This window comes from Manacus vitellinus, unplaced genomic scaffold, assembly GCF_001715985.3.
Source record: "Manacus vitellinus isolate BGI_N305 unplaced genomic scaffold, ASM171598v3 scaffold_12_pilon, whole genome shotgun sequence".
Taxonomy (NCBI): Eukaryota; Metazoa; Chordata; class Aves; order Passeriformes; family Pipridae; genus Manacus; species Manacus vitellinus.
This window is the reverse complement of record NW_021938949.1, coordinates 996627-1140805: the sequence shown is the minus strand read 5'-3', so window position 1 is coordinate 1140805 and position 144179 is coordinate 996627. Positions and strand designations below refer to the sequence as shown.

At 43.6% G+C, this 144179-nt stretch overlaps 2 protein-coding genes across 2 annotated transcripts; both read right to left on the bottom strand.

Annotated features, from left to right (window-relative positions):
- Window positions 1-47780: 47780 nt before the first annotated feature.
- EXOG (exo/endonuclease G) lies at window positions 47781-78766 on the bottom strand. Its single transcript, XM_008921767.3, has 7 exons — window positions 78746-78766; window positions 67682-68225; window positions 66490-66639; window positions 64113-64252; window positions 62303-62379; window positions 59145-59259; window positions 47781-48364 (listed from the first exon to the last, which is right to left on the bottom strand). The coding sequence occupies exons 1-7, from the start codon at window positions 78764-78766 to the stop codon at window positions 47903-47905; spliced, it is 1509 nt and encodes a 502-aa protein (XP_008920015.3). The 3' UTR covers window positions 47781-47902.
- Window positions 75673-104215, bottom strand: ACVR2B (activin A receptor type 2B). The gene is made up of 11 exons (XM_029957801.1): window positions 104131-104215; window positions 99214-99421; window positions 95137-95246; window positions 93400-93551; window positions 91559-91702; window positions 90347-90490; window positions 89320-89468; window positions 85527-85641; window positions 82821-82959; window positions 80342-80472; window positions 75673-79266 (listed from the first exon to the last, which is right to left on the bottom strand). Exons 1-11 carry the CDS (start codon window positions 104213-104215, stop codon window positions 79072-79074), a joined length of 1572 nt encoding a protein of 523 aa, XP_029813661.1. The 3' UTR covers window positions 75673-79071.
- Window positions 104216-144179: the final 39964 nt, after the last annotated feature.

Below are 144179 nucleotides of genomic sequence, written 5' to 3'. Positions count from 1 at the left end.
TTGTTGCAAGGTAGAGGGGAGAGGCAGCAGGAGAAACAAGGTGACTTTTTTTTGCTCTAAATTTTACACTGCAGAAAAGAACATCCCAGATTTTGACCACTACCTCCACATTGGGTCAAAGTAAAAAAGTGACCTTATAAACAGTGCAAACTGAGGTTGCAAAGCTTTGGTTCAGGTTACCTTTTGTGCTTCCATTGCACTCTCATTTAACACCCTTCCTTCTGCAGGTGAACTTTCCATGCACTCTTTCAACCCAGTATTTTTTGGTCTTAAACACCTATAAGGCAAGATCTGCCAAAACTGGTCTAGGTCACATATCATGAAGATCCAGTTAACAGAGAAGGAAGGAGGGAGCATATGAGTATCTGAATTAGAGCTGTCTCAAGTCTTACCACAGACCATAAGTTTGGACAGCTAGGAAGGGGTGAGTGGGGTCAAAAAAACAGTGAGAGTTATAGTTTAAATAGACAAATAAATAAAATAGCACTGCTAACCTGTTTTTCCTCACCAGATCTCATTGCTCATTGAAGTCAGTAATGTTAAGTATTTACTGTATGTACATCAATTTATGAGCTTTCCTCCACCCAGAGTGCTGTGCCAGACATGTTTTTGAAACTTTTACTTACAGGGGAAATTTGTCCTGTGAGGTAATTTGTGAGCTGCTCAACAAATGCTCTAGGTCTGATCCCTCATATCTTGATTACAGTATTATTTTGGGTGTATACAGCCATAATGTAATTTCTCAGTGCAAAAAATAGTGCAATATTTTCCTGGCACAAGAGGTCAGACTGTCCTCACCTGGCTCCTTGCTTTGGCAAAAAAAGTTTGGCTTCACCCTGTACAAAACATGGATGATGGTTCACGTTATTCCAGTCCGCTCTTTAGGGACCCACCACATCTTGACACTGCCTCTACACTTTCTTCTCCCAGTTCAGTAAGAGGAAAGGAATAATCCCCCAGGAGCAGAGGTCTGTCCAGGGCATAACCAGTGTTAACTTGTTGTCAATACAAGCCTGTATAATCTGAGGAGGAAAAAAACTATTGCACCTGGCAAACCGAGGGATGGTCACTAGCCCTGTTCCTGTGATTAATACTCTTATTTTACCATATTTGTTCTTTTTAATGATTACATTATTCTGAGCCCCACAATGCTGCTTTAATCAGTCTCTAGTTCAGTTGTGGGTCATGTGTGGGTCAGATTTCCCCAAGCCTCAGACATGCCTCCTCCAACAGAGGTAAAACTAGGGGAAGATGGGCACCAACTAGAAATATCATTATTGTGACTGAATGAGCAGGCACAGCCATTTGAAGAGGTTGGAAAACATTGATTTTTACCTGATTTATTGCTATTTATGCACGTGCTTATCCTGTCTCCCGGAAATGAAAGCACCGACTTCAGCTGATCTACTCGTGTGAGTTAAGTACTTCAGAGTTTGCAGGCTTTGGGCCTAAATCCATAACAGCAAAGCATCTTGCTGCATGCCTTGAATTTATCTAGACCAGAAACCCTTATTTCAACCTGAAACTTCCCAGACCCTCTGCCTGTGCTTTCCTAAGAGGATGACCTTAAGCCCTCCATATATTCTGTTGAAATGTGATTTAAAGTTCTGGCAGAAAGGCAAAACTATTTTTTTTTTCTTTGCAAAGAAAAATACAATAAACAAACATAAGCTGCTGCCTTTCTCTGGCTCTTTACTCATTCTAGTAGATGGATTCCTCGGTCAGACAGGTAAGACACAATTGAATTTGTGAGCCTAATGCATATCAGTTCATACACCCTAGACTAGCTCCCAAAACTGCACATCACACCATCTGTCGTGCATAGTGGAGGGTAAATGGTAAAAGAAAATCTGCCTTGCTACACTGAAGAAAATCATTAGCAATGGAAAGGGTGCTGTTACCTGAAAAAAAGGCAACACATGCCTCAGGGAAGGAGAGCTCATTAGAGTGCTCGTCTCTGTTTCCTCCATTGTTAACCTTCATGGTAAACATAAGCCCAAATGTTCATTTAAAGGATTTTAATGCTCAGTCATACGTAATTTTCAAGCACTTCCTAGATGTCTGCTCTTGCCAAGAGCTGTTCTTTCTCTCCTTCACAGTATTTGGGCTTTCCCTTCATATTTCTCCAGGTCTCAGACTGTGGAACTCTGTAACAACCCCTCTATTAAAATACTTCAGTTTCTCACTCCACTTCCTCACCAGCCACCACCAGAAGCCGTCAGTGTCCTCCCAGAGCTGATCTTCATCGTGATGAAGCTGGACCCTGCACTTCCAAGGCAGTGCAAGGAATAGCCCAGGCTTTACCAAGCAGGTTTTGGGACAGCCTGTATAACCAAGGGTCCAAAAAATATCAGTCAGGCTTTTGTTAGACATCACCACATTCCACGATAATTCCTCTAATTTCAGGCCAACTCAAACAGTTGTGTGAAAGGGTTGTGCATCTAGTAGAGGTTTGGACTATGGTCCTTCCATATGGTTCAGGGGTGCTGCCACACCAAAATCTCCATTTTATTTTCACTTATCAGCCTAGAGGATGACAGCATCCCCTCTTCATTTAAGTTATTTTAATTATGAATTTTTTCCAGTGCTCACTCTGTAATGAATGCACTGATCAGAAATACTCAAGACATTGCTAGTCCTGGATATAATTGAATCTGTTCTGTGACTTGAACCTGCTATCAATACTTATTGAAGAACTGAATACACACTTGTCCACTGAGTGCTTAAAAGTGACTCAGGTTATTATGTTGTGGTTGATTTACAACAAAACCATCTGAATTATGAACTGCATGAAGAAGAGCTAATTAAATTTGAAAGGTTAAGGCTGATGGTGCTTCAGACTGTGATTAATACAAAGCCAAAATCTTCCCCAGGGACATTGGCATCAAGAGATATTCAAGTGCTCCATAGGCACATGTTTTATAGTGGGACAAGTCTTTTATTGATAAAATGGAATTTATCTTTTTAGAGATGGTTTATTCACAAGTTAAACCAGCATGAGCTGCTACAGGTTACAAGGGGAAAGTTGTTGAATGGTTAGAAAATTAAAAAAAAACAATAAAATCCTGCATCAGACTGATTTCCTTTTCTCCCATTTTAGCTCTAAGATTTATGGAGTCAGTTTTAACTAAGTGCCTATCAGCAGCTTAACTTAATGCTTTAGATGCCAAGATCAAGTTTGCTTTCATTGTTACTGCTCAGCAAATGCTAAATTCTCAAAGTACATTATCAATTGAACCTAATAAATAGTCGGTGGAAAGGGATGAATTCTTCTAGAGTCTGATTCATCCCACTTATCTGAGATATCTAATTTAAGAGGGGATGAATTGTCCTTTGTGAGGCACCCATCTCTCATCAGAGACTGCAAAGGGACCTTTTCACACCTAACCTTGTGAGAAATAATATTAAAGGAAATACTACCTGGAATGACTAACTGAGACAGGAGATAACCCCTTGTTCAGTTTGTGTGACCAGTCATTGCTCCTGTCTTCCATGCAGCACACGTATATCTTCCTCCTAGTGATAAGAACTGGGTGTATATTGTCTGGTCCACCAATAAAGAGAGCAGAAAAAATACAGAAGCACATGATGTGCAAGATAATTATCCTTCCAACTTCAGGCATTTGCCATTCAGGCTCCTGCATCTCAGCAGACTTGGATTTTGTTACAGTCAGTGCAGAGAAACACTGGGGACACGATTCATCTGACAGGCTTTAGAGGACAAGGTGAGTTGTACTTTCAAAACCATGGACTCTTCCAACTCCAAAACTCCATGGTTTATAAAAAAAGCAGATAAATAACTCATAAATGGGTGTTTTCAGTGATGCAAGATGTTTAATCACATGTGACCCACTTTTCTAGTGACTAGGATAGATCCAAATCACAGAGCAGAGAAGGAGGGCTTTGGGTGGCTGCTTCTTGGGCAAGAGAGCTACTGAAATGTCCAGAATGAGTAGCCATAACTGTTTGCATTAGAGTAATGTCCTCAGTGTCAAGTATTTATTTTGCAGGTCCAGTACACACCTCCTGAAAATATCCTCATGAGGTTGCTTCACTCAGTACACTTTAGTCCCTTCTCGAACAGGCCATGGATGAGATACTTTCTTTCACTCATTTATTCTGTCTCTTACTCTAAAAACAAGACAGCTTTTAGGGGAAGGGAGGTTTTTTCTCTGATTCTGGCTCCCAGAAGTCCTACGCTTGGGAAAGATAAATTTTCAAGGTTTCTTTCAGCTCTGTTTTTTTATGAATAGCTGATTTCTACTTTCTATGAAAAAGGCACATTTGTCATAGACTTATTGCGCACAGTTGTCAAGATTACAAGATCTGTTCCCACTGCTTTTGGTGTTAGCAAAAATGATTTATAACTCCAGAAGAGTCATTGTTATTTGTGGGCAGCTTTAAATGCTACATTTGTATTTTTTTCCTGAATTAAAAGCTGCAGACACGGAAGCACAGCAAAAACCGAGTCCTTAAAAAAACTTACTTCTGCAAATACATAAACCAGATGTTCTTGTGATTTCTAAGCTGACATATATTCACTTCAGTGGAGTTAAAGGGATTTCCTGGGTGGATAAGGATTTAAGCCATTAACCCTGGTCATTCCCTCCTCCCAGCTTCCCCAAGTATCAGTTGTCCTCAGCGTCTGTCCCCTCGAACCCTCTGTGTTGCATCCTCTTCACCTCCGATCTGCTGATCAGGTTTTCCAGCAAGATACTCTGATGACTTTTACTGTAACACTTGTGCAGACGACAAAACATAATAATAAATATTTTATTCCCCGAGAATCCCATCGTAAGAGTATTATCATGTGCCTGGAGAGGGGTTTGTCATGCAGTGTTTCTGCCTTGCCTGGCAATTAAACAAGAATGCTGAGCTCACTGTACATGGTATGACAGATGCCTTTTCTTTTGAAATACCAATGTTGCATTCCTGACTCAGGGTCCCCTTCGACTGTGAACTGATGCAGAGGCATGTGCCCACATCTGCAGCCTGCAGCACCATCAAAAGGGGGGTTTCCCTCTCTCTTATTAATTAGATTGGGTACTGGCGTTAAAATCTGGTGAGGGGACAACATGAACGATTTCAAGTGTGATCCCACCAGTGAATAGAAAAATGTTCAGACTGAGAAATATGTCCAGAAATTTGGGGTCTACTGCAGGAGAGCAAATATAGAAGAAAGAGCAGAATCAGTTGAGGGAGAAAAGTGAGAACAAAGAAAAGGGAGAATAAAAAAGAGAAGAAAATGCAGTGTCCACAAATAGATCAACACTAGAGCACTGAACTCGCACATCATCACACAATTTCTGGTGAAGAACACATTCTCCCACTGTTACAAACCACCTGCCAGCACTGGTGATTGTTCTGTTTACACTGTGGGACAAAGAGATCTGTTTTAACTTTCACCTACAGGATGCTAAATACAAAATCTGATCTTTCTCCTCAGGCAAATGTGATGGTTCTTGACCTGACAATTATAGAAATGGTTTACATTAATTTCTTAGACTAAACCACATCTTTACTCTTTAGATATTTCTGCAAATTCAACCTCCCCTCCCACCTCCCTCCAGGTTTCAAGTTCCTGTATAAATCAACTGCACAAATGGAGTTTTCTCTCTCTCACGTGCCCATGTGCAGCTCAGAGTCAGGCTTTGCAATAAGGTTGACAGGAGAGTAGACCTCTATTAAGAAAGGTGGCAGCAAAGAACAACACAGTGATTAAATGCAAAATTGAAATCATAATGGAAATTGGGGGACTGAAAAGAAATTTTAATTAAGTAAGCAACTGCAAATCAAACAAATGTATTCATTATTTAATCAACTAGTGAGTGCAGAAATCTCAACTAATCAGGAAAGTCTCAGGCAGCAGATAAAGAAACAAATCAAGGAACCAATTTAAAAGCCATAAGAAAATAGCACACATCCTCACTACAAAAGAGTGTTTGTCTGAGAAACAGAAGGAAAGCTTCTTTTTTTCCACAAGCATCATATTTCTTATCTTCATAAGGCTTTATTTTTTTTGTGTGTGTGTGTTGGGATTTGGGATGCTACCTTCTTGCATATTTGCTTTTAATCTGTTCAGTCATAGAAAGATTGACTGTAAATGATGTATTTCTTCGCCTACTTCCACTCTTTTTTCACCTACTGCACCTTGAGGTATCATGAGAGACAATTTTTTTTTAATATATAATTAGATAAAACAGTAGGTGCTCCAAGCAACTGCTAAGCTCCAAGTACAGTGGGGGACATCAGCAGTTCAGAGTATCAGGGAAAGGTGGCTGGATCCACCTGGGCTGTTTCACAGACACGAGCAGGGCCAGCAGAGGAATATGATTTATTATTAACTAGAGTTTTGCCAAAAATCTGCCAACTTACTCCTGCTTAAGAGAAAGAAGGGATGCTGAGCACCTCATCTGTGTGGTCCAGAGGAGGGACATGAAGATGACCAGAGGGCTGGAGCACCTCTTGGATGAGGAAAGGCTTGAGAGAGTTGGAGTTGTTCAGCCTGGAGCAGAGAAGGCTCCAGGGAGACTTTAGACTCCCTTCCAGTGCTTAAATGGGCATTTACAAGCATAAGAAGGGTACAAGGGTAAGAAATTTCTCACAAGAGTGATGAGGCAAGAGGGAATGGCTTCAAACTGAAAGCAGGGAAATTTTTATTCTATGTCTGGAAGAAATTCTTTACTCAGAGGATGGTGAGACCCTTGAACAGGTTGCCCGGAGAAACTGGATGCCCCATCCCTGGGAGTGTTCAAGGCCAGGTTGGATGGGGCTCTGAAAAACCTGGTCTGGTGGAAGGTGTCCCTGCCCATGGCAGGGGGTTGGAACTAGATGGTCTTAAAGGTCCCTTCCAACACAAACCATTCTATGATTCTGTGATTAAGACCTGCATAAGACTGTGCTCTTGAGTATGTTTTCACCCTATTTTTTTTCTGCCTGACATGTGTCAGTACAAGAGCAGGTAGCCACCATGCACTTCAATGAACTCCTTGCAGAGTCAGCAAACAGCTCAGCATGAGCACAGAGTGCCCTTTCAAGCCTCAGAGCTACTTCAGGGTAACCAAATGAGTCACAAGCAGCCAAGTAATTACTTTTCAAGGCTTCCTTGCTTATGAATTTGGATCTGTGTACAAAAGCATGAATCCAGAGAGAATTTACCATCATACCTTGTGAGCGTAGACATGTTTGCCCTCAAAGCAGTTGGATATGGGCAGGAGATAAGTTAAAGAATAATACAAACAATTCATTTGATGCATTGTCTTGTAAGTATAGCCTGTCTACAGTCTAACAAAGATCCCATATTTAATTAGTGGTTTCATTCAGCTTTGTGTGAACAGTGATTCACTATGCCAAGCCAGAGGAGATAGGTAATAAATAGACCTTGCATGAGGTATCTGAGAAAGAAAAAAAAAGATATTTTATTCAAAGAGTAAAGATCAGACAAAGACATATGAGAAAACATGGTGGGGCTTTTAAAACAGAAGTGTAGCGAAGTCTTCCATGGAGTAAGTGTATTGAGTGCATCTTTGCACCTAAAGGAAAGGAGCCTGATTTTATATCCTATCTCAGGGGCTGGAACACCAGATATCTGATTTCTTATTCTTTCTCTGTGACTGGAACACAGCACAGACATTTTTCTGGTTGTCCACATCACACTCATAGCAGTTTTCAGCTCACCACAGGCAGAAGTGCACATCCCTACCTCCACACAGGAGTCCCGATTGCCTAAACACTGCTTGGGGCTCTGAGGTGAAAAACCCTTGTTCTGCAGAAGCAGAGCTCAGGAGGCCCTTGAAGTTCAGAGATGCTAATGTCTTTTTACATTAACATTTCCAAGTAGTTAAAGGTCTGACAGTAGCACTTCCCAACATACCCATCTTCAGAGGACCAAGTATCCCAGCACATTGCTTATTCCTCAAGCTGATCATATTGAACAATTAGGAGCTACCAGGTGCAGTTTGGGCTGCAGACATGCTCCAAAGGTGCTTGCAAGACCAAATGTCACCCTCTCCAAAAATTAACAGCTCCCTGCTCTTCTGAAGGTCCATAGTGAGGAAGCTGATTTATTTGTGGAAAACTAAATTGTGGTTCTGTCTCCAACAATAAGAGTTGAACCTCCTGTGGTGGACAGGTCAGAACGAGATGATCTCTGAGGTCTCTTCTAACTCAAATTATTAGACGATTCTATGACAACCAATTTTCTGGGTTCTGTGGCCACAGAATCATAGGGGATGCTGAAGGAGTGATATGTGCTTCGTTCCCTGATGTTGAGCTATGCTGGTCTCTTGAACTAATTAAACTGTAATTGGGTTGGGCTGGGAGGAAGGGAGAAGTGTGATTCTATAGCTTTGTGATTCTATAGCTTCAGGATTAGGATGCTCCCCTAGGAGGAAGGGTAGCTGACTTCCAGTCCACTTAATATTTTACTGCTTAATAATAAGCTAAAAGCTTTGCTTTTGTCCAGCTTTGCCATCAGTTTGGTGTCCCAGCATGGGAGAGCAGATGCTTTGGAAGCCCAACTGGGTGCCAACCACTCCTGTCTCTGGAGGGTCCATGGAAGTATCTGCCCATCATGAGCCCATGGGCAGCCCCAGGGAAGCCCACCTCAAGTTTTACGTGTTTTTTTTTTTACTGAATCAGAGTCATCTGTCTTAAACTGCAGAAACCACAAGAGAAAGGTAATTTTAGATGGGTGTCACAGTGCTGACCAACGCTGCTCAAAGCAGTCTCAGCATGGGACATGTCGCAGTGATGCAATCTGAACACTGTCCTGATTTTATGACCAGGATGTCACATCCCTCTGCCTTGACAGCTGCAATTGCCCCCACAGCCCACAGTTCACACACGTGCTCTGGTGCTGGCTCCACTACCACCAGCCAACGTCCCAGAGCATCTCCTGCTCCCTCCTAACCACATTAGCGGGAGGTAATGACGCTGCTCAGATCGAAAGGAAATGGTAAATTCGATTGTGACTTACTAGCAGGATGGGCGTGCTGTCAGCAAGCACACGCACATGTATGCATGCACATGCCCACAGAGTGACCTGTCCTTACATACACACCAGGGTTTGTCCCTGGAAACACACTTCCTATTAATTAGCAGAGATCAGAAACAAGCCTCTTAGTCTACTATGGGAGATAATGTCATTCTGGGCTAAAAATAAATCTATCAGCTGGAAACTGGATGAATAAGACAGATTTTAAGGAGGATGAGGTAACTTTTAGATTACATCATGCGGCCACGTTGCATCCTATTTTATATACCATGAGAGCATATAGCAATTTCAGCTCTGCTATGAGACCATATTTGAGTAAGCAATCTCAGGAAAGAGGCTAGAAATCTTTCTATGCCAGAAAGCTGCTTTGTGAACTTCTCCATCCTATAGCAAAGGAAGCATTATTATCCCCAGAAAATCCATCTCCCAAAAATCCCTGCTTATGTCTGGAGCTCAGAATTGTGCTTGTTAAAGGGAAACCCCACTCAGTACACATCTAATTATGCTTCTGTCTTCCAGATCCCACATAGCAGTTCCTGATAAAAGAATAGACAGGAAAGAGGAATCAGTTGCAGTCCAGTTTATGATTTTACATTATTAAGCCATTGGGACTGCCAGAAAAGCTGAGAGCTTAGTGAACTGAACTCTCTAAGACCTGCTAAGTACTCAGGAGGCACTATGCAAACCCACAAAACAGGAGCATTAATCGTCAGGCAGACTTGTCAGGATACTCAATACATGAGTGACAGATGAGAATGGAGTGGAAAAGGGAAGAGTGAAGGGCAATAAATAAGAATTAGGAGCTTTCACAAACCCCTCCTCAAAGTCTCACAGTCATTTTTCAGAACTTCTCCTTTTTTTTTCTTTTTTTTCTTTTTTTTTTTTGAGCAAGCCTTTGCTTTTCATTTCAAAGGGGCAAATCCATGCTTTAGCACTGATTTCCCTGGAATTACTCCAGATTTACTGCGGTGTAGCTGTATGGCATTGGCTCTTTATAATAATGTGCCTCATTAGTAGCTACTTACAGTGTAACTGAATTATAGGACGTCTAGTTCTGGGCAGTTGCTGCAAAATGGAGCACTGACGTGACACCTAATAAAGTACTTGTTAGTGCCTTCTGGGAGTTATAATGCTATATTATTTATGAAGTGCCATTGTGTTTTAAAGACAGGAGACCAGATGTTAAAATCTGTTTTATTTACACACTGTCACCAAGCATTAAATCTATTGTCTTTGCTGAGAATATCCCAATATATGCAATGCATATGTTGGCATGGAGCATCCCTGGAGGCACAGAGGTCAGACGTGCCAGGGAATGCCAACACCATCTATGGAGGCAGGATGGTTCAAAGGGGATGTGTCCTGGTCTGAGCACTGAGCCAGATGTTAAAAACTTGCACAAAAATAAGCAGGGAATTATATTCTTCCCAGACCTGTATTCCCACAAAGCTAGAAGGGGGTGGGCTTTTCTGTGATAACTTGTGCAGCACTCCTTCTAGGTGTAGAATGCTCAGGGACAGCAGGACACTTCCTAAACAAACAGTAGGTCCCGTTGGGACTTTTGGAAAGAAAAGGATTCCTACCAGGGATTTATTTATTTATTTCTAAAGAAGCAAACCTTCTTTGTATACAAGCTCGGAAAGTGCATAAAGGAGAATTTTGATGTAAGAAAATGAATGCAGTGCAAACCTGAATCTCTACAGCAGTAACGTGCTATAACCTCACTTGCTGCTTTTGCTGTTTGGTGCCTGAGGGCAGCACGTTGCCCGAGTCCTGGAGCACGTAGGCAGAGGTGTCTCCTGCCACGTAGGAAGTTTAGTCTGGTCCTACCCTGAGGCACTGCCACCAGGAGACTGCAGCTCCCAACCAGCTGTCACATCAGCAGTGTTCACTGTGTGCTGCTTTGCAGCACTGCAAAGACCTCTCTGTCCATGAAGGGGAGACAGGAGGAACTTACGTCGGAGCTCTGACAGTGGGGCAGGAGCCTCTCTCGGGGGGGAAAAGAAAATAAAAATAAATTTTAAAAGAGTAGATTTGGGAACTTTGAGGACATTATCTTCCTTGAACCAAAGGGGACACAGCTTTTCTGAAATCCACATGTTGGTGAAGCAACTCTCTTGCCAGGCTGGTGCCCCAAGTGCTGCCAAGGCATCTCTGGGGCGGCAGCTCTTGTGAACTCCCATGCACTCATCATCCATGGGGCCCATTGCTCCCTTGGGCTTATCTCCAGCTCTTAATACCAGAGTGGGTGAAGTCATTCCAGTGTGGATATTTTCCTTTTTTTTTTTTCACAAACACATAGAAGCACGAAACTTCTTACCTTCTAAAACTCAACTCCCTTGTGAGAGGAAGAGGAGGGGGAGGCACTGATCTCTTCTCTGTGGTGACCATTGACAGGACCAGAGGGAGTGGCCTGAAGTTGTGTCAGTGGAGGTTTAGGTTGAATATTAGAAAAAGGTTCTTCACCCAGAGAGAGGGTGGTTGGGCACTGGAACAGGTTCTCCAGGGCAGTGGTCACAGCACCAACCCTGACAGAGTTCAAGAAGCATTTGGATGATACTCTCAGGCACATGGTGTGACTCTTGGAGATGGTCCTATGCAGGGTTAAGGGATGGACTTGATGATCAAAGTGGATCCTTTCCAACTCAGCATATTCTGTGATTCTGTGAAAGTACTTCCCTTAGGAGATTTAAGCATTCATGGTCCCCTCCCAACAGGTATGTCCTGTAGTGGCAAACAGTGTGAGCTGTTGTAAGCAAACATGGTAGTCCCAGCACCACCAGCACTCAGCAAGGAGTTGTGTTACAAATCTGGGGGCTTTAGTCAGCTGGAATTACCCTGTCTGAAGCTTTACTGAAGTTTTGAAGAACTTCTGAAATGGAAAGCTTGACAGACCACAAATATTGACCTACTTAAAGGAAGCACTTCCCTAGGAAGTGGACTTGTCCCTGGGCTTGTCAGAAGAGTATGGGATGAGTAATCTTATTCTTTGCTTGGTTCCTGCCTGTACAGTCCTCTACAGGCATCAAGGGACAGGAAAGGAGTGTAAGGCTGTATGGGCAGCCTTGTTCACTGTCATCAGCTTCTGTCCTCCTCTTTTCTACTTCTCTTCATGGGGAGACCTATATTACCAGTGGAGAGGGACCAATCACTCCCTGTCCAATCTCAAGCACTCCAAAGCCTCCATTCCCACCTCCCATTTCCCTACCCCAGTCTCAATCTTCCCACTGGCCCAATGTTTTCCCAAATGCTGATTTTGCACCACAAAAGTACCAGTAACCCCTTCACCACTCTGCAGCAAAGCTCCCCAGGTCTCTCCCAGATATTATCACTCTCTGAATTCCCACTGAGGTCTCCAAGAGTTTTAAAAGCCAGAAGTATTGCTAAAAAAATTCTATAGATAGAAGGGTTTAGTTTGTTTTCTAGGGGGAACTAGTTTAAATTATGAAATGCTTAAAACCTAAGACTGCTTTTGCTTTCACAACACTGAAAGAAGGGAAACCAGAAATCTTAAGATGAGTCAGTTGTGGGGGGGGACACTGAAAAAGTGATTTCTGTACAGGTCACTGGGCTCAGATCAGACTTTAAAGTTTTCCCTACAGATCACTCAAAGTATGAAGGGGGAAGGGTTTTGGGCAGGATTTCACAGTGGAAACCTCCAAAACTGCAAAGGTGATAAGGACAGCAAAGGCTGGGGCAGGTGTGAGGGCAATGTTCCCCTTGGATAAAAAGGGTGCTCTGGGCAGCCATGTCCCAGCACTAGGGCAGCAGTGGGCTTGTGCAGAGAGGTGTCCTGGCCAGCTGGGAGTTGCATAGGACCTCTGACGAGCTTTGGATGGGACCAAAACCAGCCTGACTTGCCAAAATGTTCCAATAGAAACACCCTATAAAAATAGTTGCTTTTCTATAACTTTTTAAATCTTTAACTAAACAAAAGCTATGTGAGTAGAACCTAAGAGTGCATTGCTCTGCCACAGTAGAGAACCCCAGGTTTTTAAGAGGTTTGGGACCTGGTGCCATCTGTGTGCCAAGTAGGTGGGATGGCCATTCTTTATTCAGGATAGACAGAGATGGTAAATAGGCTTTTCAAGATGAAAACAGCTGAGTTTCAAGACTGCCCAGAACATATGAGACTGATCAGCACTAAACGATGTCAGAAGAGCCTGGCTTTGGAACTGGGTGCCAGAGCAGAAACCTGTGTGTGTGTTTGGCTAAATGTGGCTGGCAGGAAAGGAGTGAGCATGATGTTAAGCAGATGAGAAGGAATTTACAGGATGTCCATTAGGAAAAATCGTAGAGGTTGAGGTACCGACTGGAGGAGAGAGACTGGAAGAGCAGATCTGTTCTTTGGTTCCTGCAGCACTGAGGGACCAAATGTGTTCATCAGAGACTGCATCAAAGACACATATGATTATAAACAATTTCCATCCCTACTGGAAACAACCTGGGGATTCCTCAACATTTAGTAGCTGCTTGGCTTAACTTTGGGAACAGTAAGTACCAGACTTCAATGACAGCAGTGTCATGATTTTAAGGGGTATGAAACGCTATCTCAGAGATTATTTTGCCTTTCTCAGGCCTATGGTTAAACAACGTGGCTGTGTCATACATATCTTTACATAGCACCTGCTGCAGCAGTCTCCTTCTACAGCCTGCTCAGCTCAGAGATGGGACATCCAAACAGCTGTTTGAGAGCACTGCTGGCAGGGAGTGCATTTCTGCTCTGCCGTAAGCTCATGAGGACCTCATAAACTACGTGGGATAAATTAAACCTTGACTCCACTCCAGTGGCACAATGAAGCCAAAGTAAGGACGAATTTAATCACAGGATGGTTAGTATCAAGTGGCAGAAGAATCTCCCTTTGCCATCTTTACCATAATGTGGAATGAAGCTGCTGCTGGAGAGGTGAAGCTGCCTCTTGTGACACAGGTTGCAGGTTACACAAAAGAGACACCTAGGAAAAATTTATGTACTCCCTGTTCAAATGGATACAAACTACAGTGGACTCGACAGGCACACACCAACTGTTTCTGTAGGAACAGGGCATCAGACCTGTGATATTTTTCCCCTGAGAGCACCAGCAGGAAAGTGTGAAATTTATTGGTTTTCTAAAGCAGCCCTGTTTGTAAGCACAAACCGAGTTTAGCTCGGGAAAAGTTTTCATTCCGTTTTCCGACATGTTTACCTCTAGAGAGGGTTTTGTCACAGGGTGTCATCCGGATGAGGCGGATCTTGTCGGAGCTGGGCTGTGACCCTGGGAAAGCACAGTTGTGGAGGGGATGAGCGGGAGCAGGGGGGCACAGGAAGCAGAGGGGGTATTGATTTCAGCCTTACAGACTCCTGCCAAAGGGCCGGCTCCGAGGCTGCGGGTGCCCTGTGTCATGCCATTAACTGGTGTCATTTCCCAGAAGCGAGACTCTGCCGTAGTCTCCCCTTGCTAATCCGTGAGGCACATTGCCACGCTGTAGGTTTGTTTTGAGGTGGCGGGGGGGAGGCAGGGAGGAGATCAAATTAGCCTCCTAGGCATGTACACAGGCAGGTTGCCCCCCCTCCTCCTCCCTCTCACGGGGGGGTGTAAGATCAGCTGCCCGCACATGCTAAATGCGACCAGCAGGGCAGCGTTGTGGACACTTTTCCCCTCTCGAGAGCCATGAGTGCCCCAGGGGCAGGACTATAGGGCTGAACCTGTGAGCTGCTGCCTCCTGTGAAACCTATAATATTTGTGACTCAGCTCCTGACTTTGCTTGGTGCAGGGTAACAGCTGGGGACAAAATCCTTTGGGCCATTGGGGCTCCCTGATGCAGGCCACCCCCCCGGGAGGAGCTTTGCCCCCCATCTCAGGGGTCTCACACAGGGACTTGTGGCAGCTTTTCAGGAGAGGTGAACGCTGTAACCACCCCCATGAGATTCTCCAAACACATCCAAGCTGGGCACAAACTTGTTTCCCATCTTACTGAATCCCAGTAAGCCATCACCACCACCCCAAAGAGAACCCCACCATCATCACCCCAAACAGTACCGCGGGGGAGAACATCAGCGATGAACTTGACCTGCCTGTGCTCCTGATGACTATGTGTGTGCAAACACTGCCCTCTGCCTCCTGCAGAAAGGCTTTGTTGGTGAGTAGGGGATCTGACGGGCTTTTAATTTTCCTCTCCTGCGAGGCAGGGTGATTACAGAGCATTCTCCAGCCTGGCTGCACACCAGCACACAAAATGCTGAGAGTGAAACGCCGGCATGCCCAGCTTGGCACTGGTAGTGCCAGCCCAAATACTCAGAGCCATGAGGTGAGTGGGCTGCAAAGGTCTTCAGTCCTACAATAAGGAAAATTTGGAGCTTCTCTTGTATGTCTTATGAAAGGGAGAGATTTGGGCTTGTTTCATCCTTAAGGCTCCCATTTTCCAGCATTTATTTCTGAGGGTAAAGGTTAGGAATGGTTTTGTTGTTTTTAACTATGTTGAATCTCTGAAAGGAAGGGCAAGATAAAATGTCATCAGATTTTATACCCAACTAGAGACACCTGACCAGGCTGCTTCAGCAGGGATGATTCCCAATGCATTCCTGAAGGACCAACAGTGTAGACAAGCAAAGCAAAGCCAAAGGTGATTGAGGAGATGTGGGAGGAGAGCAATGATGTGACATTTCCTGAAGTAACAGCCAGCCTGGGGTGTGGCCAGAAGTATAATTTGTGCCTCTGTCCGGCCAGGACTGCAGGATGAAGTCCCAAAGCCTGCTTGGCTTGCAGATGGGGTGCTCCCAGCCCAGCCCCAGCAGGGTAGCCCTGAGCTGTGTTCCTTTGCTGATGCCCCTGGACCTCTTGCAGGGACCCCATCACCCAAATGTCAGCAATTCCATTTGCTCCAGGACTCCCAAAGGGCAGCAAGGACATCAGCTCGCAGGGACTTCCAACAGAAGGGAGGTGCCTAGTTTCTGTTCACACCTTGGAAAATCCCCTTTTATCTGCATGGGGCCATAATGGTCCCTGATAGCTGCAGTGTCAGGCTGGAAGAGGTACCAGGGCAGGGAGGCAGCAAGCCAAACCCTGGGAAGAGAAGAAAATGCATGAAGGTTGCACCCAAACTGCAAATGAACCCATAGTAGTGAGCTGGGTCTGACAGGCATGGCCTGTCCTTCCCCAGACTTTGGTTTCCCTACTGAGGTGGCAGCTCTGCTCCCATTTCATGCTGTTTTGGCACAGAGGATATCACAGGGAACACTGTTCTAAGGAATGTATCCTTTATTTTTTTTCTTTTCTGGTCAATAAAACTGCATTTTGACTTCAGGGTGAAGATTTGGATCAATTCTCATTTTCTGCAAAATGATTCTCTCTTATACACCGAGGAATAGAATTGAAAATGTAATCTATCATGTTGAGAGGTAGAGTCAGGGTCATGAAAATTAACCCCCAAGAGCCATTTAGTGTGTCTTTTCACATACCAGCAAATAACAGAGAACATCTTTGGATTGCTAAACAGTAATTTAGAAAAAAACACAATCAGTTTTATCCAGGTCTCTGAAAAAATCCTGCCACCAAGTCACTTTTTCTCCACAGTGTAAAATAACTAAGAACAACCACTTTTATTCAGGATTTGCTAACAAATACTATTGCCAGATGAGAATGGGAATCTGACTGACTTTGTCTCACAGGATTATATTTTAATATTTGGCTATATAAATTGAAGTAGAACTGGACTCCTTCATGTTAAACAAAATCACTTCAGAGTTCACAGGATAAAAAATAAAATAAAAAGGAATAAGTGTAATGAGCATTCTCACGTAAGGCCAGGAAAATGTGACACTTTACATGACTCAAACTGTTGAAGAGAAAATGAGGTCTAGCCAGCCCAATGCAGAAAGTTTTGAGGAGACAATACCCAGATATTCCCTTTAAACTTTTAATGTGGACTTCATACTGCAAGCAGGGGTACTGGAGGCAGACCTTTTATCCATCACGTCACTTGGACAGTTGTTACTGCTGATCAGCAGAGATGACACTTGTAAAGGAGGTGTGGGCTGGATGATGTACATGGTGATCCACCAAGGTCTGCAAGAATTGCTGTGATTTTTGAGTCTTATTTCTAAAATTTGTGGGAGCCAAAGGAGACACTGGGATAGAGCACAGTGAGCCACATGGAAGGAGAACCAATAAAATCAGTGTGAGGAAGTAGGATATTGAAATCTTTCTTCACTGAATGGGTGGTCAGGCATTGGAACAGGCTGCCCAGGGAAATGGTGGAATCACTGTCCCTGGAAGTGTTCAAAAAACATGCAGTTGTGGTGCTTAAGGGACATTGTTTAGTGTTGGACCTGGCAGTTCTGGGTTAATGATTGGACTTGATGATCTTAGAGCTCTTTTCCAGCCTTAATGATTCTATGAAATAGGCCAAAGACCTATGAAGTGAACAAAAAGTCTGTGTCAGCACCAAGATTTACCACTGCATCAGTTCTGCAATGAGCAGCTGGAATATTGCCTGGGAGTCAGGCTGATGATGTCCCTTCTGTAAAATCCATTCAACAACTGGGGGGGGGGGGGAGAAGGAGAAGTTTGAAAGTGTTTATTTATTCCCTTTAAACCAAGGAGTGTCTGCTTTCCATTGCTATGTCCTTTCCATTTGGACTGCTTACTTAAAGCAAGGAAACAAAACATTACTCAGAAGGTTTATGGGCTGGCAGTAGTTGATACTTTGTGAATCAGGCTTGGTCATGTCTCGGCATATTGTTTCCAGGATCTCATTTTATTCTGCATGGTAACAGGTGGAGAGGGAAGACTGTGATGCACTGCAGTGATGATTTGGGGGGCAGGCAGGAAAATGTTTTGGTTGAAACCCCAAGGCTTCCATTCTTTGCCAAAACAAAAAGGGAAAAAAAAAATATTTCGTTAAGGGAAGGATTTGGCGCTGCAAGCAAACTAGCCGAGCTGACAAAGAAAAGAGCTTTTGGATTTCATTCGGCTGATAGATAAAGGAGAAAGCAACTCAACTGATTTTTTTTCCTCAGCTCTCAACTAGATAGAAGCGGTCGGCTCTAAATTACTATTCTTTTATTTGGCACCTAAGTTCCTATAGCACTCGAGAGAGTCCAGGATATCTTTGTTCTGGGGCCTGAAAATGACGAATAAAAAGCCCTCATAAGAGTTTCCAGGCTAAAGAAAAGACAACATTTAATAACAGGTGCAATGGATTACTGGGAAATGATGAAGTGGTATCTGTCAGCATCGTGGCCATGATACTCGTCCATCAGCGACTCAATTACTACCAAGGGCTCTCTTGCAGCAAAGGCAAGCTCAAAGGAGGGTAATGAGGGCACTTTGCGGGCAGTTTTTAGGCATCTACAGGAAAACACAAAGGTGCTTATTGAAAAAATTTCATGAGTGAGAAGCAGAGCCTGGTGCGGGGCAGGTTAGAGCTGGAAATTAAAGGCAGCAAGAAATAGATAACAGAGGTCTTGAAAACACAGTCCAGCTGTTCTGCCTGATGCAAAAGGCAAGGCAAACCAGGGGAAAGAGAAAAGCAGAGAGCTGTGCCAGCCAGTGGGAAGGGATGGGGAAATGCAGGGAACAGGTACGTGCTCAGCAGGACTCTGCTTGCCAAGACCAGGGAAAAGGTTGCTGCAAATTTGGGTAATGTGAACTTGGAGCAAACTTTTGCCTTTTAGGTCTCTGGGAGCATAAGAAAGGTTGTGTCTCCTGGATAGTAGGGAGAACAAACCAGAAAGAACAAGAAATAACCTGTGTAGGGAGAGGGTGCACGGGTAGGAGATGACTCTTATTAAGAGCATTGATAAGGAGCTCAGTTCACATTGTCCACAGAGACTTGCCAGGGATGGAGTCAGCAGCCCAGTTTGGATACCCAAATGCCAGCGAGATATCTAAGTCCCAAGAAACAGAGGAACGTGTTTGAACACCTCCCTGCCTTTCTCTGCCGTCTTCACACTCAGCAAGTGCATCCCTGAAGAGCAAAAGCTGGCAGAGCTGTAACGGTGCCCGGGGCAGGGGCGCACGTGGATCGGAGATGTGTGCACAGAGCCACCCACCCACAGCCACCACCGTGACAGCCACGGGTGGCGAGGGAAGATGCCACTCAGCACAAAGCCGTCATTCTGCCCGCGTCCCTGGTGGCCGTTTCCCAAAGCAGCGTTGGTGTCAGCTTTTCCGCTCTCACAACAGCCGCTGAAGTGCTGCTCTAGTACTTCAAAAGGGTCTGTTAAAGTAGCACTACGGCAGTCGCCAAACAAGCCACTGCTATCTATCTTCAGGGATAAGATAAGACATCAAAGTGATTGATTCCCAGCTCTCCACGTCAAAGCAGAACGTGGGGGATGGCGACAGCCCACGCATCCCCCCCCATCCCACAGGAGTGTGGTTGCATGTGGGAAGGACTGTCAGATTCCCAGTGGTGATTTTTTTCAACTTTATCTCCTTCCTGTTGGCAACTAAGCCTAATTTGTGCTTTTGAAATTATTTCTTTACCTTTAAATAACAATAAGGAACACCCACAGAAAAATGTCTTGGTGCCCTGACAAGTAGATTTACAACGGGAAATGGTGACCACCCAGCAGCAAAATATGATAATTATAGGTACATAATCCATTCTATGAGTCCACCAATCACCACAGCATGAAATGACCCCATTAACACCCCCAAGACTTAATCATTCACCTTCCTCCAATACCCTGTCAAATAAACAGCTCATGGAAATGCTTGGTTTCTTTGTTGGATGAAAAAGCCTGCCTGTTAGCCAGTGGAAAAATGAGAGAAACTTGTAAAAGAGAACTTTTCTCTGATTTATTTTAAATTTGCTAGCAGATAGTTGTTGATGGTCTACTTGAGAAGCAGCTGTCAAGCTGTTTTCCCTCCCCCTCCACTCTCCTTGTTGCCTAATACACATGATACCATCCATCCTCAGCAGAACTGGGAGGAATATGTGTGTCACACTGTGAAGCCAAAGAAAAGAACATCTCTTATCTAAACTGATCTACACTGAGAAGGTGCTGGCTGATGGGAGATAGGAAGAGGCTTGCTTGAGGGACCTCTGAAAGCTTCTTCTGGCCTGTGGTGACGTATTCAGATATGGGCTGCCAAAGGATGATCTAATGGTGTGTTTCATATGTGATTTTCAGAGTTTTTAACAGCAAAAAGGAAAATACACTGTCCCTACTTCACCCCAGAGTGTGTCCTGGGCTGCCACAAGGGTTGATGGTTCTCCTGGGTGATGGATATTCTCAGCAGGGATAACCCAGCTTGCTGTGTCGATATGGCAATTTTAGGGACTCTTGCAGGTTTGTTTGTTCAGCCTAGAGAAGGGGAGACTGAGGAGAGATGTCATCACGGTCTGCAGATTTCTCACTAGGGGAAGCAAAGATGCAGACACTGATCTCTTCCCTGTGGTGACCAGTGACAGGACCCGATGGAATGGCATGGAGCTGTGTCATTAGGAATGTTCCTCACCCAAAGGGTGGTTGGGCACTGGAACAGGCTCCCCAGGGAAGTGTCACAGCACCAAGCTTGCCAGAGTTCAAGAAGTGTTTGGACAACTCTCTCAGGTACATGGTGAGATTCTTGGGGCTCTTCTGTGCAGCGAGATGAGTTGGGCTTGATGATCCTTGTGGGTCCCATCCAGTTCAGGATATTCTGTGAGTGTGCTGCTTGAGTGAAGGTCCCCAGCCAACATTTCTTTCACATCCTTCACATTGTGAAGGCCCCATTTCTGGGTCTCACCCATAGACACATAGGAAGCCACACAATTGGGAAACAACTTCGGAAAATGCAAGTCCTCGTACAAAGCAGAGGACAGAGGTAAATGGGGTTGGCCTGGAAAGCCAGAGATGCATAAACCTCACTTGTTTTTCATTGAGGAAAGGCATTGTGCTGGCACAATATCATGCTCCCTGACATGTTGTCTGAAGGAAAAAGGGTGTACTTCTGACTGCCCTAAAATCATCTCCTGCTGCACAACAACGACCGAACAAAAGTGGGAAGTAAAGTCCTGAGGCTGGTGGATTGGCAGAGAAAAGAAAAGGAAAAAAAAAAAAGAATTGTTACAATCAGTTAAACAACAGAATTCTTTTCCAAGGAGGCAGTCAATAAGGCAGAAACATGTTGATACAAATAGCCTGGAGGAACACGCCGGTGGCTTTAGCGCAGCCGGCTCTGTTCCATTAGCGGAGAGGGACTGCTTAGCCGGACACCCAGGGTCACTTTCTGCTTCAGTTCCTCCCAGTCAACAGCTAAACTAACAGGTGCAACCTGGTGTTTAAATCTGAATAGGGATAATGGAGAGCTGCCAGAGCAGCGACGAGAGAAATGGCGTGTCGGATGCCGATGGAGATGAAAGTGGGGATAGCGGCACACGGACTCCAGGGAGGGACAGTGAGGAGCAGAAGTTCAGCCCGTCCCCAGCACCAGGACTGCTGGATATCCTGTGTAACATGAGTGGGGGATCTGAACACAGTTACAAGAGGTCAAGTATCCGCATCAGAAAGCTATGGAAATCATGGGAAGTGATTATTAATAGCCATAGCAGAGAGGCTGAGGACTTAGCAGGTGGTCCTTTCACAAGAGGGGCGTACCTGTTTTGTAGGGGAAGGTAAGATTTTACCCCTTGGTGCTGTCAATCAGGCCCTTTCTCTCTCACAGCAAAGGTTTCAGTTGCAGGAAAAATACAATGGGAGTGGATAAGAGCAGTAGTTTGGATGTGTCTCCTGCTCTGTCCCAGCCTGTGTGTGAAATCACAGGCAAAACCAATGAAGACAATGATAATTGTCTGTCTTGTTCTTGTGACCAAGCATTGGACTAATGAGGCATGTGGGAATCCTGAGTGGAGATGGTTACTGAGGACCCCAGGAGCATTGTGTTGTGCTTATGACTTCTCAGCTTTTGTGGGCAAAAATCCAATTTTCTTATGCCCCCAGAAATGGAGGTATGGAACCTGCCCTGGGGTAGAGAGGGTCTGCCCTGAAGAACTGGACTTCCACTGTCTCCAGCAGGCATGAGATCCAGCAGCAATTCCTTGCTTGGGCTGGGTGTCACACGTCACAGGAACTATCACATCATAAGCCAGCATTTTGGTCACTGGTATTGGCAGTTTTCAGATCTTTTACCCAGACAAAGTAGGCAGGAGCATGGTGATTTTCTCTCTCTGGATGGGTGACTTCCCTGTGCAACAGCCTTGTTTCTGCAAATCCTGTCTGGTTTGCTTCCCTAACTTGGGGTCCTGTATTTAATCTAGAACGCAGTTCCCTAAAATATGCAATTTTACAATAATTTACTATCCTGGAAGCCACTAGAACAAAATAGAGATTTGTGCACAATTTTTCTCAGTAAAATACAACTAATTTTCAAAATGGTTTCGCTTTTGGGTGAAATAGGGCATGGGACCAGACTCCATCCAGGAGCAACCCTGAGGATGATGCCAGATTTGAGGCAAGTTGTTTCTCTGGTTAGAAAAATTCTTTCTGTTCAGATGGAAGGATGAGAAGATGTGATATATGCTCCTTTGAGGGGATTGGATGGCAGATGAATCCCTGATGCTTTCTTTGAAACAGCTCCTACTCCTTGTGGGAAAAGAGCTCAGAATACTTGCATTTTCAGGGAATCTTTTTCTCTTAATCTGCATCTCATAACTAATATCCTAATGCACAATAAAATATGTAGACATAAAATGGTCAGAAAATCCCCCATTTGCTAAGCAATAAATATGATCAGTTCTTCTTTGTTCTCTCTGAGAGTCAGCAAAAAAAAAAAATAAAAGCCTAAAAAAGGCCTAAAAATTTGAAAATGTAGATTATTAGCAAACCTTAAAGGTCATCCTGACACACAGGGCATATAATGAATTCCTGGATTGATCTTTGTCTTAGTTCTTCTGGAACTGGATTATAATGATCGTATTTGCACAGTCTCATTTTTTTGGAAACTAAGTGTTTGGTTTCATTAAATAAACTAGGGGCTTTGCTTCAGAAAGGGTAACTTTCTTTATAGAACTAATTTAATTGTAATTAAAATATGGTCATGTATGCTGCAGTAATCATCCAGCCCCATGATCGTTTCAGTGATTCAAATATTCTGATAGATGAGAAAGTAAATTCAGTTTAGAATTGAAGGCTGTGTATGGTTGGCATATTTGGTTTCAGGGGATATTTATAAGCAGCTTATTCTTGGGGAACTTCAGCAGGTATGACCAGGACTGCATTTTTAAACAGATTGAGTACAGGCAATAAATGTTCAGTCCTTGTGATAGTCTGGCCTGGAGATCCTCTAATAATGTAGGTCCAAGCACTTGAAAAAAGTCTGATCCAGAGGCCATGTCGTTTTTATAAATGCTTAAATCTACACAGGAATTACTGCTAATTCCAGCCTCCAAGAGCTACATTGAAAATGTGCTTATTTAAAATTGCTGTTAAGCAGTTCCTTAATTGTAGTTACAGAGCCTGAGTAAGTAGGAACACCTACTGGAAGACCTGTAATTCTTGGCAAAGGGCAGAATTGAAGACGTGGTGTTTTTTCCCACTCTCCTGTAAGACAGCCTAGGGAGCTTCCAGTTTTCTGGGTCCCACACTAGGACCAAACCTCTCCAGTTTCTGCAAGCAGCTCCCAGATCCCAGCTCAAGGCTGTAGGGTCCATGAGATGTCAGGGAAATAAAAAGTCAGGCTGAATGTTGTAGTGTTTAATCCAAGTAAGCTGGGTTTCCAGGAGGGTTTATGTCCTAGCACAAACTTCAGCAGTGTGAAGCTCCTGAAGCCTTGTCTTCTCTTTATCAGTTGAATAATATAGGTTTCTGCTTGGCCAGACTAAATGGGATTTTAATTGAATGTTTCCTTTCAAAAAAAAAAATCAGTGGCATGGAAACAACAGGGTCAGTGTTGTGTGAGTATGTGTTCAATCCTCCCAAATAATGACACATGACACACACATCCCAAAAACATCCATGTAAGCAATGCAGCTCTAATGTGATTATCATTATTATTATAGTATTCTTCTGAAATCTACATTCAGTTCTCATTTTCCTGGGCTATGAGTAAGCAAACATTTGGGGAGGGGGCACAGAATTATAAATGTTGTAGCTGCTGCCCATCACCTCACCTAAAAAGCCTGGGATGGCTGCAGGAATCACTGGGTACATTCTCATGACCTTCCTTCACTGTGCAGAAAGGCAAATCAGATGATCACTGTGGTCTCTTCTTGTTCCTGTCCTTGCTAAAATAAAAGTCACCCTGTTCCTCACCCTGCAATTGGTTCCTGAAGGCAAGTTCTGACTCTCACATAGATCTCTAAAAGCCCATGCACCACAGTTTGGATGTGGACTTTTGCCTGTCCTGATCTGATTGCAAGAGACAGCCATCCGTGGATCTGCATGGGATAGAGCTGTTTTTAAGGGCTGGCCTGGTCTTTGGTATAAGCATAGAAAAAATATCCCTCAGAATGAGTCTGAAGGGACAGAACTCAATGTGAGCCCTTGGCTGATTCAGTGCAATCTTCACCCATCCACACACACAGCTGTGCCTCAGTCTTGGCTTTGGGCACCCTTTGTCTCCCAGTGACAGCCCTCCCTGACAGGAGAGGTGGTCTAAGATACAGTTTCATCATGATGAGCTCCCAGCACAGCTCGGATCACCCATCAGAAATACTTCTGCTCCACCTTCTCTCCATGCATGGGATGGGTATTCCCAGCTCAGCTTCTGCTGGTGCTTCACAGCAGCACCTGCAGCTACAGGGCTCTGTTCCTTCATCTTTCTGCCCCTTCCCATGCCCACAATCCATGTCCCTGCACCTGACCCTCATCAGTAATTCCCTATGCACTGCCTTGGGCCACAGGGCTGATTCTGAGCCCACTGATGTTTGCTGAGCTCAGAAAAACATGCTGTGTGCTGTAATTCCTGCTGATGTTCCTTCCTAGCCCCAAAAGGGATACATCATGTTATTCCCCCAGACAGAACTGAATTTGCTCTGCCATGCATGCTCTTAGCCCTTAGCTGGATTTCCTAGCCCCCCTCATACACAGCCATCTCTGCAAATCTGTCCCCTTTTCCTACACACCCCCTCTGCTTTTCCCACATTGTTCCCTTCGCTGTATCCAGATTTGCCAGATTTTGAAGCTCTGGCTCAAATAGGGACATTTTAAAGGTCTGTGGCCCCTATAGAGTTAAATCCCACTCCAGAATTCCCTTTTATTTTTTTCTTCTTAATCCAAAATAAGGATGTCTTTTTCTGGTTTAGCTTATACTGCTTGCAGCCTGCTTTGCTCCCAGCTACATCCAAGCCACTTCCCAGTAGTAACAGAGGGAGAAGAATGCTGAACAGTGTGAGCAGGAGAGACAAAGGCTGCTGTGCAGCAGCATCTGCTTCTGGGACCACTCCACATCTCTCCTGCCCCTTCTCACCTGAGCAAGAGCTTGCATGGATGACTGAGAGCTAAAATAGATGTGTGCCCAGTACAGTCTGCACAGTAGGAATCTAACCCTGCACTTGTGGAGCTGGAAATCTAAAGAATTTATACAAAAATCAAGATGCACTTATCCCTTTCAGATTTACTGCCAATTCAGGGAGGACGAATATCAGTCGTCTTCCAGGTCATTACAGCCTTCTCCAAGCACTGCTTTCCAAGTTTTGCTTTCCCAGCCAGAGTTCCCAGGTATTTTCAAAATACTGCAGCAAGGCAGTTGCAGCTTCTGGGACACAGATACCAGTTTTAACCTACATAATGACAAAAATCTTTTAAAAAATCAATTTTTGGGGTTGAAAATGCTGCTTTTCCCTTTAAAAGAGCAGCAACTATTAAAATCAGATGTTCTGTAGCCCTCATAATTCTAGTATGGGCTATTATTGCCCTACCCATGTTACAACACATCCATGTCAGCAGCATCAAGGAAAATTCTCTCCCTTTCACCCCCCAGGCTTATGTTACTCATGAGCTGATGGAAGGAAATGCAAAAGCTGGTGTTTGACTTTGGGGTGAGCTTTTTGGGGGACCATGTGCTATTTGCTTTGTCACAGAGAACAGCCAAGTTGTCACTTCACATCCCCTCCAGTGTGTTGGGCTGACTTGGTACCCGTCATAACCTCACCAGCTGCCCAGACTTCTTCAGATGGCGCCTTGGCTGCAGTATCCACCCCCTTGGCTCTCCAGGGGAAAGGGCTATTAGAGAGAACATGCTTCCCTTCAACTTCCCCCGGCTCACTCAGCCTTGGAAATCCTCCATTCACAGCTGGCTGTAGCAAAGGTCAGGGTTTTCTGTCGGGCTTTTTTCTTCCCTCTCTCTGGTCTGGAAGAAAGCAGCAGAACCACAGGTGATGCAATTCGATTAGAAGCTCCTGAGGCTTAAATTAAACAGAATTATTTATAAAATCTCTGGGCCATTAGCCCCATCTCTAGCAACAGCCACGCCAGGACTTCTCCCTCACTCCTCCCACATACATTTCCCCTCTATTACAAAGGCTCAGTGAGATCTAATAACATAAAATAAATACACCCCTGCCTTTCAAAAAGGAGAAACTGGCGATGACAATAACAAACAAACAGGTGACAGCAGCACTGGAAGCTGGATGCTTTGCACGTTGCTCTGTGACTCTGGCTGTGCTGCGTCCCTGAGGGGAGCAGTGAAGCCCCCCAACCCACCTCCATGGACCATATAGATGTTGGAAGGATGGCAGTGTTGCCCACAGTCATTGACCTTTCCTTCATCCTCATCCTCAGTCTGCACAAGCCTTCACTGTATAAATAAATCAGAGTCCAGGGTGGGGAGGTAAATTTGGGATGATGCAGACTGCACCTAGCACCCCTGATGCTCTTCCTAGAACTGATGCTCCCTACCCCACCACGAACATCCCATCCCATCTCATCCCAGCCCTCCAAACCTCACCAAGGAGCACCCTGAGGAACCAACATCTCACATCTGAGACTGTGTGCACTTCATTTTTTTTCTTTTCTAATTTATCTTTAGTTCTTTCTTCCCTAGTTGATGAGAACTGAGGCTTCAGGAGAGCTGTACTTGCTCATATTTCACGTCCACTATTGCAGCTGAGACCTTGTAATGAAAGTCAAGCTCTGCTCTGCCTTGTTGCTGGTACTGGGAGCACCAAGTCAATCATCAAGTTATTTTGCAACGTACCGTAAATCCATAGGAGCTGGAAACGTGGCAAATGATCTTCATGTTGCTGAAAGGAAATCAATAGACTGGCTGAGCCTGGAAAATTTTACTTCTCTGGTTGTGGTATTTTATCCCATAGGTTCTGTTTGTCTGATTGAGTTTTTATCTCTGGGATAAAATCAGTCTGACAGACATGAATTTTCTGTTTACACTGAGAAACTTTGTTCTTTCCTGTTTTCCTGCCTAAGCAAACTAAACATTTTAAATTTCAGTCATCTCCAGCATGCCTGCCCTGCAGGAATGTTACTGGTGCTATTTGCAGAGAAATTATGCTGAATAAAAGAGCAGAACTCGTCCCTTGGTATTTTACACTTCCCCTACCCTTGGCTGATTATCAAAGATTTCAGTTCTATTTAGTACTTCTTTCCAGCTTTGTCCAAATTATTTGTCTTGAACAATTCTTGTCTTGAAAGTATGTTGAGTTCAGTTTGCCCCATAGGAATCCCAGGACTTCTACTCCAGTCAGGAAACACTGTGACCATAACCTGTTCTGAAGCAAATAAATCAATTTGTGGGCAGGAAAGTCCCTCTCTCTTCTCCAAAAATATTGTTCACCTCCTGAGCCAAAGTTTAGAACTGCTCGTGTTTAACTTGCACCAATTTATCAGTTCTGAAATGAAAAAATAACACAGTTAAATACAGTCCAGAGCAGCCAGAAAAGGTGGAAAATATGAAGGTTGGTTCCATAGAACATTTATGCATATGTAAAAAGACAAACTTTGCATATATAAAGAAGATACAGTTTTACCATATTTAAGGAAGATAGAGTTGTGTTTCATTTAGTATTTAGTTACAAATATTACTCATTACAGACCTTCCAAGCTCTTGTTTACTACTGGAGGCTTTGAAATCATATTCAAAGGGAGCCAGTGTTGAAATAAATAAAGTAATGTACGTGACAAAGATAAATACAGCAATTGTCTGATTAGGTATACAAGTAATGCAATATATGTTATTTGAAAGTGTGTTCTGACTGCCTCCTGAGCTAGAAGACAATTAAAAATTAAAAAGGAATGAAAAATCCAACTCAGAATGTATCAGGCCAGAACTCTTTTCACAAAGGGCAAAGAAAAGTCCCAAGGTTTAGTGGTAACTCCTAAAGACAGAAGAAATTCAGGCTTTCTGAGTGGACTCTGCTTTTGACAAATGTCTGCATTAAATCATAATCTGAAAATAAAGGGCATTTCAAACGTCACTTAATGTAGTGCTCTGACATGGCTATACTTTGGTAAGAAACCTATCTTTAGCTAGATTTCTCTTTAAAGTTTGTACAGGACTCAGAATCCTTTTGCCGTTCCTCTGCAAGAACCACAGAGATAACCTCAATTCTGGCATTTCCCCACTTGACTGAGCTTTGCTGCACAACCTTAAGCCCTTTGTCTGCATGTGGCAAATACTCACTTCAAGAAACACTGCTGGAAGTGCTGGAGCAAGTCCACAGAAGGGCAGCGAAGCTGGGGATGGGTCTGGAGATTAAGTCCGATGAGGAACAGCTGAGGGAGCTGGGGGTGTTTAGTCTGAAGAAAAGGAGGCTCAGGGGCCACCCTGTCACTCTCTACAGCTCCCTGTCAGGAGGCTGCAGCAGGTGGGGGATTGGTCTCTTCTCCCAAGCAACCAGTGACAGAATGAGAGGACACAGCCTCAAGGTGCACCGGGAAAGGTTCAGGTTGGACATCAGGAAAAATTTCTTCATGGAAAGGCATTGGAACAGGCTGCCCAGGGAGGTGGTGGAGTCACCATCCCCAGAGGTGTTTAAGAAATGACTGGATGTGACACTCAGTGCTCTGATCTGGTTGACACAGTGGTGACAGGTCAAAGGTTGGACTCGATGATCTTACAGTCCTTTTCCAGCCTAAATAATTCTGCAACATACAGATCCTGTTTCTCCTTTTCCTTACATTTGCTCTAGTCACTCACGTCCATGCAAAGACAGTGTGAAACGTCACAACTGTGCTCAGGCAAGTGGTGTGAAGGTCAGTCAATGCCAGTAAAGATGCCTCAAAGTTAATTACCCCCCACTTTTGGGAAGGGGGAGTAAAACTATGAATATAATCCTGAATTTAACAAACATAAAAGACCATTTAATTATTCTGGTTACATTGGTATCCCCAGACACTTTCCCATTTTCCACAGGATCTGCTCCTTTAGGGCAGGAGGTAATTGCTTATTTCCTTGTGCACTTCAGGACATCGTTCTGGAGTAGTTAATGATTTATTAGGAGAGCTGGGAGTGCTCAGCTGCTCTGCAAATCAGGCAGCATCGCTGTGCCCATCACCTTTGATGCTGATAACAAAAAAATCCAACAGCCCACCATCAGGGTCACTAATCAGGAGTGCTGCCAGGCAGCGACACGACGATGACATCAGTTCTCTGCAGAGATTCCCCTCCTGTGAGATACCTGCCATGAGTCAGGCTCTGGGAAGCAAAGATAATTCTGGTGTTCCGAGGTCTCTCCCACACCTTGTTTACCTGCTGCAAAAACCTCCTCCAAGCCAGGGGAAGCCCAGCTGCACTGGCACAAAACCCGCGGTCTGGCTGGAACTCTCTCCAGACTTACAGGTTGTCAAATGAACATTTGCATCAATTTAATTTTCACATGACTCACCATTAAGTGATTCAGTCCCTCTCAGAATAGCCCTCAAGTGGATCTGACCTTTCTTTTAAAGCTTGACCTCAGGTGGGGATTTAGAGAAGGAACAGGACAGTGATTCAAATGCAGATGCCAGGGTCAGGCAGCTTTGCCTTGACAAGGTGTAGCTCACAAAGGAAGAGCTGTCACAGCACAGACACTCTTGATTCCTGCTTTCCTGCTGCCTTGTATCCATTACCAAAAAGGACAGCATGGATGAGGATAGGAGAGGGAAGCCATTGCAAGAGAGAAAAAACCCATGTACATGGGACCACAGTGCTGAGATTGAAATGTGTCTGCAAGGTGAGACCTAACAGTTGTGTGACTTAGCCTGCAGACCCTCTTTGCCCTGGAGGGTCTTTTTTGCCTGGAGCCAGCATGTGTTAAATATCAGTAGGAGGGAATACTGATAACTATTTTTGTGGGTGACACTTGCTTTCCTGAAAGCACAAAGGCCCATCCCTTTTCAGCCTGTCTATCAGCTTCTGCAGCTACAAGTGTTGCCTCCAGACACCTCTCCAGTGCACAGAAGTAGAGATTTAGCACCCAAGCATTCAGGTAAGTAGGTTTAAAACCAGTCCCTGTTCAGGGTACTTTCAAAAGGACTGTGGACCCACTGCTCCTGGGGAAGCAGAAGGGGCTGCAGTGCATGGTTTGAAGAATGCAGAAGTCAAATGTGGTGGTGATTTTTGTCCTTTTTAGAGGGGTAAGGCAAAGCTCTGAGGGGAGATGAGTGCCAGAGCAGGAATCCACTTACACCTCGGTAAGATCTGCCAAGCCACACCTCTGGAGGCATCTACTGCTCTCACAAAACTAGGAAGGGAGCAATCATCTAAAGTAGGTGGTCAGTCAGTCTGAACTCCCTCCCTTGTCAATACTTGTCCCAGATTGACAAAATTTGGTTGGACAAGGTTGGGCTCAGCCTCGCAGTTACCTCCTGAGTGCAGCATTACAGACTGACCTCACCACCACCAGTAATGGGCCACAAAACAGCAGCTTCTTGAGGATCACCTGGCAAAACACTTGTACAGGTACAGGACTACATTCAAAGGTGGTCCATGGTGATCATCCTCCCCACCTCCCTTCCCTGTCTTTGTCACATATTCTGTATCTACAAAGGTGCCATATTAATGGTTTCTCTTAAGCACATACTTCTTTACACTGAACCCAATAGGTTCAGAGGAAAACTCAGGTTGGAAGGGATCTGCTCCAGTTCTCCTGTGCTCTCCTACTCTGTTTCTTGGCAAAAAAAACCTTTAAAGGCTTGCAAGAGGAAAGGAGGACCTGCTGGTTTTAGGAAGTTCCCAGAAAAATGACTGTCTTGAGCCCACCTCACCAAGCTAAGTCAGGTCTCCTTAGCTCCAAAGTGACCCCATTCCCTTTCCTCCTCTTTTTCCCACTCTCCAGCATCCTCCTCACCAAAAAGCCTCCTTGTATCACCCAAACCCCTTCTTTGTCTGTTCTTTGACTTACTCCAGTTTTGAGACTCGCTTTACCCTGCTGAAGTCAAGAGGGGCACCAAGTCTGATGTGGAATATTCTGTCCTCTCCTGGAGGCTTGTTTTTTAGAAACTCTCCATTTTCAGAGGTCACTGGCTTGCTCTTATCCTGAAAGCTGCCCCTGGCAATACTCGTCCTTCCTTTGTAACAAAAACATCCCAGGCCTGAAGTTATATAAGTGTCACATGGGTTTAAGGCATTTTTTCCCCACTCACTCATAAGTGTCAGCAAGAGTTTCTTATCCACAGGCTGGGAGTCCAGGAGCAGTTCATGTCTCTTTGGCTCCCATATCTCATCACAGGGCACTTTTCACTTCAGAAATCTCTCTTCCTTTCTCAGGCTGCTCCTCAAGTCAGGAGGAAGACTATCAACTGATGTCTGAAGGGGGGGTCAGCCCAGCAAACAGTTTTGGGGAGAAGTATTTATGAAATAGAAAGATGCAGGGTGCTGACCCCTTCATCTTGCATTTTGCTGAAGAGGGATTTGAACTGTTAATTTTCCAGTGTGCCACGGAGAGGGCCGCCAAAGAAAGTCCCAGTTACTAAAAACCTCACAGTGAGTTGTAAGAGTCCCCTTGCTTGTCAAGTGACAGACTGTATTCAAAAGCACGTAGATAGGCATGAAAAATGCCAGGAAACAGATAGGAAAAGTAAGAGAAAGAAAAATAGTCCCAGGCCACCTCCATCCTAGAGAGCTGAGCCAGCCATCAGCAACACATGTACAGCCAAGCTGGAAAAGCCCAGCAAGTCTTTGTGGAAACATTCCTACAAAAGCATCGCCAAACTTTCCCAGAGACCAGGGCCTCCAGGAGTGTGAAGTTGCGTTGCTTCCCCACAAGGAGCACAGGAAAACTACCAGCAAGAGTTAGGCTCAAATCTCTCACAAACTGGACAAAATAAGTAAGATAGGAAGATGTCATTCTATTTTTCCCTGACCAGAAAGAGTTCCATTTATAATGGTTACAAGCAAGACACTTCTAGAAGGAAGCACAGTATTTGGATGAACGTTTTTCTAACCTCTGAAATTTGTCTTGCTGATCTATAAACTGTTCCCATGACTCAGACACAAATTCCAGCTATGGTTTAACGTAGCTCTCTTTTTCCTCCTGCTACATGTGCCTGATTCATGTCTTTTCACAAAATCATAGAATCATTAAGGTTGGAAAGGACATCCAAGATCAAATCCAATAAAATAAAATTCAGCTAAATGCATGCACTATGACAGAAACACAGTTGCTGCCAGTCAAGATAATGTTTTCCAGAGCTGAGGTTTGTGGTCTTGTTTTCCCTTTCTCTGACATACTCACAGGTTATGTTTGGTAGAAAAGTTTAATATCTAAAATCAGAGTCTCACTGTGGATGCTGATGTTAATGATTCAGCCAATGCACTTAATCCTTACAGCAGGTGCAGTGCATTACTGGCTTTAACTGAAAGACACTTAGGCTTTTTTTCAGAATCTTGGATCTTTTGCAACAGCTCTACAGCCACCATCAGGCTCTTTTGATGTGAACGGTCATTGATCAGCAGAAATGATACAACAAAAGTGGGACTTGATGGGTTTGTTCACACCTCAGTCATCCAAGTGCTGATGGGTGCAGTTCCAGATCAATTGGGTTGCTGTGCATAAAACCTTTCATAATACAATATTTTGATACATAGTCTGTTTTTGGGCTTATTTGCTTGGCTTTTTGGTTGGTTGGTCGGTTTTTCAATAAGCAAGAGGAATATATCTTGTTTAATACAAACTCAAAAAGAGGTGATAAATGTAGTCCAAAAGTAACTTAAACTCTTGGGGCACCTACAGATAAGATAGCAGTTGAGCTATGGCTTTTAGAAAGTGGCTTCTGTTGAAATTTGTGTCTTTAATGTTTTTCTTCTAGTTTTTTTGGTTGATGTTTCAAGAGATTGAAATTCTCACTTACTATTATTTCTCCAGAAGATTTTAATGGATCATTAATATGTGCAGTTTATTAAGCAGGCAATAGTAGCATTACAACAGGAAAAGAAGGGGAAAAAAATCAGTGCAATAACCTAATCAAGTGGCTAAGCCTGCAAAATGGGGCCAGGGCTCCCGGGTTTCACTGGCTCCATGCTTGACCTTGAGGCAGTTGTGTTTATTTGTTCATTCATCTTCAAAATTATAACCTGCATTACAGGTGTGCTGCAAACTTGGAGTCCTGCCTGGGAAGACTACGAGGAGCATCTGATAAGTGGCACCTCCCTGCCCTTCACAAATAGAGTTTGCAGCAGAGCTCACAGGGAAATCCTGTCACCGTAGACAGGGGAGCACTGCCTATTCCACCCAACCAGCACCCGGCTCAAACCTCACTGTTCCTTCCTTTCCATTTCTTTTAGTAAACTTGTATCATTACCATTGATCGTTCTGTTAATCTGGGGCAGCAACTGACCAGCTCTTGATCAATTACCTGACCAGGCCTCACGCTCCATCGCCTCCCTAATTGCATCCCTGAAAGAAATGGTGCTCAGCCCTGTAATGCTCCTCTTAAGGGTAATACAGTTGTTCTGGAAAGCTGTTAATGGTGTTGTGCCTCTTGAAACAACACAGCTGTTAAAAACTCATTTGGGAGGAAGACACTGATGCCGAGTATTGAGAGGAGGAGTGATGTAAAGCCTCTGTGTTTGCTGTTCTAATTGTTTCATGAAGGAAAACTGGCCAAGCTTGTCGATTATGTCTTAGTTTTAAAGGCAGAGCCCGTAATGTGAGGGCAGACACAGGGAGGGTGGGGTGGAATGCTGCTGGCGTGGGCTGGCACGGGCCTGACGGGGTCAACACACTTTGGGTAGTTTTTCCATCAGCAGGAAATCTGGCTCTACAATCATGTCTCTCCAAGGAGATATTTGCATTTTTCATAGCAGGCCCTGACTCTCCAGAGCAGCCATTGGTGCTGATTTCTAAACAAAAGTGCATCTCAGAAGAGTTTGACACCGGAGGCTGCAAGAACCATTTGGATGAGCTGCTTAGGTGATTAACACCTGAACAGGGGCAGCAGAAAGACTGCGTGTCTTGCTGTGCTGGGATGATCCAGACTGCCTAAATCCCTTGTGAGATGTGCCTTGTGAGACAGACTTCTGAAGGGTGAAGCCAGAAAATTGCAGTGGAACCAGCAGGAGGCACCAGGCAGAGACATGTACCTGAACTCCTGCCTCTCCTGGAGCTTGGATCTCCCATCAGACATCTTCAGTCACTTTGCAATGTCTCCTGAAATCAAAGTAGAGCTCCTGCTCTCCAGAACACCACCAATTAGTAAGCCACCGCCCCTCCTGTGCAGGATGGATGTGTATTGGCACTGGGTACCCTGGGGGGTTGACAGATGGGACATCTTGGTTCCAAGCAGCAAGAACAGGGTCAATCCTACAGCTCCTCTATTCCAGCCTCCCATAGGCTGTGGGTATGCCAAGACTAAGGCTTTCTTCACATCCAGTTCTCGAGTTTGAATGACCAAGATCACCACAACCAGGTCAGAGAGACAGAAAACTAGAACAAATTAAGCCACACACCAGAGGACAGACCTGCATTCTGGTCTCTCCTCACAGGACTATTCCTGAGTTTTTTCAGTCAATGACTGTCTCTTATAAAGGGAATAAGCCATGCTTAAAGCAGGGATCAGCACCCAGGAAGACCACCAGAGAAGATTCAGCAGGACTCAAGGGGCATCTGGGACAGAATGTCACCCAGCACTTCATAGATAGGATGGCTTTCCCTGAAGCCTAATTTTGATCTTTTTTGATGAGAAATATGGCAAATTCTTCCTGCTCTTCCCACACAGACATCCCCCACGCTCCAATATTAGAAATTCCTAGCACACACAATAGGACCATGACTGCTCATTTCCACATTCTCATAATTTTCTTTAGTCACACCTCTATGATGTTTAATAAGTCCTCCCTGAATGTGACAGCAGTCATATGCCAGCAGCACAGACATGGCATTAGTCATATTTCCTCTACGTTGGAGTAATGCAATCATGGCTTGGTAATTCAAACTGCCCTTTACTGACATGTTTGGCTTCATGCTTTTTTCTTTTGTATATTCAAAATGTAGTAATTTGTCCCTTCAGCCCTGTCTGAAGCAGACAAAACCCTGTGAATTGCACAGTGAAGGCTGTGCCAGAACACCAAGGAATGAGGGAAGAACAAGTGAAATGAGAACAAAAGAGGGAAAAGTACATGAAAAACAGTAAGGTGGAGAGAAAAGTGAGGGGGAGATTATCTTCAAGCCACAAACACCTTGGGCCATTGCCTGGTGTCTGGTTTGAGACCTGTGCAAGGTCACCCCAGAAGTGAAGTGGCAACACACACCCCTATGATGTGAGGAAACGTGCAGGACACAGAGCACATGCAGTAGAACACATGACACGTGCAGGCATGTGCTCTGATGTGCAGTGGCAGTCAGGCAAGAGAGTTATGATTGCTGGTGGACCCACGATATCAGCACCCTTTGTCATGAGCCCTCCTCGCAAATTTCTTCTCTCTTTATGTTCTTCCTCATCCTCTTCTTCTTTGACTTTCTTCTGAAAATCAGTGGCAGGATTTTCTCGTGTCAGTGCATAAAATTATGTTGCAAGCACATTTTAAAATAAATATCAGGTCAATAATACAACCATTTCAGTCTCTGGTATCACTAAGACCAACAACAAACTAATGCAGTTCATGTAACATGACTTCTAATTATTTTGTGTCTGAGGGAGGAGAGTGAGGACTTGATCTCTCAGAGTGCTGTCTGAAAGTCAGATTGGGGTTTTTTACAGATCAGGTGGCTTTTAGGTCTCCTCTTGAGATGCTTCAGGGTTTGGCTTTTGCTGAGCTGGGGATCATCTAACTAGTGGAGGATGCAGCAGCAGAAAGGACACTCCTACAGCAAGTGCACTTCTTTTCCTGCCCAGAAGCATCTAACCCAAACACAGAATAGCCTTTCTCTGTAGGTTTTTCTGGCATTCATGATTCAGCAGATTCTATGAAAAGGCCATGGATGAGCCAGAGTAATCGTCAAATTGTTCACAAAACCCAGGCTGTTTAGGCAACCCAGAGACTTCTGACACAACAGAAGGAGGTGACGATGTTTTATCAGCAAGACAACATTTTGACATTAGATGTTTGATGATGAGAGCTCTGGGGACTTGACAACATCCCGAGCTGGGGCTCCACATGCTGACCCTGCTCTCTTCCTACACTCCTGTTTTATAGTGCCTGCTAAAGCCAACACTAACAAGGACCAAAATCAGGATGGTGCCAGCAGCTGGAAACCGCCTTTGGCAAGACCATGGGACAGAGATGGAGACAAAAAACATAAAGAGGGTCAGGTGGGACAAGGAGTTGCCACAGCTGACCATGAGTTAAGTCTACTTTACCCTGTAAAGAGTTTCTAAAATGTCCAAATGCCCAGAGAACAATGGCAACATGGAGTACTGTAACTGTAAAAACAAGAGCACTTTCTCAGACCTCCCTTTCATGGAACACTGAATGTTCACCCCAAATAACATTCTGAGGATCAACGACCCTTTCATATACCTAGAGTTAGGTACCCCCTTCTGTATCCTGTTGCCTCAGGGCTTTCTGCATCCCCAGTCCCAAATACAGCTGAAGACATCTAGTATTCGGACTCTAATTTTGAAAGTCTTGGCTGCCAGCCTGAATATATTAGTCCTTATATTGTTAACTGTATACTCTAAATTATAAAGCTGATGTACGGTGACTGACTCAATGTTTGCATTTTCTGCCTTCTTAATTCTAAGGAGGCAAAATTCCTTTTTATGGAGAGCCTGTTTTGAGGTAACTGAGACCAGTTGTGTCAATAAGGGTTTGTAGGGTCTTATCTGAAAACTCTTAAGTCATTTGGGAACCTCATCTTCTCATGCACATGCAGACACACAAAGAAACACATAATCCTGTTAAGTTACAGTTGTAGTCAAGACAATGTTGGATCCATTCTGCTGTGTTGGCTCAGTTGGAGCTGTTCTCTGCTCCCTTAAAAGGAGTGGGTCTACTCAGTAGATAATGGAACAGAAAATTTCATCCTATCTTTGCAGATACAATGTCAAATCAGAATCAGAGGGATCTCATATTTAGGATGAACTCCTCAAGTAGGCCCATCCTTTCATGACCTTCAAGGCATGTTCAGGTATGCTGGTACTAGTAAATCAAATACTGTGAGGCCTGGTTATTTCAAACAATACAGAGTAGCTTGCATTAATGTGTCTCTCCCTCCCCCCAGACTGGTTGTTTTTATCCCAATTTCCCAGGAAGAAAAGTCCCCAGCCTGTGTCGTCACTCCACCTATGCTCAGGTGTCCTACAGTAGAGTTCCAGCTGGAACAGGCCAAGCCTGTGATAGAAATTGTGCCAAATATTGCACAGCCCAGATGCTGCCAGCCCCATACACAAGCCTTATCCTTGCCCTGGGCATTGTCCTAGCAAACTCTCTGCTGACTTGAAGTCCCCAGAAGCAGATTCTCCAGCCCCCTGCCCAGCACTGCCTGGGCACAGCCCCCTCCAGTGCAGGGATGCTGGGCACCCTTGGAGAAGGGCAGAGAACTGGTGTATCACCATGGAGGATTTCACCTGCAGCATTGCTGCGCCCTTTGGCATTTTCTGCCCTGTCTCCACCAAAACGTGGTGGACCTTTGCTGCCAGCTGCCTGGAGGTGGTCTCAGGAGAGTCTGGGCAGCCACTGCTGCTGGGTGCCAGCGGGCTGGCATTGGTAAGCCCTGCAAGGGTGTGAGCAGCTCCCTTTGGGATCTGAGCACACTGAAACAACCTCTCTCCTGTGCTCCAGCTTAAAAACAAGATCACACTCCCTTTTATAAGCCCACTCCTTTATTTCCAGTTCCCAAAGACCTCTGAAAGGTCGTCAAAGCTGCAATAACAGTCTTTAGTAAGAGTAATATGTTTCTTTTCAGGTATTTGTGTTATGTGTTGGATGTTGCTTAATAAAACATTTACCCGAAGGGCATGAAAACACCCCCTCAAATGCACACACATACATCCTGTGGATAAAAGCTCCTAACTGCAGCAGGAAATGTGACATTTCAAACTGGATGGATGAAGGCACTAATCACACACACACACACACACCCATCCCCGTAAGGAATGATCCTGCGGAGACCAGGAGAGGGAGTAGGCAATGGAGCTGCTCCTTTCCAGCTCAGTGCCAATATGCTGTGGAATATAATTTCTTAATTTAATAAACAGCCCTACCCTCCTCACACAACCCACTGCTCAGGGAGCAAACCTGAAGTGAAGGGAACCTATGTCATAGCAAAGGTGAGGAGTTGGTGTTGGTTGTAACAAAGATTCTCCACTTCTTTGCACCATGTGCAAATTTTCTCCTACTTCCAGGGTTGTTAAATTTGACAGACTTCCAGTTAGCATTTAATTTTATTTTTTTTTCTCAAGAGGGAGGAAATCAGTTTTACATTTACTTGAATACAAACATATACCTTAAATATAGCGTACATAAAGCTGCTTTACTGCCTGTCACTGTCCACTCCCCCAGGCTGTCACAGTTCCTCCAGGAAAAAGAAAAATTATGGTTAATTCAGACCTTCACCTCAGTGTAAGCCCACATACATGCAGTGGAATACCACTAGTTGAAATTTCACTTCAAATGACACATAGACACATGAACACACAGTCAATAAATTATCCACCTCTAATTAAAAAATTGCACCACCCTTTTCTGAACCACTGACCACTCCTTCTCAGGCACACATTTTGTGCAGCATTTACATGGATTGTTTTTAATATTTTTTTTCTTTATCCTACCTCCTTACACAGTCATAGTCCCTGCCATGGGGTGGGAGCTGCTTAGAGCAACCCCGTCCAGTGTGCCCACTGCTGGGTGCCCAGTGCCTGGACACCCAGCCCAGCATCCAGTGCACAAGATGGGCACTGATTATATGGGTGTAGGGTCCATGAAAGGCCACCAGGAAGGGCTGATTGCTGCATGCTTAACTCTCACTCCTCAAGGCTTGAACGTGCTAAAATAGAACAGTATTGCCATAGCTGGAGTCACAACCAAAGACACCTTCCTGCAGGCAGATGTTTAAGATGTTTTTTAGAAAGTCTGGCAGAGTGGTGCACCTCCTGACCCTCCTTTGGGCAACCCAAGAAAGCGAGATTCATCTTGGACTCATTTTGGAAGATGTATCCTTCCCTACCAACCCCTTGCCACAGCATGTAATGGGGAGGGATGCTCTCCCCCTGCAGAAGAGCATCAGCAGTGTTTTGGATGAGTCATCTGTGCAGGATCAGGCATTAGGGACAGAGGGATCTCCAGGTATCATGGGATGTTCTTGGGGAGAAGAGGAGAGCCTATTCCATGGATTGAGGAAAAATTGAATATTTCCTTCAGTGACGGTTCAGCATGAAGTGGGTGGTTTTATCACTCAGAATTGGGAAATGTTGCATGGCTGGCACTGGTGGGCATGTTGTTCTGGGGCTTTCCTTGCTCCAGAGGTAGCTGTGGCCATCGGGGTGGGGGGGAGGGTGTCAGGAGGGGCACATGCTCTGCTCCTCCCATCCATCTCCCTAAGCAGTTTGGTGACTGACAGGGCACGTCAGGAAAGGGACACCCCACACAGGGGTACAGCAGTGAATACTGGGATATTTGCCCTCAGGACATCTACCCAAAGCACCAGTAAACTGTGGTAGGGGTATGACTCAGTGGGAAAAGGGATCTGGGTTTAAGTGGGAGTGGGTGCCATGCTTTAGGCTCATGGGGGCTGCACGTCTGCACATGAGGGATGGCCCGTGGCAGGGTGTCACCACTACCAGGTGCTCCCCTGATCCCCCTCCATCTTTGCCTCTCTGGCATCTTGGTTTTCTTGAGCTTCTCATTTCAGTGTTACAGTACAGCTGTACTTGAGGTAAAAATTTGTTGTCTTGGGGAAAAAAAAAAAAAAAGTAATTTACTGTGAAGCACTGGCTGAAAATCATTTTCTGAACCAGTGCACAATTTTAATCAGACGACCATACTGTATCCAATCAAGGGAGGATTTGTGAGGGGGGCAGGGGGTGTTTCACTGTGGCCTTCCCCAGAGGACAGTAAATCCAAGCTCTGCTCAGGAAGACAAGATGTCTCAGGCTTCACAGCCTGTCCAAACCTAATTTGCACTAGAATTACACGGCCATTACTAATGTATACAGTGACTCAAATTGATTATCTTGCTATTAGTAAGAGCAACTTGCTGGCTTTGGTGATGGCAACTTCTGACTGAGGAGGAGAACAAAGGGGTGAGAGTAAAGCGAAGTTGCTGCTTTAAAGAGTACATGGGGGTGAGGGGGACTGTAGGGATGAGGAGGACCATGGGGGTGAGGAAGGTCATGCTGAAGGGAGAGTTCAGCATACACAGGACTGTGTAACTTGCTGGACTTAATATTTTCTGTGCTTACTCCATCTCGCATAAAAAAATTATCACCTGGCTTAATGTTCCAGTCCCTGAAGTCTCAGCACATGTAATAGGAGTGTCTCCAACAAAGGACTTTTAAGGTCATGGGAAATCTCAGACCTCCCAGGGACTCCTGTTCATGCTTGCAGTCCTGGGAGTGCTGCTCTGTGGGAGACCCCAAACACACTCCTGCACAGCCTCACCCACTTCTTCAGGCTGTAAGCAGCCTCCACAGGGCACAGACCTTGCACCTTGCACCACCAAAGAGCTCTGCAGTGAGGATTGCATCCTCCCACACTGGCCCAATGGCAGCCAAAGCTTCTGAGTGACAGTAGGGACTTTAGTAGGAGACTTCACATCCCACTTCTTCCTACACCCCCACAGAGGATGGGAACCCCCCCCTGAGACTGGGAGCCTGGAGTGCAAATCCCTGGTGCAAAATGGGTGCAGGGGTGTCTGAATATTGGCCTCCAGCTTTTCCAGTGAGTGTCTCTGCTTTTCATACACGTGACTTTGGAAGAAGAACGTGGCCTGCCTTGGACACCAAACTCCTGGCAAGGGTTCAGGACAGGCAAGCCCAGAGGTGGTGATGGTGCCCCTCTGCTATTGACAGGACTTACCCTGACAGTAGGAACAGCAACTTCTTTCCTGAAATCTCCTACACCACAGCACAGATCCTATGTAATGAAAACACAGCCCTGTAGACAAAACTCCTCTCCCACACAACCACACGCTGATCCCAACTTCATGCGAACACACATTTTGCATTCCCACCCACGGGAATCTCCCCGCACTTTAAAACACCTGAAGACTGGAGCTGAGACAAAGAGAGGATGGGGAAATTTCCAGAAAGCCTTTTGCTACTCCTGCACAGCTTTTTCCTGTTACACTTGCTTGACATTCCAGGATGTCTGTGACACAGCACAAAGGAAAGGCTGAGGTATTGTCACCCAGGCAAACACACACCAAGGAATCTCTCCATTCGTTTTTTAACCCTGGTAGTATTTGCAGGGGTCTGAAGACCCTCCTGAGCATGGGGTGGCAGTGGGGCAAGGCAGCCCTGTCACCAGCACATCTCTCACCATGAGCTCCTGAGCTCTCAGTGAGCACTGCTGGATTCTCTGCTCAGATTTCTCTCGACTGGAAAGGACAGTCAGTCTGATGTACTAATTATACAAAAATACAGTTACTGATAGTGTAACAATAGGAATAGCAATAAAGTTGTCTTCAAGATGCAGTTAAGTTAGGTGAATGCCAACACCTTGTTCTGGAGCTCCAGCACATCACAGCTTGAGGTGAGCTGACACCTTGATGTCAGGGTGATGCTCTGCAGAAGGTCCTTCAGCTGCCACTGAAGCAGCTCAGGTTCAGTCCAAGGACTTGCTGATGGCTGAGGGACACTCCTGGCATCCTCCCCTCAAGCACTACCATTGGTCAGGTCAGCTTTCTCACCTGCTTTCACACCTTTTAGTTTTAGGTTATCTTGCATCCCACACTGGAATCAAGTCCAAGCTCAAGCTCAGTTTTACAGCCAAGCTGTCTAATCCAGCTGTGGTTTCGTACCATCACGCTTTGTGTCCCACTATGGCTCCCCAGGTGCTCAGGCATGGCCACCCTGCTTTTGGAGGCACTGCAGCACCAAAAAGCATCAGCTGGGTCACAAAACAGCTGTGGGGAGAAGAATGCTATTATGGGATGGTGTTCCTCCAGATGGATGCATCCATGCAAAGACAGGACACTGCCTAAGGCTGTGGAGCACCAGCAGCTTGGCAGGTGCTTCCACTCCCTCCCAGGCTCCAGCCTGCTCGATGCTGAGCTCTGCCCCATCAGCTCCTGAGAGCTGCTAGAGAAAACTTCCACAGGTCTTTGGTTGCTCCCTTGGGAAATATTGATTCTTGACACAACCCAAATTCACTTCTGTGATCTGCTAAATATCTCTGCTCTGTTCATTAAGCAGAGTTGGAAGCACTTTGTTCCACACCTGTTTTCTGCCTCTCTCCCCACCCACTGAAGGCACCGGCGGGGAAGCCAGGATGACAGCCATCGTACCCCTCAAACCAACATCACAAGCCTTGTGTTCAGCTCTTGGAAGTGAGTATTTTGGGAACATCATGTTGCCACAGCTGTTCATTTTTCACACAGCAGGTGGGAAACCTGCCCTGTTTGAATGGCTTGATGGAAAAGGCCAGTTGCTCCATAATAATTTACAACATGGGAAAGTGGGGGTTGCTTGTAGCCAGCACCAAGTTCCAGCCCAGAGCATCCAGACAGACACTTCAGATATTTTAAGCAAATACTGAAAGCTCTGGTTCAGTCTTTTCCTCTACACTATGGCAAAAGCAGACAATCCATTAATTGCACAGGCAGATGGCTATTAGGAAGTGTGTGAGAACTGGCTACACCACCACTGTGTAGGTGGAGCTGATTAGATGGATCTGAATCAAAAAATAATAAAAAAGAGAAAGATTTCCTACATTTCCTTTGCTGCATGGTGAGAAAAGCTTTTCCTGTGCGACTGCAGGAGAAGACAATTCAAAAATAACAGTAAAATTGCTTCTCACCTCCCCACTGAGTCATGTTACTAGCAACAGCATGTTGGGGCTTATATATGTAATTCCTTCACAGCTTCACTGCTGGGCAACAAGCACATGGGCACCAGGATGGGCACAGGAGGGCTTGGTGTTTCCTTCACGCAGGCTGGCACAGGTTAAACATGTAAAGAGACCCAGGCAGTTCCAGAGGTGCCATTGCTCTTCAGACTGCCTCCAAAAAATCCCCTCCCTATTCCTCTGCTGTCCAAGCTCTGCTTTACTCTGGGTAAAGGATCTTTGGAGCAACTTCACCATGGAGACCTCCCACCAAAACTAGGCAAAGCAAGGTTGTTGTATTTCAACAGGCCATTCCACCCACCAGCACAGATGACAAGGGCACCTGGCAGGCAGGAGACCTCCTTCAAATCCTCCAGGGCTGACCTGGGCACCTCTCCAGCGAGCAGCCCCAGGGACAGCATGGCTCTAGCTGGCCAGTTTGGTAGGAATTGTGCAAACTGGGAGTTTCCACTAGAAAGGTCAGTGGCTTCAAGCTCATCAACCAAATCAGAGAAGGCTGTAAAAACATGTCTGCTTGGACATCTTGCTAAACCAGGTGGTGGACTGGCAGAGTCATGGAATAATAGAATTGTTTCGGTTGGAAAAGAACTTTAAGGCCATTGAGTCCAACTGGTGCCACATCCACCACTAAACGGTGCCCCAAAGTGCCACATTTACATGGCTTTTCAATACCTCCCGGGATGGTGACTCCACCACTTCCCTGGGCAGCCTGTTCCAGTGCCTGACCACCCTTTTGGTGAATAAGTTTTTCCTAAAATCCAATCTAAACCTCCTCTGGCGCAACGTAAGACCATCTCCACCAATCACTGCTGGTCAGATCAGCAGCTTCTGCAAATCCTGGGTTTTGCCATGTACTTGCCCAGGGAAGTGGTGGAGTTACCACCCCTAGAAGTGTTCAAAAAACATGTAGATGTGGCACTTAGGGACATGGTTTAGTGGTGGACCTGGCAATGTTGGGTTAATGGTGGCACTTCATGATCTTAGAGGTCTTTTCCAACCTTAATGATTTATTTTACAGAACACCTGAGTGTCTTTGTCAGGAAAATGATTCCAGTAATGAAAAGGACACTCAAAGGTGGGTGTTGCAGCACCACTGAAACTATCTGATGAAAGAAATCCTCAGATATCTGGGTGCATATCTTCTGCCCTTCTAGTTGTTGCCTGCTGTATCCAATATATGTCACTTTTTCAGGACAGGGACTGTTTCTCCATAGTTTAGTGCAGCATTCAACACAACTAGAAAATAAGATCTATCTTTACAACTACAGGACAGATTGAAAATTGCTCTGAAGTAAACCAATCACACACACACAAAAAAGCAGATCTTTAAATTCTACCTCCCAAATTGTGTTTACAGATGCAAATCAATAGCACTGCAAGACACCAGTGCAGGGTTAAATCCTCACCCATAATGAAATTCATTAAGAAGCTGGAGACAAAATTGTCTGTGGAGCAGACACACCACCTGGGTGGTCAATCTGAAGGCACTTTCAAGCATTACTGTAAAAACCCTTTTCTAGGAAAAATCTTTAACTTCATACTGCTCTTGATAGAACGCTTCAATACAGTGCTTGGAACAACTCATTTTAAACGGGTGTTTTAGTATCACAAACAGAAGGACAGTTATTATTCGCCAGAGACACTCCATGTATAGCCCCCATCACTTCTGGCCGCCGAGGCTGACACTGTGGGAACAGTCTGCCCTCAAAAGGCCAAATACCAAAGTGCACCGAGTGGAGCCACTGGGCTGCCGCCCAAAGACCACGAGCACAGGGGCAGCTCTCCCCTGCATTCCTTTCCCCTCTGCCTCCTATTTCACATCACTTCCATCCTGATTCAAGAACAACTGAAACAATCAAGAGTAGACAGCCAGAGGAATATCACAAAATCAGTGTATCAGTCCGTGGACAGCCCAGTTGTCAACTTCCCTCGCAATTTGGCTATTTAGCTTTAAAAACAAACACGGTAGAAAAGTGGAGGAACAAACTTCTCCACTTCCAGGACTCCTGCTGCTTAGCTGCAGCACGGAGGTTCCCATTGTCATTACAGAAGCATGTGATTAATTCTGCAACAGGAATGACAGATGGACACAGGCACCAGCACAGTTCTCACAAAGGGTGTTGAAGTAATTACTTACAAAGGTGCCTCAAACAAGTGTGTAAAGCCTCACCCCCTCGCTGTTACTCATCTTACATTTCCTACTGTAAAGAAAGCTCATTTTTTTGCCACATGCCAGACTCCACAGTTAATTGAGATCAGGAAACCAGCAGGAGAGGAGCAGGTGAACGTTCTCTTTGGCACAGAGCAGCACTGGAAGTGGTTTCATGGTTCAACACCCGCTGCCGCCCTCCGAGGGGAGCTGTGGAACACCAACCACGCTCAAACGGAGCTGAAAATGATACAGGCAGCCCAGTCCGTGCGGTTAAGCCACGAGGCACGGAAATTATGGTAATTGGGGCTTGCAGGAATCCAAGGGGGCACATAAGGCCCGAGGAGGTACCCAGCGAGGGAGCAGCTGGTCCCCAGAGTAGCTTCCACAGAGGCAGAGTCACACGGGGCATTTCTGCTGTCAGTGGCCAGTTGTCAGCAGCAAGGGATGATACCTGGAGCTCCTCACATACACCTGGCACTGCCCCAACACAGGTTTTTGCTGTAGATGGACATGTATCTGTAGCACTGAGATCTGTTTCAGCTGCCCATGGGTGCGTGAGCACTGCAGGAGAGATCTGTAACCTCTGGTGTGAAAGGATGAAGGCGGAAGGCTGAGTTAAAAACCATTAACAATTTAAATAATGGGGAAGAAGAAAGACAATGCAAAGGGCAATGACCAGGTACCTTTTCCAAAGGGTGACACCACTGCAGTGCCAAAAGGCTGCCTGGACTCCAGTGAAGCACACACAAGACCACCAAGAGGCACATGAAGCATCTGGAACTTTGTTATTCCAGGCAACACACCCGGACATCTCCCACGTTCTGTAAAGGCAGACGTGGCTTGTTGTTTTGTTACATTTGATAACGATTTACAACCACAGTTCTGGGCTAAAATTGAAATGAGCAAACATTTTGTCAGGATTCTGCCCAATTTCTCTCTAATTTATGTGGGCAGTAGGCCTTTATGATGTCCTTAGCTAGTGACATTTCTCTGAATTTAAATGTCTGGATTTTGTGCACATGTTCTTGGCAAACCCAGAAGTGTCATGGGAACCATGACTGCTTTATAAAGAGATCTACTTTGGGATACCACAACTGAACAGAGATGAAGGGAACTACACAGTTACAGGAACACCCAGCTGATGATTCACAACATCCAAATAATGCTCCTGATTCATCCTTTCTGAAAACAGCCCAATTCAGCCTGGCACTACATGACCCTTCTTTCATGTGAAAATTACTGAAGGTGTTTTGTTTTTATCGCACAACTCCAAATATAAATCGATTCTTACCAAGAAAAAAAATTCTAAATATGTCAAGTTTTTACTCTTTCTTTCCAAATGTAAAATGTCAGAGGATACAAGTAACAATGAGTTACCCAAATTAAGCACAAAAAGAATGGAAAAAAAAATTCATTAAACCTCCCAAGCAGTTTCATTCAATCTGAGCAACATCAGTTGCTGCTGAAGTGGAACTGGAAATGTATTTTCAGTCAATCTTCTGCTTTCACATACGAGTTTTGTTGCACAGCTTATGCTGCTGAAACAGAACTGGAAATGCATTTTCAGTCAATCTTCTTCTTTCACATAGAAGTTTTGTTGCACAGCTTATACTCCAAAGACAGGTGCTGGGAAAAAAGCCAGTGAGTGACTACCACAATCAAAAAGCAAGCAGTGCTCACCTCTCAAATCAAACAATATGCAAGAAAACACATTTATCCAAACTTGGAGGTGAAAATGAAACATTAAGCTTACAATAATTCATGAAGACCCAATCTACACCGGTAGCATCTTGTCTAAACTCTAGTTCTATTGGGGTTTTCACAAAAAATTGCAGAACTATACACAAATGGGAGAAGTTTGCTGCAAATGACACCAGTTAACAGCTACTGACATGTTAAAGTATCCAAAGCACACAAGCTCAGGAGAGGTTTTGGTGAACACAACTAAGTGAAGACCATAAGTGATCCAGATTATGTCTTACAGCTCTCTGATAAAAGAGAGTTAAATGAACTATTTCTAAATTAATTTAATTTTCAAAAAATTCCAGAAAGTACCATTGCTTTTACAGCATTTCTGCGAGAGAAATTTGCAGGCGGAATTACATTTAAACATGTTCCAGTTGTACTCCCAAGGTGTCTACTGTCTATTTTTGTGATATTCCTAGAAGGGATTCCACACAAACCCCAAGTCTGACGTCTCAGTTGGAAAATAGCACAAAGCCTTTCCTGGAGGTCCAGTGATCTATTCAAGCCAGAAAGGGGTTGTTTACACTTCCCATATCTAAGTACTGCAGCAAACCACGTGTGTGCGTCATGTTACACAAGAATGAACATTATTCCAAACCCATCAGCTTCCAAATATTTCTTTATTGTTTTCACAACTCAAAAAAAGGATGATTCAAGGAGCCCTTGTCTTCGTGTTTGCCTTCAGTTCCCCTTTCAAAGTACAACATCTTCCTGAACACGTACTTAGCCAGCTTTCCCCTCTCTAGCTGCTTCTTGTTTTTCCTGCAGTAGCTCTTCTTCCTTCTTCTTGTAAAGCTTTAGAAGATACTCATCAGGCTCAATTCCTGCCTCCTGTAACTCTGACATGGCTTTCTCCAGCCGGTGCAAGGTACGGGCACTCTGCACCTTCCGAGCAGTGATGTACAACGTGAATTCCTTGAAGCCCATCAGTTTACAGGTATCCACCTCACAGATATTTTTAACCTCTTTGGTTTTGTCCACCTGGGGAAAGAAAACTAAACCTGACATTTTTTCCAGGTCTTCAATATTTACTTGGAAGTCAGTCAGCTGGTGGCTGAAGCCTATGGGGTCGTTTGGCACCACAAAAGCCCCCAGCACTAAGGGCTCTGCTGACGTCCTGCTCCGTCTGGCCAGGATCACCTTGTAGAGGTGGGATGGTACAGCTACATCATCCTTTCCAATTACCTGGTAAAAGGAAAGGTGTGTTACAAATGGAGATCACAGAATCATGGAATTGTTTAGTCTGGAAAAGACCTTTAAAATTATCAAGCCAAATCATTAACTCAGCACCACCAAGTCCACCACTAAACCATGTCCCTAAGCAGCACATTTACACTTTCCCTCTCTCTGGAGCCTCTCTCCTCTTTATAATAACTTACAGTGGAGTTGATTTGAAATGCATATTAGAACCTACATGATTTGGAAGTGTCAGATCAGGGACTTCTATTTTACTTTCTATCAGTTATTTTTTTCTATCTCTATTAGCCATACACAGGTACATAAAGTACATTCAGTGACTCAGTATCTTCTTGGAAGAGAAGTAGCCAAAGAAAATGCATTGATTTCTTCTATACATTCACTATGATTTAACTTAAGAGCTCGTACATTTGGGTTTTCTCTTGTGTCTCTCAGACCACAATCCAGGAATTTAAGTGAAATCCCAAGAGTGGAGGACTGGGACTCTGACTTAACATAAAATCCACTAAAAGCTCACACACGTACATACACAGTATATCCCCCACCTTGCTCAGGGATAAGTCCAAGAGAATACACCTATTGCTGACAAACATATTCTTTCTAGGAGTCAAAAAGAGATGCTTGTGCACACACTGCATTAGGTTGTTTTTTTTTTAATTCACTATTGCTGAACTGAATCTGTCACATTAACAGAGTACAACAGGCTCACACATGGAAAACCTGAGTTTTGCATAACCCTTCTATAAGCACCCTGTTCAAATTTTTATTTTTATTCTAATGGCAACAGAAGAAAAAGATGAAGATGTCTCACAAAAACTACAAAGGTATTTTATTTTATACATAAAATCCAGCAATTTGGTACTGTTTCCAGTATTTGCAATACCTGCAAAACCAGAGACTGCTTGTTTTGATTTTTTTGACAGCTTTTGTTAGACACAGTTAAAATACTGTGTCAGGGAAAGTAGGTACTTATTATACTGCCACAACTGATCACATTAATTGAAAGTATTTTACAAACTAATCCAGTGTTATCAGTTCAGACATGCCTTGTCCATTCATATATTCAGTACAACTCAATCACATAACAAACACTTCCAACAGACACTTTATTCTGAGAGTTTTAAGCCCTTCTCTAAAAGAAAATGTGTTTTTAAAACTAAACTTTGCCTGTGGCTACTGATCCAGGGGTCACATTAGTTTGTTTCAGTAGTTAACTTATTTCAGTTATGAATTCTTTCAGTGTTTGAAGTGTGTCTTCTACCTCTGTTGCCAGTTTTTTAAGTGACTGGTCTTTAAGTCTTCCTGGTCATACCAAAACTAGAGAAAGTACCTTCAGGAGAAATGGAAACCTCTGATAAAAGTTTTTTAATGTTTTGTGCAATAACACAGTAGAAACATTACTACTGCTTCTAGAAAATATGTGCACTTAGATTTCTTTACTGTGTTCCAAAATATTTTCCCTCTCCTTCCATAAACTAGGCTATTTAATGGCTTTGCTGCAGTATAAACTTTCCTGATCTTTTTGCCTTTTGGTTTTGGTTTCTTTTCCAAAAATGATCTTACTTATGCCACAACCTTCTCCCAAATAACACTGTCTAGACATCAGTCATTGAAACTGGTTATGTCAACTCTGCCTTCCCTTCCAGCAATGACAAGTGTCTTGATGGGGAAATTAGAGCTCCTGAGTGTCAAAGCACTTTGCATTTAGAATTCCATGTGGGTGAAACAAGCCACAGCTCCACAGCATAAATAATCAAAAATGACTGATGCACAGGTAATTCTAAAACACACTAAAACTGACAGTGCAACATAACTGTTGTATCTGGTGAGTTAAAACTGAATTACAAGATGGTGTTGGGAGTTTAACCTACCTGAGATCAGTGGCACTCGAACTGGGGAGTATATGCAACACATTGGGTTGAGAGAGAGGGAGCCAAGAAGTCTGAAAATCCCTGAGAGGGACAGGAGGGAGTTCATATTTCTGTGTTCACTCAGTGATAACACCGCCAAAGGCAGAAGGATGGAGCTCCTTTTCTCCTCTGGAGCAGGGTGCTTCCAGAGCCTACACTGCACTCCCACCCCCTGCACACTCCTAGGGTGGGGAGGAAGTGGAGGAAGAGGCTGTGCACAGCTGCAGAGCTCCCTGAAAGGGCTGCAGCCTCCTGAGAGAAGGCAGCAGTGAGACCAAATCCTGTTCCTCAGCTTCATCTGGGGCCAACAATCTCCTGACCTGCAGCATTCCTGAGCAGTATGGCCTTTTCCAGGCCTCTTCACATACTTTTTCCCACCATAAATACATACATACACATATAAATACAGGTCCTCCTTAGCTCAGCTCCCTCCCCCTCTCAACACCTCCCACACACACATCCACCTCCCAGCATCCTCGGGCTGGTGGATAAAAGACCAGAGGAAGGGCAAGCATGCAGATGGAGCTGCTACAAGAATCTCCAATTAGGGGGTACATGGCATATGTAAAACAAACAGGTGAATTTGTGTGCAGTGAGCAAGCAGAGGGAACTGGGGATTGAGTCTGAGGGCTGAGTGGGTGGATAGAAAGGCTGGGGAATGAATAGAGCTGCACACAGAAAAGTGAGGTATGAGATGAAAATGCTGAATGCCTGAAGTGGGTGTTAAGGGAAAACAGACCCTGTGCTTATGTAATATTATGCAAATATATATATTCTATGCAAAATAATGCACATTTATTCATAGTATCTGCAACTACAAAGGAGGGAGGGGAAGAAAGAAAATGAGGCCTAGTTCAAAATGAAGGAAGGGTCGGCCTTTTGAGAAATGTACCTCTAAATTCAACTCCATCCAGGCAATGGCCAGACATGTAATTTATGTACCACTTTAGTTCCACATAAGCTCTCTTCTGAGAATTTCAATAAAATTTAAGCAGTGTACAGTTTTTATACCAGTTCTCTGAACAGCAGTAAACTACTATTGCAATTACTTCACTGAGTGTTAATATGTTAAAGTGATTAAAATCAACTTGACCCTGTCATACAGCCAGTCCACAGGTGTCCCTTCCTTACTCAAAACAGGCTGGAGGAGAACACCATCAAAGGACAGTCCCTGATTGCTCTGATAGAGTAAATATGCATAACAAAGAATAAATATGGGTGGGTTTCTGCAGTTTAACACTTACGTGAACCATGCACAAGGGGCATCACCAACAATTTATGAAGTCAGTGTGACCCAACGATTTCTGTTAGAAAAGGAAATGCAGTACTGGAACACACCAAAATATTTCCATCATTACTCTCTGTAATATACCACAGTTTGCTTTTTTATGGGAGTAGACAGAGAAGCTGGAAATAACAGTTCTCATAGAGTTGCCCCCCTCTTCTCCCTTCAGCTCAGCTGCCAGGGAAAGAAGTGAAGTGTGATTCTGCAAAAGTGAAGTTTGGAATAGAAGCAATAGCTAGCAAAAACAAACTCCACAATCCCATTTCCTATTGCCACCTAGAGGATTTTCCTCCCTAACTTCAACAGTCTGAATCACTGGATCTGCACCATCCCACTTATCTCAGTGCCTGCCTAACAGAGGCAGAGAGCATATGCTCCTATTGTAGCAGAATGGAAAATGGGTTAAGATTATCCATGCACAGATGTTGACTTTGATTTGTGCTTGTCTATCCACAGGCAGCAGATGATCTTTCAGCAATCAATGCCTGAAACAGCTCTCTGTCCCAGCTGGAGGAGAGCAGCAGTTTTTAATAGTATCTGTGATTCCAAAAGAAATTTTGTGGACTAATACAAGCAAGAAAATACAGCAGTGGCCTGTTGAAATCACTGCTGTCCCACATGCTTTCACACCATACTGGTAACAGGTCACAAGAAAAATTTTTCTGCAATCATTTGAAAATTTCTATTTTGCTATTGCTATAAAATTTTGCTTAATCTTTCAAATTTTCAACAGTCTCATAACACGAAGAAAGAAAAAGCACTCAAGCTGAAAGCTTCTTTTTATAGCATTAAATATATTTCTTTCCCATCGTCATTTGGGAAACCAGTGTGAAATTTCAGATACTTTGCTGTCTCTATCAGCTCAATGTAAAAATGTGCATTGCCCTAACTTTTTGCAGCTGCTTGTTCCTTTTAATTTTGCTTTGTTTCTTTGGTGATCTGGTGCTAGCTGAAGCCCTACAACTGAAGTGGTGTCATCTAATAATGCAGCATTATAATAAAGTTATTTTCAGAACAGTGTTTATTATTTTTCTATTGTTATTGACATTTCACAAGTGTGTATCAATTTTTTATTCTTCTCAATGCCCAATTAAACCTAAACAGCTGCCATGAGGACAGGCCATTAAAATGTGTGCAATTCCTGACATTTAGAGATGTTTACACATTGCTAAAACAACAAACGTGTTGTTAAGCAGTTATAATACAAACTTACAGAGCTCACAGGGACAGATAAGGGCAAAGTAACATGATTTCTTAAAACAGAGAGATTTCAGTGAGCTTTGATAAATTTGGTTTCACAGCCAAGTCACTGAATGGGGACTGGTCTTAAGTTTGGCTTTCCCCGCAATTTTGGCCAAATACTGTTCTTGGTTCCAGCTTATAAAATTAGAGGAAGGAAAAATTTGATAATATCTATAGAGCCCTTAAATAACACAATATATAATGAAGACATTTGCTAAAGGCATCTAGGGTAAGTTTAAGCATCTGGATTAACCAATGCCACCTTCATGGTCATAGTCAGATAAATACAGGGCAAAGCAGTCCCTAAAAAAGTCAGTTTGGATTTTTTGAGATAGAAAACTCCATTCTTACAGGAATGGGAAAAAAGGAATATATGAAGTATAATGGCAGAACAGTTGAAACCACATGAGAAGAAAACAGAGTGTTACTATTACCAGAAATTTTAAACACACACAAATGTTATCGTATTTTCATTTTACACTGGGTTGGTTACAGCTTCTCAGAGTGGTAAGAAAATTGTCTTCTTCTGAAAGGGTACAGATCGTTTTTAAAGGGACTCGTGAATCCCAAAGTGATACTTTGCCACCTAGTGACTAGAAACTGAAAATCAACTGTGCAGAGAATTAGCAAAAGGGACTAACGAGCCCTTCATCAGCCAGAGACAGCTCTGGATTGTCAATTATCCACAATTCTCTTAGAACCTGGTAAACAGAAATCACATTCAATCATGCCTTAAATGCCAGCACACACTGAAGAGTCCTTGCATCAGAGGGTACCATCATCAAACACTTTAAAAGGACAGCTCCAGAAATTCCCTTGACACTCCAGGAACCATTTTTTTCGCTCTCTGTGAAGTCCTAACCCGAGTTCAGACAGAGCCACGCTGCAAACACAACTGAGTGAAAACAAGCACACACAGTTCTCTGTGATACAGTACTTCCAAATGCATCTGGCAGTAACAAAATTAACACTTCTATCACATTTCTTGGTGGACAGAATTCAAGGACATCATTCCTGTCACTCAGAGTAAGACTGCAGCTTTCTCTGAATAACCGTTCTTTTTGTTTTAGCTGTAACTTGAAGCATGATACTGATCAAGGCCCATCAGGTCTTCTACTGTAGAAATAACATTATTCCTGCTGATTTGATCCCAGGTTTGAAAACCCAGAGCTTTATTACAATTTGATACCACACTCTTGTGTAGAAACAGACTTTCTGACAGTACAAACAATTCTCTTTGCTACCAGTATTACTTTATTTACTTGATCATTGTGACAGCATGAACTGCCTTCAGTTCCTTCTGGATTTGTGTTAGGCAGCACTGATTCTTTTGATAGTGTTTTCCCCCAATATTTGAGGGAACTCTGTCAGATGGCATTGAGTAGAACTGAGGGGTGTGAAAGCAGACCTAGCAATACAGAAAACACTACAGATAAAATTCATAGTAACAATCTGCAGAGACAAGCACTCCAGAATGCAAATGTATGTGCTTCAGAAAAATTTAATTTGTTATGGCTGGTGGTCTGATTGCTATTGCCAAATCATTTGGCAAACTAAAAAGGAAAGAAAACAAAATAAATAAGAGATGGTAAAAAACCAAACTGTTCTTGAATACATAGTTATGGCATTAAAAGATAGACACCCCAACTCCCTTTTTATTTTTCTTTAACAAAGAGGGTGTTTGTACACATTATGTATAAAATAAACTGCATTTACATGATGACAGACTACTGCTTCCACAGAATCCATTTAGCTTACTTAACACTGAATCCACCACAGTCCCTAACACCCCTCTCCCTGTAATAACATAACCTTTGGGATGGGTACAATGCTAAAAAAAAAGCAATCCCATTACTCTATCCTGCAATTTTGGTGTCTCTTCTCCTCCAGTCTTAACCCAGTGTCTATTACATTCATTTGCACCTCATTTAGGGCTGACAAGAGCCCTGGTTGTTTCCACCAGCTGATCTAAGATGAGCCCTTTGCACAAAGTTTATGGGACGTGTATAATGGACCTTAGATCCATTAGTTACCTGTGAAGCCTTGAGACCCCTCGGAGCAGCCAACAAACATATAATAGTTCCCAGGTTTATTTCCTCCTTTAGCAAGGAAGGATTCCTCCCCCTATAGTATCTTGGTAGGAAACAACCTCTACTAGTTTTGAAAGCTGACTGGGGAAAACCATAAAGTACCATCTTATATTTGCAATATAAGTGCAATTTGTTTCCCAGTTATTTGCCACAGATGTAGAGGACAAATAACTGCATCTTCTGGCCCAGTTATTGTCCATCTCTGGCCCAGCCTCATTATTCAGCTGGGAAAATTCAACAGCAAACAAGTTTCCAGCATGAACTCTGTATATCAGTAAAAAGTACATTCAAATGTCTTCTTCAAACAACAAAGAAAATGTTATCTAAACTGCATTTGCCAACCACAGCTGATTCCTCTAAAATTAGTGTTTACTACTATGGCATTGGGAATAGGAAGGGTGGAGCACTGAGCATGATATAGCTGAATTACTGCAAAATTTGTATTTCAAACTCCAAATCTGCTGACAGAGGAAAATCACTAAAGTGACAGTCACTGGAGAGCAGTAATGTATAAAACAAGACAATGTCATTTTGATTTGATCTGGACAAAGATGAAAAACCTGCATCTGCCTCTCCAATGACACAGAACAGGTTTTTCCTGTTGGCATTCTGTTTTACACATATTCTCAAAATATGTTTTTCAGATACCAAGCACGGCCATCAATCTACTCTTTGCAATAAAAACCTCCACTGGAGATAGATGAAATGACAGAACATATCTGAGGATAAAACAAGTTCAGCCAATATATAGAACAATGCTGGCATCTAAGGAGTTCAAGGTTAATTCCCTTTCTGGAATTAAAGACCAAATGGTACCAGAGTCCAAGCAGGAACTGGGAACAAAGCCATGACCAATGCTCTGTTTTTCCTCTATAGTGATCTAAAAATAACCTTTTGATGTCTGATGAGAAAAACACCAGCATGTAAAACCACGGACACAGATTTCACCGCTCCTTTAGCCAAAAACAAGGAAACTAAGAAGAAAAGAGGATCTGAAACAAATTAGTGCAGACACATTCACTGTAGCACTAATGTGTTTTTGGTTTTTTTCCTCACAGTTCTAGTCTGAGAGAATAAAAACATTAGAAAGGAGCTCAGCCTTAACAGCCTCATTGCCAGATTGTAGGCTGTGAGTTGCAGCACCACTGTGTGCAGTACAGCACCTCTCCTTGAACAGCACACACAAAGAAAAGGGACATCTCACATCAGCTTCACAAGCCCAAACAATGAGGACTAAAACCCTTTCAAAGTCCCTTGTGTAAACCTGGCAGAGTTCACTCTGAAAGACAGCTAAGAGATATCTTTCCTTCACAACCCTCAGTTTTCCTGGGTTAGGGGTAGAATCTCAGACTACCAAAATCAATGGCAAGGACTGCCATTATATCCATGGTGCTTGAAAAGAACTTCTCTCCAGCACTTTGACATGCTGTGTTCCCTCCTCTAAGTGCATGTGTTGATTAAAGGAAAAAAAAAAAAACACCCCAAACCCAAAAAACCCAACACACCACTCTACTCTCAAGTCTCTCTCCCCAAAGTACAACTGCAATGGAAAGCACATGAATTTAAGCCATAAAGACATTTCAAAATAAAAGAAAAAAAAACAATTCTCAGTCTGTATTTAATTAGACTTAAGAGCATAGCCAAAGAGGATCCAAATCAAACAAAAACACCACAAAATCAGTATTTTACTTTTCCCACCTGTACTTAAATGTAGCTTAAATAAAATTAATTTACTTTATGAATCTCATTGTAGGAAACCGAGTACAAGGATTTATGAATGTGGCCAAATGGTGACATGTAAACATGAACACCACGATTCCACTGTTTTCCATCTAACACTGAACTTCACTTTCTAGTTTATACTAAGACCAAAACTGATTAAACTGGTCTTTTAACCAGTGTTGTCATCAAGCCCAAAGATAATGAAGACATCTTGGAAACAGACAAAACCAGAACAGTATTATAATCAAAGCAGCATGGACATTTTGTGCCACTATTATTTCATCACCATATCCTGGTATGAAGTTATTTTGAATAAAGACAGTAATACACACTACCTGCTCTCATTTTTACCTGTGGAATACTAAAATTTATATTTCAAAAACCAGAATGGAGAGTGACAGTCATTTTTCAGAAAATGTAATCTTTCTCTTCTAATTAAACACTTTCTCTAGAGAAAAACGAGAAAAAGATGACCAAGATTGAAGTGAAGTTGTTGATAGGTGCAGTTGATAGATGATTCAACTTCTTCCTGGAAATGATTTCCACTAATAAAATGTTCACGTCAGCTCAGGATTTTTAATTCTTTGCTATGTAAGACGAATATATTCTTTTAAGGATGAAAAATAAATGCAATATCCCGACAGCTACAAGGAAGTAAGTTCCAGCAAGCTTTGTGCAAGCCTGGAGAACTCAGTACCATTCTGCATGACAGTGAGTCAAATGCTCAGCTGAAAACTGTTGAAAGAGAACATCTCCCACCTGCTCCCAGCTATGTGCTTTTGGACATATCTCATGCTGTCACCAGGAAGCACTGGACTACTCTGTGTGCTGCCTCCATCTTCCTACAGCAGCATAAAACCAGCCCAGTAAACCCAGTACGGGTGGTTTCCTATTGTACTGGGTAATTAAGCATTCTGTGGCAGGATCTAAAAGTCATCAGCACTGGCAGAAAAGAGAAAGGCAGAGAAAGGCCTGGAAAGTATAATGGGAAATGGTGAAGTGAGAACTCTCCCTTTGGGTGTCATGGAATGACTGCCACTCTAATGCTGGCCTTGTCACCAACTTATCATGTGACATTGATCATACCTCTTAACCATGGCTTATTTATCCCCTTGAAAACGAGCACAGTTGTTACCTTCCTCACAAAGATGCAGTGAGAGGTGAAATTTGGAACTGCCACTGAACATGAAAAAGATAAATTATTATTACTGCATTTTCATATGCATAACATGACTGTCTGGTAAAAAAATAACAACAAATCCAAACCCAAAGCTGGGATTTTGTCACAGTCAAGATCTGACGTGTGGGTGGGGACATAAGGGACAGTTTTTCAAGAAGTAAAAAGGTAAAAGCAAACAGGAAAAATCACGTTTTATCATGACTGAGTTCCAAGTTCAATCAAATGGAAATCAGCTGTGTATTTATAATGGAACAATAGTGCCTAAATCTTACCACTAAACAAGCCACTGTTGAAAGCTGAACATCTCTCTCTTTTGTGTCTCTCATATCCCTTTGAAACAGAGACTTGTTACAGCAAGCTCATCCACTGCTCCTCAGAGAACAAGTTGGACAGCTGAATCACTCACAAGCTGGAGCTGCAGTTGATCCCAGTACTTATTTTCAAGGAAAAGTGTTTTTTCAAGAGGTGCAAAACACAGCATTTATTATTTGCATTATGACAGCTTCCATCTAGCAACTGAAAACAGCAATAACATCTCCTTGCAGTGGGGGCAGAAGGTAACACTCCCTTGTATAACTTACTACACTTAGACCCTACAGATGTCTAAACACAAGCCTACAAAGAGTAAGTCAGAGTATAAATAATAAATTCACCTCTCAACTTGATATCCTTTCCTATCTGTCTACCAGTGATGGCTTTCTAGAGACTGTGCATGATCAATCCTAAATCTTCAGAGTATTTTAAGTAGGTAATAAAAATAAGGGACTAAAAGAAGGGTGGTATGAGTACCATGGATCAGTGATTAGACTGCATTCACCTAAAATCTACTGAACTTGAATGTTCTTCCAATTAACTCTGGCATGCACAGAATCTCAGTTGCAAGGCCTCATCCAGGTGCTGCCTATGGGATATCACCAAACAAATGCTTGTGAAATTAAAGGAGCACATGCCCTGTACAGTTTTTAGAAACCCAAACTACCTTTGTATTGCACTGTTTCTAAAGTACATCAAGAGAGAAACAATTAAATAGATGCCTGAACATCAGCAAACCCCACTAACTCTGTGCTTAGATACTGCCATGAATTATACAAGTCAGAAAACAGTTTTACTGCAGACTGTGACCAGACATGAAATAGATCTCTCTGTAAATAAACCAAATTATTTTAAAATTATACTTTTTCATGTATAGGCGTAACATCTCTGCTGATCTTGTCCAAACTCATATTGGACATTTTACATGTACTAAGATGTCCAACTTTGTTTTATCAAGCTACCATATCAATTTTAAATAAATAAATCATTACCATTGCACTATTAACCAAGCAACATATATACATACCTGATAAGTAACGCTCTTCTTTCCATCATCATTTGTTTGAGGCAAGGTCAGAGGTCCAGAAACTACCCAAACATCCTCAAATCTCTCAGTCAATTCCCGACAATACATTTCCATTCTGGAACATATTTGTCAGATAAGGAAAAGTCAGCTGGGAAAACCTGACATGATAATCTTTGAGACATATTGTGAAGGGAAGGATGAACTACTGAAAGTCAGGGTGCATTTTTCATGTGACTGACTCCCAAGCCAAAGAAGGTAAAAAAGCAGGCCCAACTTATGGTTCCCACTTATGCCAGGTTCACTTATTCACAGACCTGTTACTGCACACATCTGAAAATGGTTTCTGCAGCCTTACCACCTGTCTGAATGGCTGAGTTCTCTACTTACTCCCACACCTGACACTAGAAATATACTATTGATGGTCACTTGGGATTAGTAAAATAAAATTGTTTTAAACAGCAGGTTGTGGTGTTCTTACTTTGAGAGGTTATTGGATTTGTACGTTTCTCCCTAAGGAATCAACACCCTGCAGGACACAGCTCTTTCCATAGCAAGTACTGGGAAAAGTTTTTATGTGCCACTCCCACTAAGTCTAGTTTTTTATTACATATAAAACTGTTCAAAAATTAAGTAATACTTCCAGAAATATATAATTATTTTTACTTTTTAAACTAATTCATTCAGTTTACAGCATATAACATTTCTCAAATAAGGAATTTTCTGGATCATGCTGATTTTACATAAAAAAAAATATTAACAAGGCCAGGTTGGATGGGGCTTGGAGGAACCTGGTCTAGTGGAAGGTGTCCCTGCCCATGGCAGGGGCATTGGAACTACATGATCCTTAAGGTCCCTTCCAACCCAAATCATTCTGGGATTCTATGATTGTAGCCTGCCTTTGATCTAATACCCCAACTGTTACAGAAATCACCTGCAGTAAGAACCCACTGGTCCTCTACAAAGTTAAGAGCTGCACTTCACACAAATGGACAAACAGACCAGAATATCAGACAGATAAACCCAGCTACTCTGGCTGCCTCAGAAAGGGGGAGGTTTCATCCCCTTCTCTGTCTCATCCCTATTCCTCATACCTCTCCCTTGGGCCACTTTAGCACTCTTTGGCTACCAACAACCCTGAACAAAACCAATATTTCCTTTTTTTGTGCTGGGTTAGTGAGTTAAATCAGCTCACAGAAATCAAATCAGCAAGAACGAGCCCCACAGATGAGAATGAGCAGGAACGAGCCCTTTCTTCATGTGATACAGCAAAGAATTAACAAGCTAATTTTTTTTCCTGCTGTCACCAGCTTTGCTTCCAAGCAGCTCAGCTCCTCAGGCTGTCTCGCAGCACAGCAATACAAACACCAACTGGCAAAAGGAAAGGATGGGAATAAACGCAGCTAGGGAGGAAACTGCTTTTGGTGGCAGCAGGGACAGAGGCCAGATTACGGTGACCATGAAATTACACTCACAATAAGACAGAAAGAGACAGTCAAACATCAGGAAAGAAAGAAGCATGCATGTTGGTTGGAAGAGAATGAGGAATTCTAAGGTGTAGTTAGACCACAACACTGAGCCAATCTAACAGCTTACTATCTAACAGCTTGCTGGAAGATACACTCCTGTCTCCCCTTTCCTACTGTTCCCCTCATCTGTCCCAGCTGACCAGTTCTAATCCATCTTCCATGTTGGTTCTTGCACTCATCTCATCAGTTGATCCAATCTTCTAATCTGGAAAGATTAGATAACCAAGCAGAACAAAATTACAATCAGTTTAACTGGGCTGGCAAATGGAACTGACTCACCACAGTTGGCTGGAGCCAGAGCTGGAACTGGGAAAGCATCAAAAGCACCAGGCTGGAGGGCAAACACCCCTCTAGAAAAAAACAGACACTTTAACTGACTAAGTTGCACTGTCTACCTGCACCTCAGAAGAAAATTCAAGAAGCAAGCAATTAAAACAAGGGAAGAGAGTACTGGAGCCAAGAAAGGACACAACACATGCGAAATGACTGACAAAAAAAGTGGCACCACTGCCTTGTTCATGTATTTAAACTCTGGCAACAGGGTGCTGGGGTTGGGAAAAAGTGGTAATAGCTGCTTAAATTGCAAGGCTGATAGTGTGAGGAGAAATTTTCAAACACTCTCTAGAATTTCCTGATAGGGTAGAGATCCTGCTTAAGGGAAATAAAGATGGTTTCCCACCTTGACTTGGTACAAATGCCCAGCTTTGGTATAAGGAAAATTTATGCTCAAATACTTGAGTTAATAAAATAAGAAAAACCCAAACTCTTAAAGATATGTAATTTTATTTGTCTATAATATAACCTTACTGAATGCCTCATATGATTTTATATGCAGCCTTGTAAAACAGGCAAGTACTGTGTAGTTGAACGATGATGCAGTTTTGATGGATCTTTAGTGAAACACTCTACATAATTTTTCTGACCTTCCCTTGATTGAACCTTGAGAAATTCATCATTTTCCCCTCCTGTTTCTGAGCCTTCACATTCTGTAAGTCCCATGCAAGAAGCACTGGACGAATGCTACTTTTATTAGGTTTTCCTCTGCTCAATGGAAAGAAAGAATAAAAATACCTTACAGGAAGAAAGTTTAAATTTATCAGGCATGCCCTGCACCTCCAGTCAGTGCTCACAAGTGACAGAGAACCTGCCTGGGTGCTACTTGGAAGCCAGTACCTAAAGAAACATTTGAGACCTGAAGTGGACTCAGTGGGGAGCGCTCAGTTCTCCGACTCAAAGTGAACCAATGTCCACACACAGAGATCTGAATACTCTCACACTGGAAGCAGGTTTTCGAGGAAGATCTAAACCTTTTCCTTGCTTCTACTGAACATTCCTTAAGGACAGAGATATTAAGTCTGGTACTTTCACCCACATCAGCCAGAAGTCGTCACTTTATATATTCTAAATAAATGTCTTCTACAATTTGATTGAATAAAAAAACTAAGTAGTCATTATACTGTTCTTGCACTGTGAGCTGCCTTTCATTCCAGAGGAGGTTCCTATGATCTCTACAGATAGCCCATAAAATGCTCTAGAATACTTGGATGTGAAGGAGCTTTATAAATAAAGCATTTTTGATTTATGCCGCTGCCTGGTATTTTTCACTTGGTTTACTTACAAGTAATTTCTCACCTGTTCCAAAACCCAGCATTGTTTTCATAATTCTGAGGCACAATGTTAGACAGATAAAATGTTTCAGCCATAGCTCTCTGCACAGAGAAAGAAAATAATACAATTTCATTGAAACATTTATGAGATGAAAACACACTGTAGTAGTTTTTAGATCAGAATCCCATTCCTAGTTTAGTTTTTAACATTTATTAACACAAAAGGTCAGATAAAACCTAAATCAGAACACCTACAAAATTATTTTGGATTAAGAGGTGCACAACTAAGGTGAAACCTTGCAAAATTATCTACTTTTTTTTCTTGGCAGAAACAGCATGAGAACTTCCAGTTCTAGAGGCAGAGGAATTACGATGTCAGCCAGTGTCAGTTTTGTAATGTCTTTGAAAGCAACCAGCAATTCTTCTTTTTGAATGGGAAGGATGCTTTCACCCATGTTTTTCATTTATTTGACTGCCTAATGGCTAAATTCTTCTTTCCCTTACCAGAAAAGGTTTTCTTTATTAAAAATACTCAACCATATTTTACAAATACATAACATGAAGGTAATGAAATGATTTTTGAGACCATAATGGTCAAATACCTACATATCTCTTTAATTTTATCTTTAAAGTGTCATAAACCTCTAAACAGAAGCTCACATACTTCCAGATGTGAAGGATCTGGTGCTTAAAAAACGAGGCAGCAGGCAGATGCAGAGAAAAAAATCCCAAGATCTTAACCCAGATTCTTCATAGGTACTGTACTTGCCAATATTTTTCACAGACTACTTCTAAGTAGGGTAATGAGGAAACACTACCTGCACCAAACTAAACTGTGAAATTAAATTTTTAAAATCCTGTATTTGAAAGATTGTATCATCACACTCCCTTTCAAGCCATGTCCAGGATCTCTCTGCACAGGGAGATCACCAGCAGAAATTCCCCAGATAACACAAATAAATAACAACAAAGAAACTTCCAGTAGAAACAAAATGATTGGTTCTTTCATTCACCACATGCCACTGTGCTGTCACTCTGCCCCACTGAATTCTATCCTGCCTGGCAGAAATACAAATTCCAACCGCTTCTTAATTAACAAATTGCTGCATTAGGCACATTTCACACAAGGATCCAATAAATTCAAGGCTGCTTTGTAAGTCAGCCAGGGCATTAGGGCATGCTTCTCTTACAGCTCAAATAAATGGCAGGTGAAGACATTTTATAGACTGGAAAAACTACGGCAAATGAAGGGTCTAATTTACCTCATACACGTTGCAAGAAAGGAAAAAGCCTTTTAAATCATCCAGGCAATCCCCTTGCCAATACAGAACAGTACTTAACAGCATCTTTGCTTTGCCCAATTCAGCCTTAAACATCTCAGCAGCTGTTGGCCAGAATGAAGTCATTGTCCCCATTTCCCTCTAACTGAGCTTCAAAAACACTTTGGAGGTTTGTTTGGTGAAGGTTATAATCTCTATTTCACAGGTAGACAGTGTGACATACAAGGGGTTGAGAAGACTTGCTTAACACCACACTATACAACAAATCATCTCTGCCAGACAAGCTAATTTGGGTGTGATTTAATGAAGAGAGGTATGCCATCAGAGGATGCACCTGATTTAGATGCCTGAAGCAGACTGTGAGAACATCCTACAGTGCTCAGTCAGGAACAGACCTTGCAACTTCAAATCCAGGTCTGTGCATCACTAATGAGATCATGTTCCATCTCATAAAAAAAAACCTGCAAAAGGAACGTTATGCATTACTTTAAAGGGTCTTTTGACCCTTTCCAATGAATAAAGACAAATTAAAAAGAAGAAGAAGAAAAATCCTACTGTTGAAAATTTGTTATCTCCCGCTGGTGCCATGTGTCCTCGTGACCATCCACTCCCAAGGTAGTCTTCATTGGCAGCACTAAACATCAGAGGGATGTTGGGATCTGGTCTGAATTTACAGTGCCTTCGGTCTGCATCGCCTGAGGAATAACACACTAAATGGTTATCATTAAACCAACATAACCACGAGGCAAAAAGATCTAATTCTGTCATATCTTGATGGAAGACCCACATTGAGTATTCAACACATTAATCTAAACTGGATATTTTCTCCTCAACCACAAAAAATACAACGCAAGGAGCAACTTTCAGTAGCGATCAATGCTAGTTTTTAAAATTACTTTTTTTTTCTACAGCTGACTGTACACACACACACAAACTGTATCCACTCTGGCCTTTTTGTCACGCCAGTATTATCCCTGAGCACGTGTGCACCCTGTGCCTCCTTGTGCTCTGCACTGAGAACAAAGTGTGGGACACACTCTACTTGGCAGCTCTCAGAAGAACACAAGAATATGAAAGGACCGCAAGGAAGAAGGAAAGGGGTGGAAAATGAGCATGCACATAGATAAGGCATCTCTTGGAAACCTATGCCTGTAAGCAATTCCCTTTCTTTGCTGACCACCTGTGTGTATGTCCAGGGAGGAAAGGCCAGAACACAGAGGTGATCAGAGCATCTTTTTGCAGTGCAGGCAGAAGGAAAGAGCTTCATTTTTCTTTTATGGTAAAGCATGTCACATGACACTTCAACAGAGGATTGATGCTCAGGAAGCCACACTGACAAGTTTATTAGCGTGTAAAACAACAGAATTCTTATTTTCAGTATTTAAAACAAAGTGTAATTTATCAATTAAACTTGAAAGATTTATTCGTTTATTCTCTATTCACTGCTTTTACAAAAATTTCTAATTTCTTCTGTAATCACTTCTGTACAGCCCATTTACATGTAATGCTGATTTCTTCCTACCGTGTTTTTTAAACATTTAAGTTCTTACTTATTAATAAAATATACCTTTTTTTACATCATGTCCTTTCAACCTTCCCCCTTCAACGCAGTTCCACCTCAAATCTCAATTAGAGTAGCTACAGGCATAAATCACAGCTGAATGCCTCAAGATACTTAATTTCAACCTGCAGGTTAGTTTTATCTGGTCATTTGGAAAACACTTTAACAATTCAGCCTTTAAGGCCCACTTGAAAGTAAGCCTGGAATTACTGTTTTCTTCTCAGAAAGAAGTGGAATCAATAATGCTACTTAGGGGCTGGTTATAATATTTTCAAGATCATGCTTTTAATTTTGAAAGGTAATTTGAAGACAGTGATTAAGATATATTTAGAGAGCTATTGCTTTCATAAAACATTTTACAATTACAGAGTTACCTCCATTACTAATAATCTGCCTTATAAAAACTGAACTAATGCTATAAACTTAATTTACAATGACTGTATACCACTCATATTTCATTCACCAACTGACAGCAAAAAAATCACTGAGCCTCTGTCTTGCATAAAGAACAGGGGAGAGAGTATTAGATAATGCACATCAGGAAATAAAACAGAACTGCACCAAAGTAAATAATGGCTGCAGTGAGTAGGTAATGCCCTCTCTAGCTCTGAACAATTACAACTGTTGATGCCCTTTGCTCCATTTTTATCTCACGAATGGACATTCTCTTCCCATCCTGAGCAAATCTCCAAGATCTGTAGATGAAAGGGGCTGGCCATGAAAGGCATTGACTCCACAGATGGGGCAGCACCTAAACTGACATAAACTGGACCTCAGAACTAACTACACCAGCTAAGGAAGCAAGAGCCATTTTTATGCACTCGAGCAACTCTGCAGGTCTGAATCAGGTACGGAAAGTTTAATTTTCAATGTTTCATGTTCTCTCCATTCATGTTTAAAAAGAGGTAAGTTAAGCTTCCCTCCTGCAAAATTTTAGGGTGGTCACACTGACACGTCTGTATTGATCTTCCAGACTGTTTCACAACATAAATTTCTCACAGAAGGTAACTCTAGTTCTTCTTCATTCCTTCCTTTCATACTCAGCCCTTGGACCAAGTGTGTCTTCACTACAGATGTTGTATATTCAATACCAGAGTAGTGCCAAGCAGAGGAATAATACTGAAGAACCCTGCCAACCTGCAGTGACAGATTTCTTAAATCACTGGTAACATCAGCCTTAATAATTCATGCCATGAAGCTGACACCCACCCAGAGGCCTGCTGCCTCCAGTGGGATTGTGAATGGGTGGAAGAATCCATACCCAGAGATCACTATAGGATTTTTCTCCCTGTGCGCTCCAGGGTCCACCTTCTGTGAAGTGCAAAGCCCATTCTGGGCATCATAAGTGCAAGTAAATAAATACCTACATACCCAGTGTCTTCTGTTTTGAAATATGTTCAATCACCCATCTAGGCACCCGTTTTGCCTGGTCATAAGACAGTGCATGATTTGTGTAACATCTGGTTTCTGTTCCAGCCTCAGGGAATCCATATCTTTCCAGCAGAGCCTCTTCTACTGGTTCTGTGGAGAAAAATAAACAGCCATCCAAAGATGAAACGTGATCAGAAACGCAATCAGAAACAAGACAGTAAGAAAACCATCTCAGTGGGTGTAAACATACTGTATAGGGAATTACTTGAGGTTACTGCCACAATTAAGACCTAAAAAGATATTAAGAGAGCTACCCCACTGAAACTCTTCTCTACCAAAATAGTTGTATCTTAACATGAAGGTCTCGGCTCTAGGACTAACTCAACTGCTGTAATGCCTACACACATATGCATATATCTAGCAATCAGTCTGGGCTGGCCCTCAGAATAAAAGCTATCAGATATTTAGGGACAGAACAGGCAGTGAGGACTTACAGACACACATAGTTTACCCTTTGGGGTTCAAAATCACACTCTGCCTCACAAACTGAGATGCGTGAGTTGGGTAAAAGCAAGTCCTGCTCTCACTGCGAACACTTACAGTCTGCTCAATGAATGAAAGCTTCACTTTCAGATACTTTTTTTTTTTTTGCAAGCAACAATTTTCTCTCATGGAGGAATATTTACATCCATCTCACTGCCTTCCTCATCCTCTAGCCATTTGTCCAAAAGCAACTCAGGTTTTTAGAGACATTATTCCTCTGTTTTCCAATGCTCTGGAGGGTTTTACAGTCTCCAGGTGTAGAGAAAACCATTCGCTCCCTCTGGTGCCCCCCAACACTCCCTCCCCTCACCTGCATCCTCCAAACCTCCAAGTGCACACACTTGATGGATCGGCCTTGGCTCATCCCAGGCAGCTATAGCTGAAGTTTAGTTATGGCATGAATTGTGTGTTTAAAACTAAATATATGTGTGTGTATATATATATACTCATATATATGCATGCAGATACTGCGGGGATGTTGTCAGATCATACAGGACAAATGCTCTGCGCTCCCCCACTGCAACGGGGGACACTTGCAGCCATCCTGGCAGCCGAACGGACCTACTTTTCTGCCACCAACACTTTGGCGTGAGCAGCCGCACGGGGAAGCGCTTTTAATGACAAGTTACAGCCCAGCATCCCCAAATACCCTCCTCGCCCAACAGCCCGGTGCACGTACTGGGGACCGTCCTCCCCACCCCACTCCCTCCCCGATCTCCCGGCCCGCTTTGGGCACTCTTGGATGGAAGACACGAGGGAAAAGGCTCTTCTGAGGGGAGGGAGTAGACATTTGTGAGGGTAGGGAGAGGTTTTAAGGGCAGGAGCGGCTGCGGGGAGCGGAACCGCGCTGAGGCGCCGCGCCTCTCCCGCCCGGCGGAACCACGGTGCCGCCTCGCCCGGCCGACCCGCGCCCGCAAGCGCTTACCCTTGCCCGGCCCGGGCCCGGGGCCCGGCTCCGGCTGGCTCTGGCTGCGGAGGAGCCGCCAGCAGCCCAGGACGCGGCGGCCCGGCCCGGCCCCGCAGACGAAGCCGCCGAGGAAGCGGCGGTGGCGGGCAGGGCCGCCATGGCGGCGGCGGCGGGAAGGGCGGGGCGCCGCGCTGCCCCTCAGCGCCCCCTGCCGGCCCCGCCAGGGCGGCCCCGCCTCAGTGCGGCGTGAGGGGAATGAGCCAAATCGGAGAGATTGGACCGAGAGCTGTGAAAAAAATAAGGAATGAGTCCCTCCACGGAGATTACAAGGAGCGCCCACGGAGGGGTGGCTGAACTAACCCCTATCCAGCGTGGCCACCCTGTGCTCCAACCTCGAAGGGCCATAGAATCGTTTGGGTCAGAAGGGACCTGTAAATCTCATTTAGTCTTTAGCTAGAGAAAAAAAAAGCTCGTCTCATATGAGGAGAGACTGTGGGAGCGGGGCCTGCTCACTCTAGAGAAGACTGAGGGGGATCTCATGAATGCATATATCAAATATCTCAAAGGCGGGTGCCAAGAGGATGGTGCCGGACTCTTCAGTGCTGCCCAGCAACAGAATGAGGAGCAATGGCCATAAACTAAACTACAAGAAGCTTCACCTCAACATGAAGAATTTCTTTATGTTGGCATTGTCAGAACACTGGAACAGGCTGCCCGGGGAGGTTGTGGAGTCTCCTCTCCAATGTCATTCCAAAACCACCTCTACACATTCCTGTATCACCTGCTCCAGGTGACCCTGCCTTGGCAGGGGGGTTGGACTGGATGATCTCCTAAGGTCCCTTCCAACCCTAACAATTCTGTCATTCTGTGATAGTCCAACTTCCCTGCAATGAGCAGGGTCAACTTCAACCAGATCAGGTTGCTCAGAGCCCAGTCAAACCTGATCTTAAATGTTTCCAGGCATGGGACATCCAGCACCTCTCTGGGCAACCTATGCCAGTGCCTCACTGCCTTTACTGTAAAACATTTATTCCTTATGTCTAACCTAAATCGACCGTCTTTTAGTTTAAAGCCATTCCCCCTTGTCCTATTGCAATAGGCAGTGCTAAAAAGTTTGTCTCCCTCTTTCTTACAAGCCCCTTTTAAGTAATGGAAAGCCACAATAAGAACCTCCCAGAGCCTTCTCTTCTCCAGGCTGAACAAGCAGCTGAGGATGGTGGTATGGGGTTGAGTTAAGTTAATATTGGGTGATGTTACATCAGGCTTCTTTTTGGGAAAACCATAAGCCTTATTATTACTATTTTTCCCTCCCAGATGCCTGTTAGTGTTCATATTGGTCTCATGTCTGATCACTGTAAACACTTCCAACCCAACATCGAGCCAGAGACATTTTTTTCTGAAAAAAAAGACATTAGTTTAGCAACTGAAAATGTCAGAACATGAGGACTGCCATCATTTTGCTGCTGGCAGCTTGCCTGGAGAGGTCTGACCATGCTTGTGTGTAGCTGAGGGCATCTTCTTACCTCATGTGAGGATTTACAGAATGTTGCTACAGAGTGTGTTGCTCTGAGTGCAGGGAACTCAGGCTTTTTTTTTTTAAATCTTTTTCCGGATCCTTTGGTTTCTGGCAGTTGCAGCTACGTTGCTGGACTTTGTTGATACAGCTTAACATGCACATAATGCTCTGTGTGAACAGTTCTTTGCTAGGAATGATAAGCAGTGTTACCACAGTGCTACAAAGAGGCAACACACTCAAAAGGACATAGTAATTTTATAGTAATAAAATAATAATAATAAAAGGACACAGGTTGCCCAGAGAAGCTGTGGCTGCATCATCCCTGGAAGTTCAAGGCCAGGTTGGATGGAACTTGGAGCAACCTGGTCTAGTAGAAGGTGTCCCTGCCCATGGTGGGAAGACTGGAACTAGCTGATCTTTCAGGTTCCTTCTAACCCAAACCATTCTATGATTCCATGAATTTCAGCTAATTCCCTTTTCTCTTTGAAAGTGTTTGCAAGTGATGGGTAGTAGAGGCTTCAGCTATGTCTCTACAGAGGTTTTGTTAGACATTTTGGATAGCAGAGATGCCATGGCAACACCTAAAACATTCTTCTATGAAAAAGGAAATCCTCCAGCTAGATGCCAAAGACAATAAAATAACAATGATTTTAACATCACACCAATGAGGGAAACAGTTATTTGTAATTTACTGTTTATTTTCATATACAAAAAGATAAACTTGAAATAGTTCTTTCTAGGTTTTTTCCTCCTATCTGTTGGGGTGTAGCTGCTTCACACAGGGCAAATACTACATTCATACTGGTTTATTCGGACACCCAGTGCAAAGCTGAAGCAGCAAAACTCCAACTTGGCAGATCTAATTTCAAACTTGAGACTCATTTCTAAAATACCACAGTAAAAAGGAACAAAGATCCACTGCAAATTCATGAACTATGATACAATGTTCTTTCCAAAATGTCTTCATTTCATAACTGCAATACAATGGATGTCTGCATTAGGCCATTTTATATGTACATTTTATATATACATACTTCTGCAGAATATATATATAAAATATACATATATGAAAAATCAGCACACTTCAATCCAAAAGGGGTTACAGCAACGAGCTTAACTCTCTGTATACTTTTTTCTTTAACAGGATACTTTAGTATAACTTTTGTTAACTCAGTAGTACAAGCTATCTCTGTTCTACATTTTTTATAGCTACAAGAGTGAAATATAACCTACAACATTTACATTTCACATATCTTGGTATACAAACAGTACTTATTGAATTTGAGCCAAGGACCAAAAGACTCTTTAAAAATTATTTCACCATCTGATAGAGCTTCCTGTAATTTACACTCAGTTTATTCTGCAATCTTCTAAATCATTTACTTAATCTCATAGTTTGAGTTTAAATCCATTCAAACTGGAAATCCTGGAGAAACAGGTTACTGCAAACTCTTATGTATACTCTATATATACAAGTTAAGTAACACAGCGTAATAAGACTTAGCTATTTATCCTAAAACTGATATACACATATTTCACTACGCTAGACAAGTCTTAGGATTTTTATTTTATTTCTTTAAATAAAGCACAAATTTAGAAGTAGCTGGTAAAACTTACAATAAGATGGTTTAAAATGACAAATGGTTAGGGTGAGATTTCTTCCTGCTGGTGCCAAAACATTTTCTTGTGAGTTTTTGTACTATGCTGTGTTGTTTAACTGTATGCGTCTAATGTTACATGCAGAAAGCTCTTTCCACAAGAATTGACATCAAACTGTACTTAAGTCAACTTTACAGTACAAAATTTGTCAAACTTAGGGACGAATGTGAAAATATTAACAGGTGAAAGATCAGGCTTTCAACTCTATCACGAGGATCATGCAGAATTCGTTAAGCAGATAGTTTGAACAGACTGACAATGGCATTGTGCGGGCTTATGGCATAGAACTGAGGCCAAGAATGTTACTTAGTTTGCAGTAACCACCTCCTTCAATCCTGATCCACCGACAGATGGGCTTTTGCATCATAGTTATTCCATTGGAAGGCCAGCAGCATTGCAAAATGCCTCCTCCTGGGAGATTTTAGTACTTTGATTTACCAAAGATAATAATCATCAACCATCAACAGCCATAGAAACATTAGACAGTCAAGAAAAAAATGGGGAAAGGGAACCGTCTAATTTTCTTCCTTTACTAATAGTAAATTAATTACTAGTCATTCATTATCAGTAATTAAATGAATTACTAGTAATAGTAAATTCATTAGTATTTGGACAGGAAAGCTACTATGTTGTCCAAGTAAAATATAGACTCTAATGTTGCATCAACTACATGGATACATCTTTTAAAAACAGATATTTGGGAGGGGAACACATACAGTAAAATGTTAATGTAAAAAATGGTCTAACTTTTTATTTTTCCACAGAAAATACAGCCTGAAAAGAATTCTCTTCAACAAAGTACCACTAAGAAGTTGCTGTAGTTGAAGGTCTGATTTTACAAGAAGATTCTTGGGAGAAAGTAGCTGGAAAAAGAAAAGGGCCAGACAGGTTCTACGTCTTGTCAACATGATTTTTGCTATACACAAAGTTGCTCTGGTGCTAAGTCCACCTTCAGGAGCTATGAGATGGTCCAACCTCCTCTTCCTCCTCTGTCATGGCTGGATTTTTGGTTTAGGTTGTTTTTTGGGGGTTATTTTGGTGTTTTAACAGAGGTGGCAATGCTGAGATGCCAGCGACTACTGAATTAGGATTTTAATTGACTAGGATGGTTACTGGTTCAACTTCAGTTCATCAAAACAGTGGAAAAATTGAATAAAGTATGGCCAATGCCTTACTCATCAGAGAAACAGAAGCTACAAAATCTTCCCAGAACCTGTTTTAGTTTTGCAATACCAACCTTACTGGAATGTTATACACTGAGTTTTTGCCTTTTAACACCTGGAAAGATTAAGAGGCCTCTGCTTCAAAATCGTCCAAAAAATGCAGAAATAATGTTTTATTCGCATTATCTGCCCCATTAAAATACTGAAATAAAAGGCTAACAAAGGAAGCACTTTTCAGAGAACACTTTTTCTTGATAGGTATCCAGCACAATGCCATTATAGAGCTTCATAGAAGTCCTTTTGGTTTCAATGTTGGAAAACAAAATAAGTTTTGCTTTTTTCCTTCAGTCCTTGGGGATCACTTTCTGTTGAGATATATATATATATCATATATATACATGTATATATGTATATGATACATATATATAAACACCCATATATAGCAAGGTTCCTGTTTGCAATATGTTACAATATTGTAGTATCAAGGAGAATCCAGATAGCAACACTGTTTAACATGAGGTTTGAGGTAATTGGTTTTTGAAATACCTGGATCACAGACTGCATCCAGAAATAACAGCTGGGCAATGAAAAGTGGGGGATATTTTTTCAGACAGAAAAAAGAAAAAAAAAAACTAGTAAAAGAAAAAGAAAGCTTACAGCAGTTGCTTTTACATGGAAAAATAAAGGCACAACAGAATAATAGCATTACATTTCAGAACAGCTGGATGGACGTAACACAAGTGTGATCTCCTTCTGTGGAAGTGTCCTGACAAAAAGGATTGCTGCTTACTCCATAGGCTACTACTTCAGTCAGGGAACAGAGCATCACCCTGAAATGAGTTACAAAACAGGAACTCCCATGTGAGTAAGGGACCAGGTGTGCTTGAAAGGTGTTCCAGGAACACACGCGCACTCGTGGTCACACAGGATTGGATGGCAACTCTCTCCCTGATTTTCCACAGGGCCAGGACTTCACCCAAACACAGTTGAAGGACTCAGCAATTCTAGAAGCCTGCTTGAAGTGGTGTAAGCACTGATTTCAAAAGGCACACTGTCAAACCAGCTCCAAGGTAGAGCCATGTATTGTTTGGTTTAAAGCTTTCTTCAGTAACTCTTACCCAGTGACTCTGTGCTGTCAAGGTTAAGAGAACTAAAAAACCTGCAGTGAATTTTAGGTCTGATGGAAAAATAAGTTAAAAAAACCCCCACGTTTTAAGTTGGTTTTGCTTTAATACTCTTAGAATACCTTGGTTTGGTTACATAGATTTGAAAAGCTCTCTCTAGGAAGGGCTTTGGATTTGACAGTGCTCCTTTTCTTCAGTGCCTCCGATGCAGACTGTTAAATCTGATGTTGGGAACACAGAGCACATTACCTGTGTGTTCTGGTGAAGCCTGATTAATTGTGTCATTTCAGAGAGAAGGAATTTCTAGGAACTGGTTTTATCAGGACTCTACTGGCAACAGCTCCTTACAGATCATATTGTCAATGCAGCAGACGCAGCTGCTATAAACGGATACGGCAGCGAGCGAGATCAGCCCGGCTATTTGGCCTTGGTAAACTCTTAACACCCTGACTTCACAACTCACTGCAGCACCCCAGCATATGCCAAAAGACACACTGCTCACACATGGATACTCGCATGAATACACGAAAAAACTCTTCCTGGTTTAACTGAAGATGGCCGTAGAAAAGCAATAAGCATCTTTAGCAGAAGGGATGTGACACGCAAGATAACCTAAACATATACTCAGTGCCATCCTCAAAGCATGTCCAAGTACATCCAAACTTGCTCCTCAAACTGTTTTCAGGCTACACTTCTTCTATCCTCTAGACTTTGATGTAGTGCACACTTAATTTAAACATCATATATATATTTATTTATTTGCTGTGCGTACACAGACCTTTCTCCCTTTTCCCTGCAGAAACATATTAGACATTACAAAAATAATTTGTGGTATAAAAGAATTCTCACACAATGTAGAATTTTTGTTTTGTATATGTAACTAAAATATATATATATTTTTCCAAAAGTAAAAAAGTCAAAATGTCCTTATTTTCCTCTATTATATAGTCTATTTTATTTACAATGTTACCAAACAATATCCTGTATGTAAAAGTGATAAAAGTTTGCGGGACACTTCCTGCTTAGCAACTTCTAAAGCGGAGTGTGGCTTGAAGAGGACTGCAACAACAGCACTGTCACACCTTATCAACCAGCACCTTCCTCTGCAATACAAGTTCCTTCCACACCTTTCCCCGGAAAACCAGGGCAAGCTCTTACAGTCTGACTAGAAAGCAGCACAAGAGGAATAAAACGTGTGTTCTCTGTTTTCCGTGCTGTGATATTAAGGGGGATCAGGATTCCTAACGGTGAGGCCTGACCCAGCCAACCTGGAAATATCTGCTTCCACTGAAACCAATGATTTCAAGGGAGAACAGCAAGGAATCAGGAGACCCAAGGAAAATGCAGTGGAATTACCGGGAGGCACTCAAGGACCTTCTCTTCAAAACAAACATACACAAAGATTTCAGCACTTCCATAGGTGTAACTATCTAGCACTGGATATTCTGTAAGAGAATTTCAGCTGAAGAATGAGGCAGCATAAGAAATGGGTTTCTTTTGCCTTAAATAGAAATTTCTTAATGATCAGGATCAGCTAAAATCCTTAATCATAATGAATAAGCCTAGTACTACTTAACTGATGGTTACACTGGTTTATAGCCATCTCTTGTAGTATGCACCTATATTTTAATATAAGCCACATACAATTTCCAGCCTTGCTGTACTAATGCAATTTCATTAGCAAGTCACAGCTCTATCATCTCAAAAAAATACCCCTATTTTAGCCTCTGTGATATTTCCAGATTAAAAATGTGAACTTAAACTTTGTTCACCTAGGAAACCAGCACAGCCAGTGCAATAAATTCATAAAAGGGAATTACACTGGAAGGATGGGGAATCGTGGCTCTGAAATTCAAGGAGAATTTTTACTCAGGATATTTAATGTTAGTATTCACCTCAGAACTGCCATACAAGAGAGGAAGGTCACCAATAAAATTCTGCCGTCAAGTTTTTGAAGACCAACTTCCTCTATGTCTAAATGGGAAGTGAAATTTAGTGATTGGGAAGTAACAGAAGAGAGGTGTTGTTCCCGTCCTATTCAAGGAAGCGTTAAGAGCAAAAGAGTTGCAGTTGCTTATGACAGCTACACCTATGGATGTGCCCCATTCCTGACTTGGAAAAAGCCTCTGTAGCACCAAACAGAGCCAAATCATATTGTCAAATGCTAGATTAGTGGTGAAGGAACTACTTACTCGGCAGTTCAACTGTTGAAAAACCAATAAGTTAAAAGGAGCTTGTTTTCATTAATAAAATAAATACCAGTTTAAAAAAAAAAGCTTGAGCCAAACTCGTACAAATTTGGAAATAAGCGAAACTTCAGGATTTCCTTCTCTGCTGCAATAGCAAGACACACGTACCTACATACATATAAAACTTGTAACTCAGCACACACGCAATTTGGAAATTCTTTTTAAAGTCAGTTTCTGAAACCTGCTGACAAGATGATCTATAAGGAACCATTACACCAGGAAGATGTAATACTTTACAATCAATGTTCGGTCAAGGTTTGTACGGTCGTGCAGTTCCCCGCAGTAAGATAAGCTACATGTGAGAATTTTTGTTTATGCTTTCTCAAAAGAGAATATTTCAGACACTGTCTAATAGGCTATGAAAATCATATGGCACTTTCAATAAATACTTTAAAGCTTCTTAAAGAAATCAGGATAAAAAAGCAACTGCTGTAATAAGCCTGTTTTAACTATTATACGTAATGCTGAAGGAAAAAATCCAGAAGAGCAAACAGATATTAACAGTTAAAAGACAGTACAGCTTTTTTTCTTTCTGCAGCAATATGAACTGGCTCCCATTCCCGGGGAAACGGGAGCAAGCCCACCTCGAAACAAGTAATTCACTCAACCTTAACTGCTCTACGCTCCACCCCAACCCTTACATCACTTCACTTCTAAAACATAGTCACATTATTATATAAATCTCAGTGCAGAAATGTATTAAACATGAAAAATACTGATCCTGCAAACATTTACAACCACGCTTAACATCAAGTGAGTGCCTAATGTCATGACACCAGAAGAGCTACCTACAGCCTTAATGCCAAGCGTAGGTATGTTGCAGCATCAGGCCCAAAGATGCCAACCCCCAGTGGGGACATCAGCTGGGTCAAAATGGTATCGTTCTGTCTGGTTTTGTCAAGGTTTTTCTCAACATCAAGAAACATAAACTTTCAAACCTACACACGGAAACACAGTTACATGTGTGTACACACTAATATGCAATATACATTCAGTAACTTGAAAGAATAGGTTAAGACTTTATTCAGATAGACAAATTAAGGCAATTCTCTTAATGTCTCTTCAAGATAAAGGACCATGTCCTCATTTGTGACCTCTAGGTTTTAAAGCTATACTTTTCAAGAAATATATTTCAATTTTCTTTATATTTTCTCCAATTAGCAGATTTGTTTGCTTAATAAATTATATCTGTGCAAGGGTGCACACTGATAATTTGGCAGTGGCGAGAAGTCCAATTCATTTACATAATACAGACTTTTTACATTTCCGTTACAGGGTGATTAGTTTAGGACTGCATTTTGGCTTAACACAAAGGAAAATTTAGAAGATCTGGCCATCCAATGGACATAACTTTGTCAGTCTAGCAAGACACAGAATTCATGTTATATTCAAAGTAAAAAAAAAAAAAAAGGAAAAAAAATTAAAAAAAGAAAAGAAAAAAATGATGTACTGTCCTTTCACTAAAACAGACCAAAAAAAAAAAATAACACAGAATGGAAACAGCCTTCACAAATAAGAGTGAATAATGCCCAGGTACCTTATATAGGCAGTTATTCTACAACTGTATACAGTTATTTACAATGGTGCTTTATTAAACAAAACAACAAAAAAATGGTAGCACTTCCTAAAAGATTTTGGAACTTTTTTTCTTTTTTTTCTTTTTTTAAAACTCCCTTGTCATAAAAGCCAACTTACATTAAAATATACTTACTACAAGACAACATAACTAACAAAATATATAATAAAACTCATACAAGTAGAAAATTCTGAGGTATTTCTGGTTTGAGGTGGTCTGTGGTCATGAAGTTTTAAATTTTTTTTTTTTCAGTTTAAACCTCGGAAGCCACGTAATGTGTGTGTGTGTGTTTTGTGTTTGTTTTTTTGTGATTTTTTTTAAGTTTTTTTTTTTTAAACATTGCATGTTTTGCAAATTAAAAAAATATTTCATTGTTGAATCAGCAGCATTAGGAACATTCACTGACTAGAGCGAGTTTATGGCATAATAAGAGTAACGGTATCTTAGAATATGCACCACTTTAAGACAAAAAAGTTTCATCACAGAGTAAGGAGAGAGCAGTGTCAAAGAAACCGGTCAGAGAGATGCTGTGGGAATCACTGTTGCTGCTCAGCTGGGCAGCCCATAGGGTTCTCAACGTTCTTCAGGTATTTTCACTCCCCCAACTCCAAATTAATAAAGAAAAAAATTATATACCCAGTTTCTACCCTTTTCCTCTTTCCACCTTCTGCACCGGTAGCTTGGGCTGACAGATAATCAATCCAAGGCCAAATTTCCTCAACTGACTCACACTTCAAATGAGATGCAAGAATTTTCCCATCTTCCAGTATTTTACCAAAGTGCTTCTGAAAGCACACTTTCCCACCTCTCCTGATTACACGGCTTAAAAGCATCCTTCCCACTGCTACCTGGAGTCAAAAAAATAAAAGGTAATTATAGTTCTGCTTTGTTCTTTTACTGCCAAGCCCAAGATTCTGGAGGAATAAAGAACTACCGCCTCGCTTCCAACCATTGTCTCTTTAACTCTGCTTTCTCCACACTCTGCAGCCGTTAATACTCTGCCCAGAAATGTCCTTCCCCTCCTCTAATGGTTACCTGAGAAGTAGCTCCATAGCAAATGATGTTTCCCCAAATGCTGCCAAATCCAACGTCACTCTCCCCACCCCTATTCTACGCTCCCCCCTTCAATTCTACCATCAAGAATTAACATTCTCCGCCCAGTTACTTTTTTTTCCATGTTACAATGACACCCGTTAGATCCGTAAAGACACATCTGCTGTTTTTTTTTGAAGCTCACTTCCAAAAAAAAAAAAATAAAAATAAAAAAGGAACTGAACCCAAAACCAAAACAAAATGGGGAAAAATCCTTTTGAGGAAGGTGTGTTCTTTATATAACAGTCTTAAGTTTCCTCCACAGTTTGCAGCATTGCGTTTTTGAAGATGGTAGGTGGTTTTCCTTTATGTCACATAAGCTTTATGTCACAGATGCTCCGCTCAGAAGACAGACTGATAAAGAGAAACCCAGAAAACTGAATAAAATAAAAACAACTGAAGTGAGTTTGTTGAGGTTCTGAGGTACCTGCACCTTTTCTGCATTCATTAGTCGGCACCTGAATGCTTGCTGAAATGTCCATTTTTTTTAATACAGTAGAGCAATGTGCTGGTAAAATTGATCCAATCCAAAAAAATAATAATAATAATAATAACAATAATAATAAAAAGTCAAGATAAAATAGCAGCTGCATTCATGGGTTTGTTGGATTTTTGTGTTTTGTTTTTTTTTGTATTTTTTTTTTCCAAACTTTTTCCTTGTTGTTTTTTGTCGGTTCTTTTTTTTTTTTTTTTTTTTTTTTTTCCAAATCCACTGAGTCTGGAAAGACAAAAGTGAACCAGGACCCCCAGGACTCAGATACTAGACTCTTTGGGTGGCAAGTCCACGTTGGTGACGGACGTCACGATGGAGACGAGGCAGTCCGAGGTAGTGCCGTTTACGGATTTGCGGATCTGCGCAATGCGCTCCTCGACACAGCCCGCCGAGAGCCGAGCCTCCGCGTCGTGGTCCCAGCACTCTTCGATGGTCACGCAGAGCTGCGCCAAGCCCTGCAGATGAAACGGGGAGAAAACACCTTCAGCAACATCATCTGCTCCCGGGACTGCCCTCGAAGAGGGTGGTGAGGTCCACTTGGCACAGCCTAACGCTGTAAAGAAAACCTCTCCATGATGTGCCAATTACCATAGGATAAGCTTTAACAATTACTTTAAATATGTGTTTTCGCGTTTAAGCTTTTGCTTTCTAAGGTTCTAAGGCTTGGTCGCATCCAGTCCCTAAAGTACTTTTTTAATATCAAAATAAATCCCAAGATTCAGCAGTCAGAGCTTTAAAAGACAAGACAACAAGAATTACGATTCCCTTGATAAAACTGTGAGAGCTGGCAGCACTGTGTCAGTTACTATGAAACCACTGCTTTGTTTGCAATCACTTCTCTCCATATCCCCAAAATAACTGAATTCAACAGTGCTGGGAGAGCACAGCTCTTATTTGAACCCTCATTTGAAGTAGAACACTAATCTTTTTCTACCACCGGCAGCTCTCCCTGACTTCCAGGCAGTGAGGTGGTACACCTAAGTCTAGCCAAATCCATGGCAGTTTGGTCAAAATAGAGGCATTTGGCTTCTTACTGAAGCCCTGTGAGACGTCATCATCTGTTCTGTTTCCCAATCTGAGAAAAATCAGCTCTTTCATTAGAAACATGAGCCTGAAATGATCTACCTCTGGGAAACCCATGCTGCGTTTTGCTTCACTGTCTGCTTGCCTTCACGTCTAATTAATTTTTTCCTCAAAAAACTGTTCCAAGTCTTGCATGTCATCTAGCTTGTGAGGAACATGTCTTCAATGATATGGATCATTTTCTTTTTCTTAATGAAAGGACTTTATTTTCCATTCTTTCACCATATTAAAGGAGTCCTACTAAACCACCACACATTCAGCACTAGCTCATTAATCAGCTGGTTTACTCTCTAAATACAAGGGGAGAACAGAAAGGGGAGCACAAAGGTGTTGAGCAACCCCTCATTCCCCAGCACTGATTCTCTCTAGCACTGGGAATGGCTAACCACATCCCTCATTCCCATCACACAGGAAAGTATTTTCCACTGTTAACCAGGAGGGACGTACGGGATGTTTTAACCAGTGATCCTTGAACACAGGGCGCATCTTCTTGTGAACCACCACTTCTTGCAGGTCCTCAAGGGATGGGTGCTGACCTATTTCTTCTTCAAAAGGCAGCATGTATTCATCCACTGGACCTAAGGTGCACACAGAGAATCGGGTTAGCATAGAAATGTTCTCTGCAGAGCCACGTCCTCTCCATGCATGAGAGAGCTGTGGCTCCAGAGCAACCTCAACCCACTGCAACAAAGCCTGACATTCACATGTCACTGCAGACAAATGTGATTTACATTCCTCCTGCACAATGGTCTTTGCTGTCCCTGCTGCTTGTCTGGACACGCATTTTCCACCTCGTTGAGTTACGAATCCGAACCCTCAGCTGGGCCTCCTGATCCCACCGCTCTCCTTGAGGAAGCTGGCCTGGTAGTCTTTGATTTATTTTAATAGAAAGAGCAAATCAGTCCATCCTTCCCACATTTTAGCATAGCAATTCAACACACAATAACTTAGAGAAAGGTTTCAGCATGAGAATAGTTTCATTTTAGCACTGACTAGTGAGGTCAACTATATGCAACACTTAGAGTTTCGTGCTTCGTGATCTGGCTTGCTCATAGGTTTGAGTCAGCCCTGACATGCTGGAGCCAGACGCACTTGTTCCAGGTACCAGCTCCTAAGTGTAAAATGATTTCTGAACACTTTAGTTAGACCAGTTATGGCTGTCAACTGCCCTGGGCCACGGGAATGAGACAACTGCTATGAGTATCAGTGTAGATGCTGGATGGTAGCAATAACTTCGGCTTATTGAAACATCATTTGGCTTTTGGCAACGTGTAGATGCTCTCTCAAAAACAGCAGCTCATCTTAACTGATTGGCTTTCTCAGGGTGCTCAGTGGCATCACTAGCGGTTTCTCAGCAGCAAAAAGCAATCACTTGGAAGAGTAGAGGTATTTCAAGAGGGTCTTTCCAGATTAAAATAAAAGAGCTGACCACTTCATCTGGCCATGAACTGTGACACCAGCAACATGATGTTTAAGTACTCTAAAAAATGAAATCACTAAACTGGCTTTACCATTTTTCTTGTTGACTCAATGCCAGTCAGTAAACCAAACTGAAACACTCGCTCCAACAGAGGGCTCAGTAACGCTCATGACTTTCCTCTCCTCTTCCTCCAAGAGGAATCCAAGCTATGGAGAGCTGCACTGGTGATCTCCAAGCAAAATCTGCTGTTTACACAACATCACTTCTGAGCTAGAAGTGCAAAAGGAAGCTTTCCCTCTGATTTAATGGTGCTGTGTGTGGCACCTGGAGTATCTTGGCCAGCTGCTACCTGAGAAGAGTGGAAAGGAGATCACAAAGGTGGCAGAAAAAAATTCAAGGGGATATTTGGGGTACCTCAACAGAGAAGGGTTAAGCCTACATGAGTGACCTGAGTACCACTGTTTCACCCTACTGTGCTCCTCAGTTCCTGCTCCTCCAGCATTTTACCTGGTTAGATTGTAAATTTTTGAAGAAGAGATCTTCTATTATCACACACCTGTGCAGACATCCTAATTATAATCAAGCTCCTCAGTACTCCTGTAATGCTAACGAAAACATTTGAAGTCCAGCTGAGGTGCTGCTGTTTTATGAACTTCAGTTCAGACCACCCATATCTATACAAGAAAAAAGTTGGAGGAAGCAGCCTGGGAGCTACTACAATGACATGATTGCTTTCCTGTCCAGGGGTGAGGTCCTGCACATGGTGAAGGAGTCACCAAAGGGCAGATGTGCTATTTGGACAGAAAAGATGCCTCACTGTCCCACATAATTTTAAGATAAAAAACCTGACACCAAGCAGACACCATGAAGTTCATTCTTTTAGATCCTTCAGGAGAAAGTGAGGTACTCCAAAGCTGTGGATAGAACAACTCAGCCCACTTCTGAGAGAAAGCCCACTTCATCAGCAAAAGTCAAAGATCAATAACTAACGACTTATGACAGCAGGGAAACGGGCTCGCTGACCCAGGTAGGTCCTTTCAGCCCCATGTTCCCACTATTTTGCTGAGGTGTTTTCCATTCAGGCTACCACACTGACCTGCATAAGCAAGGTGACAGCCAAGGTGGCTGCATAGCTCTTCTCTGGAGCTCAAAGCCTACTTGGTCACAGGCAGGAATGCAGAGTGCCAAGAAGAGCAGCACAGAGCAAGCTCAGGATTAAAGGACACTCATCCTGGAGGAACCCCCTACTCCTCCTTCTGAGTTCTCAGCAAATTTGCAATGCAACCAACGTAGTAAAAAGCACTTTGAGACTTGAACACTACAAAGGTTATTATCTACAGAGAGTGACAGCTTATGTTAAAAAACAAATGAAAAACAGGTTCGCTGCTTAAGAAAAATATGCTATTGGTTGTCATTTTTTTTAAACAGAGACAGAGCCATTCTCTGGACCACCAAACCACACTGAAACCGAGCCCTCCCCAGGGAAGAGAGGATCTTTATTCTTACCATCAACTGCTCTACATCTGGAGACTAGCTCCCACAACACCAGTCCCATCGCATACATGTCTATCCTCAGGAACGCATCTCGTTGGAAGTTGATTGCTCCCTCTAACACTTCGGGAGCCATATACCTCCTTGTTCCCACCTGCAGAGAAAAAACACAACTCAAGTTACATTCCAGTTGGGCCCCTCAGCCTCCTCTGGCTGGAGATGAGTGACAGCTGCTCTCATTGCCCTTGAGGCCACTGCTGCTAAAGGTGCACCTCACTGGAAAAACAAGCAAAAGGGAGCTGTTTCTTCTGACACCGATTCTCATTAAGATCACTCGAGTCCAGATAAGCTACATGAAGGGAAAAGCCAAAGTGCCTGGCTACGTGTGTGATATTCATTCAGTGCACATTACAGGTCCAATTTAAACGCAGTGTGGCACGCTGAGTATGGATGAAATCCTGCCCTCCCTGCATCCCACTGCTTGTTGCTCCAGCATCACACACAGCATGAGAAAATGCTGTCTTTGGAGACATACAAAACACCTGAGGTCAAATCTGACTTGGTTATCCTAGTCATTGAAAGTCCAATCCTCTTTCACTCAAAGAAACAACAACAAAAAAAATATATATATACATATATATATAAAAGCAGAGAAGAGAAAAATTGATATATCCTGAAAAGGTAGGAAAAGGTGTTGGTTTGACAGGCCTGGGTAAAACAATCTCCTGCATCCACAGAAACAGTAAAACATGAACCCTGCAAAGTCCACCTTGCTCTGGTTTGCCATGGTTTGGAAAAGATCTCATCTTGTTTTGAGGGAGATTCAGTCCTCATTAGAGTGCCTCCCTTGTGTGTTTAGCCCATTATGTAGGAGAATGGAGAGGACAGCAAGGGAGAAGCACCTTTTTAATACAGGAATTAAAACACCTTTAATATTTTCCTTTAAAGAAATTCTCTTCTGTTCTTGCTGTTACCTGAGGCACTGAGGACAGGGGGAAGCCAGGATGTGGAAAGGTGTGCAAAATACAGAAATAGTAAAAAAAAAAGGTGACAAAAACGAGGAAAGCTGGAGAAGGCTAACCCAGAAGAGAGTGTTCACTCTTTCTGAGATAAAGGTAAAAAAGGGAGATTGCACTGAAGCTGGGAATTAAGAAAACCCCAGAGACACAAGGACAGGATGATGGATTCGTTGTGCCCCAGCACGAGAGAAGAATGAGGGGCCCCTCACTGTAATGCAAAGGTAGAAAATTAAGAACCCATAAAAAATGTAGTCAATTGTTTACAGAGTGCACAGCCAGCTGTGCCAATGGTCAACCAAGCAGCCATCCTGGCTGAATTCTTAAAATCAAACTAATAATTTTAAAAGTATTGATATTTGTATTGTAGTATTAATATTAATATTTAGGAGCATTAATATTTGTGTTACAGTCTAGAGAAGTATTCTGTGCAGTGGGTAGGAACTGGCTGACAGGTCACACCCAGAGGGGGGTGGCAAATAGCTCCTTCTCAAACTGGCAACCTGTCCCAAGTGGGGTCTCCCAGGGACCCACATGGGGCCCAACACTGTTTAATATCTTCCTAAGTGATGTAGATCATGGGATCATGTGTAACCTGGTAAAGCTCGCTGATGATATCAAACTGAGTCAGGAAGTGGACACTTTGGAAGGGACAGACACCCTGCATGAAGACCTGGATAGGCTGGAAGGGTGGGTTAACAAGAATCTTAATAAGTTGGAGTGCTGGACAGTAGCTCTGTGGGAAGGGTCCTGTGGGACTACAAGTTCAGCATGAGTATACATGGAGCTGCTGTGGTAGAGGGTCAATGGGATGCTGGGCTGCACCAACAAGGGCATCACTAGAAAAAAATAAAAGAGTCATTATCCCGCTCTGCTCAGCTCTTAGCAGGCCACATCTGGAATACTGTGTTCAGTTTTGGTCCTTGTTACACAAAAAATACATGGACAGGCTGAAGAGGGTCTGGAGAAGGGCCACAGAGATGATCAAAGGGCTGGTAAGGCTGTCTTATGAGCAAAGGCTGAGAGAACTGGTTTATTCAGCCTTGAGAAAAAAAGGCTGAGGGGAGACCTGGTCACAGTGTTCCTTGTTCACAGCATTTAAAGGGTGGCTGCAAAGAAGATGGAGACTCTCTTTTTACAGGGAGTCAAATGGAGATGAGGGGCAATGGGTACAAGTTACTCCTGGAAGATTCTGATTGGACACAAGAGGAAAGTTTTTCACAATGAGAACAATCAGCCACTGGAATAATCTCCCTAGGAGAGTGGTGGATACCCCAACACTGGACACTTTGAAGAGTCAGCTGGACAGGGTGCTGGGCCATCTTGCCTAGACTGTGCTTTTGCCAAGAAAGGTTGGATTAGATTATTCTTGAGGTCTCTTCCAACACAAGATAATCTCTGATTCTATGATTCTGTGAATATTTATTACTGAAACCATAAAGAATCAATTAGCCCTGTGCCTGAAGGAGGAAGCCACCTGCCCCCAAGGCTGAGGGGACCTCACCTGCACAGTGGTCAGGAGGGTTCGAGCACTCTCCCCATTCACCAATATTAGAGCATCTCCTGGAATGTATGACTGAGCATAAGCTCTTATGGAAAAATACATATCTCAAAGAGAATTAAATGCATCTATACAAACTACCACCCTGACTCCCGAGGAGCTGTGGCAAGCCCAACGTTTTAAAATGTTAAAAATAATGATTACCTGTCCATGAGTGTCCCCTGGAGGTTTTCCAGGTTCAAACCGTACAGCTAGTCCAAAATCAGCTAGCACTGCCGTCAAGTCATTCTTCAGCAAGACATTTTTACTCTTGAAGTCCCTGTGGACAAGCCAAGAAGTAAGTTTGGGAAGGTTTTACTATGGCACACATCTAAATCACAATGCAACACAACACAACGTTGCATGTCTACAGACGTTGAATGTCTACAGGTTTACCAGCTCCCAGTAAACCAGCTCCTTCCTTCCTTTCTTCCCCAGCTTCCCAGCACGGTCAGTGCTGACAAATTTGGCTGCCTCTCTCTGCCCTTGTCACTAAAACACAACCAAGCAGCCCTGAGCTTTCCCGCACAGAGTCGGCCGAACTCCCCATTGAATTAATCTCAAAATGAAATCTCATCTGAAGGGGCTATTTTAATTAAAGCAAGCAGTATATAAGGCACCATTTCTTGCTCCAAGCACTGGCTCTGGACCCCCAACTTTGGGCATTTCCCATTCCCAACAGTAAGAACAAGACAGGTTAAGGGAGTACATTACTCTTTATCTTACTAAGGATGTTTGCTCCTATCTACAAAATTAGATCTTTCTGGAAATCAGTACCTACTGGTAGGACTCTCTCCACCCTGACTACATGCTTCAACAGACTTTGGCCATAGTCATGATTAGCCTTCTGTTTTAATTGCTGGATCGATCTTCCCTGGAGAATTCAGGGAAGCAAGCAGAGAATGGGGTGAGCCCACGCTTGGACACACTGTCAGGATTGGACTGGGCAGCTGACAGGCAGGTGTTAAGCATTTGCAGTAGATATGGTGGGTCTGTTCTTGAAGGGGACATTCGTGTCAGTCCTGTGCTGCAGTGGGATCATTTCAGGGCAGCTCAGGTGAATCTGCAGGGGCTGGAAAGGGTAGGGGGTGGAGGAAGATCACACCGAGATGCCTAACCACTAAAGCCCTGTTCCCTGGGCTTCCTGCATTTTCATCTGAAAAGGAATGTTTGGCAATCTAATTAAATTACAGACCTTAGACAGCAGATGGCAATTGTCCTGAATGCTCAGCATTATAATTTCCCTATCATCAATTCACTCGGTGACCCTGCTGATTGCAGGACATTGCGGGCCTGCACAAAATAATTAATGAGGGCAGATACAATTGTTCCACACTGGAGAGACCTGTCAAAATTCTTTGTGAAGAGAGAAACTGCTGGACCATAGAGAAGAGCTGCTCTCTGCAGCCTCAGATGCCAGAGCATCAGCTCAAAGCACCGTGAGCAAAAATCATCCTGTGCCACCCAGCCCCTGATTCTGAGCTTAAAAAATCAGACGAGAGGATTTATCCTTTCTAAGCTAAACACAGCGTGATGGGCATTTCTGGCTTGAGGATTAAGATGGGGGAAGTGGGTGTGAAGTTGGAGAGCACCATACAGCCAGTGAACCCCAGCAGAAAACAGCCCCCATCACCTCTGGGGACACAGTACAGCTTTACAGAGCCCCCAAAACATTGGTACACATCTGTTACACAGAATAAACCAGTATTCACCTAATACCTGTCATCTTAGAGGCTGCCTGTTTTCATGCTATAGCAGTTTCCCCACAGGCTCAGAAAACAGCCATCATCTAATGACATGGATAAACTCCTTTGCTCGCCCAGCATTAGGGGATTATGCCCTCAGGATGGTACAGATTGTGCACGAGATTTTTGCGAAATGGTGGCTCAGCGAGGCCCACACAGAAACTGTCAGACAGTCTGCCTGAACAATATAGTTCTGCTGTGATGTGAGATGTAAACCAATATTATTGGTTTACATGCCCATGGTATGGGCATGTATTGCTGCTGCTCACCCTCACTGCCCTTTGGGCATGCAACAGTTAACTCCTACATCTTGATGCCTGATAAAGGGATTTCCCTTTTCACTTCCTTCCCTCTCCCCCCCATTTCCATAAATTCCCCCATTTTTCCACGCTTTCCTTCCTTCTTTCCACAAACCACCTTGAACTGGCAAGTGTTAGCTGCGGTGCAAACATATCTAGGCCGGGGAGAGGGACCTGATCCAAACCATGCCAAGTAGAATTTCCACTAAAATTGCATGCATTAAACCATCCTAAAATGGTCACTGATAACGGAAAGTGGCATGAAAAGAAGAAAATATTCTTTTCCATATAACGCTTCAAAATGTTAGGGAACACAGAGCAAGCAGATTATGAGTAATGGGTGCACTATCTTGATTTAGACACTGGAGATTTTATTTTCAGCTTCCACGTGGGGGCACTTTCGCACCAACAAGCGATTCCATAACCTTAATCCTCCTTACAGTGCTGGGGGCCAGTGAGGAGCTGGCTGAACCTCTGCCCAGCAGGGACTGGGGAGTTCCACCTGGCAATCCCAGCATCTCGGTGCGCACTGTGGGAAGCCTTTCAAAAATACCCCCTCCATCCCCCTCCCCAGATTTAAAATGCATTTAGTGTTTTCTTTTAAAAACAAAATTAAAAGGAGTGGGGTAATCCAAGAGAAATCCCCTGTGTCCTGAAATCCCTCTTCCATAGGTATGTGCTAAATTCACACAAATGCTGCATTCTCCAGCTTTTATAATTTGCTAAATGGACAAGGACACTAATGAGCACGATCTGTTGCTTTAAAGCCTTTCTACAGCCTTCCTCTGTTCCCCACCCTCAGGAATTTTCATCTATAAACCACTGCCTTTATTCCACAGGGACAAATGTCAGGGACACAGGGGTCAGCTCCAGGAGCAGCACAAAGGCAGCTGCAGGCTCTTTCAACAGCCCCCAACCTCTCCAAAACCTTCAGGTTTGGGGAGGTGGGGTGTTTTGGGGGCAGGGACACCCTTGCAGAAACAGAGATTATCTTGCCACACATAAAGCCGGTCCCACTAGATTGGGTACAAATTGCTGCAGCTGGACATGGGGTTTAAGTCCCTCCTGGATGAAATGTGGTGGGTGGTGGGGGAGTATGGCCACGGATTACGGCCTGTAGCCTGCGTAAATCCCTTCTGGAAACCGCCCCCACCCTGCCCTGCCACCAGCAAACCACTCAGGAGAGATGCTTTAGTCCAGGGCAAGCAATGTGGGACTCCGGAGAAGGGGCAAAGCAGTGGGGATGGTTTAACCCACTGCTTTCTGGATTCACACTGTCCCCACGGTGCTGCCGCCCAGGTAGGTTGAAGCATGTGCCAGGAGGTCTCAGAGGCAGGGTGGTGCCTGCTCTGGTATCTCTCATAATCACCCTGGCATGATTTGGGCTCTATAAAACTACAGTGAAAAATAAATAGTGGCCATTTTCTGTGTTTCCAGTTTCTCCGTTACTTACCTCGTGATTAAAATCTCTGTGGGAAGACACATGGTGGAGTTATCAGTCTAAACCAGGGAAAAATAGGGTCCAACTCCTGGTACAGCCATAGAAATACACAGACTATAATGTGATGATATTATCAAGTAAAGTCCTTTCAAAAAGCAGTTCTGCAGCAAACAGTATTCCCTTCCCACTACACGTCAAGAGAAGAGTTGATGGAAGAGGGAAGCACCTACCCTTCGGACATTTGCCACCAACTACTACTAACTATACTATTTCATGGACGTGACACTTAATTTGCTCTTTACCATTTCATATGTAGTTGAAAAAAATTCTTGTCTTAGCATAGGATTTGTTGGGTTAAAAGGCATTTAATTCCTAAAGGCACAACCTCCTCCTCCATTCAACAGCATCATCTCAAAGACGCTGCGAACGTTTGCACGCAGCACCTGAATGGTGTCAATGAAAAGAGGCCATACCTGTGTGCTATAGCAGGTTTGTGTCCTTCACCTTTGCACCAAGGGACGTCTTCATGAAGGTAGGACAAGCCACGGGCCATTGTTTCTGCAACATGGCAGAGCTCATTCCAGCTGATTATGTTGCCCTTCAGGTAATCCGTCAGAGAGCCCTGCGGAACAGGACATTGTCAGTTCTTAATCCCAGATCCTGCTACGTGACAGATGTGCCAAATCATCAGTTCAGAAAATGGTTTGGAGAGTGCTCGAGAAATTTGAACCTTGATTTAACAGGGGTGAAAAAATCACCAGTGGAAGTAAAAGAAGGAGAAATAAAAATCAGGAGCGTTCATCAATTTTCAGCCCTTGACAGCAGAGACCTCCTGATGTCTGCTTATTTGCCAGGGAAAAGGAGGGAGGTAAGGATGGGAAAAAAATCATCTTAAACCAGAGTAATTCATCTAACCTAAAAAAGGGGAAAGCCTTCCATGCAAGAAGATCATGCATGGTATCAGCTGGTTGTGGTAACGATTGACTCACTAGACCTTGGATTTAACAGAGGGATAACACTGCTGGCTCAACCCTGGATTTGCACGTTTGTTTTATTTTAAGTGTTAGTGATATTTCATAACTAAAGCAGTCCATGAAACAGGAGATGGGACCCAAGTCTCAAAACCAAACACAGACCCCATATACAAAGGGCAAGCTAGGTCTGCAATGGTCTGTGACACCCAGCTCCCACGGGCCCCTCTACACACATTAAGAGATGGTGGCTACCACATACATGAGCTGTGGCCTTTTGTGCCTCTCTCTCTTCCTGGGTCCCACCTTTATTAATCCTGTGTTTGTATAGAAAAGCCTTGAACGCTAAAGGAAGGGCCTTTGAAGGAGGGGAGCAGGAGCACTTCACTACCACATAGTCATGGCCCACCAGGAACAAACTGGATAGATTACAGGGGAGCTTCTGGGTGAATATAAGACACCAAATCCTACTGCTTCACAACCAGCTGCCTCTCTGTCTTTCCAAAACGTACGTGCAATGATACATTACCTTGTCGTGGAAAGCTGTGATTAGCCAGAGCTCTGTTTCCAGGTTTGTCCCTCTTTTCTCTGCTGCGATAAATTGCAAAAGGTTCTCATGCTTCATGCCAGGAGTGTTGAAAATCTCCCTCTCACTCTGCCAAGATTGCTTATCCTAAAGCAGGGAGAAATGCACCATCAAAGATCATTCTTCCCTTTAAAGCAAACAGCTCCTTCAGTTCAGTCAGAGCTGCTCACAGCAGTCTTAAAATCATCTTCCAATGTTCGGATCTGATGTATCCCTTCACAGTGAGGCTGATTCTCTAAAGAGTAGATGCTGGAGAAAGACTGGAAGTTGCTGTTCTTAGTCTCTCCTCTCCAAAATTATCCTCAGATATTCCTAAAGCCCATGTGTGGGAAGGGGGTAGGAATCCAAACTCAACCTCACTGAGAAATAAGATTTCCTAAAGATGCTCGCAAGAATAAAGCCTGTGCATACAGTACCCAGATCTGCCTTGTAGCTGTAATTGTTGCGATTGAAAAATCTAATCTAGGCTCTTTTGAATATTTACTAGTAGGTCACAGCTGGCTTGGACAGAAGATGTGCAAATCTCCTTTAGCAATGCTATGACAACAAATACGGGGTGAAAAAGTAATGAAGAAGGAGACAGTGGAGGAGTACAAAGATGTTCTAGCCATTCTTCTATCATTTGACTTTTGACTGCTTTACTCTTTTCATCTGCAATTCCTAGAGAATCAAGTCAGGACTGTTCAAAGGTTTCCTAGAGCAGAAGACGTGAGCTGACAGAAATGCTGCAGTCCAATTAGCTCTCACAGTGCTGGGGCTCTGCCTTTGGAAGCTGTAAACTGTTTGCTAGGTTTGGGTTCAGATTTACAACAAAGCCGGGGCTCTGGCCCTTTGTGTGCACTCTGGGCACTGCAGCTGCTCGCTGCCTTCCTGGACCTAAACACAGGCATTTGCTGCAAAGTTAAAATACCCTGCAGTTTTCAGAATGTGCTTGGTTTTGCCCTTGTTGCAACAAGTACTACTACAGGAAGCATTTGGTAATGAGATAACGCAGAGAGAAGTGTAGGAAGGAAGGGTCCTTGAACTTTTTCCCCCAGCATGAGAGCCCAAATGCATCTTTGTTATGGTCTTAAAAACCATAATCTCCATAGGCACTTAGAGCGGCACCAGTGAGGAAGCCTGGCAAGCGAGAACTTAATGCAGTGCCCTACTCACCTGAATAGGGAAGATTTTCACTGCTACGTAGTCGTTCATCAGCTGAGCCTTCCACACGCAGCCAAAGCGTCCCCTTGCCTTTATCTCCAAGAGCTGCAGAGGTTTTAGGCCAACCAGGGGAGAAGGGGGTGGTGGGCCAGGGTCCTGCACAAGAGAAAAACACTGTCACCACCTGAAGGTAGACTGTAAAACAAAGTGACAGGAGAAATGGAGAGACTGCATGTGGGGAAAGAAGTGTAAAGAAGCCACATTTTATTTAATACAGATTATTTAGATATACTGTTTGTGGTAAGAACAGCCTGAAATTCCCTATCTTGCTCTGTAAGGTATTGGTATAGAACACATAAAATCATCTACATCTCCAAGTGTCACTTTGTGTGTTGAACTACTGCCTGCCACGCTCTGGTAAAACCTGAATACTCCTATATAATAGCAAGAGCTATTTTGGGCTGTAAAACACCGATGACCTCAAGTCTACCTTCTGTCAAAAGAAGGAACCTCTTGATCTTTGTGACCCAACAGCCAACTACACCTAAAACCTCCCACTGCTTTGCACTTCATTAGGAATGTTCCACATAACCTCAGCAATGGGCAGTAAACAGGTCTGTCAGCACCATAAAGATTGTATCTGTTTAAACTCTGCATTTGTCCAGGAGGGCAGTGGAACCCTGCAGGACGCGTGGGGTTGGAGATCTGTCCTACCTGCTTTCAGATGGGAAAGGTTCACAGTATCATAGAACCATAGAATGGTTTGGGTTGGAAAGGGACCTTGAAAATCATCTCGTTCCAACCCCCCTGCCATGGGCAGGGAAACCTTCAGCTAGACCAGGTTGTTCAGAGCCCCATCCAGCCTGGTCTTGAACAAGTCCAGGGATGGAGCATGCACAATTTCCCTGGGCAATCTGTCCCGGTGCCTCGCCACCCTCACAGTAAAAAAATTTATACCTAATGTCTAATCTAAACCTACTTTCTTTCAATTTGAACCCATTCCCCCTTGTCCTGTCATGCTCTTGTAAACAGTCTTGCCCCACCTTTTCTGCAAGTTTCCTTCAGGTACTGGAAGGCTGCACTTTGGTCACTCCAAAATCTCCTCTTTTCCAAGCTGAACAACCCCAGTTGTCTCAGCCTTTCCTCACAGGAGAGGTGCTCCATTCCTCTGATCAATTTGGTGGCCCTCATCTAGACTCACTCCAACAGGCCAATGTCCTTCCTGTGTTGAGGACCCCAGAGCTGGATGCAGTACTTGAGGTGGGATCTCATCAGAGCAGAGCAGAGGGGCAGAATCCCCTCTCTCAACCTGCTGAGCCCATAGTATGGGCTGTAATGGGCAGAGGAGGGAGGGAGAGGTAGCAGCTCCAGCCTTCAGAAGAAACCAGAAGGCTAAAGGGACAGCAGAGCCAGCAAGGACCAGTTCCTGATGGCTCTGGATGATGAGGATGACCTCCTGCATGCATTCTCTGAGGGCTCATAAAAACTGAGCCTCATCAGGGAAAGCATCTTCCCTCATCCCATAAAGCTGGTAGAACTTTATCATCTCTCTATCTCTTCTCCCCTACAAAGTTGGCCGAAATAAGGCGACAGGTTTGAGAGTTTGGGAGGAAGGGTGGCCATCAAGCAGGGCTGTGTAACTCCATCCTTCAGGAATCTCGGGCATGGTGACAACCCCATCGAAATCCATCAGTCTAACACTAACACAGAGGACAACTGTACCACCAACTTCCAAAAACAGAGAAGAAAAGTTAGGCCATCAGAAAAGAGAGAAGCAGAAGCAGATGTGAACATACACCGCGCAGCCGCCGTGCCTTTTGTAAGGCCCGAGTAAAGGGGAGCAACTCCCTCACCTCAATAATGTCGACGTGCCCGTAGGGAGGCTTGCGGTGCCGGTACATCCAGAATGCCAGGAGGATGGCCATGGAGAGGACTGCGATGGGGAGCAGGGAGTACACCAGGATATTGAGCAGGGAGGGCGTTGGCGGTGGCGGCTCGTAGATGACTGTGAGAAACGAGCAGGGTAAATGAGGGAAAAGGACCCTTCAGGCAAGAAACAGCACTGGCAGCTACACACGTAGATGTAACCAAACCCCATCCATCCTTCTGCCCCAAAGCTGACAATGCTTACTGGTGTGTCCTGTCACACCCAACACTATTCACAAGGCCCCATGGTTTTCTCTGCTCCACATGGCTGTCAGTAATGGAGTTACAATGGTCCAAACCACACTTTGCAAGCTGAGCCTCCATCTGACCTTTATTTAAGATAGGTATTTCTTGCTGGTGTACATAAAAGCAGAACATTTCCTGCTCTTAACCCTTCCAAATGTATTAAGAGAGCACGAAATCCCTTGCAGCTTTGCTTTGCCTTTTACAGTGATTGACAAGTTGTCAGTTTTTAGTAAAATGCTGCCGGAGCCACAATCAAATGCACTATTCCCACAGTAGTTCTTGTTCCAAATTACATCAGTGCAGTTGAGACACAAACAATGGGAATACTAAATGGAGCCATGTTGCTATGTTGGAGACAGGGAAGGAAAAAATAGCAAGACTTGCCAAATCAAACAAAAAACTGTGAGAGAAAGAATATTTGCCACTAGGTTGCTAGGGGTACATTAATAACAGGAGATAATAAAACCCATGTAAACAATTAAAAAACAAACAGGAAAGCCCAGGAAAATCTGGCAACAGTCTATTGGAACATCTCAGCAAATGCAGGTAGTTCATAGCAGAAGAAACCATCCCATAGAAAAGATTCACCTGCTTTAATAGTTTTTATTGAATGATACTTTAGAAAGTGTTCAAGAATCAACATTTTTCTATTAGCCTCTGAGGAAGGTTGCTATTACTTTTCTTCCTTGATGTATATCCACAGACTCTGAAAGCTGACACACACACCACTCCCCATTCCCTTTCAATCCCCAAACTGACAAAATAGAACGAAATGCAAAAATCCCAAATGCTTAAGGTATTTGGAGACCTGTGACCTATGAAAACTAACGGAGAGAGTGTCAAATACCTTTTAAGAGTTTGAGGCTAGTTCCATGCTGTATAAATCACTCTGCCCTCTTCCCCTTGTGCAGGACTTTGTTTTGTAATATCCCAGTGTGAATTGTCCACCGTAAAGAAAACGTAATCCTTTTTGATGGTATCCGAGGTATTGGTACAACAGGCTTTACCCACAGAGTGAAACAACCTTAAAAAACTGCTACTAAAGAACTGTAGCAAAAGGATTTATGGACTTTGTAACCAAAACATCCAACAACTCAATGTTGGCATGAAGCTGAGTGAGGGGAGGTTTAGGTCAAATATTAGGAAAAGGTTCTTCACCCAGAGGCTTGTTGGGCACTGGAATAGAGTTCCCAGGGAACTGGTCATGGCCCCAAGCCTAACAGAGCTCAAGTGGCATTTGTAGAACACTCTCACACACATGGTGGGGTTCCTGGGGGTGTCCTATGCAGGGTCAGGAGTTAGACTCGATGATCCTTGTGAGTCACTTCCAACTCAGGACATGCTATGCTTTTATGAAAGTCATCAGAAACTGGGTCTAGAGGAAGAGATCCCAACTCCCCCTCCTCCCAGTCACTCACCTTCTGGGCCGGTGACTTCAGGCAAATGGGTAAATTTCTCATTGCAATAGTTGCCCTCGCAGCAGCAGAAAAACACTTGAGGGTTTTCTTCTGTGGCTACGCACTCCTGCCTGCACCAGGGAGGGACAGACACGGAAATTTAGGAAAGAGAAAAACAAGGTCAGCCAACTTCTGCCTCTTGTCTTTGGGCACCAACCTGCCCCAAACTGTCCTCTCCACACGCCTTCTCCTGCGCCTGCGCTGCACAGATCAGCAGTCTCCACTTACAGAAAACAACTTGGCACTCAAATACCCCAGTGGATAGCAAAGACCCTTGAAAAGACCGTAAAGGAAACAAATGCTTCCATATGTACTGAGGGGCATTAGACGGCGAGTAATAAATAACAGCCGCCGCTGCTAACGCAACGAGAGGGAGAAAAACGATGGAGAGACACCTCGGCCCCTGAACAGTGCCCTTCCCACAGCCCAGATGTATGCTGCCAGGGGAGAGAAGTATTTGATCATGCAATTAAAGATTGTGCCATAAAGAACATATGACGAGGGCTGAGCTAAGACTGCTCCCACATCCCCGAGCATCACTAATTCTATGCACTCGAAGGGCAGCAGACACAGGAACAGCCCTGCTGCTGCAGGCAGGAGGGAGGCTGCAGGTTCAAGGGCATGTAGTGATAGGACAAGGTAATGGCTTCAAACTGAAGGAGTGCAGGTTTAGATCAGATACTAGGTACAAATTCTTTACTGTGAGGGTGGTGAGGCACTGGAACAAGTTGCCCAGAGAAGTTGTAGCTGCCTCATCCCTGGAAGTGCTCAAGGTTATGTTGGATGGGGCTTGGTGCATCCTTGGTCTTATGGAAGGAGTCCCTGCCATGGCAGGGGGTTGGACAGAGATAATCTTTAAAGGTCCCTCCCAATCCTAATCATTCTAGGATTCTATGATTCTCATTTGTTGTTTTTTTTTAAGTTTAATTTTCAAGTGCCATGTCTTCCTTTAAAAATTTTATTCCTGTACAAAAACCTTTAAGAAAATCAAGTTGCAGCTCCCATTTTCTGCCTTTGCCTGTTATCCAGGTAGTGCTACAGCCTTTCCAGCACTGAGATTTCCTTCCACACTGTGCAAGGCGTTGGAGGATCTCCACAGATCAGACCAACTCCACTTCCACACATCCTCCCTCTCCCCACAGATCAATGCCAAAAGAGATGCGCGGTGATTTTTGCAGTGCTCTAGCAGTAATTTCTTTCAATTCTTAAATGCTGCTTCCCTTCCCAGCCTCCTTTTGCTATGTTACCCTCTGCTTTTAGTTATTAGGCTTGCAAAGCTGCTCTCCACAGAGAGCTGTATCAAACTATTTCCTGAAGCCCAGCTAAATTATATGCATAACTTCCTTCCCTCAACCACTTGGAGGAAGTAGCAAAACAATCATATGTGTTTGACATTATTACTCATTTCTGAATCCATGCCAAGCCTCCCTTTCTGTGGTATCACTGACACACTGCCACGAGAAGAACAGGAAGGGCTCTCTTCAGTCTTAACACTGGGTAGTTTTTGGTGCTTTATTCTTCTTGGGGGGAAAAAAACTGGCTATAGCCAAACTGTCTCCTGCAAGGTCTCAGCTAGGAAGCACTTGGTTTGTTTTTCAGGCTTTTATTTTTTGCTTCAAAGCAAAAAAGCAGCCATTTGACTTATTCAAATGAACAAAGATGTTTCAACAAGTTAAACATGTTTCCAGATGCTTTTTCATGAAATCAGATAACAAGCCCTTTGGATTTAACAGCATCAGTGTTGGAGTCTTCAATAGAAAACACATCCTTTGCTAAATCTGTTGGTTAAGAAATCAAGCTAATGAGCGAAAACAGCCTGTTCCACATCTGCAATTCATTATCCCTGTCTTTGAGTTGGTGCACGCTCAGGGAAGCCACCCAGGTACGTATGACATGTTATACTTAGCAAATATTACAAATGAGCATTACAGTGGGAATGACACATTTTTCTGTGGCAGTGAGGGCACGTTTCAGAGTGTTTCACGTGCTCACATCCAAGGGAAGGTGTACATGACCTCCCCGGCGGGTCTGTGTAAATAAACGAGAGCGCACACAAGTCGATTTTTAAACACTACCTTTTTCCCATAACCTTAAATGTACATGTGCCACGTTCTCGTTTCCTTAAGATAAAGAACAGAGTAAGGAGCCGTCACCTTCGATGTCCCAACTCTTGCACTCCTAAATTTTTCCACCTTCCAGCGACAAGGAGGCAGCACTTGGCACATGCTGCCTGTGCTCCGAGAGCACCAGCAGCCAGCAGAACAGGACCATGCCCTGCATCCAGGGAGATACGAGCACAAGTGCAAGTCCCAAGGCTGCTTCTGGGAGCTCAGCATCCAAAGGTGCCAAAGGCAGAAACAAAAAGGGCATCAGCACAGAACCATTGATCAAAAAATCATCTTTTTAGCCATTTTTGCCATTTGGGATGCATGAATATCTGCCAAGGGCACTCAAGGGAAGAGAAAAAGTAAAAAGGACTGCATTTAAAGAGCCTTTACTCCTTTACTTATTAAAGCTAACCTTTATTTCAAATGTTGCTTTTGACACTTGTACTGTTTGTTAATTCTCAGAAGATCGTTTCGCTTTGCCCTGGAACTTGTGGCTTTGAAGAGTCAGGCTATGGGATACTGGATACTCAATTCCAGGGCTGCAAAAGGCTGGTGAGGAGCCCTGGAAAGTTTTTACCATTATAACAGAGCAACACATTATGACAAAGTTTAAGAACCACTACATCCCTGCAGAGACACTCAGTGACAATACAAGTGTCACTGGATACGAGAGCAGGCACTGAAAGCAGAAATCTGTTTACAGTAAACACTTCTGCCTGGAAGTAGGAAAATACAGTGACCTTCTGTTCTCAGAAGGATCGGCATTAGGATGACTAATGGGCCAAGGAGGATTGATTTATTAGGAAAGAAAAAAAAAATTAACTATATATAGAGCTTGGCTCCTCAATTGGCAAGGGAATAGGTGTGGTGGGAAAGCAACCCTAGAGCTAATAATAGAATGAAGATGAGGAACAACTCACAGTCGAGATAAGCTAAGACAATGGGCACAAAAGCAGGGAAAGTGTACAGCACCAAAGGGAGAAAACTCTTTATCCATGGGACAAATCTAGTCCCAGCTCAACCCCACAGTGCAGGACCCGATGCTCTAAAACTTTTGGAATAAGAAGCTACAAAGACGCATAACTGGGAATTTCACAAATGTGAGCTCAACCCACATTGGTGGTATATCAAGGGAAGTCCTTGAACTTTATGTTGCTAACCCTTATTGAAAGCGTTGGGCTTGGCTTAGTTGGGTGGTCGTTTGGGGGTTTTTTTTGAGAGAAACACTGAACCTAGAGCTACTGAACACTGTCCTTTTCAACGGCGAAACTTCAGAGGGCTGTTTTCTTTAGCTGTAATTCTTTTCCCTCTGTGGAATTGCATCAAGGGAAATGAGAAAAGACTAGTTAATTTTCCCAGCTATTTAATGAGGCTGGAGCCCTCGTACTACAAAACCTCACTCCTTTTCAGATCACTACAGGCAGCGACACACTAACTCACATGTTGCTTTTCCTGCCTCACTCTTTCTCCCAGCCCATCTCTCTGACTCAGCCAAAGAACAAACTTTTTGCAGCATCACAAACGTCAGAATACCTCAATCCCTAACCACCCTCAGATATCTGTGCTTTTCTAGACAGCTCCAAATGATTCCAAGTTTTCCTTTATATCACCAAATGCTCTTGGAAGAACATGTTGCTCTTCACTTGATGGTTTTTCAATGCATGCCAGAATTATCAAAGCTTTGCTAAGGAAAAAATGGAACCCAAACAAAACACAAAACCCCTAAAAGTGCCTTTTGCAGCTTCTATTTAGAATGTCAAAGCAGGTAAGTGACAATTCTGAGAGCTGCATTAGCAACAGAAGTAACTAGACGGGATGAATGGGTCAATGGACTTGGACTCGCTTTCTTTTCCTCAATGCACAAATTATGAGCTTTTACACTTAGAGGAACAATTAAACCTGTATTTAGATAAACCAGTTAGGCCATTACCTGTCATAGCAGTTGAAGTCATCTAACCAGCAGCCTTTCTTCACCAGCTCGATGGAGCCCGAGTTGTTTCTCCAGGAGGCGTAGCAGTGGAGCCGCTTGTCCTTCTCCCCCTCACAGCGCTCCACACCACTCTGGTTGGTCTTTTCCAGCTCCCAGTTGGCATTGTAGTAGATGCACTCCCTCGTCTCAGCCTCCCCATGGCCCGGCCCTGAAGAAAAATTCAAACCCCAAGAACGCTCAGGTAAAATCAGAAATAGATACTGGGAAACACATCTCCGCGTGGCTCTGTTTTGGGTGACGCATACATTTGATTCCCTGGGAGCTAAACAGTTCGTCAGTGAGAGCCTCAGCACAGCGTGGAGATTATTCTTCTTCTCTGGTGTGGGGTGGGGAATGGAGAGGTCAAGTTTGCCTAAGCTCACAGCAGGAGCTCATGGTGAAGTCAAGAGCCCAGCTGAGACCTCCCCAGATCTCCTCTGGCCAGTGTGTCAACCACAGGACCTTAAAAAGGGGATACATGTGCAACCCATACCCAGTATTCTCTAGCCACAGAAACCCTGTTTGGGAAAAAACAACCTCCCAGGGTGCTACTTGATGCTTGTTGGCTCTTCACACAACACAGTCACTCTCACTCCTCACCACTATTTTGGAAAACATCACGTAAAAATAAATAGTTGCTTACATGAGTAGGACATAACTGAGAACAGAAAACATTCATCCCGCAGAGGAGGGCCAGACCATTCCTCACTTAGGTCCGAGTTCAGGCTTATTTGAGTAAGTCTCCATATGATAAATGCAATATTTTTAGCTGCAGTTGACACAGCTCATGGTGCCTTCTCTACCCATGCCAGACCTTTAGCAAAAGACAACTCTGTTCCCCAAACAACTCTGGCCATCCAAATGGATGCTTGGTCATTACAAACAAAGGAATCTGTGGGTCTTTTTCCCTTTGGAGCTTTGTACCAAAGGACCATGGGTTCCTACTGCCCCTAGGGAAACAATTCCTTCATAGACACCACGGGGCAGAACTGAAACATGATTGCAGACACATCCATTAAAAACAGAGTCAAGTAAGGGAACACTGATATCTGCAGGTGACCTGTTTTGTCCCAAACCATAGAAATCCTCTCTTCATTTGGAAATATGCTGCTTTGTGGCATTTTGAGGAATAGTTTAAAACAAAACGAAGAATGAAACAAACACAGTTCGTAAGTAGACAAACGGAAAAGGCACCATGAGCCTTGTACCATGAAGCTCATGATTCCATAAATCCTGAAATGCCCTGCAGCCATCTCTCTTTGGGATTACCCAACCTAAGGCAAGGTGAGACCCAGCCATTATTTTGATGGACTGTAGTCATGGAAAATGCAGGTATCCCAATAAAACGTGTTGACAACTTGGGTAGAAAACACAAAGAGATCCCACAGGACGGTGAAATGAAAGTGCTCTGCTCTTAGAATAGCCAGACCTCTGTAAACCATAGAATTAAGCTTCTGGCTGGAAAATTTTGCAGTCCTTTCATGACTATCCTCTCCGAAGGTCGTGCAACCTTTAATGTTGAGCTTAAGGCAATCAGGACCATGTCTGGACTGTCCATGTGCAATCCAGCCTGTGATTCCCGCTCAACATGGCAAACCAGCCCCTTCTGAGAGGTCTCTGCAAGTGGATGCAATTCAGTCTTCATAAGACACTGAGCAGAAAGTGGTTGAGAGCTGGCAGAGAAAGCGCCCAGCACAGGTACCAGTTCCAGATACCTCCTGTATCTTCATCAATTCCATACTTGAACACCCATCCACCGATGTAAGTACCCTCACAACACCCAGCCGGAGAAGGGAGTATTACTTCCAATGGAAGATTCAACACATCAAGTTAAACAACTTGTCCCAGGTGATCAGGATTCTATGGGGAGTCTGACCTGCCCTTCCACAGCCTGCAGCTCCTCAAGCTGTCCAGTCTCCAAGCAGAATTCACCTCCAATTATGCAGTGCATGGAGATCCCTTTAGAGATGGAGCTTGAGAAACAGATTTCTTTCAAGCTATTCAGTGTAGCCTGATCTGTTTTAGGGAATCAACCCCCAACTGCCCCACAGGCATCAAGAAAGGAAAGCAGGTGACCTGACACAGAGTAGAAATAGAACTTCAAGAAGGTTGCAGAAGAAACCATAGATTCTGTACAAGCTAGGGGTGATGCATCCAGTCTGCTCCCAGTCCCAACACCTGGACTCAGCAATGGGTAATTTCCGTGGTACAGAGCAAACACATCACACTAGGAAGATGTCTTTGCAGGCTGAAGAGGTGTTCAATCCTTCAATAACACTTTTTTGGGGGAAGAACATTTAATCTGCATCGTGGGAGAGACTGCAAGGGAGTAGGGGTATGAGAATGTCATAAAGCTGACTTTTGAAACTGGAAATTATATTCAAAGCACACACGAACAAGAGCTCAATATCAATAGCACCTGCAGGCTTTATCAGTGCTTGCAAAGCTCCATCAGAGTTTTCCTCTGACAAGTTGCTTACTATAATGAAAACAACCTACCAATATCCCTCAACACAGAACAGTGTCAATATTGACACTCCTTGTTAAAGCCTTGATATTTGTTCTCTTGATACTTACACCATGCTTTGTTAGGGCAGATTAAGCATTTTTGCTAAATACTAGTTAAATCAGCAGGAAAGCAAAGGAGCTTTTTTGGGGGGGAGGGGGAGCAGGGGGAGAGAGGGAGATATATTTTTATTTGTAAAGAAAAGAGTAAATATCTTGGCTTCATGGGATCATAGAATGTTTTGGGTTGGAAAAGACCCTTAAAGGTCATGTAGTCCAACCTCCCTGCAATAAGCAGGGACATCTCCAACTAGACCAGGCTGCTCAAAGACCCATCCAACCCGGCTGTGAATGCTTCTAGGGATGGGGCACCCACCACCTCTCTGGACAACCTGTGCCAGTGTTTCCCCATCCTCATTGTAAAATGCACCTTCACTGTAATACACTGCATGGCTTCCAGCTAATACCTGATAGTTAATACTCACTATCACCTTCTGCTCTCCTCCTGGAAATACATTTTGTAATATCATTTTCATCATCCCAAACCGAATCTCGCTTTTGATCAAGATGGAAATTTCCTCTCCCTCCCTAACTCTGTCTCTCAGAAAGCTGGAAGGTTTAATGAACCATTTTACTGCAAATCAGCCCCAAAATCTAATCCTGGCTCAGCCACCTCCATCTGTAACCTCAAGAAATACTGTGTAGCCTCTGTTTTCTCCACCTGCAACAACTGCAAATGCAATGCACATAGCTGCAGTGAGATTTGATATTTCCACTGTGCTTTGAAAAGGGGATGTTGAAAAGATACGAAGCAGAAGTTGTATCGGCTCTGGGACCAGCAAACCAAGGCTGCTAAATCCTGTGCTGAGCCCAGACTCCCTTCCCCCAAGACAGTTGTCTTTTCTGGAACAAGTTTCAGCTGAAGACTAAGAGCTGCTTGCAAACATGCAAACCCAACTCTGCAAACAGCAACCGTGCCAGGAAAAAGGCCTTTCCCAGCTTTCCCCCCGCTGTCAAAGTTTAGATGAGTTGAATAAAAGCATGCATAAAGTTATGGATGACTAAATATATGTATGCTTTCTTTAAAACAGTTCTTAAGGATGCTTGCATTAAGAAGACACTTAAAAAACCTGCGTGTTTGTTGCCTGCTCTCAGATCTTTTTAAAAGCCATTTGGTAGGATCCTCACCCTGCTGGGTGCTCAAGACTGCAAGAAACCCTTCTGTTTGTGCCCAAGATGGTCTCAGCAGGAAGGGGCACGGCTCCAGGTCTGGGTATTAATTTACCTGCTGCTTTAGCTCATCAAGAAACACTCACACCTTGCTCTGTAATGGATCACGCAGAGACCAAAGTTTGCAGCTAACTGCCTGTTCTGCCCTCACTGCATTAAAACCCTCAACTGAACAGAGGGAGGGAGAATCAAAACAGGGTTTTGTCCCTTTGAGGGAGATAGGTGGGGTAGTGATTAAGAGAAGGAAATCTGAGCTTTGTTCCTGTAACTCCAGGGAGCCCTGTAGTCTCTTCTGTCTCCTCTTCCCCCCTTGGGCAATGGATACCCCCAAAGCCACTACAGGTCTGTAAGAAATGCTGAGCTGGACATTGGGTAATGGTTTGTAACTAAAAGAGAGTCAATTTGGATTAGATGTAAGGAAGAAATTTTTACTATGAGGATGACAAAACACTGGAACAGGTTGCTCAGAGTGATGGTAGATGTCTTATCCTTGGAAAGATTCACTGTCAGGTTGGACAGGGCTTTGAGAAACCTGATGTAATTGAAGATGTCCCTGATCACTGCAGATGAGTTGAACTAGATGCCCTCTAAAGGTCCCTTCCAGCCCAAATGACTCCATAATAGGCACAGATCAACCATGTCCTGCTTCTCATTTCAGCATAACCTGGCTCAAGAGAAGTGTTGTACCAAACCTGAGTATCTGAGAGAAGGGACACAACTAATTTTGGGCAAAAGAACCTTTCCTGAAACAAAAGCCTTTCAGTACAGTCACAAACACATCTTGGGATGGACTAAAGGGGCTGTGTCCCCCCAGACCTGCTCTCCCCTCCTCACAACACTCTTGTCACCTCCCTCACAGCAGCCTTGGTATGTAGAAAAGCTCCTCAGCTCCTTCATTCAGTGGCACTGCCTGGTAACATCCTGCTCACTCAGGATGGAAAATAAACATCCCAGGGAACCGCTCAGCTTTTGGCAGAAAGTCAGCAGGACTTGGGCACAATGAGATATAAAACATTTGCTAAGCAAGTGTTTGAATATCACTGTTTGGAACCTGGTTTAATTCATTGGGTCCCCGTTCCCCTCCTGCCTAACCCTATTCTGCCAGCCATAATGCAAAATCTGGAAAAAAAAGCTGTTTCTTACCAATAGGAGAAGGGGTTCCCGTTAGGTACAGGTAACAGGTACAATCACAGGTGGGATCTGCTGGCTCCTGCCATCCATTTGCCATTTTGCAGGGGAGATGTTTCCACCACAGCTGGGTGGAAACTACTGGAGGCAGAACAACTGCACTGGCAACACTGTGCAGAAAGGCTGAGCAGGCAAACCAGGAGCATGGCTGTGGGGCAGGAGCATGGACGTGGGGCAGAAGCACAGCATGCCCAGCAGTGCAGCCCACTATTAGTCCCAGTCCTCTCCACGGAAAAGTCTCGTGCCAGCAACCAGGCAAAAACGATCAACGTTTTAATACCACGATCCACAAACAGTCATTTAAGGAATAAAGCCTGAAGTCCCATTTGAAATCAAAGTCTAAGGAAGCATCAGGCTTTGCAGGAGCAGATGGGTTTCTGGCATCCCACTGCATCCACCCAGCGCTTTGGGGATGACGCAGTGTGGCTTCTCCTCGAACAAAAGCTGCACAGAAGTACCTTTGCACAAAATATAAAGCCCAAATAACTCCCATACATCACGAAGGCAGAGGGAGGCTACCCACCATCACCCATTTTTGGGGTGGAAATCAACCTTTTGACCTCAGTCCTGAGGAACTACCATTATGCCGATACCCTTGGGTCAATTTTCCGCTCCAAATGACTGAAGCATCACTGGGTTTTTGCCAAGCAAGATCCCCAGCACCTATCTGAGGCACATAATGATGGGAAGAGCAGTTGAAGCACCATGCGACACAGGAGGACCTCTCGTCTCTACTTGGGAGTTGCAAGGCACAGAGGGAGCTCATTAAAAAAGGGTCCTCTTGAACTGAAGGAATTCAGCCTGCTGATGCATGGGACCCTGCTGCTGATCTGAGACTAAACTCTGCTCTCCTAATTTGGAGTCGCTGACAGATCACTGAGGCTGCATCATTATCCAACAGCTTCTAAATTATGGCCAAGATCCAGCGTGGCAACTCCAGGTCTAGGTGTTAGCAGTTGCTGCGCTCCTAACTCATAATGAGATACATAGGGAATATCTTCCCAAAGGCTGAAGGCTGCTATAAATCTCAGCTCTTTATCTCTGCCTGTCCCCTTTTGAAAACCTAAAAAGAAAGTATATATGAAAAGATGGGATGTGTCAAAATAGTCTGCATAAACACTGAGTGATTTACCAGACAGTCTGTTTGCCTGACTGTCAAAACCACCGGGCTTTATATATGAAACTGTGTATGCAACTGAAGCTATTTGCAAACACTTCGTTATGTCCCTATACAGCTATTTGTACATGTAATTTTATAATGTAAAATGACAGAGATTGTACACTGAATTGGGGTAATTGCCCTCTAATTTGGAGGGTAATTGCATGTAGCAATTAAGCAACTGCGGATGCATTCTTGCACGTGTGATTATGAAAGTCGGGCCCTTTGTTTGAGGTTTGGGTTTGTTTTCAAGAGCTATCCCTCAAACCACAGCATGGATGAGCAGAGCTGGGAAATGAGAGGCTGCTGGGTGCTCACCTTACAGTGCAGCATCTGCTGGGATGAACCATTTCAGCGCCAGCTCACACCCACCCCTCCCCATCCCTCAGCACTGCAGGGATGCTAAACTAGCCACCTCTGAACCCACAGCTGCATTCTGGCACAACCTTCAATGGGGAGACCACAATCTAAGCATATGTGGAGCACACTGAGAGGCACTAGTGGGGAGGGAAAGGCAGGGAAAGAGGACTGCTGCCCCCAACTCTCCTTTTCTCAGACACCTGCCCAGAAATTATGTGCAGCGCTGCAAATTAAAGAATTTCAAATAGTTATTGCTAGCATTTCAGATCCCAAAATCAAGCCAGATGAAGGCTTGTAACTGGGAATGTTTGGAAAACGTTGCTCTGGAGAGACCACCCAGTTGCATCTCTACAAAATGAATATATGATTACTAAGTGTTGCTGCAGCACTTATTCCCCAAGTGGGGTGATTTCATTCCTGCTGTACTTCAGTAATAGGGTCTAAATACGTTTTTAGGCAAAGCATCAGGCTAGTGATGACATCTGTGGTTAAGTACGTAACTGAACACGAGGATTTGAGGACTTGTTGCGTGTATTCCCTGTTCCTTCACAAAAGCCTTGAAATGATGGAGCCCCATGGAACTGAAATGAGCCCCCATGACTCTGCAGAGCCCTTTTCTCAAGCCAAAACCTCACTCCACCTTTGGGGAACTCAATAGCCAGGCATAGAATGGTCAAATACCCAGGGCCTGCCTCTTCCAACCAGCTGAATGCCAGGGTGGGCACTGCCCTGGCTAATTAGAAGCATCAACTATTGCAGAATGTTTTGGTTCTTAAGCCAGATCAGGCAAAACCGGGCCCAGGCAGCACCAAGAACAGCAAAGATGTAACACCAAGGTAAGATATTACTTGGAATTTTGTTTTCTGTCAATAGATTTGGCTTATCCCACAGTAAAAGAGCTCCAAGTTTTCAAGTCAATCAATGGCTGTTAATCTATTATCTCAGTATATATTTCCATGGTAACCTGCAATGATGCCATTGACAACCAGCCTCAAAAGGACAGGAGGCTTTAAGTCATTTTCTTTTAAAATTAAAAAAGGAACTTTAATATTAAGAAATACATCCTCCCTGCTCACCAGGGATGACAACTCAGGGCTTCTATATTCACACCATGACTCACACTTCACAGCTTCCACGGACATCTGTGTAGCAATGCCCCCCCCCTACACCATATATCTCTTTTTTAACTTGGGTTTAAGTCAGTAAAAGATAACAAGGAAATTATTCAAAAGAATTAGGTCTTTACTAGAATATTCCCCTAAACTGACAGCAAAACCTGTTTTGTAAAATATAAAGAGTGTGTTTTAGGAGTCATTACTACCAGCTGGGGGAAAGGATGCAATAAAGGTTTAATTCTTCTGAATAATTTCCTTGGTATTTTAAGTCAAAGAGGGTAGATAGAAGGTGGTGGATAAAAGGACCCAGAGAAGGACATGTAGCATTCCAGCTTCTCATAAGTCCATAAAACCAGGCAGATTCCTGTACAGGGAAGACGGAGCCGAGTGAGACAAGAGCAATATTCGATTTAGTGGAATACTGAGTGTACACACACACACACACACACATGCACACAGCGCTGACGAGATTAATCTCTTGGCCCAAAGGGGAGGATCACTCAGGAAAAGGTTTAGTAAATCATTCCTCTGGCCAGGCAGAGCGATCCAAGGAGATTTGGCCAGGTCACCGGCTGGCCTGGTGTGCAGCAGGACAGAAACATTGCCAGTAGTTAATCAATTTTTGGAAGCAGAGCATTTTTGACTTGAACTCAGATGGTCATTTCTATATTTTATTTAAAGAAGAGATCATTTTAGTTATCCATTAGAAAAATCCTATTTTGTATCATTTCAGTTAAGGACAAAGCCAAAATGTAATTACATTTCTTCCTTCGCATTGCTAACTGTATCTGTCTCCCCAAAAAAGGTTTTAGTTCTTTAATAAAACCATCAGGGAGATCAATCAAAACCATTTAATGCCGTGGTGCTTCTGCAGTTCATGTTTAAATGCACTTTGGGTCACAAACGAGGCAATTTGGACAGCAGAGCTCAAACGGGATTAGTAATAACACATAAAAAAGGCCTAATTTCTTTTTTTTTTTTTTTTTTTTTACACAGATACACACTCCTCCACTAACCCAAGAGAACGAAAACAAAATCAAGTCAGCCCTGACGAACACAAAGTTGCAGATCCAAAAAGGGCACTGCTGCTGCCCGCCTGCCTGCACACGGCGTGGGGTGGAGGAGAGCGTGTAAAGCTGCAGATCGCCCATCCAAATTTCCAGAGATTCTGAGCTGCTGTCTATCCACGTGTGAACATCCCCAAGGATGACACCTCATGCAGGACCTCTGAAACAAGCCTCTCCTCCACCTACCCTGCTCATTAGGAGACACCTCCAGGCTTCCTTTGCACCACCACGCCAAGAAAATGCATTGCTCCGTACAGGATTTCTATAAAGGAGAGGTGGTGTTTTCTCCCCAGACCACGAGTCTTCAAACAAGCATACAGTTATTGAGATTTTATTTTATTTTTTTTTCTGAAATTTGAGGTGTGCATTTATAAAAGCATTAAGCAGACCATTTATTTGGCTTGTAACAGCAATGACTACTGTCTGGCATGAAAAATGGCCCCTCGTGGGCTGAGCACTGTGCAAATAAGCTACCGAGAAGGTTGTCTCAGCCGCCAAACTTTGCAGCCTCGGTGACAGGAAACATTAGAGTTTAATTGCAAGATTAAGATATTTCCAACTACACGCCTGAAAATCAAAGAGAGGGCAGATTTTGACCAGATGCCACCAATCACTGAGTAAAATACGCAGCAAAATCTGAAATGACATTTAAAACACAGGCATTTGTTCTCTCCCTTTCTCCTGAGGAGCCAGCATGAGGTCTCCACAGAGCACAGGAGGAGGAAGTCAAATCACGTATGTTCGTAAATATTTTCCCCCCACACGGTGAAGTTTTGAAAAGCTTTCAAAGCAGGCCTTCCAGGCAGAAACTTCCTTCCAGGCAAAGGGATGAGGAAATGGGAGCAACTCCTGGTGGAGTGCAGAGGTTTAAGGAACAGTGATAACCACGTGGCAATACCTTTCCCAGCTCTTTCATGTGCACCTGTTCCATCCTACCATCCTCATCATCTTATGCTACTGCCACCAGCAGAAATGCTTTTCAGAGCTCCTGATTTTTAAGGTCTTCTCCAGGGAGAGAGTGATGTGTGTCTAACACAGCACAGCACACCTGGCAAGCCACAGAGAGCTTCAGTACCCAAACAGCAGCACCTCAATTCATAATCTACACATGGCCCTCCGAGATTTATCAGCAGGGACATTTCAAATATGCTTTAAAATGTGCTGAGTCTACTAAGATTGGGCCCCAAGTGCTTTTCTATTGATTCTGCTTGACATTTCCAAATACCACAATTCCAAATTTAATTCACTGGTAATTGGAAAAACTGTAATGCATGTAAATGGACAAGAAGATGTGGGAAGTCCAAAAGGTCAAGCATCAGGAAAGCATGCCCCCAAGAATTAAATGATGCTTGTTTGTGTTCCTGTCACCCTCTTCCACTTGAATAATCAAAGCTCGAAGTGGGGCAGTTTTCTCAGCAGGATGGAGAAAGAAAACAAATAAAAAAGCACAACTACTCTAAACTGTGGAACAGGTTCAAATTCACTGTTTTAAACTCCCTCATTGACCAGAATTCAAATACACCATAGAGATGACTCACTCAATCAGCAGATTACATGAGCAAGTGGGAAACTGGGAAGAAATAATTTGATAGTGCTGTCAGCAGAAGAAGATTCTCTTTACCTAGAAATCAGGTTTCTGAGATTACCTTTCTGCTACACCACAGCTTCTTCTTGCCAGCCAGTCGAAGGGGAGGCAGTGACAGAGAGAAAATCTTATAGATGTCTAAGTTCAAACCTCAATTCCAGCGTGCTGATGGATGGTTGTTGGTTTACGCCAACTGGGGTCTCTTCTTTATTTACCTGAGAAAACCAAACTTCTGCTTCAGAGGAACCAAGAAATGGTGTGGGCCCACACAAGGGGTGCTTGCCCAGTCTTTTGCATAGAGCCCTGAGTTACAGCAAAGCCCATGGCTCCCTGCAGGATGCTCCAGAGCTCACTGTATTTATGGGGAATCAAGCCCTTTTGGGCAAAGCCCATTTGTGTGTTATACAAAATGCAGGATGACAAAATCCCTGTATCTCTCCATGTTCCAGAGAACAAAACATGTAGATTTGAGCTGCCTTCCCCAGCACGTGAGGAATCATTGATGCCTTGACACCCTGGTACATTTTAGCTCAAGGGTAAGAGCATGATCCAAGTGCAGTGCACAAAGCACGGGCACAATTTATAGCCAGAGTTACACCGATGAAGGACAATTATGCATTACAACATCCCATGGAGAGATTCCTTCGTTCAGCCCACAGCAGTACACGTGAAAATACTTGATAACTCCTTGAAGCAAGGGACATCTTTTGCATTACACTCTAGACCTTCAGATCACTCAAGGTTTGCAAAAGAAACCACTGACTTTTAAAAGGCTCCTTCCCAGTGTACACTGGTATTTCGAGAGTTAACAATCTTCAGTGAAAGCATGAGAAGGCAGAAGAACCCAGCCCGAAAGAAGGGAGGAAGGAAGAAAAGCAACTTTCTAGCCCTTGCAATCACAGACTCCTCCAAAAGGAAGTAAAGACATTCCTAAAATTCTTCAAGGATGAGAAACAAGTTGCCAGCCGAATCAGAAGTCCATTTCTCCAGTCTTTATGCTCTTAATGGCAAATCCCACATGAGCAATTTCAAGAGCCCCTTTTACAATGGAATTTTCTCCCAGGTGGCTACAGCACATCTGGGACGTGTCTCATGTTTACAGAAACGTACCTTTCTCCTTTGGGCCTATTGACAAAAGGTCCTGTCAAATGACCTGAGGAAGGAATGTAGCACAACCCAATGCCATCATGCAATTTCCAGTGATTGTTTCTGTTACAATAATGAAAGGCACAGAAGAAATGGTTGGATAACTGTAGTGATTCTCTAAAGACAAGTTATAAAAGAGATGCTGAAGAGATATTATGTAAAGGGGGTGGGGGAAAATAAAGTCACCTATTAGATTCCATTTTGATTATATGTACTCACCAGCATCCAGATCCCACTTTGAAATACAAATGTTTTTGAGCAGATTGTCCCAGAAAGTTGAAATCCTGCCTGTTTCACAGGTGGGAAGCAATAAAATAACTGTGTGCTCTGAGGCAGGTCTTCTCCTTCCCAGTTTTCTCACACTGTAGGAAGACTGAAACACTTTGGACCACAGTGCGCACACGGAGTGAAAGAAGAACTTACCCTCCATCCGTGTCCAAGCTTTCTGGATGACATGAGCTCAACAGCTCCACCCCAGAAACTGGGTACATTCCCTTCCAGTTCGACTTTCTATTTAGATGCCCGTTCCCATGGTGACCAGGCTCCAATATTACGTAAAACAGCATAAAGTAATATTCTAAGATTCAGTACAGTACTTCCAGCCAATTCCCTAACCTCAGATAGGTGGGAATCTCCACAAGCCCCATCTCTGATGCTGCTCCCTCTTTATTTAGATGCTGATGTATGAGAATAAGGAGATGGGGAACTTTCAGGGACACCGCAAGTATTTAAAGGGATTTATCACTGGAAATACAATTAGAATCCAAGACAAGAGAAGGCTCCAGGGAGATCTTGCTGCAGTCTTTCAATACACAAAGGAGGTTTACAAGAAAGATGGAAAAAGGCTTCTTACCACACTCTGCAGTGACAGGACAAGGAGCAATGTTTTCAAACTGAAAGAGGATAAGCTTAGATTAGATATTAGGAAGAAATTCTTTCCTGTGAGGGTGGTGAGGCACTGCAACAAGTTGCCCAGAGAAGCTGTGGATGCCCCATCCCAGGAAATGTTCAAGACCGGGTTGGACAGGGCTTGGAACAACCTGGTCTAGTGGAAGGTGTCCCTGTCCATGGCAGGGGGGCTGAAACGAGATGATCTTTAAAGGTCCCTTCCAACCCAAACCATTCTATGATTCTATGACGGAGACAGGTGGGTCTCTGAAAGAAAAAACAACAGTATATGGTTGTCAGCCTCAATTACACAACTGTTGTGGTGACAAGAGGATGTTTGAAACCTGGCAATTCTCTTCATGTTGAATGTTACCATCTGTGGACACGAACACTGTTCTGCTGCCAGTGGCCACCCCGATTCCACCGCAAGGCCATTAACTGCCCCAAGTCCCCTCTGATTTCCCATCATCAGCCTTTCCCTCATCCTCTAGACGGGTCACCTTGTCACAGAGGGAGATCATGTCAGTAAAGAGGACCTGCCTTTCATAAACTCATGCTTGTTGCACCTGATCCTCTGGTTGTCCGTGTCACATTATGGCACTCAAGATGATCCCCTCTCTGCCCTTTCCCAGCACCAACGTCAGGCTGACATGCCTGTAGGTCTCCAGATCCTTCTTCTTGCCCTTTCTAGAGATAGTGTCACATTTGCTGACTTCCAGTCAACTGGGACCTCCCCAGTTAGCCAGAATTGCTGGTATATGATGGAAAGTGGCTCAGTTGATAAACGATAAATGACTGAAAGTGACTCCTCCCTCTACTAACCTGAACATTCAGTGAAGAGACCTTTCCTGATACCAGAGAGAGCAGGTCAGACCTTGGACCTTGACAGAGCAAACCTTTTAAAATCTCGAAGGTACTTTACTTTTTTTTTTCTTCCTTCTCCTCCAGATTTCAGCAAGAGGGCAACCATGGATCAACTTATCCTTGTTTAAATCACCTTGCAAAAATCTTTCAAATACTCCCTCCATAATCTGCAACATGATCATTTTAGGCTGCAGTCAAACGCTTTCCTTTCTCCTCAAAAGCTTCATCAGCAAGATGCAATAATCACTTGTTTTGCTCTGTGTGCATGAGTTGCAAGATGAGAGAGGTGCCTGCAGGAACATACACACAGAGGTATGGCAGCTACACAGAGATGAGCAAACTGCAGCCCTGAACACTTCTTCTCACTGCCTCCCCCTGCTCAGATATACTTGGGGACACAGGCATGTAAACTTCTCCCACCTTTCTAATAAAAAGGTACTGTATGAGACATTACTGTACAACTCCTGTACAACTCCTGCTAATCAGCAGGAACAGAAATGGAAGACATACCACCAATAAATTCCATTATTCACTAAAGAAATTAAAAAGTTCCAAGGCAATGTGAAAAGTTTCACTGTGACAGCAGCCAGTTGAGCAATAAAACCACTAAGCTGCCCACTAGGTTTGAACACATGAGTCTCAGCACTCTTCAGCCAATTTTCCTGAACTTTGGTAAGGCCTTGCAGCCACCTGAGAAGAGCAAACAAAGCTTCTGGTAACTTTTTGGAGCGTGCAGGACCATCTACCTGCTTCCACACCAACAAGTAGGTGAAGACACCTGCCCCAGCCAAGGCAGCAGCACAGATGGGAATCCCTCCACCTTTACATCTTTCTTTCTGAGGTTGGAGCAAAGATAAGAGCACAGGAGAGTGTCAGCTCACCTCTGCTTGTACACATTTCCCCAGGGCATCATGTCATAGTTCAAGCTTTTCAATATAAATAGTTTAGTATAGGATTCACTTTCTTTAATACAATAAACCTAGGAAAACATAACCTATAATTCCAGCTATCCTGGGACCTCTGGCGAGCACTAAGAGATGCACTCTTCCTCGTGTTGAACAACAACTGGAGAATAACACTGCTGATCAACCTCCTCCATGTCTAAGATGACTCCTGCTTTGCAAGGGTGAGACAACTGATGAAGAGTAAAACAAGTGACGAAGGGTGGAGTCAGGCCACCAGGCTGGGTGGGCTTTTGTTCTGGCCCAGTCTGGCCATTGTCTAGTTCCTATACTAAATATCTTCAATCTAAAAACGTAATTTAAAAATAATTCAAATATTGCCAGACCCAAGCAACTACTGGCCAAGCAAACACAGTTTGTTATGGACTGTGACTCTGCTCTTGATTTCCATCTGACCAATCGAGACAGACTGCATTTCTTTTCATCTTGGGATTTGAGGAACCCAATCCCTCCAAACAACTGCCTCGAGCCCAATAGTGCCATTTGGAGCCAACAGCTGCTGAGAGAAGGATACAAAGCCTCCTCCCTGCCAGAGACCCTCCATGCTCCCCTTGCAACCGTTTCCCAGAGATTTTGCACAGGCTTTTCGTCTGTTCATTGGTATTTTCCATCTTAACGAGTTTTTAATGTTTTATGTAGCAAAGATGCCATGCCATTTAAAGAGGGAAGCATGCAGTAGTAATTATTCATTAACAACACATCATAAGTGACCTTTACACTGAAGCAGAGGAAGCCACGTGCCTGCCCGGCTGTATTCTGGAAGGGCCAAGAGCTCCAAAGGGAGTAAATATTTTCATGCAGGACAGCCAGCCTAAGCTGTCTTGAAAAGGTGCCTCATTCTTGAGGGGAAAAAAAATGCTTAAAATGTCTCAAATTTAGTATCCACAAGTCACTAAACAGTTTTGAAAAATCTAAGCAGGAAGAAGTCATCACAGTGCTTGTTCCAAGCCGGCATCTCAGAACCCCCTTTGATTTCAGTATAGTGAGGAATGAACATACTGTCCCCCTTGCCATACATTTCTAGCATGGGATAACTAATGGGGATTAGCCATCTCATAATGAAATATGAACCATAGTGGTGTTTCTACTGGAAAGGAGTTCTACAGATTGAATCAAAAGCCAGGGCAGACCTACAAGCCTTGCAGCAAGAGCTGGAGCTCTTTGTTTGCAGCAGTTTTTCTAGTGGAATAGGGACTGCAGGTTAGTTATGCTGATACAAGCCACATATCCCTAATATGGCAAAAACATAAATCCTGTTTTTTCAGAAGGAGATCATTTATCTCTTTTATTCCTGGAAGAGGGTGAGTCCCTTCTTTAGGTTGCCATCTCAGGCACACATCGATGCATGTAGGAAGCAGAGCACCACACAAGCAAGAGGCAGAGCCAAGACACACACACACACACACACATACACAGAGTCTAGGCACCAGAATCATTTGTGAAGCAAAACTAACGTACATCGCTTTATGCATGATTACATTTTCAAAAGCAAAAAGTGTTAGGAAATATTTTTGAAGACAGCCAGTAATGTTTTGCAAGAATCGCTGACTCAAGCCCCTGATCTGGCTGTTTAGCTGATGACTGGAAAACAGCCCTGGCTATGTTTATTCTTTAGACAAAGTCCAGCTAAAAATGCACCCAGGCTTAAATAATCTGTGTAACAATGACCTCAAAACCCCAAATACAACACTGCATTGCATGCAGGTTTCCCAACAGGATAAAGCATTGTCAGGGCTGACACCCAGTTATCCGCTTTCGATGCACAGTCTACCAACGAGGGATTTTCATCTCTATACCACTCTTGGAAGAAACACACTATTTCATTTCCATTTGCATTTCAATATGGCCCCAAGGGCTTAACATACATCTGGTCCTCACTGCGCCAGTCTCCTCCCAAACAGCATATTGCCTAAAGATGGTGAGACAAAGGATGCACCGTGTTTTTAAGCAACCTCACGGCATCGGCTCCGGGCCGGAACCGCGAGCGGAGCATCCTGCATCCTGGCCCTGTGAAGCATCCCCGTTTTACTTTGCAGCTCTTCATGCCAACACTGCTTTACAAACAGCAGCAAATGTCGCTATTCCTGTTATCACAGGTGGGGAGAGCCGGAGGAGAAGGCACAGCTCCAAGCCCAAGGTTATACATCGGGTCAGGAACGAGCCACCAGGAATATTTAACTTATCTGTGTCAGAGGATCCCAAACTTGCCGTGTTACCTAAACAACAAAAGTTTAACATAAGACACTATAACTGGCCTGCTGATTACAGTTTGGAAACTACAGCTCTCACACACAGGTTTGGGGTTTTATATACATCACCTTGCTGTAAGTGTCCCACTCTCCCCATACAGACCAGCCCAGCAGTGGTTTTCCTCCCATCATGTGTGTCACCTTCAGTGGGAGAGGACTTCATATATTTTTAAGACATTCACACATTTGTACAGTATTATTATCTAGGATCTGTAAGCTCTTCCTGATAGCAAAATCCTACTTTTTTCCAGACTGAGAAGTATTTTTATTCACGCTTTCAGACAGGGTCACCCCAACGCTGGATCTAACTCCCCTGGTACACCCACCATCCTGGGGCTGAGCACAGGCAGAGATGATAAATGAGACCAAGTGCCTCGGACCAGTCATGTGGTTGATTAACCCTCTCTCCTCCTCGGGGTGCTTAGGTTGGTCACACTGATTTTTCTCGTGCCATCTGGGGGACTGGCAGTGACCACGTCAGGCATGGGAGATGGTCCCTCCTGCCCAGCAAAGAGTCAGCACCTGGCTACTGGTGAGCAGAGAACTGCAGACAGGAGAATCCTCAGACCCAATTTCAAATCATCTTAAAATAGGGCGCTGCCTCTCAGTCGAGCCAGCAGCACAAGCCTTGCCAAGATGCTCGAGCTTTCAGCCGCTCACTTTTCACATCGGTGTGTTTACTCATCCCCAGCCACCCTCACGTACCAGCCCATCCCCAGCCTCCTCCACCGAGCTGCTGTGCATCCTTTTGACAAAGGTATCCTTAGCAAGGGCTCAGTGACATGCAGTAAAACACACTTATCTCTCCACCTATAAAATAAATATATAATTTCTGAAGCAAGGGCACATATCAAAGAGCACAGGATGCAGCACAGTGACTCATGCAGCCAGCAAAGTAGAAACTTGGCTGCATCCATGCCCGCACAGGGCATTCTGCAGCTCTTCCTATAATTAGTCCTTCAAACGCTAGAGGGGAAAGGAACAAATTCAAAGAGGTTTCACTTCCCAATTATTCACATATTTCCAAATCAAATGGTTGTCTGTCAGAGAGCAACATGCCATTGCCCTAGGATATCAAAATGCAAACTGAAAAGTCTCTCCATGAACAGGATTTGCTTTCATTACATTTATATCACCTAATTCATTTTAAGATTATATATAATTAGTCTCTCCCTCCCTTCCCCACCCCAATCCAATATACTCTCCCAAGCAATTTCAGAACATGCCACACATGCCAATGGCACTTCTTCTAAGGCAGCAATCTCTTGCCTTTCAAACAATATATGGAATTTTAATTTCCTTTTTTAGCATTTTTTTTCTTTGAGTTGCCAAATCTTTTGGGTGTGCATCGATACCAATCTGCTTCCACAATATTTTTATTTTAATTTTTTTTCTTGTTGAAGCAAACACCTCTGAGGAACTCTTTATCTTTACTTTTCATTTGCCTTCTGACTGCCTGAGATTTCAGTCTGCCATCCCTACTGTTTTGCAGCCGTTTCCTATCACCATCAGACTCTGTGTGCTATCTTCATTTGAACATTTTCATTTTAACTCCTCCTGATTCCAGCAGGTAAACCTGCTGTAAGGTTTAACTGAGAGAGAACCAAAGTGCCCGGATCACTTTCCCCACTATTACAGCATCATTCCCAGTGAGAATGCAATTTTCTTGAATCACTGAATGGTTTGGGTTGGAAGGGACCTTAAAGATCATCTTGTTCCAACCCCCTGCCATGGGCAGGGACACCTTCCAATAGACCAGGTTGCTCAGAGCTCCATCCAGCCTGCTGTCGAACACATCCAGACATGGGAACTAGAAAAAATGAGCCCTGCATCCTGTAAAATACTCCCAGAAAACACATGACGAGACTCCCCAAATGGGCAAACATCTTCTGACCAGCTGTGAGTATAAAGGACTTATTTCATTATTGTTAATTTTTTAATAGGGAAGCAAGAGGATCTTTCTCCATGAGGGAGAGATGGCATTTGCTGCTGCTTCCTGCTCTTCTCCACCCTTTTGCTGATATTTCCCTGAATTTAGGGCAAAAAAATCACATTAATCATCAACCATCTGAGCACAGATGATGTCGGGGCTAGATGAAAAGCAACCCATTTCTACCAGAGGTGAAACAGCATATTATCAAATATAAGGAATATGCCTGGTGTGTCACCACTGCCATCCTAACCCACTCAGAGGGTTTAACTGAGATGAAATCAAGTGTTCCCCCTATGGCAAGAAGATGTCACAGGGGTGTGATGAGTCTCGACAGTCCAGGATCCCACAGCATTTCACTGCTTTGCTGGCACCACCTGCACCTTCAACTGCAGCCCTCTATCTGTCCTCTTCACCTTTCTGAAGCAATGGATTTTTGGATTTTTAAGCAACAAAACAGGGAAATGAGTTTTTAGAGCTTCTTCCAATTTGCAAAAAAACAATTTATTAAAAAAAAAACCAAAAAGCAAATGGGTATTTCAACCAATTCCCACAGGTGCCCATGACCCTGGGCAGACGGTGCTTCAATCGATGCTGTTTAGCACCAGGGCTTTGAGCATCTCTGAATGACCAAGAGAAAAACACCACAGCTCTTAACTTGGTTAACTCACAGCCCTGAAGGTTATTCCAGGGTGAAGATGGACTTGTTTTATCACAAAATAAACCTGGTGAAGGCAATCTCAAAGGAAGGAGCAGGGCAATGCTGAAGTAGAGACTGGCACTAGTGGGCAGGGCTGTCTGGATGTATAAATACCTGAAGCAGAAAAGCATCACAATCCTCCCATGAAAATAGAAGGAAAGAAACAAAATAGAAGGAAAAAAAAAAGAGGAAGAAAAAACCTATTATTTAACTCTATAAAGAGAAAAAGTAGCATCCTGCACTGCTTCTAACCAGAGGACCCACTTGCCTGACACCCCTCAACAACCTGCTGGGTGTGCAAGGATATTGGCACCAGGACCAAGCAACTCCCCTGGGATCCACCCGGGATCAGCGGCACAATGCCAGCAGTGCAGGCAGGGAGAGGATGAGGAGGCAGCCTGGCATGGAAACCTCTGCTGCTGCATAGGTACACTGAAGGCACCTCAACCCCTGTGAGCTGGGAACTTCTCTCTCTACCCCAAAATCTGTCTGAAGGGGTCAGAGAGGAGCATTTCTGATTTGGCATGTCCAGGGCTGCACATGCAGGTGAGCACTGAGAGGGGGTGAGGGGGGGTGATGGAGGGGTGGAGGATCCCACCTTAGGCACATTTAAAGGGGAAAATACAGTGACAACTTACACCCACCACAGATTTATACATTTTTCTTTTAGCCTAATGAGTTTCTAGAACCCCTTTGAAAAATTCCCCATCTCCTCACACAACCCTTGGTGGAAATGGCTCCAGCAGAGCTGCCTGTGACAGACCTGGCTAACTCAGAGCAGGCCTCGTGCCAGCACCCCATAAAATGCTGCTTTGCAAGGAATTTTGATTAATCTTACTGTTTTTAAGACACGGATCAAGATCAGGAGCACTGGCTCCATTTCTGTTTTTCTCAATTGCTTTTACTTCTTATTCTCCACCACTAAAATCACTTGTACCTCTCGCTGCAGTTCCCCAGTAACTCCCAGCAGCTTATTTCCAGCTTTACTAAAGTTTTTTACAAGCTACACAGCCTTCAACTGGGAAGCAAACGTGCTGTTATCCCTCCCTCCTGGCTGATCCTCAGGTATGACTGACATATCAGCTGCAAGGGATTTTCCACATCATGGGTTCCCTCTTACAACTGCAGCAGCTGACTGCTGCCTGCAATCACTTTGCAGCTTGTGCACACACCGAGCCATTCCAGCAGAGCTGTTCAGGCTCCTGTTCCTCCTCAATACCCACAGGTGAGCATGTTTATCCTGGAATAATGTTTTCTTTCAACTCAGCCTTGTGGATATATATTGCAGTGAAATAAAACAGATTTAAAATTAATCTCCACCCCAGATTAGGAATATCTAGATGGATGCAGCCATTCAGGAGCAGCTACTTCCCATTAAATTCATATTGCGTTTTAATTCCAGTGGCACATCTGACCACATCAGCCACTTCTTAAAAGCTGCAGTGCCCAAAAGCAGGGAAGCTATTGAGTTCCTGCAAATAGTTTCTCCATTTAGGAACTAGTAACACTTTAAACCGGGTAGGCAAACACGGAGTGTGCTGAGCAAGAGCATTACAACAGCGGTCCAAAGAGCTCTGCCCAGCACAGCATCCAAGGAGATGTTGGCAGTAGCACGAGGCAGGTTTGTGTCACTGGAGAAAAGCCTCACGTGGATGTGATTTTACTGGTCAAGGATGAGGCAACCAGAGACTCAAAGTCACTCGAGGACTGGAAGAGCACAGCGCTCAGGAGAGGGACATCTTCCCCACCACAACCGGTGTTTTAGCGCCAAGACTTGCTGGTTGCATCCAAATTCCCCCATATTCCTGCCCTATCCCCTTCTGTAGGGCGTCCTCTTGCTCATCAAGTAGGAGAGTTTGCAAACCAGAAAGCTGTACTGGAAACCTCCCATGCCCTCCATGTCTTCCTGTGCCAAAGTTGCATTGGATTGGGGTCTTCGCTTCTAACAACCGTTACCATAAAGGCAAGACCTGCTGAGAGCTGCCACAGAACAGAAGCTGAAACTCTTCAGGAATGCTGACTATTTGCTCTCCACAAAATCTTTGTTTCAAAGAGCTTCAGACAGAAAGATCAAAGCACATGTGGAAGTCCCCACAGACCTCAGCAACTCCAGGGGGGCTTCCAAGTGTCTCAGCAGATATTTCCCTTGGATTCTGGAAGTAGGGCTGAGTCAACACTGTGAGCTTTTGGGAAATCCCTCCTTGCAAACCATCCGCCTAAGGGATGGCAAGCACAGAGCTCATCACAGCAGTGCTAGAAAGCCAGCAACTCTTTCTCATGCCTTTTTAACACACAGGGAAGTCCAATGAATCTGTAAGATGTTTTCTGGGGCACAACAGGAATCCCAAACTCAGGGCATCCTTAGTAGGAGATTAAGGAATGACAAATTATTTTTTAGAGGGATCATCTGCATCAGCCAGATGTGCCTTCCAGGTATTTTCTCTCATGTCATTATCCTAGAATGGAAGATTTCTTCATTATCCTAGGATGAAAAATTTCTATCTCCCAATTCTTATTTCCATCTTCCACTTACAGACAAAGGACACAACTTCTCCACAGTTCCTCTTGGAAGCACACAAACTTCTCATCCTGGACTAGCAGGAGAGCTCAAGTAGATGGTTTTCAACTCAAATATCAGCATGGATATTAGGTTTCTTGGTCCCATTCCTTCAGCAGAGCTTTCGGCCAGTAGCAAGAGCCTCTGCCCCATCCTGAGTATCCTTGCAGGATTTGGAACTGATATACCCAGAATCATTTTGCTCCTTAGCCAACAGTGCTGTTTCCAGCTCTAGTGACTGCTAAGCAATCTTAAAAGCTTAAGTAGACTCTTATCTTGGAACAGATTTTAAGCACATAGTACAAAAAAGACAGGTTACGGGTATCAGAAGATCAAGTTCCTCTGTCCATGCCATGTAGAAGGTTAAATTAGTGCATCACAGTCCTCTTCAACAACCTTAACACCTAAAAAATCTCAAGCCCATTGCACTAAGCTTCTGCTGGGTGACTTCTTTTGTCATTTTAACGCTTCCCTGAATGGTCAGCCTGTGGCTGGATATCACACAGTATCTTCCAAGCACACAAATACATCATAAATCCTGCTGAAGATAGCATCTCTCCAGCTCTGTTTGACCTGGGCATAGAGTAAGTTTGACTGGTTGCATTTTAGTCCTGTTTTAAAAATGTGGTTGTCGGGAAGAGGGTGAGGAATATACATCCTGCCCTCCAAAAATGAGATATTTTGGAAAGTAAAGTGCATGACTTGAATAGAAACTAGCTTCACTTAATCATGAAGCATTTCTCCCAGCTGGCCTTGTAAAATGTCATGGTTAATCCAGCCTCATTGCAATTGGATATTTTTTGATAATGCATCAGGTGCAAACCAGTAATTTCCTCCTGGTGAGGCTGAATTAGGAGGGGCTGTGGCAAAGGCAGCTCCAGCACAGCAGGCCAGGATTTCTGACCAGTATATTCCCCTCTGGGGAAGAGGGACACGTGTCACAGATTTTCCACATGGGTATTTCATGGGGTAAAGATCACTCCTGGCCCGTTACAAGGGGACAAGCAGACCATGACCTGCTTCTTTGGAGTCATCGCTCACGCAAACGGGATTTCCCACGATTGCCTTGTGCAGCACAGACTCAAGTTCAACTCTGCCCTCTCCCCTGGGTAAACCACATCCCACACAGATGTGTAAACAAGGTAAGAGAATGGGACAGAAAAAGGGAGATGAATAGGTGAGTAATTATGTGCATTTTATGTATCAAATGTATTTTTTCCTCAACCAAAACAAACCACCTCCACTGTTAGTGGCAGGTAAGGATGAGTGTGTGCTTTACATTCCCCACTGAGCAATTGCTGTTTCAAGAGGATGAGAGGATTCAGAAGGTGAAAGAGGTATGGTCCTCATGAAAGAGATACTGTCCTTGAAGCAGTGATGTGTGCCCATGAGAGAACACCTGCCTTAAGAGATACTGTGACAGTGGGAACATGCAGTGATACAACAGCACTTCCATGATGGGATGGAGCCCTACCCAGGATGACACGTCTGTAACTAACACGAGGCAGAGATTTTCATACCAATTTAAACAGTCAGAAGCAAGCCTCTGTGTGAAGGATTTCCCCCTAAAAGCAAAAAATCTGCCAGGTTTCTGGTTGCCTTTAATTAATGCAGCATCTCTGTTCCAATGCCAGACTGCTTTTCCTCTACTCTAACAAAAAAACAGACTTTTTGTTGTTAACATTAAAACATTCATGACCACGAGCATCCGTTCTCCATTTCATTTATAGTATAGTTAAATTGAGAGTCACTGGCCAAACAAAAGTAGCAGTCTAGTGCTCAAAGCATGGCTAATCTTCCTGTGTATTATGAAATACAGATAGATCATTCACATGGAGTTATTTTAAATACAATCTCCTTCACCTTCCACTTTTTTTTTTTTTCTGGAATTTAATCCCTGTGGCAGGTACTATTACAAACAACATGTCACATTCAGCAATCAATGGCTGGATGATGCATTAGCTCACCCTCTGTTGCTAACACAGCTGGCTAAGTTTGCCCATCCCAGCTGCACCAGGACCGTATGGCAGATATACCTCTCCGAGGGGTCACAAGTGCAGGGTGTATATCCCAAAATATAAATGAAAGAAGATTTTCCACGGATTTTTCCTTCTACTGATAATTTTCACCTTTTTTGTTGTTGTCTTTTAATAGGATGGCATCAGTGGAAAGCACCAACACTCATCCTATGCTTAAGAAGAGCTTCAACACATTAAGTAACACAGACTAAGCGACAGCAACCATGGGAGGATTTAATGCAATGGCAGCCTGAATATATCCATACGAGGGCCAAAATAAGCCCAAATAGAAGCAGCACATCTGCTCCTACCATCCTCAGTGTATTCTTCAAACAATGGGAAGAAAAGCCTGGAGAAGCACTGACCCTTGCTTCATTCAAAGAGTGCCCCTGCTCAATTCATGAAAGTTTGCCTTTCCTTTTCAACTGAAAAGACCAGAAGAATACTTGGGAAACCAAAAGATTTCTTGGGAAAAAAAAAAATCATTTTTAGTGCAGGAGGCATCAAACTATCAAACTCCATAAACTTTTCTTAAAAGATTTACAGCAAACTAGTGTGCTGGGGATTTAATTTTTTTTCTTTCTGGGTTTTTAGAGGGGAAAGGAAATATAGTTTTTTAATCAATCCCTCCACAGAGAGATTTACAACGCTAATGTGCTGAAGCATAAACTGATACAGTGACAAACCCCCTTTCTCCTTAAATGTGCTAATAAGGTTGATCCTTTCACCAAACCTTTGTTCTTGGGAGGTTTCTGCAATGAGTTCACTTCTTTCACCGGCACAGAGCCCTGCTCATGTGGAAATCATCGGGCTGAATACATTTGCTGCTTCATCTGGCCCTCAGCATCAGGTCTCAATTGGGATTTGGGGTGGTGTGCGAATGACTGGACAGCAATGCAGAAAATAAAAAGGGGGAAAAAAGAAAAAAAGGGAAAAAAGGGGAAAAAAAAAGAGAGGGTTGCTTTTACAATGCAAAGTGAGGCATCCTTTAAAATGATCTGTCTGGGAGTGGGAGCAGCTAGCACAGGGCGTGCCAGTCCTGGAGTGCAGCTTCCCAGCACCTTCATGTTGATGAGCAGCAACATCCACCTGCAGTGTCCATACAGCTGGCCAGGAAGCCCCATCCCACACCACCCATCTATCAAGGCAGCAATAACCCCCCACTACAAATTTGAGAGTGGAAACACTAAACTGAAATTACCTGCAGGGGTAAGAGGCCCTAAAGCAGAAGGTTAAGCCAAATGTAAGAAGTCCCACCTCACTGAGACACGCAGGAGCTGTTTGGCTTTCCAAAAGTGGGGAACTGATCAAAGGTGTGCACAGTCAGAGGAAGGCAGTCCATTTCCAGGGTCAACATCCATTTTGCCCATTAACACAGTGAACTGGGAGCCTTGCTTGATGAGGGGTTGGTGTTAGGGACTGCAAAAAGTTAGGCTGAGACACTTCTCCTCACCCTCCACCTCTGTGCAGCAGCAGATTGTCACACTGATGAGCAACCTCAGATGCTCCATCCTGCAGTTACCAAAGTTCAACTCATCCCAGTAACCCCCAGGTTTTCTGCTTTTGCAGGTAACTGCAAACAAAGCCAACAGCCTCCTCCAACCCATGTTGCAAACAGCTGTCAAGAAGTCCTAGTCCATGTCCATCAGCGGATGCAAAAGGTCAGCAAGGACTTTGGCTCTTATATCGCCCCACAACTGCCACAGCATCACTTTGAAGACAGATGAAGTTTAAAAACAAACAAAATCCCCGCGACTCAACAGCTGCTCTCCCTCATTGGGGCTGTGGCCAAGGAAGCATTCCTCCTGCAATATTTTTAGCTGAACACGTGCTATGTTTCTTTCTTGAAGACGAGAAATCTCCTCAAGGCTGTGGCCATGAACACATGTGAGAGGACATTTAACTCTTTCCCACTAAAAAGTCTGTGAGACAACCATGAGGATAAATGTCCCTGCTGACATTTTATGGGAAGACAGGGATTTTCTTTAACATCCTACATGTTTCAAAACCATTTCCCTCCCCCTGAACCAAGAGGCACCTCCAAATCCCTTTTACCCATCTGAGTACCCAATGGCTTGTTCATACCTATGTCCTGAGGAGGAAAATGTATACTAAACAGTATTTTCCAGAGACTCCACAAGTGGGATCATTGCCATATGAGCAGGGCTCATACAAACACCAAACCCTGCAACAAATTTATCATATGCATGAACCTGTGATTGTTCCCAGCCCAAGGTGCCTGAAAATCTTTCCAGTGTTGAAAATTAAGCTGCCCAGGGATGGAGAATGGAGGCTCCACACCACCTAGCCCACTGTTCCCTCCTAGTTGCTGTATGGTGCAGGATGTGGTCCTTAGAAAGAGACTGGACCCTGTTTAAAGCCCCCTCCCCAGCCAGATCCTCCATCCAAGCTGGCCACTGTGCCCTTCGGGCCACCCTGTGCTGGCTGCTGACTGCTGGTTAGAGCAGTATTTACGGCAGAGGTCTTTCTCCAGAAAACAAACATAAACGACTTAGCAGCACAAACACAGGCTGGACACGCAAGACAGAGTATAAATAACCTGCTTACCCTTAAAACCTTTTTCCAACTCACCTATGCCAAGTGTTTGTGCAGAATCCCCGTCTCAAATTAGAAACCAAATGTATTTTGAACAGGAGCTGACACTGAGTGTCCCCCGCCTCCGGGCGAGCAAACGGGCCACGCCGGCGCCACTGACAAGCAAGGAGCCAGTTCCTTGCAGCTCATGGTTTCGCCTACCCAGTGGGAAGATACTGCAGGGGAATGGCAAGGAATAAAATACAGATGAATGGGGAGTATATGCTATTTAGACATGCCTTCTCCTTCATTTTAAACAGGACCTAAGAGCAGACTGGAAAGGCAAACCCCAGCCTAAGGTGCTGCGATCCACGGAAGCAGCAGTGCCAACCCGCTGGCAGCACTCAGGTAAGCTGGCCAAAAGGGATTTTAGGCTTGGCCCCAAAGCCAGTGGTGTGCGTGCCAACTGCTTCTCAAGCCCATCGTGAGTTCAGATGTAACCAAGGCTCTTAAGGACAGGAGTTCCGCTAATCTGAGCTCACCTCACCCAGTGCACCCTACTGAACTCGAGACACGGACTCGGAGGCACCACAGTGCAAGCCCCACGCTCACCCCTCAGCAGGGGCTGTTAAATTGGTCAGGTTTTAAATTGGTCTGTTTCTTCTGTTTGAAGCTCAGAGCAGCGGTTTCTGGCCAGATGTTACAGAAAGAACAGTTCATGCAGTGCAGCTGGAGCCCTGCAGCACCCACCTTCTTCTCACGTGGCTGTTTGGCTGTGAAACATGGTCCCTGCTCAGCTGAGCCAGGGACAGCTCGCCCATGAGCTGGCATCGGGTTCCATCACCGCTCTTGGCACAGCCAGCTCAGCTCAGCCCCTTCTTGCACTGTCCCATGGTGACGGGGACGGCAAGCCAGGCCGAGCTGATAGAGGGGAAGCTCATCCCAACATGCCTGAATTTTCACCCACCTCTGGTAGCAAAAGTGGAAGGCCAAGCTCAATGTATACAAGCTGAAGTTCTGTTTACTTACGCAATAAGAGATGAAGGGGGCAAGATTATCGCAAGATAATCACTCCCCTGATTAATTATAAAGCAAAGCCAGCTGCTTCCAATTCCTGCATGGTACCGGCTGCTTCCCAAGGAACCCGCCAGCACAGGAAAGTTTCAATTGCTTTCCTCCTCAACTGTTTAATTCTGAACTTAAGAAAATAATCACACTACAAACAGTCCCGCATCCATCTCCCAAAAGTGCTCACTGCTTAAACTGAACGGATCGCTGCTTAAACATGAAAAAAACCACCCAGTCATACAAAAAACACTCATTCAAGATTCATCTGTGCTCAATTAAAGAACAGAGGAGCAGCTGATGAAAACATTTACAAGCTATTATTAAATTTTACAAGGTGGGGAAGCCAAGAGGAATACAGATATTCAAATTTTTGCCAGGATTGATTTTTTGTTCCACACACACAAATAAAAAAAAGCAGCTGTAGAAGGTTGTTTTGCCTCAACAGAATTGCTAAGTGCAGCTATCAATAACCATTGCAATAAATAAAACATTTGCAGGGAAGAAAATACCTGCATAATCATAAATTCGATGAAAGTCATCTTTCCTGGTACGGGGTGTACTGAGCACTAGGTACATGGCCTGCCCCTAATTATTCAAATAGCAAAGTTGTCCAGGACTCCTAATCCACAGGGGCAAATGGGAATGACAATTGTAAGAGCAATGAAAACAGGGACAACACAGGTGGTCATCATCCCCATCTCCCACAACATGTTTACGAGCGGAGAAACCACTGAACCTGCCGCGTTCCTTCCTAGGGAGGGAGAATTGGCAATCCCCCAAAAGCAATCCCAGAAGGAGCAAACCCCCGTTTGCCTCATTCCTCGGCACAACCCTCAGGGACCAGCCATGATGCTGATGGGCAGCAGGTCCCTCGAGCAGTCATGGGGCTGACTGCATGTCCTCCAACTCATCGGGGTCCTGCTGGGCACCGCTGCTGCCCCTCAAGCCTTTGGGGGACAAAAGATGCCGGAGGGGACAATTCCAGCAGACTTTTGTGACCGTGAATTCACCCAGGAGGCTACATGACACTTGTGTGAAAGGGAACCTGCGTCGTGGAGCTGCTGCAGCAGGGATCAGGTGAGAGCCATGCGAGCATCCCTGCTCGTGTTTCCCTAGCAACTCCAGCTCCTGCTTCCCCTTACACATTCCCTTCCTCTCTTCAAAGCAGGCCAAGAGTCCCTCCATCGTTCAGCCACACAAACCAGAGATTAGTGGAGCTCAGTGAGCCCTATGTCCATTTAATACAAATTTTGATGGGGTAGGCACTGGCATTAAATCCTGTCTCTGCACATGCATTCAACCTCCCCTACAAACACAGGAGGAACCCTTTAGGAGAAAGGGTATCTCAGTAATCCACTCAAAGCCTCTCCACACTCCATAAAGAAACAAGGATGAAGACAGAGGACCAAACTCCAGCACTTGCTGGCAAACTTGGGTGTGCCTGGGCAGATATCACCTAAAACCAACAATCATGGAAGGGGTCCAACACCCTTTGGAAAACCAGTTCTGAGGCTCAGACCTGCCCAGATATTGAAGTGCTTAAGTATTATTTTTTTTATGGCTGAGGTCTACAACATCTTCCCATGCTGGAGAACAAAGTGCAGCCAAGGCGGGCTCACCATGCTCTTTACTCTCACAAAACACCAACACTTTACCAGTTAAAGCATCTCCTGCCACTGCTTTTTTGTCTCTCTCTGTCATAAAAATGACACTTGCAGTTCAGGCATGAATGCCCAAACTCAATTGTGGGCATTAATCAGGCTCTACCCATTCAAACCTATCCCACAACAGAGGAATTTGCTCAAAAAGCAACTATTTAATCACCGAACATGCTTTCCCCAGCATTGTGGCTGTCCCATCCCTGACTGATGTAGCTACAGCAACAAAAGCTAAAGTACAGGCACAGTGATATCAGCGAAAAAAATACCAGGTAGGTGGATGGTCTCACCCAAAATACTTCTGTCTGTACAACAAGGGTTACTGGATATAGTTTTGGAATATATTTGGTCCTGTAGGAAAACACTGTTTATTTACTTGTGTCACAGGTGTAGCTGAGAAAAGCTGGAGGTTTGTGTTAAATTTTTTAGACAAATTCTCAGGGAGAGCGACAGTTCAGGACTTAATCCTCCCCCATCCAAGGCAGCACATAAGCACATTTAAACTGAGACTAAAAAATGCTCAAGCTTCTAATGTTTGTGGAAGACACTTGGTCTAGTAGAAGATGTCTCTTGTCCATGGCAGGGGCGCTGGAAGTAGATGATATTTAGGGTCCCTTCCAACCCAACCCATTCTATGATTCTATGAAGGCACAGCCTTGAAAAAGACAAGAAACGGAGCAAGAAGTGCCACAGGGGAGAGACATCTTTCTCATCAGAAGACATACCAGATTGCAGCTAAATCTAAATCCACGCCACAGGAACACATCTTCATCCCCACCAAAGCCAAGAACAATTTTTGATCCCATGGATTAAAAGAAAAAAAACCTCCCCCTCCCAAGACCATCTCCCAGATAAATTAATTGATCTCTGGTTATTTCTCCTGCCTTTGCACCAATGGAGAAAGATGGGATCTAGCTAAATCATTTTGATTAGCTGGCATTAAAGGAAAGCCCACTGTAATGCTGGGCCATTCAGTGCTGGGTGCACATGTGCTTTGCCAATCAAAAAGCCCTGAGACGTGCTCGACAATACACCCTTGAAACTCAGGTGTTTTAGGCTAAAAAACACATGTGGACAGAAAGGGAAAGTACTCCTGTGGTGGAGGAGAGTCTGTCAATGAAGGACCTTCAAGTGGAGCTTCTCAGATTATCTGTTCAACTGCGCAAAAACCATTACAGCCAGAGATGAAGTCAAAACACTATTAATAAAAAAATGTGGAAAAAGGCAGCAACTGTAGAAGTCTGCAGGATTGCACCAGGGTCAGGAAGCCCCATCAGCCAGGGGTTTGCTGAACAGGTCATTCAGGGCTGACCCACAGAGCAATGGCTCCTGCAGCTCCATGTGGCAGGTGGGCTTTGCACCCCAGAACCCCAAAAAGTCCATATGGGAGAAAACATCTGGCCAAGAAGATGGCAGAGCACAACTCTCTCAACCCAGCAGCCTTTTCCTGAGATAGCTGGAAAAACAGACGTGGTCTTCAAAATCTCCATCCATTGAGATAGCACTAATGTCGAAAGGTTGAGCAGGAACAGAGCAGGCAGATGCAGCACCACTGCCTAACATCTCCTTTAGGAGACACTTGGGATAAGAATAGCTCATGGAAAGAAACACCAAGCTATGAGAAAGGATTTAAACAATTTTCCTGAAAAATGGTTAAAACCTGGAACATTTATTTTCATCTGGATATAGAAATGTGGATGATGAACAACTGTGTCCTCAAGTGTTAGAAAAGCTGAGCATGATAGGAAGATCTGCTACACTTCATCTACACATGTCCTCCCCCTGTAGGCTGCCTAACATCTGGTTAATGTCATTAAACACAACCAATTGAGAGCATTCAGACAACATGCTTTAGTCCACCTCTTTCAGCAAAGGCCTTAACCATGACATCAAGACAATAGAAATTAATATATGCTGGGTCTAAACAAGAATCACAAGATGTGCTCCACTGAACAGGGACCAAAACTGGGATATAGGATGTCTTCAATCAAAATTTCACGTTCCTAGAGTGAATTGAGCAGCTTCAACAGTGGAAAAATTGAATAGGGAGGGAAGTTTTGCTTTGGAAACATCAACCTACTCAACTACTCTGTGGTGAGGGACTCCACTGAAGACACTGAAACGTGGAGACTGCAACTCCAGCTGCAATGGGATGACAGGCAAAATGTATTTAAATTGAATTAAAACACTAATGTACCATCAATAGCACTGGCAGTGAATATATGTTTATTTTATATTCATGTATTGTATTTATGTGTGCATTTGTGTATATGTGATATTTTAAAAATTCAATAGTAAACCTTTCACTGGCCACAAATCTCTTTTTTTTTCTTCCACAAAAATGAAGCATTGCCTGGGTTAACTGGCCACAAATCTCTGCAAATTTTTTTTATTCTTCTTCCCCAAGAATGAAGGATGGTGCAGGTTTGGAGATGAGCACTGTGGATCCAGCACAGCTCCATCACACGTGAATCCTCCTCATGCCAGGGAATATTTTGCATCAGCCTCGTCAGGTTATATAGGAATATAATTAATAAGGTGACATATCCCACATAAATAACTTATGAGAAGCCTGTCACTTGGAGGAGAGATGGTAGCCAAAAGGTATCCTAATTCACTCTAATAATGGATTGGAGAGAAAATACAAACACCTGGATGAAGCATCCATCTTTGCACTGTCAAATATCATCAGCTAAGAGGAATCTGTGCATCTGCCTGGCAAATATCTTTTTGTTTTCCTTTCTCCCCCACAGCCCTTCTTGGTGGTGAAAAGTGGCATCTGGGAAGTGCTGTAGTTTCAAGGTAGCATAAAAATAAGTGAAGGCAGAACTTCTGGGCAAGATGGGCTTTCTAATAACAAATGCCCTGCAATGAGTTGCAGGTAGCACATATTCTTGTCCACCAAGGGTGCCTCTATACCACAGCCAAAACCAGGTGAGATGCCAACTACTGGCCATGCAAAGGAGAAGAATTTATGAGGAACTTCCAGAAGCTGCAAATCAGCTATTGAAAGGCAGAAAAATCTATAAATCACTCCACTCCTCCAAATTAGTGGAACGGCTTTTGAGCACAACAATCTGACAGTCTCCTGAAACCAGACTTTTACTCCTCTAAATATTCCCACTAGTGCATGTAAAACCATTTTGAAGTCACTTAGTTTATACTACAACTGGCATCAGGGGCATCCCCTTAGAATCACAGAATTATTAATTGGAAAGACCATTGAGTGCAACCACTGACCCAGCAGTGCCAGGTCCACCACCACACAACATCCCTATGCACCACATATACACGTTCCCTCTCCTTTTCTATCTGTGCTAAAAGTGCAGAGCTTCTCCACATCTTTCCTTTCTCCCTGCAACCTTCTGCCTTGGAGCTGCCACCGTGAAGCCACCGAAGCTACCAACCACTCCAGAACACCCCAGCCCCGGGTCTTTACACCCCTCTCCTGCCCTCATGATAAAGTCAACTTCTTCTGTTGCTTTATGACTGAGAGCTGGTGGAGAGGCCAAGGAGAAACCCCCACAAGGTCCACCAGCACATTGCTCCTATCCACCCCTCATGAAGAAGCACAGAGTGCTTCAGGCGATGTATTAAATCCGGAGCTATTATTTGCAACAGCTCCAGATTATTTGCTATTTTATAATGACAGAGCACGGGACGCCCTGGCATCGGTCCCACTCTTTGAGCATAACTAACCTCCAAGACTGCTCAGACTGTCAGGAGGCTGATTACATGAAATAAAACACTGCATTTGACTATTAATTAATATTGACTTCACTGCTTAACCCCCGAACATGTAGAAATTTATAGGATCGCTCTCCAGGTTTATTAGGGCACTATTAATAATCTGAGGAGTATTTGGAGTCAGTCACCTTAAGGAACTCAAAAGAGCTCTTTGGTATGATGCATAGACATCATCTCAGGCTACTTTTGGCTTGGAAAAGCATTTGGCTAATTTTCAATTTGTCAAGTGAGCCCCTGACAAGTTGGTAATGTATAACAGAGCAGATCTTCAGGAATCTCCAGCAAGCTTTTTCTCAGCCACGGCTGGCCACAACAGCGTGGCACAGGGATATTATAACAAGCAAGATAATAACCAGATGGAGCAGAGCAATCATCTAGGCTATTTTGGTAGATCCACTGCAGACAAACATGATACAAAAGCCAATTAACTCCAATATATCTGACATGTAAAATAGTTTCACACTGAAACTCTGAGTTGTTTTTTTTTCCTTCCACATTTTTCCTCAGATGCTGGGCCTTCTTAATATACGACAGTCTGAATTTTTATAGGAAATATAAAGCTAGCTTTTTCAAAAAAAAAATTCAAAGAAAGAATTCAAGTATGGAATATTTTAAGTCCATAGAAAAGTGGAAATTTAACAACACTTGTTAAAAACTTGGGTTTCTAAAAAACACCCAAAAAACCCCCACAAAACAAAAACACAACCTACCTCACTATCTTCAAGCTTTTACTTGAAAACTAGAAACCATCTTAGTTTCTTACATGTATCACATATGAAATTGTTAAGGATTGTATTTTGGGGTAGTTTGTTCAGTAACAGGGAGGAGACTTATGACAAAATCTTGAGAAATCTTACTTCTAAGCCATTAATGTTCTTTACAAAACCCAACATGTTTTTTTAGAAAGACCCAAATCTGTGAATATGAATCTCTAAACATTACAAAGGGTAAATTTAGTCAGAGAGCTTTCCTCAAAGAATAAATAAGCAAAGCATGAGCTGAGAGAACTAACAGAACCCAGTGTTTTATCTTCTAAATCTGTGACTTACAGATGCTTAAAAGCAGTGGTCCAAGGCCTGGGAGCTCAGTGCCCGAGATGTTAAAAGCACTTTAAATCCTTTAGACTGCTTTGAAAAATCTCCACGTCTTTGCCACATGCAGATATTTTGCACTGCGAAGCCAGGAATCAATGCAAGCATTTAAACTTCCTTTTGTCAGGAATGACTTAAACTGGGAGAGCATAGAGGCTTGTAAACAAAACTGCTGACACCTCCTGCGTTATTGAAAGCGAACCATGATGCAGCATTAATTGAACGAGCACCTTCAATCTGTCAAGTCAAACAACACCCACAGGGGCTGTTCCTGGCAGAGCTTGGGTTGATGTTGCAGCCAACAGGGCCATGTCATTAAAACAGGATTTTTTCATGATACCTGAATGTCTGTGACGGCGCTCAGGTCATCTTGGAAAGATGAAAGGACCAGCACAGCTGCTGAGAGCATCTTCTGTGAGCCTTGGTTTGATTATCAGTGACTGAGTAAGTGGCTCCTGGAAGTCTCACTCCACTTGAAGATTTCTTGCAGATTGGCTGATTGTCACCTCCCTAGCAGATTGTCACCTCCACTGAGTCTGCACTGCTCCTCCAGCCTAAGGGAATGAGTGTTCTACTCACCAACACAGGTCCTCTAGCACAAGAAAATGGATGTTCCCCTCCGCCATATCCCCATACACACATCTGTGTTTTTTCCATCACGGAAAGTATCACTTGTAATGAGACAGTTCTGTTTTCTCACTCAGCAGAGAAAGGATCATGTACTCAAGACCCCATCCCAACACAAAAACCAAACCATTTCCTTCCAGCATTGCAAAGTCACCGCAGCCAAGGTGCTCAGTTTTGCACAATTTGCTGAGATGACACCAAATAGCTACAGCAGAAAGGAGCTTTCAAAAAATAAAAAATATCATCATCAGAAAGAACATAAAAACTGCTGTAGGTCTGGGCCACCACATCAGCACAACTGCTCCTGCAGAGCTCCTGCCTCTCCAGACCAGTAAGCTACACTAAATCAGTAGATTTCACTGGTGTGAATAAACGATGACGCCACAGAAAGAAGACCAAAAACGAAATCTAGTTTAGATGGTAGAACTGCTTAAAATCATTTTTATCATGAGCAATCAATCCTTCTGGTTCCCTTCACGTTAAAACAAGAGAGAAATAGCAAAGAGTAAGGTGCTTTATTTTTAACCTCCTTCTGCACCACCTCTGCTCAGAGGAGACCTGCATTACATTTGCTTTTTTAAGTGAAGGGTTACAGAACAGCATCTGCTCCTTTGGTGGGGAAAACAGAAAAATATACAACAAAATTAAAAACTAGCTAATTTAGGACCAAGTTTACAACTAGCTGTGTTCCAAACTGCTAGAAAGAAGGGAGCAGAAGAAAGGCAAGACCCTGTATGAAACCTGTTATCCCACAGATGTTCTCTGATGGAGAAAACCAGAAGTCACTGGGTTCTGACCTTAAGCCCATCTGATACAGCCAGAGCAACCACCAAACAGCCCATTATCATCAACACCTCACTAAAAAAGAGAATGTTTTCACCTTTCCTTTCAACCCTACTCCATCTTCTCCATTTCTTCAGGACACAGCATTTTGCAGCAGGAACTTCTACTGGCTCATTTTTGGTGAAAACCTCTTAGTATGAACACTTGAATTTGACAGACATTTGCATTATTCTCTCTTGCAACTCAAGGCACAAGACCCCTCAGAACTCTCTCTTGAGTAAAATTACTGTTTTTTTCTTAATTATACCAGTGGTTAATGCAACCTCTGACAGCAGAAAGGTTGAACATTTAATTTGGCAAAGTTTAGTGCCACTCTGCATTAGGCCACAGTGATTTAACCTCTATCTCCATGGCACTGTGCCTATATCATTCTCCTAATAGCACATATCCCTGCCCTATATATTTTATTGGAATCCCTATGGCTGCTCTACCAGAGTGCCCTGGACCAGCAGCTCTCAGTGAGTCATCAGGGACACTGTACAATCCCATCACAGCAACGTGTATTCTTCCCAACCACCAATACATTATTTTGGGTGCCAAAATCAAGACTTTCACAAATTAGAAGGCTAATTGCACTGCTAATTACACAGTACACTCCAATGCAATGCTTTGCACATCTCAAAAACACAATTCCGCACAATCCCATACTCCAAAGTTCAAACAGAGACAGCATCTAGCAATGCTTTTGCTCCTGAAATAACCCCACAAGACCCTCTCCATAATTTCCAAGAATGTACCTATACAGAAACATAAGAAGTACGTATCAGTAGCAAAAAAGAAGAGATTTGCTGGTCGGGAACGACACATCTGGTTCTTTGCATACTGAACTCGCTTGTCGTGACCTGGTGGTCCTTCAATCCAACCCAAACTCATTCAACCTCAGCACCTAAGAAAATGAGCACCTCACCCATGTAGGTTTATCACAATGGCAACTTATTGTGCACATAACCAGGAGACAGCTCCATCATGCACATTCTGGGTGTGTACATAACTGCTGCTTAAGCTCTTAAGTTTATCTGTGTGTTTAATATTCTTATTATTATTCATTACGGTTTATTATTTATTATTAATTAATAATAAATAATGTATTAGTTTATAATTATTATTTATATTATTTGAGTACCCTGAAAACACTGATACTTGATTTCCAGCCTCCAAGTGCAGTTGGAAAGTGTTTTCTGTGCTTACAGACATGGGGCTGGGACACTGAAAGGCAAAGAGACTTAGGAAGGACCACAGGGGACAGCTCATGAGAGAGTAGGGGATAAATCCAGGACTTCCCCTGTGCCCAGTGTGCCTGATGACTGCTCCATCCTTCCTCTCAGCAACAGGATGAAGCAAAAGTGGCCCTCAAGTATGGCTATAGTGGCTACAAACCCAATATTGCCATAGGGTCTTTTAATGGGAACAAGTTTATCTTCTCATTCCCCTTTTTTTCCTGAATTAGCAGAGGAGTTAAAGCGTGAAGTCTCATATTTTGTTTTGCCTATCATTCAAACAAGCAGTGTGGTTTCAATCAGTCTCTCACCACTGATTCATGGCCTTTCCAGCTGCAACAGATGTGAATCCCTTCACCCCAGGAGTGGTGAAACTTGGGTATGTGGCATCACCTCAAGCATAACTTTTTCTGCTCTTGACTATGAGCATTAGAGTGTTTTGTTCTCTAAGCACTTATCATACCAGATCTTTTAAAGAGAAAATACACTAAATAGTGTTTAAAAATAAAAAATATCAGAGCAAAATGTAGAGATATTGTACCATAATTAGCCAACGCAGATTTTGGCCTCAGAAACAACAGTAACACCCTGATGTCCATGAACTGTGCAGCCCGGGAACGCACCAAAGTCCACACAGGAAAGAAATCACTGCCAACAGCCCTCACAGTGCTCTGGGTGTTAGTTTTTCATGTGGCACCTTCTGCTATTAACATCTCCTTAGCCGCTATCTCTCGTTTATTAGAGGACAACACTTCCCTATCAGCTGTGTGTTTATTAGAGGACAACACTTCCCTATCAAACAAGCCAAGGCCACCAAGGAGAGGGAGCTCCCAGGGACCAGCTCCCAGGGACCAGGCAGCAGCACTCCAAAAGTCTGGCTTGGCTCAGTCTCCTTAAAGTTGCACAATTTATTTCCTCCAGTAGCTGTGACTGTAAGAAGGCTGTTTCTCAAAAAAAAAAACAAAAAAAACAAAAAAACCCCACCAACGAAAACCAAACAAAGAACAAAAAAACCCCAAACCCCCCAAAAAACATAAACTGCATTTTATCACAGAGATAACAGTGTTTCCCTGGACAGCAAGTTCCTGCTGCCAGAAAAGGCGAAGGAAGAGCCATCAGAAACCTCCCAGTGCAGCTCAGCATGACAGCAATGCTGGGGAAAAGCTGGAGGGGCAGCCAGTCCTTCTGCACCCCCTCAAGTCCTTACAGACATTCACACCAGGAAAGGGGAGGAAAGAGGCAGAACCACAAGTTGGTGGTATCTGTCTGCTTCTAATCATCTACATGGCAAAGGGTGGGGGGAGGAAAAAGGAACTGTCAACGTTTTAAATAATTAGATCAAAGCAGAGCTGCTTACCACGGGTAAAAGTAAGAGTGAGACTTCATGCTTTACTCCTCTGCTAAGTCAGAAGAAAGGGGGATGAGAAGGTAAGTGCAGTGCATCCAAGTAAGTGCTGGGTTTGAAAAGTCACCCACCCCTTAGCACAGGCAGGGACATATCTCCTTCCAGGGGTTCAAACCACCCTGTTTTCTTGTCACTGCAAGTAGCTCAGGACAGACACACATGGCAGGGCAGGGACTGATTGAAAGCCACCAAGACCCTCCCTTCACCCAAAATCCGTGTTCACTCAAGCAAATGGAGCAGCACCTCTGAAATACCTCACACGTACATGCACTGCCAGCATCAAGGAGAAAACATAGCTCAGAGGGATCAAACCTGGTCGGGAAGGTGGTGCCCTCATGTCCACTTCTTTGCAGACTTCCCAAACTGCCCCTTGCAAACTCCCAGCTCAGCCTGACGTTTGATCTCTGACCGGGGTGAGCAAACACCACGGTGCAGAACAAATTGTTCCCTTTTCCAAAGTGGAAAGCCAGCCCTCCACGTCTCAGTTTCATCCGGGACCGATCCTGCAGCCTCAAAGAGGATGGTGCCCCACCAGGACTTGGGGGTCACAACCTTCACTTGAGTTTAAGAAAGGGCTCTGCCGACCTTCTCCACTCGAATTCCACTAATGGCATTTCCAGCCAGCAGCCCCCACCCCATCCCCTCCAGAGAGTCCCACTCTGATCCAGCTGCTCGAAGGGGGGCATTTAAGGGGGGGAAAAAACACATCCCTTGGTCTCTCAAGCAGTCCTGCATTTTGCAGCATCTTACATTTCACCGTGGGAGATCAAAGCAGCCCTGATATTACAACACCACAAAAGAAACTTATTTCAGGTTTTCCTGCACGAGCTCTCTGTGTCCTACTCCAAAAGAAGAAATTACAAAATTCCAGCCTACACCTCTATAAAAGAAATATTAGCAATTCAAACGAGGCTGAAATATTTTTTTTCAGTCTTTTACTCTAGCTACATAAATCAGATAGTGAAAAATAAGATCATGACACAAAAGACCAATCATAAAAATAGCCCTATTAATTTTCTTCTAAACAGCTCAAATAAATAGAGTGCCATTCCTGCATTTTGAGACTATTCAATTACAGAAGGAAAAAAAAATGATCCAGCAATACAATGCAGCTACAGCATTTGAACAGCTATGAAACCAAAAGGAGGGAGATTGATTTATTTTTTAAATTAACACTGCATTGCCCATATTGCAGAATGATCAACACAATTATCAGGAAACTTGAGGGAAAAAAAAAAAAAGGATAGTCCCCAAAACATTTAAGAAAGTGTATGGCTTTTCTGAAGCACACTGGGCAGGACCTGAGGTTCCTCTGGGCAGCCAGGGTGACAATAACTCATATCAGGACACAGCACAGGCGACCATAAACATCTGATTCTATTGTTCTTCCATATAAGCAATCACTGCCTCATTATCATCACTATTAAAAACTAATGCTGATATCGTCAGCAGATCAGCTGATCCCTAATGTCCTGCTCACTTTTTTGCAGTGGTAATTCATCAGTTTGAAAGTTTTAAAGAAATCTCATCCAGTTAATAAAATCATTATTTGTACTTGTTAAAGATTGTATTCTTTTAGCATAAATGTTTCTCACTGAGTTTGCAAACAAACTATCATAGGGGGAGAGAAAAGTGAAAAATTCCCTAAATTTCTACTTCTCACCCCTGGTTTTAACATCTCATAACTCAAGTTTCAGACTAAAATTTAGCAAGTGCAGTCTATACTCAAAAAAGGAAATTTTGTGGGGGCTTTATTGTTTTTAAATTTGAAAACCAAAGACAGCAAACTCTCCTCATCCCCTTTCCCTCCCACAAACCAGGCAGGTTCTCCAGGCTGATCTGTGGCTTGTCCTTTCAGTGGAGCTGAAAGAACTGGACAGAGGGAAGTCAGGTTTTCCCCACTCCAATTCAGGCTTTATTGAAAAAGTGTCTCTAAGTGTTCTGATAAAAACTCATTTAATTCAATAGTAACTGTCATCTAATCCATGCTTCTACATATTGCAGTTAAAGGCACTTCTTACTCGCTTTTTTTTAATATATATAGCGATAAAAGACTCCTTAAACAAAGTCTGATTAAAATTCAGTTATCTGTGCTCTGAGGGGAAAATGTATTTATGAAGCATTTGAGTGTTTCCATCTAGTCTACTTGCACAGCCCCAACTGCACCAGGGTCCACTCAGTGATACAGTAATGGAAGAAATCATCACCATCCCCTGGGAAGGAAAAGGTTTGGTGCAAGGAAGCAAGTTTGGGGCTATGGGTGCTCTTTGGTGTACTAAACCAGCAGCTCAGCCCCAGAGATGTTGGGGATGAAGGAAGTGATTCATGATGGTCCCATCCCTCCAGGGGATGGGATTCTATTCCTAATTCACAGAATCACAGAATATGCCAACACAGAGTTGGAAGGGACCCACAAGGATCATTGAGTCCAACTCTTAGCCCTGCACAGGACCATCCCCAAGAGTCACACCAGATGCCTGAGAGTATCATCCAAATGCTTCTTGAGCTCCATCAGCCTTGGTGCTGTGACCACTTCCCTGGGGAGCCTGTTTCACTGCCCAACCACCCTCTGGGTGGTAGAACCTGAGCTTGGAAGTCCAAAACCCATCAGGATCTTGAGCTGTCATGAGAAGCTCTGGAGATGGGACGCCCACCATCACATGCAACATCCCAGTTCAGACATGACAGCATGCTCCAGACCAGGAAAAAAAGGCAGAAGAAACTTGAGTGATGCCAAGCATGTCAGAAGCAGGCGTAAAATTACAACCAAAACCTACCTGATTCCCAAACCGGCACCACTTCACCTGTGATCCTCCTGAGCATCCTCACCACGACTGTGCTTCCCGAGGCTCCCTCATTAGCACCTCCAGGGGTCAAACCTCAGTGGGGAGGCCGCCCCTGCAGCATCCCCGCCCTGCCCGCAGGCAGCCATTCATAAAATACAAACCCCAACAAAAGGCACGCACACGGAGGCATCCACACACACCTCTAACCGGAGAAAGACCATCTTACTCACTGCTCTCTCTCCTTCCCACGCTACCTCAAAACACTCATCTGCTGAAGCAATGCGCTGCTTGGCCGGCAGCCAGCTGGAAGCCAAAAGGGGCTTTTCCTTTCCTGCCGCTCAACCTCATTCAGGCACTTCTTGCTTGTACACAACGCTATTTATAGCTTCTGGCGAGCACCCAGGCGCAACCCAACCGCAGAGCCCCAGCGGTTCCAAAAAAAAAAAACAAAACAAAAAAAAAACCCCAACAACACAAAAAAACCCAAAACAAAACAAAACAAAAAAAACCTACAAAAAAACCACCAAACCAAAAATAAATTAAAAAAAAAAAAAAAAAGAAAAAAAACGAAACCAAAATAAAAACAACAGCAAGAAAATAAGCTCAAGTGGAGCCGGCTCGTCGTTCTGCTGCCGCAGACCCTGCCGCGTGCGAGAGTGGTGGAAGGGAGAGGAGAGGATGGGCTGATCCGAGTTTAAAAATAACCCAGCCAAAAAAGCCACTGCAGGGAAGCCTGACCTTTAGTACTACTACAGGAGGAAAGCATGCTGCACCCCTGAGCCTGCCCGGGGAGATAGCGCTGCTCCGTAAGGCAGGATTTGAACTAAAAGGGTGTGGGGGGGAGAGGGGAAGGAAGGGAAATGGAGGGGAAAAAATATGCACCAATTAAAACAGACACTGAATTAAAAAAAAAAAAAAAAGCTTTTTTTCAGGAATAGTCCGTTTTTCCCACCTCCAAAAAGCAAAACTCTCATTCCTCTGGACACCCCTTCTGAGGGAATGATTCCAAAACATGGTTTTGTGGGAAAAGAGAGGAAGAACCAGCTTAGTTTCTTGCAGATGACAACGATAATAACAGTAATAAAATTAATAATTTATATGCTATATAAAATATTTATATGCTATACATGCTAAATATGCTATATAGCATATTTATATGCATATAAAATATAGCATATATAGTATATGTAATATATACAGCGTATATATGCTTTGTTGTTGTTATTATATTTATTGTGGTTGTTATTATTGTTATTATTATTATTATGGAAGGAAAAGGCATTAGAGAGGCTGCAGTTTCACTCTTAGGCAGAACTGTCCCTCAAGAGAATCTGCAGCCAGAGATTTCCCTTTCCCACATCATCCCACGAGTCCTGGGTGCTAGCAGTGATGCCACAACAAAACCCATCCCTCAATCCTTCTGGTTTACACCCCTTTTCCTCCAAAATCACATTTAGTCCCAGTGGAATCACACTGCTGCCTGCTATGGAGACTTCAGCTGCTGCTCACATACACCAAAAGCATCCTTTGACTTCATTTGAACACTCAGCACTGAACTGTCTCTAAATCAATGGCCAGAGGAGAGTTTCACGGCCACCACTTTGCTCTCCCACAACAAAGTGACTGGAAATGAGACTTTCACAAAAAAAATAGTGGGTTTTGATCCTTTCCTCTCTGTTGTGGCATCTCTGGAGTCAGCACATGCATCCTATAGAGAACACTCAAAATTCCTTCGATTTTGGGGAGGAGTGGTAGGAATTGGCAATGATGCATTCTGAGCAAGCACATGCACATCAGCAGAATTAAACACACTATAAACTGGACAGTTAAAAAAACACATCACACCTCGGTGAGGGTGGAAAATAGGGGAGCGACCCTGTGGGTCAGAAAACATCAGTCACTCTGTGCTTGCTCCCTTCTTCGCTTCCTCACTCCTATTTTTTTCCCCCTAAATGAAAACACTTTGATTTTGCCAAGACAGGTGTTTCAGATACAGCTTGAAAACTAATTAAATCATATCTGCAGCTTGAAAACTAATTAATCCTTTATTCCCTATTATAATAGATAATTACAATGCATGATAGGAAATGACTTGTCAGGTTTTCTGTTCAAAATCCCTGCACTTTATGGAAAATGAAGTGGGGGAAATGGTTAGAGGGCTTTCCCATTCTTCTGCAGCCCACCAAGGGAGGCTGCTAAAAGGGTGAATGTTTTTTTTTTGATATGGCATAAACAAAAACTACAGTTACTAAAAATAGCTTGGAGAATGAAAGACAACAGTAGGTCATAGTTTTTGGGTCATTTCTTTTTCTTTGAGTGCATGGTCAAGAGAGGAGTGGTAGAGTGCAGCCCTCACGCAAACAAACAGCAAAGTAAAACATTAATTAAAATAATGAGTAGGGTAGGATTCAACGTGTGAGACAGGCAATAGAGATGCTCCTCACTTCTTTCTCCAACACGTTTCCCATTCTAGGATCATTCTGCACCACCGGGAAGGTGATCAAACATCCACACTTGCCCACCAGTAAAGGCACCCCTGAACCCACCTTCTCACCAGATTTCTCTTAAAACACCCCAGCATTGTTCTCCCACAGCAAGACAAAAAACTATGGTTGTGCTGAAATTTTCCAGAAGTCCTTTGTAACAAAATAAAGTTGATGGTCTTATTCTGCCTTTAAAAAAAAAAAAAAAAAAGAGTTGAATGAATCTAAACCCACAAACTGAGGCATATCATAATTCAAGGGATGAGGACTTACTGATGCACAGACTGTTTATGAAGTGTCTAGGGAAAGGAGCAAACAAAAGCAAGCCATTTGCTCTATTGCCAGTATTATTAAAAGGTGCTTCCCGAGATCTGTAAATCCTTAGTAAAAACATGGATGAGTCTGCAAAGCCACGTAGGATGAAACCCACCAGGTACCAAAAAATAAAGTCATTCCAAGATTTGAATAAAATGTTATGATGGGATTTGCACCCAACAGAAAGCAGCTTGCAACAAAAACACCCTGGATGACCATTTCCCGAAAACAAAAACCCTCAACTAATCCCAATCTTTTTGCCTTCTCTTCCACCTGTTTGCTATTCTGCAAACTTCATGACCTCAGTGCAGCTCCATGTTATCATAAACTCCCGTTTAGGGGAAGCCAGAAAGAAACAAGGGCAAGAAACAATCCTGCCCATTACTTCTTTTCGTTTACATCTTCAGTTTGCTTTTTTTAAATTTATTTTAAAACCAGGTTTTCTAAAGCACCCAAAGGCGAAGTGTGCCTTTCAAAAACCCCCAGCTCTCCAGTAGGTCCACATGTGGTTCCCCTCTAAACTTCTGCCTCTTCCTCAAATCCCATAGAGCAGCACTAAAAAACAACCGTTGCCGTGCAAAATGATCAAAAGTAGAGTCAAGGTTGTTTTCTTTCCAAAGAAACTCTTTGCCATTCAGGAAAATCTCCAGAACCTTTTGTAGCTGGCAGCAGGGAGAAGGATGACACAAGCAATTAGCATCACAGTCAAAGATCTTCGGCACATTCTGGTGCCAAATGCACTTATCGTAGCCTCCCTTAGCAAGATATTCTTGGGAGTGATCGCCCAGAGATTGACTGAGGCCCTGCATACCCTATTAATGAGGTTAATTAAAAACTGTGTTACCAGCAGGGGGACTAAAGGGTGTGAAAATAACTCAAAAGGGCCATCTCCCCTCTTCCCTGCCCAGGGAAGGTGTTATCCAGGCTGCTTTTTCCCATGAGGATGAGCAAAGGTCCCACAGCCAACTGAAGTTTTAGACCACACCTCATCCCAGCAGGAGGCATCCCCCACTGCCAGCGCATCCAAACCCACTCCTCCATCTTCACCATCCCTGCCACAGCTTCCCAACCCACAAAGTCAATACATTACCCAGTTTCTCAACCTGTTGCCAACGGGATGAATACGTAAAGAGATCTGGGGAGGGGGAAGCAGAAAGAAAAGAGGGAAAATGGATTTTAAATCAACACTATTAATTGTTTTGGTATTTGTTCATATATTAGATTAGTAGACTCAGAGGCAATTAAGCATCCTTGATAAGGGAATGCCTTGTGGCAAAGCTTACCCTGCTCCTCCTGCCATTTAAGCATTTGGGATGGAAGGGAGGGAGGAAATTCCACTATTTTTTTTATTATGATTTTGTGCTAAAAGAAGAAGGTATTTCCAAAGTTTGCACAACTCGTTAAGATACTAATTTCAAACCAATTCTTCGCATTTATCACCTTCCTTTCGAAATAGGAATTTTAAGTAATAAAGAGGAAACTAATAGGAAATATAGAGGAAAAATAGAGGAAACTTCGGTCGTATGAACGAAGAATATTAGAGAGAAAATAAACTCTCTACCTTGTTTTGCCTACACTGATTTGTTTTATGATTTTCACCCCAACCCAAACCAATACTCTTCTAATAAT

Excerpts from the sequence above, each read along its gene's own strand:
- EXOG (XM_008921767.3), bottom strand. The coding sequence starts at position 78,766 with ATGAATGCAGAAAAGGTGCAG. Across the intron at positions 66,640-67,681 it reads CGGGCTGTTGGGCGAGGAGG|AACCAGTAGAAGAGGCTCTG; the intron begins GTATTTGGGGAT and ends TTTTCTCCACAG. Across the intron at positions 48,365-59,144 it reads AGAAGAGCGTTACTTATCAG|GTAATTGGAAAGGATGATGT; the intron begins GTATGTATATAT and ends TCCTTTTACCAG.
- ACVR2B (XM_029957801.1), bottom strand. The coding sequence starts at position 104,215 with ATGGCAAATGGATGGCAGGAGCCAGCAGATCCCACCTGTGATTGTACC. Across the intron at positions 90,491-91,558 it reads TGAAAATCTTCCCTATTCAG|GATAAGCAATCTTGGCAGAG; the intron begins GTGAGTAGGGCA and ends TCCCTGCTTTAG. Across the intron at positions 82,960-85,526 it reads CAGGGGACACTCATGGACAG|GTGGGAACAAGGAGGTATAT; the intron begins GTAATCATTATT and ends TTTTCTCTGCAG.